This window comes from Garra rufa, chromosome 15 (genome assembly GCF_049309525.1).
Source record: "Garra rufa chromosome 15, GarRuf1.0, whole genome shotgun sequence".
In the NCBI taxonomy this organism is placed as follows: Eukaryota; Metazoa; Chordata; class Actinopteri; order Cypriniformes; family Cyprinidae; genus Garra; species Garra rufa.
Genome location: NC_133375.1, coordinates 1250724 through 1367964, shown reverse-complemented (window position 1 = coordinate 1367964; position 117241 = coordinate 1250724). Strand labels below are relative to the sequence as shown.

At 35.4% G+C, this 117241-nt stretch overlaps 4 protein-coding genes across 9 annotated transcripts; 1 reads left to right on the top strand and 3 right to left on the bottom strand.

Moving 5' to 3' along the window:
* Positions 1-1386: 1386 nt before the first annotated feature.
* ppiaa (peptidylprolyl isomerase Aa (cyclophilin A)) lies at positions 1387-6063 on the bottom strand. The gene is made up of 5 exons (XM_073819033.1): positions 5911-6063; positions 4513-4543; positions 3199-3287; positions 1862-2034; positions 1387-1773 (listed from the first exon to the last, which is right to left on the bottom strand). The coding sequence occupies exons 1-5, from the start codon at positions 5977-5979 to the stop codon at positions 1641-1643; spliced, it is 495 nt and encodes a 164-aa protein (XP_073675134.1). The 5' UTR covers positions 5980-6063; the 3' UTR covers positions 1387-1640.
* A 1655-nt stretch (positions 6064-7718) lies between these two features.
* ogdha (oxoglutarate dehydrogenase a) lies at positions 7719-46771 on the bottom strand. Of its 5 annotated transcripts, none has more exons than XM_073819619.1 (25): positions 46618-46771; positions 44264-44668; positions 40077-40265; positions 37076-37178; positions 33448-33492; positions 31998-32048; positions 26565-26680; positions 22630-22784; positions 20580-20726; positions 20376-20466; positions 20098-20277; positions 17408-17536; positions 17136-17315; positions 16897-17049; positions 16701-16803; positions 13952-14080; positions 13716-13866; positions 13061-13188; positions 12783-12961; positions 12602-12673; positions 12376-12501; positions 12210-12282; positions 10750-10913; positions 10507-10661; positions 7719-8882 (listed from the first exon to the last, which is right to left on the bottom strand). In XM_073819619.1, exons 2-25 carry the CDS (start codon positions 44486-44488, stop codon positions 8762-8764), a joined length of 3165 nt encoding a protein of 1054 aa, XP_073675720.1. In that variant the 5' UTR covers positions 44489-44668; positions 46618-46771; the 3' UTR covers positions 7719-8761. The 5 variants fall into 5 exon arrangements, with proteins under 5 accessions (XP_073675720.1, XP_073675721.1, XP_073675722.1 ...); XM_073819620.1 differs by lacking the exon at positions 46618-46771 and adding an exon at positions 45892-45995; XM_073819621.1 differs by lacking the exon at positions 31998-32048.
* Positions 46772-49770: 2999 nt separating this feature from the next.
* Positions 49771-108227, bottom strand: adam9a (ADAM metallopeptidase domain 9a). 2 transcript variants are annotated; one of them, XM_073818870.1, is made up of 23 exons: positions 107797-108226; positions 103725-103822; positions 95203-95261; positions 83529-83607; positions 73665-73741; positions 72181-72403; positions 70597-70662; positions 68176-68247; positions 67898-68067; positions 64642-64723; positions 64380-64513; positions 64106-64277; positions 63754-63846; positions 62151-62346; positions 60990-61095; positions 60704-60887; positions 57462-57542; positions 57213-57318; positions 56942-57083; positions 55649-55715; positions 55155-55184; positions 52657-52727; positions 49771-51315 (listed from the first exon to the last, which is right to left on the bottom strand). In XM_073818870.1, exons 1-23 carry the CDS (start codon positions 107876-107878, stop codon positions 51255-51257), a joined length of 2451 nt encoding a protein of 816 aa, XP_073674971.1. In that variant the 5' UTR covers positions 107879-108226; the 3' UTR covers positions 49771-51254. The 2 variants fall into 2 exon arrangements, with proteins under 2 accessions (XP_073674971.1, XP_073674972.1); XM_073818871.1 differs by lacking the exon at positions 55155-55184 and having other exon boundaries at positions 107797-108227.
* Positions 108228-108714: 487 nt separating this feature from the next.
* nudt18 (nudix (nucleoside diphosphate linked moiety X)-type motif 18) lies at positions 108715-115727 on the top strand. Its single transcript, XM_073819437.1, has 4 exons — positions 108715-108844; positions 109202-109384; positions 111405-111618; positions 113172-115727. The coding sequence occupies exons 2-4, from the start codon at positions 109223-109225 to the stop codon at positions 113795-113797; spliced, it is 1002 nt and encodes a 333-aa protein (XP_073675538.1). The 5' UTR covers positions 108715-108844; positions 109202-109222; the 3' UTR covers positions 113798-115727.
* The last annotated feature ends 1514 nt before the right edge of the window (positions 115728-117241 follow it).

Here is a 117241-nt window from a genome sequence, read left to right as displayed (position 1 = left end):
ACAGTTACTTCTCTTAAACAAAACATCCTTAATGACCAAGGTTGCCAGGTTTTCACAGCAGCTCCTGCGTTAGCAGCAACCAGACGCATACAGTGTGGCGTTCTCATGAATGTGTGTGTTAGACTGACAAGGAACAGAAAAAATTGAAGTCATTGTTTTTGGTTTCTTTGCACACAAAAAGTATTGTGGCTTTCCTAGCATTACTGTTGAACCACTAACGACACATGGACTATTTTATGTCCTTACTACCTTTCTGGACCTTGAACTTAGTTTTGATCTGGCACAGAGCAGCATTAACTCTTCTGTGCAAAGATACCTTGTTCAGGTCAAGGTACACTCATCTGAGCTGATGAACTGAATTAAGCATAAGGGAGACCTATAACGTGCAGTGTTGAATGGCCTCTGAGCAAGATTAGTGAGTTCTTGTAAATACACATCTAATAAATGCATTTCAACATCATTTAACAATGCAGTATTGTTCATCGCATTGCTATTTGAATAACCTGAAAACGAACATTTCGAAGGTTTATTTTGGACGTGCTAAAAAGCATCCGACTTTATGTAATACATGCATAATAGTAGTTATTTATATATCAGTAACTTTTATGATTTATTTATTATTTAATACAGCTTGGCCAAAGCAATTACATATTTAAACATTACATTAATCTTAAATAATGCGATGCAATGACAAACATGCCTTTGCTTCACAGGCCAAGCCAGCGCTGGTGATTGTGTTACATGTTCAATGAGGTCACTTTAATTTGGCACCGAATGTTCGCACAGCTAAGATTACACATTTACCAGCTGTCGTCTTGGCTGGCATCACGACTTACAAAGACAGGAATAACATTACGCTGACTGACACTACATTTAATAGACAATCAAATTACACCCTTAAAGTCTTATTTCATGGAACGGGGCGGGACAATAATCTAGAAACAAGTCGCTCACATAAAACTATTGCCTGAAGCTAGTAGTAAACGACAATGATCTAACAATTTGCATATGAAAAAGTTACACCCTGCATTACTTTCCTTGTTAAAAAAAAAAAAAAAAAAAAAAAAAACTTGATTCAAGTCAATATTTAGTAAAACTATAACGCTTTTTTAATATACATACACATGTACACATGTAATCACAATAGCCTGTTTTAACAGACTTAGAAATCGTCTGGAGGGCAAGTCTGTTAACTCGAACTGCCGTGACTGGATTCGCTGTGGGAGTTAAACTGCCTAGAGGATTAGTGAAGAATTTAAGATAGATTTGTGAGCTGGATCAGCCAGTTCTCTGAAAAGAGCAAGATCAACATCAAACTGACTCGCATTAACCCTAAAGCAACATTAAAACTAAAAAAAAAAAACAAGACAAAGGGCAACAAAAAGGTAAAGTTTTACGTCATTGTTCCCCTTTTATTTTCAGACTTTGATACACAAATTATAGGCCTTCAGGACTACATTTGCAAATGAAAACAAAACAGCAAAGGCAACTCGTCAAAGACAAAGATGGATGACTGAAGGATACAGAGGAGGGGTTGTAGAAATTGGACAGGAATGTTGCGGTTAGCGGCAGGATTTGTGAAAAGGGGGCACTGAGGGATACTAGACTAGGGTTTGGGTGAAGGTTAGTGGTCGAGGTGTTTACAGCTGGCCGCAGTCAGCGACGTGGATCTTGGCACTGGTCTTTCCACTGCTGGAGCCGTAGCCCTCCACTTTCTTGATGACGTCCAAGCCCTCCACAACCTGTCCGAAGACAACGTGCTTGCCATCCAGCCTGGGGGACAAGGAAAACGAGAGTCAGCACAAAGGTGCTTCACAGCATGGATCCAGAAGACATGCTCAATCACGTTGCTTTTGCTCACCATGAAGTAAGATCTGTGCAGATGAAGAACTGGGAACCGTTGGTGTTGGGGCCAGCGTTGGCCATGGACAGGCAGCCAGCGCCGGTGTGTTTCAGGTTGAAGTTCTCATCCTCAAACTTGTTGCCGTAAATGGACTTTCCACCAGTTCCGTTGTGGTTCGTGAAGTCGCCTCCCTGTATCCAAAGGTCTCAAGATTAGAACCGAACAGCAAAACTGATGTAAACAAGATCTCAGAAGACTTCAGGACGGGGTCTGAATGCAATTTTAACTGATAGAAATTAAGTTACCAGCCATTCAGAAAAGTTCTGCCATTCAAAAGTCATTACTGATATTTAAATTTTAATTGTGAGTCATTGAATTTGACAGTCGATCATTGCTGGTGAATACCATGAAATAATGAGGTTCAGAACAGTGAATCTAATCACTAGTATGAAGGAAAAGTGGGTTCAAAAAGTTTAAATTGTGTCTAAATTAGTGCAAATTGAAAGAGAAAGGGTGATAAAAAACTGAATTTTAATGCAAAATGCCATGAAATTTGCTCAATTTCGGATAAATAAACTGAAAGTAGGTCAGTACACTTATAGCAAAACAATACAGACAGTGTTGGTGAATTTTAAGAATTAAGCCACAAAATACCATTTAAATACGAACCTTGCATGTTCTGCATCTCTCAATAAATGAAGGGCACAGATGCCCTATATATATATTTATTTTAAGGAAAAATGTTAAATATACACAGTACACACATCTATAGTATACAAACAAACATTTATTTTAATAAATTGCTGTTAAATTGTGAATGTTTCATGATTTCAGTTAATTACACATGCTTTTTGATTAATACAATTTTATTTAACCATTAAAAGAGAGTCTAGATTATTAAAATGTGAGAAAAAAAATCCAAAGAACCCAAAAAATGAAAAGTGAAACAGAATTTGGGAAATAATAAAAACGATTTCATAGAGCCATAATTCAATATAAAGCATACACTTGATTGAAGACACGGTAGTGGCAAAAAAAGCGCAATACACAATCCTCCAGAATAGGGTGAAGTCAGTACATAAAAAAAACCTTTGACCAAAATCACCGTTAATGTAATTTAATGGATAACTAACCACGTGGCACAGCACAACACAGGCGTACACTCATAGAAAACGCTCAAATGTTAAAGATTTAAGTGCTTCTTGCACAGTGTGCGACCCTCTTTGTGCTTATTTGCAAATGTTCGAGGCTCATGGTAATCAATCATAACCCACCAAAGTGAGTTGCTATTGAGTTGTGTTACCAGCCATGGTTAAGATGGAAATTTCAGACCCTGCGGACTAAATCTTTCTTACCTGGCACATGAAGCCGGGGATGACACGGTGGAAGGTGGATCCTTTGTAGCCAAAGCCAGGCTGACCGGTGCACAACTGCCTGAAGTTCTCTGAAAAGACAACAGACAGGTGATGAGCGCTTCAAATCACACGCAACGAGAGAGAAAAAAAGGAAAATAATAATAAATTAAAAAAAGCACTGTTGCCAACTTGCTGAAGAAAGATCAATTTGCTAAATGACATTGTCACTTAGCCACAACATCAAATCTCAGCAAAAAATATATTTTGTGTGTGTTCATTTAGATTTGTTTGTTAAATATATTAATAAAAATAACAGTAATTTTAAATACATTGAATTACTGAATACGTACACAGTCATTTTTTTTATGAAAAAATGAAAAATAGTAATTTCCATATACTAAATGCGGAGCAGAATTTTTGTCTTTGCCTATTAAATTCTTGGGTGTGTCAGTAAAGAACAACAACATTAATTCTTAGGCTTTTTTTTTGTTTTGTTTAAGTAGTGTTAGATTTAAAAAAATAAAATTGTATATGCCATATTTGGGAAAAAAAAAAAAAAAAGGCACAATCTAGGAAAAAAAAAATTAAATTTGAAGCCTTGCCAATTGAATGAATGCCTAATAGCAAATATTGCATCATTTTATAGTCAAATGGCCCTGGGTTAAAAAAATAATTCAATGTGGACATTTTTGTCCTTAAGGTCCTGAGTTGAGTATTTTTTTGTACAGAGGGTAAAACTGTTTTTTTTTAAGGAAATGGTGAAATATTAAAATTTCAATAAAAATAAACACCTGAGCCAAAATGCATGCAGTTGGCATTAACACAGGCACAAACAAAACTGAAATGGACAAAAATGTCCATAAGGTCGCACATGAGTTAATAAAAGTCTGTAAAAATAGGGCACAATCCACTATGGTAATATGAAAGGTAATATGTAATATGTGTTTTGCAGGTTATAGGGTTACAATGTATAATGGATAATATCCTGGAGAATTACTAGCATCTTTCATTTTGCTTACGGTGTACTGACTGATAAACAACCTGAGGTACAAGCTACTAACAAAGTGTATCATAAATGAATAATTCAGTTATTAAATTATCAGCATTGCAAACAATCTTTGGTTCCCTCTTGTTGTGTAATTAGGATGGAAAATGTGTGACTTTTATTGGTAAAAGCTGCCAAATAAATGTAAAAAAAAGCTAAATTTGTTGCTAGGTGACTTTAGAAGAAAAAGTTGCTAGGGTAGTCTAAAAAGCTGCTAAATTTAGTGACAAAATCGCTAAGTGGGCAACACTGAAAGGAAGTATAAATACCTGCAGTTCTGGGGACAACATCGGCTCTCAGCTGTTGAAAGAAACAGGAAAACGTCAAATTAATTTACTAACGTAAATTCCCATCTGCAGCAGTGCGTGATTACGTCATTCCGTCAACGCGACAAACTACAAATAAGCGACGAGCGCCTCATCTTCATGTGACCGCACTGCAGCTGCCAGTTAAAACACGACAATGCGGGAAAAGAGAATTCAAGGTAACGTTATGGTGCAAACAGCACATGTTCGTTATTCACACTTAGTCGTGACACTACATTTTTGGAGGTCTCTCCGAGAGCGCAGAAGAAATCCTGAGTGACCACGAGTGTGACATTTCTGAGTTTTACTAACATTAGACGTTGAACTAAAATGGCCGCTCAGAAATTATTTACGTTACTTTTACCAGCGCTGACAGAAACACTGCGTGTCTTAAATACCCTAGTTATCTGACTGAACCGTTATACACAGTTAAATGAGAGGAACCTCCACCCATAATGAAAAGGCGAGTCTAGCGACTCGTGTATGGAAATCTCCGCAGAACCGCGAGGAAGCCACCCCCTCCCTTCCCCCTCATACACCCCACCGAACTTTCCAGAATATCCTTCCACTCAGATTGCAGGATGCGCTTTCCTCAGACAAAAAAGCTAAACCGTTTTTGAGTCTCAGAGCTTGAGCTTAAGTTCAGCCTGAGCAAACTAAAGTTGCCTTTAGGGAATCCAGGTTAAACAAAGGAGCAGCAGCCCCTGCCCATTCATTCAATGCGGACTCCTGCACATGTTTCCGCATGGATTTTCCCAAACCAAGCGCTGGAACCGAGAAGGCTTTATTCGTTCTGTCTGTGGGCACTCTTCTTGTGTAAAACGACTAATAATAATACTAAAATACACAAGGTGAAACTGCAGTTAACGCGGCCTACCATCATTCACGGACACCGAAATAACGGTTTTCTGCAAATAAACAGCATCACTAACTTACTCGAAATGAATAATAATGTATAGTCTTATCAATTAACTCTAACATTAAAACCCTACATACTGATAGATTCCCATCATAAAGGTTGCTCACTGCACAAAACTGCAAAATTGCAAACGAGTTTAAATGGTAATGTAATCAGCAAGCATTTTTTGGCTGGGAGTGTACACCCTTCGGTTAAAGGTCCTGCTTTGGTTAGCCAGGTTAGACATTACAGAATAACGGGATTTGTCATGCAGGAATGCAACACTTATGAATATTCAAGTTCAACTTCTGCAGGATTTATGTTAAACATAGCATAGTAGCTTAGCGGGTTTACACGACTTGCAGAAAAAATGTCAATACTCTAGTGTAGAGAGTGATAAATTAGACTTGCAATTAAAAAATGTTGAAATACTTTGAAATTATGAATACTGCGTGCAACTTTACCTCCATTATCACTCTTCCGAGTGGATTGCCGTTGGCGGTGAGGTCGAAGAAAACTCTGGGCCTTGCCATGGCTTTAGTTTCTTTTGCGTTTAGATGATGCTGGGCTGAAACGCGTGAACCGTGTGTCACTGGCTGCCTTGGAATGGAGAAAAGACCGGATGAAGGCCGCTAAGCTATATAATTACCGGAGAGGTACGGCATGATGCCACATCTGTCCAATTAGAACGCTTCAATGCTTTGAGTGACACGAAGATGAACCAATGAAATGGCTGCTTTGAGACGCGCTTTTAGGAAACGCGGCTTGAGCAGTGATACTTTAAAAGGAATATTAAAGATATGTGTCCTGTTTTAGATGAGGTGTTATTTCAAACGAGTACACATGCAGTAAATGTTAGTCATTTATTTTAGTACTGAAATAGAACGATATCTTAATGCCTGGACTGCATTTCATGCATTATGCATTCAGGGAAACCAAGGATTTAGGGCGCTCACTGTCCCACACAATTTTAAAAAGCCCCTCCTATAAGATATTATAGGTCACATAATAAATGTGCGGCTGTAATTATGACAAACTTTTTAATAACTGGAACTTACAAAGTTAATATACAGATGAGGTCAAAAGTTTTCATACACCTTGCAGAATCTGCAAATGTTAATTACTTGTGCAAAATAACAGGGGCCCTACAAAACGCATGTTATATTTTATTTAGTACTGACCATGAGAGATGTCATGAACAGTTAAACTACCCACTGTTCTTCAGAAAAATCCTTTAGGTTACACAAACTCTTTGGGTTTTCAGCCTTTTTGTGTATTTGAACCCTTTCCAACAATGACAGTATGCATTGCTAAGAACTTCATTTGAACAACTTTAAAGACGATTTTTTCATTTAGTTTTTTTTGGCACCCTTAGATTTCAGATATTCAAATTGTTGCATCTTGACCAAATATTGTCCTATCCTAACAAACATACATCAATGGATAGCTAATTTATTCAGCTTTTCAGATATCAAATTATCTCAATTCAAAATTGAGATAATAAAAAAAAAAAAAAATGACATACCCTTATGACTAGTTTAGTAGTCCAGGGTCACATATATCTTATTTTTTCATTTAGTACAACCCCTCAGAAATAACAGAAGATAATTGCGTTTCCCCGAAGACAAAATAAGTGAAATTTACCCTGATCTTAAAATTTAAAAAGTTTTTTTTTAATTTTAATGCATTGTGTTTCCTTCTGTAGCATCAGTGAGTGTTTGAACCTTCTGTAATAGTTGCATTTGAGTCCCTCCGTTGTCCTCAGTGTGAAAAGATGGATCTCAAAATCATACCGTCATTGTTGGAAAGGGTTCAAATACACAGAAATTCTAAAAAAAAAAAAAAAAGCAAAGAATTTGTGGGACCTGAAGGATTTTTCTGAAGAACAGCGAGCAGTTTAACTGTTCAGGACAAACAAAGGACTTATAAACAACCGTCACTAAACAAAAACAAACAAACAAACAAAAAAACAGCTGTGGATCATTCAGGTTTTTTCTATTTGTAAACGTCTCTGATGTGAAATATCTTATTCAGGTAGTACAAAAAAAAAAAATAACATGCATTTTGTGATTGCAGAATTTTCAATAACCGTTCTTTAATTAAACAACATAATGTAAAAATAATTCAATGTTGCAATGCAATAAAGGTTTACATGTTGGATTATTTTAATAACGCTTAATTTAAAATCAAATGAAACCTCAGAAATCGCATGCCATTTCACCTGATTGGACACAATCCAGTTTCTTTAATAATAAAAGAACAACTTCAAACATTTGAGAAGATAATGAGTTTATTGTAGGAAGCTAAACCGTTGCGAGGACAGAATCTTAATCCTCGAAAAACCAAAATAAATAAAATCATTTGCTCTCTCACTTTGAAAAAGCCAAAAAGATGTCATCGGTTTCTATTTAAAAGAGCGACCACAAACAGGTGTAATTCTGTCTTGCTTGCCATATTAAATGTTCCTGCGGCTGGGCTGGGCTGTATGGCACACGTTACCAGATGGCACAGGAGGATTTGAATTCTGAAGGGGTTTTTATCTGCAGCAGGCTGCATCAATGATTAGCCGAGCGTGCAGAGCATACAATGTCATCTATAGACAATGATTTGGAACCAGAACAGAGGCACATACATGTTAAGGTGCCACAAAAAAATTCCACAGTCCTGATTTTGACACCAAGTCTTGCCTCTTCTGAATACAAAGTCATTTTTACATAAATACAATCATACAACTGCAACACCATCTGCTTCAGAGAACCAACCGTTTTTTTCCTCTTACCAGAAAACAGTGCAAAGGTACAGATAAAGTGTCGTTTTTACCACTTACTTTACAATTTTGCCCACTACTGAGACACTGCCGATGTATGTGCCAAAATTCTCCATTATTCTGAATTAAGCCCACAATTATCAATAAAGAAAAACTAAAGAAAACACAAACTTACAAATTAAAGCCATTGGGATACCAACAACCCTACATGAAAGCTTGGGGAAAAGCTTAATAGTGAGTTTGGAGTAACAGGTTTGGAACTGTGCTTTGGTTGAAAATACATTGGGTCTATTCAAATCAACATTTGTGCTGTTATGCTTAAAGCAAGAGAATCTCTTCCACAAAGGCTTAAAATGAACAATTAACTAAAAAAATTGTCAATTCATGCAAGAGTGTGTGAGTCTAGGAGAGTGTGTTTTGCAAATCTGACACATTGGATGAACTATCGCTGTTCTCTAGGGATAAAACGGTTTGGTGTAGTGTATTTGGTTGCCGGGTGAATGGGGTGTTTGTGAGTTTTCGTTTTCTTTGTGGACTGAAGGACAGATTTAGACATGGTCTTTGAAGGCGTCCAGGTTGAAGGCAGTGTCGAGCAAACGCTTCAGCTCCATAAGATGGTTTTTCTTATTTCCAGTAGCCGGGGCGGCGGCAGGATCACGGCCGGCATACCTGCGCACACAAACAGATGGAGTGGGGATTGGTAAAAAATATAGAGCACTTGGAGTGTCACGGCTCTATGGGCCAATCTACAAAACTGGTGCAAACTTCAGTTAAAATCTTAGATGTTTACTAAGATCCTTCTATTATCTATTAAAACCCAGAATAATGTTTAAAATAACGCACGTCATACCTGTCCTCATCAGTTTGCATTGGCTACCAATAGCTGTTCTGCAAGTGAACAGCACATTATTGTGCCATCCCAAAGAGGCACAATATCACTTTCACTGACTTTCACATTAAATGTACCCTTCTAGTGGAATGACCTGCCCAACTCAATCAGATTCCCTAACTATCTTCAAGAATCGGCTAAAAACACATCTCTTCCATCTTTATTTGACCCTCTATTCTAATTCTATTCTATAAAAAACTTGCCCTTTTAGATTTATTCTCTATTTACTTACTGCTTGTAAAAAAAAAATAACACTAGCTTCTCTGTTCTTGTTGTATTCCATCTCCTTTTTATTTATTATATAATTTAAAAAATATTGATACGTGTACTGTGTTAGGCTAAATGAGATTTGTCATAGCACTTGCATGTTGTTTTTTATGGCTTCCATTGTCCTCTTTAGTAAGTTGCTTTTGGGTACTTTCAATTGGGAGGTGGCAGTCCTGAAGCCTAACCCCTAAATTTCAACTTATGAAAATGAGATGCGTTTATGACAAGAAAATATTAATGTGTCCCTTTCTCATAGCGACATGGTGAGTAGATAGGCCCCATCAATTTGAGGTAAATGTGTTCAAAAGTCTAAAAAAAAACATTACCGAACATTTTTTTTTCTGCAATTAAGCACACTTTTTTGGGAGTTATTATATAACATTTAGTTTTTATATGCGTACAACAGTGCAGAACTGTGCTAGCTAACCATGTGCTAGGTTCAAAAGTATCTAAAATTGTCACTACCAAAACAGTTATGACTGAAACATTTAGTGAAGTTTCAGTAGTGACATCAAATCTTTCACTACCGTAACAGTTCCAACCAATTGTTTCGGTAGTGACAAAAGGGAACACACAATCCTCATATTTATGGGAAATAAACAATTTTAGTAGTTATGCATTTTTTGCATAACTTTTTTTTTTTTGCATTTTTAGTATGTGGGTTAAAATTCTGTGATGTGGTCGCAACTAAAACATTACTGTCACTACCAAATGTGTGCAGTCATAACCGAAACATGGGATGTTGTCAATAATAAAGTATACTGAATTATCAACTAAGATGTTCAAAATACAACAAATCTCATAAATCACACTTGAAATATTGTTAAAAATTTAATTGTTTTTGACTTGCCTCTAAACAAAATGAATAAAATAGCAAAATATATATATTTACAATGTAGACATAAGCAAAATCTTAAAAGGCCAATATAACCCTTCCTGTGTTTCGGTAGTGACAAATTTGGGGAGAGGACAAATATTCCAAACCTTTCTGAAAATACAAAATGAGAATAAACTGCACAATTACTAGAAATTTGTACCTAGGATATTATACAATTTGCATACATTTTCAAGATGTTTCCAACTCTTACTATAGACCAATTCTATAGAATGACCCCTAATTATAAGACGAGAGTTTACCAGACAGGCTTGGCACGTTCAATGGTGGTGCGCATGCGAGGCTTGACGTAGTCATAGTATCCCTGGTTCTTATGCTCCTCTTGACACCAGACCAGGTCAGCATTGGGATATTTGTCAGTCTCTGCCTTCACCAGGTCAAATGGGAAAGGAGAGAGCTGGGGAGGAGCGAGAGAGAGAATCAGACCATCATACAAGAATGAAAGCAAGCAAGCATTGCTGATGTTCTACTGAAGACAGTGGTACCTGCTCAATGCGAGTGATGGCCACAGAGTCCTCCATGTTAAGTGTTTTGCGTTCACGCTTGAGCTCGTAATAGATTTTTCCTGTACAGAAAACGATGCGCTTCACCCCTGAGGGGTTCTGAGTTACCGGTCCATCATCTGGGATCACGCGCTGGAAATGAGTGCCTGAATGGACACACATAGATAGTGTTGCTTATTTAGAAGTTGTTCTATACACATTTCGTTGCTGTTATGTCATATTTATCGAGTACTGCATGTTGAATGAGTATTAACTGGTATTTATTTGAGAAAATGTAATTCCCAGTGCACACATAGTTACCAGACTGTCAAGTGTACGGTTAGTTACATTATTTACTTCCTTTTTATTTGTTCTTTACATGTGAAAAATACTATCATAGAATTATAGAAGCCTGTTTCCACCACTGAATTAAAAAAATGGTAATTACGACTTTTTATCTTACAAATCTGGCGTTTTTTTCTCAGAATTGCGAATTAAAACAAAGGTCACACTTTTAAGATATAAACTCATAATTCTGACTTTTTTTTTTTAGAACGCTCATAACTATATCACAATTCTGAAAGTCACAATTGCGAGTTTATATCTCACAACTGACTTAATTTCTCACAATTGACTTCATTTCTCAGAACTGTGACTTTTTCACAACTGCAAGTTTATATCACGCAATTCTAAGTCACAGTTGTGAGTTCATATCTCACAACTAACTTGATAGTTTATCACACAATTCTGAAAGTCACAACTGTGACTATATAAACTTTTCTGAGAAATAAAGTTAGTTGTGAGATAAAGTTTTTATAATGCAATTCTGAAAAAGTCACAACTGCGAGTTTATCTCAGAACTGCAACATTATTTTTTGCAACTACAAATTCATATCACACAATTCTGAGTAAAAAGGTCACAATTGCAAGATAAACTCACAATTCTGAAAAAAAAGTCAGAATTCTGAGATTATATCTAGCAATTCTTACTTCATTTCTTAGAACTGCACCTTTCTTTTTTCACAACTACAGGTTTATATCATGAAATTCTGAAAGAGTCAAAACTGTGACTTTATATCTCGCAATTGACTTCATTTCTCAGAACTGCAACATTATTTTTCACAAGTTTATATCACGAAATTCTGAGTCACAACTGTGAGTTTTTATCTCACAATTGACTTCATTTCTCAGAACTGCAATTTTATTTTTCACAACTATAAGTTCATATCACACAATTCTGAAAAAGTCACACAACTGCGACTTTATCTCACAATTGACTTCATTTCTCAGAACTGCAACATTATTTTTTACGAGTTTATATCACGCAATTCTGAAAAAAAGGCACAATTACAAGTTTATATATTACAATTCTGACTTCTTTTCTTAGAACTGCGACTATATTTTTCACAATTACAAGTTTATATTACACAATTCTGAGATAACAGCAAGAAACACTTTCTGACCTGGTAGCATCTGGTCAAAGTTAGACTTGGCCTCTGGATGACGCAGCAGAGATTTGGGGGTGAAGACAATAAGCTAAAAACAAGGAAATAAACCAGTTAAAAATACTAAACATTCAAGCACTAGTGATGCATGAACATCTAGATGCTCTCATAAAGCTGAACTCACTGGTTTCCTGAACGGAAGAAGAATCTGCCTCCTTATTACATGGAAATAATTGGCGGGATTTGAGCAGTTTACAACAATCCAGTTGCAGTCATACAGCTGACGCACATCAAAGTCGTCCGTGATTTTCTGCAGTCAAAATAAAAGGTACATTGATATATTCAGATTATAAAATCTTTGCTTATACCAACACTATTAACATTTAGAGACGTTAGGCAGACAGTCTTACAGGGTTAAAGTCAGGGTCATCGTTGCACATCTGCAGGAAGCGTTCTGGACGAGCAGATGAGTGCTCGGGACCCTGTGAAGGAACAAAATAAACCCAAATCAGCTCATTTACAGCCAGTACATATGGGTTAAGTGTGCAAATAGAAAAAAGTTGAATGATTTCGAAGTAATAATAGCCTTACCATGCCCTCCATGCCATGTGGCAGCAGTAAGACAATGCCATTCTGGCGGACCCATTTAGCCTGGCCAGGGGAGATGAACTGATCGATTATACACTGAGCAGTGTTATGGAAGTCTCCAAACTGGGCCTCCCATAGAACCAGTGCATTGGGACTGGCCATAGCAAAGCCCAACTCAAAACCTAAAGAAAGTCACACAGAATAAAAGACAACATTACTTTCCATGAGCGTCCTCTACCTTTCAGAGATCATTTTAACATGTACTGTGAGGGTCTGGATACCTAGTACTCCGTACTCAGACAGAGAGCTATTGCAGACGGTGTACGGGGCTTGGTTAGGTGACAGGTGGTTCATGGGAATGCAGATCCTCTTGTCAACGTTCTGATCATGGAGAACATGGTGACGGTGACTGCGAGTGGAACAAGGAACAGGTTAGTGATCTCTTACACTAAGCTAAGATCCAAAATATTGCTCAAAAATGTAACCCTGAACCACAAAACCATATTTGTAGCAATAGCCAACAATACATAGTATTGGTCAAAATGATCAATTTTTCTTTTATGCCAAAAATCATTATGATATCAACTAAAGGTCATGTTCCATAAAAAAATATTTTGTAAATGTCCTACCATAAATATATCAAAACTTAATTATTGATTAGTAATATGCATTGCTAAGAACGTAATTTGGATAAATTTAAAAGTGATTTTCTCGATAATTTGATTTTTTTTTTAGCACCCTTAGATTCCAGATTTTCAAATTGTTGAATCTCAGCCAAATATTGTCCTATCCTAACAAACCATACATCAATGGAAAGCTTTCTTATGTTTATACTTGTGTATAAATCTCATTTTATAATCTCAAAATTTTGACCCTTATTTGTGGTCCAGGGTCACAAATGGTCTATTAAACAGACATATGTGTATACAATAATACCTGAAGGTTCCTCTCTCCACATCTTGGCCACTGAGACGCACATGGATGCCCTCCTTGAGCAGAGAGCCAAAGGCCATGTACTCTCCCAGAGCCCAGTCCACTGTCCTGTTCTTGATCATGTCACCACGGCCCTTCAGAATACGACTCAGACCTGTACGTGAAGGGAAGACGAGTATTATAGTAAGAGAATGCATGAGATGTGCATATTTATTTACTAATTTGCAGGACTAATGTACCTCCATGAATTGTGAAGTCCTCCACGGGTACCGATGATGCCACTTGTCCAATTTGGGTCAGCTCTTCCTCTGACAGACCAGTGGACGGGCAGCTCATACTCTTGGGCTGACCATCCAGAGTGAAAAAACCTGCATAGCAAACACATTGACTGCTGTAAGATGTAGAAACACATGAAGCAGCAAAATGCTGTACATTTTTAATTAGTCTCGCTTTGTCAGATGTTTGACTTCACAACATCAAGTCTGGCACATATTGCAGATGGTCACAGGAAGATGCAACCCGGAGCATTTAACGTTTAACCCTCTGGTGCTCTTCAGCAATTTTTGATCTAAAATTTTATGTTAGGTTAGGTAAGGGTTTTGGCACACGCAATGTGAACACAAAAAAGTCATGGACATGATTCTAAAAGTAAATAGAATTACATAATAATAAATATTATTATTATTATTATTACTACTATTACATATTATTACATTATCATTACTACATGTACAAAATTTGTACATACTTTGCAAACTGTCACAGTCTATGGGAAAATCCAAAGTTCTATACCATTCCAAACAGTCCAAGCTTTTCTAAAGCATCCTAATTACCCTGATTCATTGGGAACAGCTGTTTTAATCAACTCAACTGAAAAACAGAAGCTCTCTGCAGTTGGTTTGTGGACAGTTATGGCTAAGAATAAGGAGCTCACTGAGGACCTATGGCTGCGCATTGTGGCTGCTCACAAGTCAGGAAAGGGCTAGAAGTAGGGCTGTTCGATTCCGAAAATTTTGGAATCGATTCCGATTCCTGGTTCTGGAATCGATTGGATTCGATTCCAGAATCGTTTCCCCACTGTTGTTTCGATTCTTTTTCGATTCTTGTTTTTTGGATTGGAGGAAGCTAATTTCGCAATGAATGCAGGATGTAAAGGTCGTATAAAGTTACTTTCTCATAATATGAAGCTTCATTTGTAAAAAAAAAAAAAAAAAAAAAAAAAAAAAATAATAATATATATATATATATATATATATATATACACGTCACGTCTTGTTTTATTCATGTTTTTATACAGGTTTATTCATTTATTCTTGTTTTCTTATATATATATATATATATATAAGAAAACAAGAATAAATGAATAAACCTGTATAAAAACATGAATAAAACAAGACGTGACGTGTATAAAATGACAAAATTAGCAAACTGTACACTGAAACAAAATAAACAGAACTTTAACAACAACACTGATATAAGAGCTCGTGGCATATAGCTGTCAACCAGATGTGCTCTCGGCCACTATACGTGCTCTCTGCGTTTTCTTTCAGAGTTATCATTGGCTGATAGAAAGATTAAAATTTGCATTTATTTAAGATGTAAATAAGATCAAGACCCATCATGATCTATTCTGTCGTGCAGCGCTCAAAATTGTGGACAACAACGAGCCAGTTCTCCCGTAAAATAACATCTGAATCGTTTTTTGAACCGGTTCATTTAATGATCTATCCGAACAAATCTTTTCTTGGAAATGTGTCATACTATAATAACTATTAGCGAGCAAGTGGCAAATTAATGGGTGCTTCTCAAACTGAAGGCTGCATCCTTAAACTCAGACGAGTTTAGTAATGACTAATAAGTCGTTTTTATTAAGTTTATTTTCGTCAATCGACGTTTGATGACTTGCAGCCGAAATGCAGCCTTCATGGAATGCAGCCTTCCGTTTAAGAGGTAAGTTTTGTTGAACTGAAAACGGCTCTGAATGAGGAGTCGATTCCCCATGAGAGGATCGATTCCAAACGTTGGAATCCACTCTCGATTCCCAATGCCTCGGAATCGAGGAATCGATTCCCAGCCCTAGCTATAAGACCATATCTAAATGTTTTAAAGTTCCAGTGGCTACAGTACAAAGTAGGGCTGTGCAATATATCGAACGATATTGTGAGGCGCGTTTAGTCAATGAAGCCGGTGCTTTGATTAGTAGTAAATCTCCATCACGTGCGTTCCGCTCAGGTTCCACTGGAGCGGCAATTGATACACAGAGACATAAATCTCTGACAAGCTACGCCATATCGAGCTTAATATCGCATTCGAAAAATACAAGACGTTCCTCACTGTGAAAAATCTCAGAGGACGTGGTCGGAAGCCAAAAGCGACACCTGCCTTTGGTATTGGCCTTTGCAAATGCTCATCTGGACAAAGAAGACTTCTGATCTTCTGTTTTATGGTCAGATGAAACAAAAAAAAAAAATAGTTTGGCCACAATGATGTAGCCTTCATTTGGCGTAAAAAGGAGAAGCCTTCAATCCTAAGAACACCATCCCCACTGTCAAACATGGTGGTGGGAACCTAATGTTTTGGTTTTTTTTTTTAACCGGTGGACCAGGGACCCTAATCACAATAAACAGCACCATGAAAAAAGGAGCACATCCTCGAAGCGCCCCCTATATTCCAAAATATGTATAAAACAAATGTGGACTTTAAACAACTTAAATCTTTAATGGTTTTTCTACTACATATTTCAGTAAGATGCATCATTTACATCATACATTTTTCTTTTCCGATTATTTAGTGTATGGAATATGGAAGAAAATTTCTGTCACTAATTCTGTTTCATTGCAACATTAAGGCCATATATGCAATATGTATGAAATATGCAATGAACGATTTATGGACGGCCTGTGGACACACCTTCCAAGACAGTATTGCTTCAACAAATTATGTCATAATTCAAGAATGTCATTCAATAAGATCCATGTTTGCACACACCTGGCCAGGGGGAGTCCAGCCAGTGCTTGATGTGGAGGATCTTCTCATCCTTTGAGCGAGCATGAGCTTCCTCACAGATTTTGTCATATTTGGAAATCTCTTCCTGTGGAGAGAGAGACAAGAAACAGATGAAAACACTTTAGCAAGACTAGCTGAAGATACAATGCAGCTGATTGGCCAGGACTGGCTGTCTGACCTCATACTCCTGTCGTGAACAGGCGCCTTCGGCGATGAGCTTCTCAGCATATTTCTGCAGAACTCCTTTCTGTTTCTTGATCTGTTTATACATCAGCGGCTGGGTGAACATCGGCTCATCCATCTCGTTGTGGCCATTGCGGCGGTAACATACCTAAAAGGAAAAAAGTCATATTCCTGATTAATGTCATGAACTGTAACAATAAGTCAGAATAACATGTTTATAAAACAAACTCTCACCAGGTCCACAACCACATCTTTGTGGAAGGTGGCTCTCCACTCTGCCGCCACGTTGCACACGTACATAACAGCTTCAGGATCGTCTGCGTTGACATGGAATATGGGGGCATTGACCACACGGGCAACATCAGTTGGATACGGAGAGGAACGTGCCATTCGAGGATCTGTGGTGAAACCGATCTGAGAAAGAGATGCAGAGGGGTGTTAAGATGACATCTGATGCGGTGTGTTGGCATGTATTTTCACACACGGGTTCGTTTGTGCACGTGTACCTGGTTGTTGACCACCACGTGCACAGTGCCATGTGTGGTGTAGGACGGCAGATCGCTCAGATGGAAGGTTTCATAGACGATGCCCTGACCTGCAAATGCAGCGTCACCATGCAGAAGAATGGACATCACCTGAAAAAAAAAAAAACACAAAGGAAAGAGCATTTCAAAAGCTGTTGGTTCTATGAGGGGTATGTAATTAAAAACAGGATTTGAATTCATCATAACAGAGCCATTCAAAATACATCTTAAATATACTAGGTATGCACCGATACTAAATTCTGTTGTTTAAAAGTTTGGGGTCAGTAAGATTTTTAATTTTTTCAAAGTCTCCTCTTATGCTCATCAAAGTTCCATTTATTTGATCAATACAGAAAAAAGTAATATTATGAAATATTGCAATTAAAACAAAACAAACCGTTTTCTGTTTTAATATACTATAAAGCATAATTTATTACTGTGATGCAAAACTGAATTTTCAGCATCATTACTCCAGTCTTCAGTGTCACGCAATCCTTCAGAAATTATTCTAATATACTGATTTATCAATGTTGGAAACATTACTGCTTAATATTTTTTTGGACCTGTGATACTTCAGTATTATTTGATTAAAAATGTATTAATTTCTTTAAAAAAAAAAAAAAAATACTGACCCCAAACTTTGAACTGTGTTGTATATTGTTACAAAAGCTTTCTATTTTAAATAAAAGCTTTATACTGTTTTATTTATCAAAGAATGCAGATACAAGTATGAAACGTTCCAAAAAAATATTAAGTAGCACAAGTTTCCAACATTGATAATAAGATATCATTAGTATGATTTCTGAAGGATCATGTGACATGTGAAGAGTAATGCTAAAATTCAGCTTTGATCACAGTAATAAATTCTATTTTAAAGTGTATTAAAATATAAAACCATGAATTTAAATTGCAATAATATTTCACAATATTATTGTTTTTATCTGTATTTTTAATCAAATAAATGCAGCCTTGATGAGCATAAAATAATTCTTTAAAAAAAACAAACAAAAAAATTTACTGATCCCAAACTTTTGAACAGAAGTGTACATATAAGCTAATGCCACTGTTTAAGTTATGATGAATACATCAATTATTATATATGATTATTAATTATATTGTTAAATCAATAAATCATTAAATCAACTCCATACAAAAACACTAAAATCAGACATTTTAAATGCTACATATAAATTTATGCAATTTCATAATGTACAGTATGAATAATGGATAATCATTTTAAGATTGTCTACAGATCAGTGTTGTTTTGACGAAAATGACGAAATCATTTCGTTGACGCCACTTTTTTCCATGACGATAACGAGACGTTGACGAGATAAAATTGGCTCGTTGATGACTAAAACATGACGAGACGTGTGTGAGTTTTCGTTGACAAGACGAGAATAGACGAAAATGTTAGTGGGTGGTCCGTCAGACGTTTAAAATGCATGACATTTCTGCTTATTGTGCATGCCAATTAAAACCGGAAAATATGGCAAGCCGTTTTAGCATTAAATACTCTTTGCCATACTACTATGGCAAGCCGTTTTAGCATTCCATCCTTGTTTGTCTTTTATGTTTTAAAACATTCCTTCATTATTGTAATTATTGGTGAAAATAGTCGATCCGGAAGCTCACATTGTGTTGAACTATAGATCTGCTATTTTCAGAACTTATAAGTGACACTACCCAACAGCAAAATACTTACTGACCTACATTAATTTGCTAAAAGACTACTTTCCCCCCTTTTTTTGACTAAAACTAGACTAAAACCTTTTTGACTTTTCGTCGACTAAAACTGGACTAAAACTATCACATATAGAAGTGACTAAAATTTGACTAAAACTAATAACCATTTTAGTCCAAAAGACTAAGACTAAATCTAAGATGGTTGTCAAAAACAACACTGCTACAGATTATATTTAACAGTGCTACAAGTATGTTATTAGTATTATACATTTTTAAAAAGATTAATTTTAAGTGAGTGTTACATTAAAAAAAATTTTTAAAGCTTATTTAGACAACCTGCTTCATTAACTGAACTGTAGAACTTCATATGAATGAACACTTAATATATATCCAAGGACCAAAGTATTAATGCTATATTGTTAGGAAAATTATACACTATATACACTACCATTCAAAAGTTTGCGGACAGTAAGATGTCTTTCACTAAATCAATACTTTTTTTTCAGCAGTGAAAAAAACCTGATGTGACAGTAAAGGCATTCATATTCATGTTACAAAATATTTATATTTAAAAATAAAAGCTGTTCTTTTAAACTTTATATTCACCAACGAATCCTAAAAATGTGTATCATGGTTTCCAGAATAAATAAGCGCATCACAACTGTTTTTAACATTGATAATACATGTTTCTTGAGCAGCTAATTAGCATATTATAATGATTTCTTAAGCGTCATGTGGCACTGAAGACTGGAGTAATGATGCTGAAAATTCAGCTTTGCCATCATAGGAATAAAATATATTTTAGAACATATTAAAATACAAAACATTATTTAAAATTGTAATCAAATGGTCTCATTTTACTGTTTTTGATCCAATAAATGCATTGGTGAAGCTTTGGTGAGCAAAATAAACTTAAAAAACATAAAAACCCTAATCTTTTGAATGGAAATGTATATAGCCTTAGTTTGATCTTCTTTATGTCTCACCCGATTGCCGTCTGTGTCTCCGCAGTAGAACTGCTCGGCTTTAGTCTTGCCCTGCACCACTGGGTTCACCGCTTCCAGATGGGAAGGATTGGCCACCAATGACATGGTAATATTCCTGTCAGTCACACGATTTATCCTCCTGTGGTACATACCCAAATGGTACTTGACATCTCCTGAACCCTGTAGAGGTACAGACAAATTTGATCAGTTGCAGTAGTTTTCATGATTAAGTTCACAAGGATCTGAAAAAGTGCACATATACACAAAACGTCACTGACCTCATCGGCAGCTTCCAGTTTAGAGTCAAACTGACAGAAAATTTGCTCCAGTTCCTTACGGATCACGTTGGCAAGCACGTTCAGACGCCCTCTACAGATACAAACAGATTGAACAAGAGAGTTTGAAACTGATACCAAGAATCAGCAAAACAGGATAAACGTCACTGTAATATCTGGTTTCCACATTCGAATCTCTTCTTCTACCTGTGGGGCATTCCCATGATAACAGTGTCTACTCCCTTCTCGCTGGATTTATCAATGATGGTTTTGAGTGCAGGGATCAGACTCTCACAGCCCTCAAGCCCAAAGCGCTTCTCAGATGACCATTTCCTCTGCAGGAACTCCTCAAACCTGCAGAAACCAGCACATGGATATTACAGAGCGGCAGGAAACATCTAAAATGGGTTTCCAGAACAAAATATCTATTTAACATTCAACAGTTACACCAAGTCAAATGTTTGGTGTGAAATCAACTTTAATTTAAATCAAACAGCGGGTAATGTGTCTATTCAGACTAGTGCTGCATGATACAGTACTAAAAGGGTATCGCAATACCCTGCTTAAAAAAAAAAAAAAAAAAAAAACAGTATGATTCCTCATTTTACTAGTACCGGTACGGTAAGAAAGCATTTTGATACGAGCCGTGTTAACACTGTTCATTTAAGGTCCTATGATTGGGCGGAATCGTGGGATCCAGTCATAAAAACAGAATTTACTAGGGCTGGGTATTGTGACCAATTCGGCGATTCGATTCTTATTTTTATGGTTTCGATTAGATTAGATTTTGATTCGATATCGATTAGCTATCAATATTTCATTTAAAATGTTAGTTTTGCAGACATGGGATCCATATTTTGATATAAATGCTGGTAACTGAAACTCTCCTACTTAAGTTTATTACTGAAATGCACATCTACATTAATAATAGGGTGCACACAGTTGTTTATTTTAAACAACTTTTATTTTAAATGAACACTGTAACAAGAAGTCATAAATATGTGCATCCATTGTACACCATGTAAACAAACTGCAAAATGCACATTACTGTAAAAAAATTAAGACAGTAACAGTTCTTAACTACAGCCTAATCATTTTTGATCACCAGATTTTTCTGCAAAAAAAGCAGCTGATGGTGACACCTTTAGGACGAGAGGTGAATATTCATATCCTCTTACGTGAAGCACGCGCATTAAGAATCGATTCGGGGATTTCCCGAATTGATAGATTACTTGACAGATTACTTGACAGAAATATTACTTAATGTAATGATACTACAACTACTACTACTAACAGAAATATTATTAAAACAATATAAGAAATATTTACCAGAAACATTTATCAGGATTTATTTATAAGTTGTAAAAACACAATTTCTGAAAAAAAAGTAAATACTATTTTTTTTTCAAATCTAATCTTTATAAATTAATAAGACATGCTTTTTTGATGAACATTTAATGAAATGATTAAAATGAAATTCATAGAAAACAGATTCACAGAATTAGCTAAAAACAAAACTAAATGTAAAAAAGAAAAACAAAAAACGTATTTTATAGGGCTTTAAAATGTCTTTTTTTTGTTAAAATTAAGAAAATGCTATTAAATTGTGTACGTTTCATGATTTCAATTAATTAGACATGCTTTTTGATTAATATTTTTTAAAGTAACCATTAAAATAGTAAAAACGGAAAAAATTCAAATGAATTTGAAAAAATTAAATAAAAAAATACAAATGGAATTTGTCAGTTTCATTTGTCTTTGTTTTCTTGTATTGGTCCTTTAGTTTGTTGCTTGCATCTATGTTTTTATTATTAATAACAAAGATAAAATAACAAAAAATTACTATATCATGAAAAATTGTTATAGTGAAATTAAATTTCTATATCATGAAATAAGATTTGGCTTTATCCTTTTATCTCTTATCAAAGATCTCTACATATATGTAGGCTCGGTAGTTGCCCACCATGGTCCCATGTAGTGGCACTGGCATGTGATTTTAATTATTTAATTATTTTTTTAAAGGGGGATGAAATGCTTTTTTTTAAATAGATAAAATAACTATAACTCCATTTGGATCATCTATTATTCATTTACTTTACCTGTCGTTCTATGTTTTTCTTGTAGTATCGGTTCAGTTAGTAGTATCAAGATATTTCAGTGAGGTATCGTATCAGAGTCAAAATTTTGGTATCGTGACAACACTAGTTCAGACTGACTCAAACATTCAAAAAAAAGTATTAAAGAAAACGTTTAATACCTGGTGGAGCGGACCATGCGAGCCAGCAGTGTTCTCTTCTCCTCCAGGCTGAACTGCATGACTCCAGGCCTCTCAAACTTTTGTCTGATCCACTGACACTGGTCCAGATCATTGATGAACATGAACTCAACCCCTATATGCTGGCAATACGCCATCTGTGAAACACAACATTTTAGCAACCAAACTCAAAAGAGAACACTACACGAAGTGACAAAAATGACACCCAATACAGTATCCAACCATTTAACAAAAACATGAATCCAAGTTCTTAATTATGGGATTTGTTTAGCAATAAAATATTAAAATAAAATATTAAATATTAATATTTAATGTGAAACAATGTGCCTGGGGGACTTTGGAACATTGCTACTACAATACCTTTAAAAACAATAGAGATGAGATTTATTGTTCAATGCCTTTTTAACTCCAAAACCATTGTACACAACAATATTGGAAGGCATGGGGTATTAAATGTATTAAAGCAGGATGGGTATTAAATGTATATTAAATATTTAAAGGGATAGTTCACCCAAAAATGGAAATTTGATGTGTATCTGCTTACCCTCAGGGCATCCAAGATGTAGGTGACTTTGTTTCCTCAGCAGAACACAAACAAAGATTTTTAACAAAAACCCGTGCAGTTTGTCAGTCAAATAATGTGAGTGGATGGGCACCAAACCTTTAAAAGTAAAATAAACATGCACAGACAAATACAAATTACACCCTGCGGCTCGAAGACACAAAACGATCGTTTTTTGTGAGAAACTGAACAGTATTTATGAGCTCGTGCTCATGACAGATGGACGTGGCTGTGTATCAAAGGCAAAAAATGATATAAATACGGTTCAGTTTCTCACAAAAACCGATCGTTTCGTGTCTTAGGACATCAATGTATCGTCACGAGTCGCAGGGTGTAATTTGGATTTGTCTGTGCATGTTTTTGTTTTCTTTTAAAGGTTTGGTGCCCATCCACTCACATTATTTGGCTGACAGACTGCACAGGTTTTCATTAAAAATCTTCGTTTGTGTTCTGCTGAGGAAACAAAGTCACCTACATCTTGGATGCCCTGAGGGTAAGCAGATACACATCAAATTTTAATTTTTGGGTGAACTATCCCTTTAACAATTTTTATACACTGGAGATCAAAATTAGAACGCAATCTATAAACTTGATTTTTTTCTAAAATACTGTTACATTTTCATCACTCAAAATATGAAGGAATATTAGCTGTGGGTATACCACTGCTCTGCTAACATGTTTGACAAAATAACTCAAAAAGCCTTTAATTTGTGAAAATTAAGAGAAGAGTAACCACTGTAGCAAGAAAGAAAATTACAACTAAAATTTAATTACAATTAAAAATTTACAGCTGTCAGAAATTAGTAGGAAGTGTAAAGGTCCTTGGCTTTGAGTGACTTTAGCACATCTACAGTCACAGGATATCACAAGTTTCTTAGACTGCACTGGTGTGATCTTGGGCTGTATCCGAAATCGCCCCCTATATCCTCATTCACTATTCCCTACATTAGTCCACTCGTACAGTTCACTTGAAGGAGTGAATGAAAACGAGTGAGTGAATTCGGACACTAAGTGCACCGGAAGGACTGCCGCTTTTGCATAGTATTGCTTACTGTTTAACAATCATTTAAAACGGACAGTTCGAGTAGTAAGATTAAAGGATTTATCTTGAACTATGTCAATGAATTTACGTATAAACCCTGGTTAAAAAAATTAATAATCACTTTACAACGAATTGGTACCTGTGTTTTACGCTGTATTACGCCATGGACCAGCGCGTTGTAAAATGAACAGATGGATGATTCAGCTGCGGGCGCCATCGTCTGGCGAGACGCGGGAATTCAGTCGGTGCGCGACTCTCACAGTGCATTATGGGTTATCTCTAGCTGTTGAGCGTACATCATTTGTACACTTGTTTTTGCGGTGCATTGTGGGATTGAATGAGTGCACTCGGGAACGTCCACTATGGTTTCGAACACCCCTTAAAATGGCTGTCCCCTCAAATAGTGCACTATTTGAGGGTATAGGGGGCGATTTTGGATACAGCCCAGGTCTACTCTTCTTTCACTCTCTTCCATAGTTCAGTAACTGTAATGGGATTCATAGCCATAACATTGTTGCCAAGTATTTTGCAGAGATTTTCAATCAGGTTTAGATCAGGACTCTGGCCATTTCATTAATTCTTAGCAAACTGCTTTCCCTTTTTTTTAGTGTGACAGGGGCATTTTCTTGAATGAAAGTTGCAGGCTGATTGGGAGATGCTCACAGGGAAGAAACTGTGTTGCTGAAGGAGGTTCTGATAAACATTTGCATTTACTGCCATTTAGCAGTATAAGAAGTCAAATTTCTGCTGCAGAAAACTCCCAAACCTAAACACTTCCAGCTTTTACTGACTTCTTCTGGGCTTCAGTCTTTCCTCATTTTGATGCCAAACAAAATGTTTTCCATCAGACCACAATACATTAAACTTGCTCTCATCAATAAAGTGAACTTTGTACCAGTTGATGAGAGGTTTGGTCACTGCAGAGTGCGCTTTCATTCTGACTTCTCTTGAACATGTTGAGTGTTAATCTGGCAAGCAATTCCAGCTGCAGTGTTGAACCTATTCCCCATTGACAGTCTCTGCATTATCCTGTCTTGTGCATTTGTCTTACATGGGCACCAGCCTTTTTAGGGTCATTGTAAAGCTGCAATATTCGAGATATCACAGATTAGGAATGACCAACTCCTCTTGCAGTGGATAAAAAGAGTCATCCCTTTGGCCTTCATCTGGACAGCCTCCTGTTGAAGGGTTTCAGCGACCTTAGAGCCTGCCATTTTACAATCTCAGTGAAAATTGAATGAATGCTGCCAGTTAAATTTGTCATTTAATTAAGGAAATTAGTACCAGGTGCCAGATTAACACCAATAACTTGACTTAAAGTTGAAGTTATCAGTGTTCTTTAATTTTGATCAGTGTTTTCAAATATCTTCTTTTTATGCTGTGCTTCAGAATAAAAAAAATAAAAAAAAACACTTTTACTCCTGTTAGGATACCTTCAAATAGGACTAAGCAATGATCTTGAAATTTTGGAAATTGTAAATTGTTCTCTAATTTTGATCTCCAGTTTTTTTTTTTTTTTTTAATTCTTTTTTTAATGGACCTCTGGGGCTAAATTATTGATAAGCATTATCAAGTTCTGCTTTCGTTACTGCACAAATTAAGGGAATACACTATTTGTGACCCTGGACCACAAAACCAGTCTTAAGTAGCACAAGTATATTTGTAGCAATAGCCAAAAATGCATTGTATGGGTCAAAATTATCGATTTTTCTTTTATGACAAAAAACATTAGGATATTAAGTAAAGACCATGTTCCGTGAAGATATTTTGTAAATTTCTTACCGTAAATACATCAAAACTTAATTTTTGATTAGTAATATGCATTGCTAAGAACTTCATTTGGACAACTTTAAAGGAAATTTTCTCAATATTTAGATTTTTTTCACCCTCAGATTACAGATTTTTAAATAGTTGTATCTTGACCAAATATTATCCCATCTTAAAAATGTAAAAATACATCAATGAATGGCTTATTTATTTAGATTTCATAATATATACATTAAAAAAAAAGACCATTATGACTGGTTTTGTGGTCCAGGGTCACATATTTTATTGCTACATAAAGATTATCAGGCAAAAACTTTTTCTTTTTTTTAATTTTGGAATATTGAAATATTCAGCTATGATCCATTTTTGCTACTGGCAATAAAGAAGAGAGATCTTTAGCAGTTTTCACCCCCGGCAGTTTGCTGGGGCCCTCTAGTGGTCTCCAGGCCCCTGGTTGAGAACCACTGCATTATGGTAGTCTTCAAGACACTGTGTGACACAAACACACAGACCTAAGTCTGAAATATTCCTTGTGTCCTCACTCACCTCCAAGCGGCGGATGATCTCCCTGAGGGGCAAAGCGCTCTCATTGCCCCCGATAAAGGTGGTGGTGGGCAAACGAAACACTTTATCCAGATCAGACTCTTCCAGCCCATAGAAACCTGACAGCCAAACACACAACACATCCAACCCAACCCACAGAAGAAGGGCAGGTGGAGACGGAGGGGGACGGGGTCAACAGAAAAGAGAAGAAACACAAAAGAAGGCCAGCATGGATGCCAGTGAATGGTGGGGAATAAAAGTAACAAAGTGACAGAAAAAGACAATCCAGATGTAGAAACAGAAAAACAGACAGGGAGAAAAAAAAACAAAACAAGCATGTGTGAGTTAGTGGGGGATGAATGGATTAAACGTGAGGATGACAGTGATGCCATGCATAACCAGAAACATGATGGATTGGGAGTGTTATGGAAATGCACAACAAAAAGCACCAGCAAATAGCATGATAAATGTTAAATGATCATAACAGCAAAGCAGACAATATACAAAAAGAATGTGAAGTATGAAGTGGTTAGTAAATGGATGGAAAAGGAGAAAGAATGAGAGAGAGAAGGTGGTTTGATAATTGATGAGAGAATTGGGGTGTGCAGCATTTTGGTTCAAAAGAAAAATAAAAAAACAAAAAGGAAAAAGTGGGTTAACAGCATAATCACTGTCAATATAATATTGGTGTTAATAATGCTGGTATAACTGTTGCATTAAATGCATCCTGAACTTATTATGCAAACAAGCAGCACTGGATTGTGAGCTGCAATTAACGCTTTGAAAAGTGCTCAGTAATATAATGAGACTATTTATTATATTTGTTTATTATAACTTAATTCGCCAGCTCAAGTTAGAAACAGTTACAGTGTATACTCTAAAGTACATATATTACGACAAAACGCAGTTCTAAAAAACCTTGCAGAACCTGCAAAATGTTAATTATTTTACCAAAATAAGCAGGATCATAAAAATGTAGGTTTTTTTTTATATTTAATACTGATCTGAATTAGATATATTTCACATAAAAGACGTTCACATATATTCCACAAGAGAAATTAATAGTTGAATTTATAAAAATGACCCTGTTCAAAGGTTTACATACACTTGATTCTTGCACTTGTATTCTGGGAAACATGTAATTATCATCTGTAGCTTCTGAAGGGCTCTCAATGCATCGTTTTTCCTTCTGAAGCATCAGTGAGTGTTTGAACCTTCTGTAATAGTTGCATATGAGTCCCTCAGTTGTCCTCAGTGTGAAAAGATGGATCTCAAAATCATACAGTCATTGTTGGAAAGGGTTTAAATACACAAAAATGTTGAAAAAAAAAAAAAAAAAAAAGAATTTGTGGAACCTAAAGGATTTTTCTGATAAACAGTGGGCAGTTGAACTGTTCAGGACAAACTATTCTTGTAGACTATATGTAAACGTCTTTTATGTGAAATATCTTATTCAGGTCAGTACTAAATAAAAATAAAAATAAAAATAGCATGCATTTTGTATGATCCCTCTTATTTTGGTAAAATAATTAACATTTTGCAGATTCTGCAAGGTGTATGTAAACTTTTGACCTCAACTGTAAAAAAATAAAAATGAGGAAAAAACTGAACTTAAGAAAAAATAAAATGGATAAGGCTAGTAATGATCTTTTAAAAATTGCTTACTAAATACTTAAAAGTACAATTTATTATTTTAATAAACAAATAAATACATTTCAATAAACCTTTGAGGACTGATCTCACAAAACCTGCTAACATGTCCAGGTCACATTTCAAACAATTATAATAAAAATAAATAAATAATTAATGTTTTGGTCCTCATTGCTCAAACTGAAAACAATCTGCAGTTTATGATTTTAATTTAAAATTAAATGCGTCTAGAAAGGATGACATTCAATCACCGTACTGGGCCTGAAACATGAGCTGGACATTTCTTTGTGAGATTCACCTTTGAATCACACACACATTCACACTTTCAAAGCATGTGAACACAATGTTCAGACAGATTCTTTATGATCCACAGCAGCACTGCTTATCCAAATATCACAACATGCGGGTTAATAGTTTCTCTGGTACAGCTACAGTTTCTCTGAATGCTTAGTGTATGTGCAATGTGAGTTAATTTTATAAATGGATGGAACATGAGTATTTACCGCTGTTTATTCAGTACCTACAACAGCATGCCATGCATTAGGCTGTACAGAGATACTGAGAGGTCAGAACACACTGAAACGGACCTGTCACTGTTGATCATTTTGCATATTTAGCAAGGAGTGCAAAAAGAGGCAGCCATGCACCTCAAGGCATGTGAGCAGGTGTGTTAAAGAGAGCTTATCCTACAGTAGATCTAAGTGTGTTAATGAGAGCGCTAATGAGAGCAAGACAAAGAGAGACAAAGGGGGAAGAGAGGATGAGCATAGGGAGAGAGAATGAACTTGTTTTCTGTGTGCGCGCACATGTGAATATTGAAGTAGATATAGAAGTGTTTGTGTAAGACTGTGTTTGAGGAATATTACAAAAGCAACCAAACTAAATACGTAGACGCCACATAAAGCTTCCCTTCACCTCATCTGAAGCTAGAGGACAGCAAAGCCACCAGAATGCACTCCACAACAAAATAACCTCCTCAAAAAAGCCAGACCTTGAGCTGAAGCATTATTCACTAAAAACAATGTCCACATTCACATTCAATCCCATGTGTGTATCCTACTATTTTACTAACAGCATCTTTTTATGACTATGATCTTTTAAGGCACATGGAACAAAATGTTGAAGGTATATTCTTGGATGATTTTAATTTAAAGGCTGATGATTAATTGATTTGTGCCTTTTTGTATGCTTTAAACAATGAATAGGAAAATGTTTACAATAATTCACATATAACTGATATTGATGAGTCATGGTGATCAACTTGTCATCCAACAACCAGCTTAAACCAGACTAATTATAGAAACGCTCTAGTAGATCAGTGTTGTTATTGTTAACTAAAACCATTAAAAAATTTGGGGGTAAATAAAATAAGAAATACAAAATTAAGATGACAAACTAAAGCTAAAATTAAGCTAAACAGAAATGTTATATATATATAAAAGCTAATGAAAAATAATATTAAACGAGTACTTTAAAGATAGTTTACCTAAAAAAAAAAAAAACTAAAAAACTATTAAAGCATGATTTATTCACCCTCAAGCCATCCTTGGTGTATATATGACTTCCTTCTTTTAGACAAATACAGTCTTGTAAAAACAAAATGTCCTGGCTCTTCCAGGAATTACAATGGCAATGAAAGTGCATCCATCCATCATAAAAAGTGCTCCACATGGTTCTGGGGGTTAATAAAGGCCTTCTGAAGTGAATCAATGCATTTGTGTAAGAAAAATATCCATATTTGAAACTTTATAAACCATGATCTATAGGTCAGCTAACTGTTGTACGAGTGTTCACGAGAAAATGGTGTTCCAGTGGATGATGTAGGCGAATACGGTGATGCACAGAAGAAAAAAGCAAAACACCAGTCACAAATTAAAAAATTTCTCTTACAAAAAGAAAAATGTCTGAGAATTTCTATAAGCCAAATGGTTTTCCTTTGCTATAAACAAAACGTGGTTCTCACCAATGGATGGATGGATGCATTTCATTGGACTTAAATCTCAACACATTTAAAATAACGCTGCCGTAGACAAAGACAGCTAAACATATTCATGTATAGTATCCAAGATCCATTTATAATGTGTTATATTATTATTTATATTATGTTATTGCAATATAGAAAATATTTGCATTAACTTTGCTGTTCGGTTCTGGAATTTTTGGAATCGATTCCAATTCCTGTTCTGCAATCGATGGGATTTGATTCCTCACTCTTGTTTTCGATTCTTGCTTCTTTTTTTTTTTTAGATTGGAGGAACCCAATTTGGCAATGACTGCAGGATATATATGTCATAGGAAGTAGCCTTCTCATAATATGAATCTTCGTTTGTAAAAATACAATAGCCTACTTTTTCTGTAGCTCTGACTGATTTTAAATTGCCCATGAAATTAGTCATATCCCACAGCTCAGCAGTAGACATTGGTTTATTGCATTAATAAAACAAGATAACGTTTACTTTCACAGTATGCTTTGCACAAAATTAGCAAACTATACAAAAAATAACCAGAACATTATATAAGAGCTCATGGTTTATCCGTCAATCAGATGCACTCTCTGTGTTTTCTTTCAAAATTATCGTTGGCTGATAGGAAAGGTTAAAAAAAACATCATTTATTTAAGATGGAAATAAGACCAAGACATCACGTCATGATCTATTCTGTCGTGTAGCGCTCAAAATTCTGGACAACTTCCACTGTAAAATAACTTCTGAATCGTTTTTTGAACTGGTTCATTAAAACGATCTATCCGAACAAACCTTTTCATGGAAACAAATCAGACTTCTAATCACTATTAGCGAGCTAAATGGATGCTTCTCAAACGGAAGGCATCCTCAAACTCAGACGAGCTCAGTACCCACTCGTTTTCATTCAGTTCTTCTTCTGTGAATCGACATCCAATGACGTTTGATGACTTAGCAGCCGAGATATGCAGCCTTCCGTTTGAGAGGCACCCATAAAAAAGCTTTGTTAAATTTAAAACGGCTCTGAATGAGGAGTCGATTCTCCTTGATGGGATCAATTCCAAATTTTGGAACTGACTCTCGATTCCCAATGCCTTGGAATCGAATAATCGATTCTTTTTGGAATCGATTCCCAGCCCTAATTAACTTGACACTTCTAAAGCAGCTATACAGAAAATAGTGCCTTGTTAGAACGATATAATCAATAATATCCAAAGTAGTCATATCTCAACTCAATCAACAAAAAACCCTGGGCACATTCGCATATGTAGGTATGTAAAAGCATAGTCTGTAAAGCACTGTTTACATACTGTCAACAAATGCGGTAAGGCATAACCTCTCAACCTATTTGCCTGGAAGGTTGGCATATTACTGTAAATACTTTCTTGTTATACAAACTATTTTACAAAGGGACGAGTTAATATTAGTGTTTGTGATAATGTATAGTGGTAGTCTAGAATTGGTATACACTTAAAAGCAAAACACACTGCACTTTTCTACTTAAAAAAGGATAAGACTAAAACAACAGACTAAGAAAAAGCAGTCTGTGTAAAGTCTGTATAGTCCTTATAATGCTGTAAGGGATTCTGGACATTACAGAAGTATGATTCATATAGACTGAGCCATTCTCCATAGCAGCAGCATAACAAACACAAAGACTCATGTGCTGGCAAACACTCATGTCACAGGAAATGAAAACCAGGATGCGTGTCTTTTCGGCCATTTTCAACGCTGCTGCTAACACAATGCTATGCAAAACAGGCATTAAATATACATCACTCTTACTGTTCTGTATTTGGACAGCTGTTTAGAGCATAAGAATTACCCTTTTCCCAATTACAGGTTTGAGAAATTTCAGCAAAGTGAAATTCAGACTCTGGAAAGCAAGGTAAAAAAAAATACAGATGTACATTTATGTATATTAGTGAAATTTCTCCTGAGCACTGAAATTAATGACATAAATATAACTTTAAACAATCTTACATTGGAATATATAAACAAATACCACAGAAGATACAGGAATTTACATTACTATTACTGTAATCATTACATATACTATTATCTAAAGTTTAAACCCTATTTAACTGTTAACAAAACAAAAAGCGAAAAAGAAAAAAAGCGTGGCTCAAGCATTCATCCATTTAAATTCTAAAAGTTTTCAAAGTAGGATGCAAAAATGCAAAGGATGCATTAAATTGACCAAACGTGACAGTAAATACATATTAATAATGATTTCTATTTAAATAAATGGTAAATTGTATGATGTTTTTATAAAAATATTAAGCAGCACATTTTCTGACGGATCATGTGACACTGAAGACTGGAGTAATGATGCTAAAAATTCAGCTTTGCATCACAGGAATAAAGTACATTTTAAAATATGCTCAAATAGAAAACTGTTGATTTAAATTATAATAATATTTCATGATATTACAGTCTTTACTGTATTTTTGATCAAATAAATGCAGCCTTGGGGAGCAGAAAAGACTTCAAACTAAAATGCTTAGTGTTTTAGTTTTATTCCTAAATTTGAAGCAAAGCATTTTTGAGATGTTAATGCAGTTATAATAACTATAATCAAAAGCATTAAATGAGAGTAATTCGTTACGTTTAAGACAATAAGCTATTTTTTGCATTCCAGAATTTGTCAAAGATTTTTTAAATGTATTAAAACTGAATGCACAACAAATATATTTCCACTTCAAATCAATCAGCAAGATAGAAATGAGATTAATAGTGTACTACCTAAATTAGTCACAATTAACCATTTCATTCTGTTGACTACATGTTTACCATGATGCCTGAAATAGTTTCAGTACAAAACAAAAAATTGACAATACATATATTTCTTGGTGTTTTGATATGTTCAACACTAAAAGCTAACACAATCTACCACATAAACATCTCTTTACTGCTAAATGAAGACACCACTGCGCTCAGATTCAACAAAGTGCTCAAGAATATGATCAGTAAAGCTTATTACTACTATACAGAATATTTTTAGGTTCACAGAGTCTTTATATTATATATCATCTGAGAGTTGATTTATTAATATCCTTCAACAATAGTTACAGCTGCCATTCTTGGACACCTAAAAACATTCTGGGAATCTTCAAATTTAGGAAAAATATAATGCATAAATTCAAAGTGTCCACGAAGCTAACTAGCACTGCCAAATTCGGAAATACACACAAAAAGCAGCTAAAACTACTTGCAGATACTAAATCATTGCTATACAGCAAGAGGCACAGGACTGTTTTGACATTAAAGCCTACCTCCAATGGTTAGAGCACTTAGACGCGTCTTGACATGTGTAAGGTCTGGAGCGGCAGTAGTAGGGGGGGAAAAAAAAAAATCCACTGGGAGTTAGTGATTCCCAAACCCTCACACAGATAATCCCAGTGAGAGACACTAACAAACATTAAGCTACAGCACAGCTGCACTAATGAAATCTAAAGAGACGCTCACTGAGGTGAATCACACATCTCATTAGGGATTCCAGACAAAACACAACTTTCCTGCACTAAATCACACCAGGCACCAAACCAAGCAGTTCCTTAAAGCTGCCGCAATAGAGTCACGGCTTCAAGGCCCATGATAAATCACAGCCTACACGACTGGAGAAGATCAAGCTTAAATCAAGTCCCACACACTGCCAGGCAGAGCCAAGACTAGCCACGGAGAGGCTAAACACTGTACTTTCAAAGAAAATGCTTATTTACCGTAAAGATTTTACACTTGAGAGGTATAATTTAGCTTTCCATCTTTTTTTACATTTCGGAGTTACTTTTACAGTGTAGTTTGTGAAAATGGTGGGGAACCTGAGAAAAATATGTAGGTGTAAAGAAGCAGCTTTTCAAAACAGCTTAAGAAATACTGTTTTTGGAAATATGCACCCTTTAAATACATCAGAACAGTATTGTACGTTCGTTTATATACAGTGACAGTGTATAGAGTGCAAATGGTTTTATGAGCTGTCCTCTTACATACTGTAAGTGCAGCAAGAAATGCTCACCAACGCTCAAACCTACATCAGCATTCACCAATATACACACAAAGGCACTGCTGAGGTAAAAGAAAACATGAAAGGAATATGTTTTAATAGAACTGGTTTAACATTAAAATTATTATTTTAATTACTATAATAATTTAGTTAATAAATGTGAGCAACTAGTTAAACAGATCGCCTATCTAAAGGGAATTATCAGACCTAGGGGTACTTTTTTTTTGCATTTGTTTTGTGGCAAAACATGCAGAATAAAAACTATTTATCAAAATATTTACCACATGAACACACCAATGCAGGAAATTATCAGCCTCATGTGATTTATAACAAGTTTTTTGCAGTTTGTAAATTGGTATGAACTTGAGGTTAAATCTATTTTTTTCTAAAGTGATATGTAAATATGTACATCTTGTTTTTCTTAGTTCATACTATTTGATGATAAAACAGTGTCCAGGTTAAAGGATTAGTTCACATCTATAAATATTTAAAATTTCCTGACTTATTACTCAACCCTGTGTCATCCAAGATGTTCATGTCTTTCTTTCTTTAGTCGAAAAGAAAGTAAGGTTTTTGAGGAAAACATTCCAGGATTTTTCTCCATATAATAGACATCAATGGGGATCAACAGAATGAATTTTTAGAAACTGCATTTTGAAACTGCAATTTGGACGTTGATCCCTATTGAAGTACACTATATGAAGAAAAAACCTGGAATGTTTTTATCAAAAACCTTCATTTCTTTTCGACTGAAGAAAGAAAAACATGAACATGGATAACATGGGGGTGAGTAAATTATCAGGAATTTTTTTATTCTGGAGTGAACTAATCCTTCAAACATAATCCAGATGTTGGTTACACAGGTGTGTATGCAGTAGCTCTATGTGTATCTCTGGAGGAAATAAAAGAGCTGAGAGGCATCAGGGCATCAGGGTTAGTAAACTACTTAGCAGAGCTTAGCAGTAAGAGGAGAGATAAAGAAACACTTTCACCATTTTACATTTGATCAATTTCAAGTATCAGCTTAATCTCTTGCCAGACAGCTATAAAATGGTTACTACATAATATATTAAGGACATACATTTTTATTAATGTTATCTTACTAGGCAAATGCATTCAGTGCAGTAACCCTTCATTAAGAGTGTGTTCACACTTGTTTGTTTGGTTCGATTAAAGTAACTCTTGTGCGATTGCTCTGTTAGTGCGGTTCATTCTAATAAGTGTGAACGTTGCCATCCAAACCCTGGTGCGCTCCAAACAAGCAGACCGAGACCGCTAAAACGTTAAGCGGACCAGGACCAGGATCAAAGACATAATTTTCCTTTTTGGTACAGACCAAATGAACCAAACTACAAGTGTGAACACACCCTAAAAGACTGACAATAACATAAAGTTGCTATGCAACAGAAATAAGTTACATGGTAAACAGGGGCTGGCTGCATAAAATAGTCTTAAAGTTAGTCACCTAATTTTTTTTTTTAAGACTGGTCATAACTTTTTAAAGTCAGTTATAAAACGTTAGCTATAAAAAGGTCTAATTTGAATCTATAAAGTAAGTCAGATTTCCTTTGGGCTGGCTATTAATTGGTTAAACTAGTTCTTAAGACACAGTTTTAACATGGTGGCTATGCTTAGGCAACTGGCCCCAGGTGTTTTAGCGGTTACTGTCTCACTGGTTTTAGCTTGACTGAAATGCTTATGGACAGAAGCCAGTACTTCTTGTACTTTAATGAACTATATGTCATAAAAGAAATGGGTTTGTATAGAAGTACACCCTGTTCAACATGTTTTCAGGTGGTAAGTGACACGTAAGTTCCCAGGATTTCTGAATGTTTTCGGTATCTGAATGCTGAACACTCAGGTCAGTGTTGTTAGTGTCAACTAAGGCTAAAATTATTTTTTAAAAATAATGTGTAAATGTGTGTAGTTTTGCGACTGGGGAGTCCCCTACAGTTAAATTACTGTGGTAAATATATCTCTAGAAGAAATTATTAAATAAAGTTGTTTTTGTTTTCTTTGTGCAAAAAAAGTATTCTCATAGCTTCCTAACATTACAGTTGAAGCACTGATGTCACATGGACTATTTTATCAATGACTTTACTACCTTTCTGGGCCTTAAATGTGCCGTGTTGCTGTCTATGCAGAGTCAAAAAGCTCTTGGACTTCATCAAAAATATCTTAATTTGTGTTTTGAAGATGAACAAAGGTCCTACGGCTTTGTAACAACATCAGGGTGAGTAATTAATGACAGAAGTTACATTTTTTGCGAGCTATCTCTTTAACTAGAACGCATGCGAATCAAAAGGTTTATATTTCAGATTACAGTCTGTCGTCAGACCACTAACGCCTCCTATAACTGTTTCTGCATCATCTAGTTTTGATCCATGATGGATACAAGTACAAATGTAAAATGACATGGCGTCTGGAAATCAACAACCATATCAAGCCTAACCTCTCCAGCAGAACACAAGCAAAGAGAGTGCAGAAAATAGAAAGTTGTGTGCTTGTAACAGCAAGGTCAAAATATAAAAGCAAGCCAATCTCTACAAAGACCAGTCTAGCAAAGAACGTATTTCCAGCCACCTCAAGCGTGATATTGTACAGGAAGGGGTGGAGCTGCTATCTCGAGTGATTTATAGCCTTCTCCATTTTGTAGAAGCCAAATACAGTGCTGCTGGCCTTCATCACAGCAAAACCAGAATCACAACAGTCAGTCTAAAATAAAAAAAGGCTAAAACTGCTTTCCAGAAAAGTTGATGCATTTCTTCAACACACTACCCATTATTCTGAATGGAAAAGTTATGAATGTGGAGCAGAGATTCAATCACCAACAGTCATGGAAAGCAGCTTTGACCAAAACACTCCTAACCAAAGTTTGGCGGACATTCATAATTCCTCACCGAGTTTATCCGATGACGTAATAATGTCGGTGGGAACGCATGAATCCAGATCAGCATCCATAATCCCAAGAGGGTCCAGCTGAGCCACATGGTGACCACGTATCTACAGGAGACAAGAGGTCCCCCCACAAACATGGGAGCCGAACGCAAAACCACCCACAAGGGAGAGATACAGAAGGGGGGAGAAAGGCACAGAAGAGGAAGTGCAAGAGAACAAGGTGGTTGAGAAGATATAGGAAGTGTGATCGGAGGTGAAATGAAGTGTTGGATGCAGAGGGGGTCGGGGTATAAGAGTTGGAAAACAGGGAAAAAAAAGAGGAAATGAGAGAAAGAGGGACAGATAATGGGAAGGGGAAAGCGACAATCACACAAAACAGGCTCATTAATGGTGGTCTGTTGAGCTGTGGGGGACAGAAAACATTTCTCACCAACATGCTGGAACCCAGTAGCTACTGGGGACTCGTCAAAATTTACACAACTGATGCCAAGTGGGTCGAGGTTTGCATTGTGATGCCCCATTACCTGGAAACAAGGCAACAGCAGTCACAAGACATGAGGAGTTCACCGAGCAGATCCCATGACTGTGAAATCGAGCCCAATCTTTCACAAATGTGAGATTTAATCAAAACGAAGTAATGTACAATTTGGCATTTTCAATCAAACAGGATTATCTGCTAGAGGTCGACCAATGTATCATATTACCAATTAATTGCCACCTTTATAAAATCACACCTGATCTCTTTTGTGTTGGTGTTTAACTTATGCGTGTTCCTCTGAGACCTGTGCCGGAGGATTATTATTAGCCACTGTGGAATAAATCAAAGTCAAGGATGGAAACTGTTCACTTTTCATCTTAATTCAGCAGTAAATTAAAAGCAAACTACGTTGGTTATGATTAGTCTAGATCCAGCACGCTGCATTATTTCCTTGTCATTTCATGACAATAAAATAAAAATATAATATAAAAAATATAAATATATAAAATATCATCAGTTTAAAGCACATCTCTTTTTTTTATTTGATTTATTTTATATTCACTTTAATGGCTTAATATAACCATGAAAACCATGATAACCATGAAAGATTTAGGTTATTTTCAAAATTCCACATCGTTTTATACATATTTTGGGCTATGGGGGGGGGCGCCATCATTTTGACGACACAAAACGGTTGCACTCTGTGTGCTGTTCAGTGTCTGACAAGTGTCGCATGTTTACATCCTGTCAGGATGGCATCTAGCGTTTCTTGTTTCTGCCATTTGTAAGCTCTTTCAATAGCTGCGGTCAACTAAAAGCCTCAAAGACATCAGGGCTAAAGTGGAGAGAACAAAGACGCTGATCTTTAGGAAGTTTTATTCATCCACAGGCATCTTCCCATTCTTTTCTCCTCTCATTACTAGGAAATGCAGTGAAGACTTACATCGCTTCACTTGTTGCCCTTCAACTAAAAATTACAACCAAAAGCCGCACAATGTTAGCCTGGCAAGCCAGACCCACATAAATGTAGGGTCTGGGCACTCTCCATAGACAGGGCTCAACCGGAGGGGTGGGATAAACGGTTGTCTTTCAAACTCCTCTCCACGCAATAGGATAGCGCTACAACCAATCAGAGACTTAGTCGGTCAGGTGACATAGTCAGAGCGACGAAGATTTTTAACAAAAATCAGTGCACTGTGCAGTCTGTCAGCTAAATAATAGACATAGATGGGCACTAAACCTTTAAAAGTAAACAAAAACATGCACAGACAAATCCAAATTACACCCTGCGGCTCGTGACGATACATTGATGTCCTAAGACACGAAACGATCGGTTTTTGCAAGAAAATGAACAGTATTTATATAATTTTCTTTTTACCTTTGATACACATCCACGTCCATCTGTCATGAGCACGAGTTTAGCATATCTATGATTCGACTCGTCACATGTGAACGCGCTTTGATGTAGTATACGCAAACACCGAAAGGGGAAATATGTAAAAAAAAAAGTCCAGGATGAGTTTGCGCAAGCAAACGTAATCTTTTTCAGCTTTAAATGGGTTTGAACAACCAGGACAAGCGCAAGTAATTACCATTTTGAATAGCCGCTATATCCACAATCTCTTGTGCTGTGTAAACAATGAGTGTCGTATACACGCCACAGATCGCTTCCGGTGTTTGCGTATTCTACACCACAGCGCGTTCACATGTAATGAGCTCCTGCTCAGGACACATGGACGTGGCTGTGTATCAAAAGTAAAAAAATATATAAATACTGTTCAGTTTTCCACGCTTAATTCACGGAACCAGGAATTCATGTCTGACTGAACTTATGGTCGCAGTTCAGTCGTCATCATGTTAAGCCCGCCCACCGACTCGTGATTGGCCCGGTACATCTTGGATTTTTCGGAAATTTAAGTGAATTGAGAGTAACTAGACTGACCTTAGAAGCAAATGTAATTTGCTGCCGCTAGGGGCGCGTCTAGATTCTAGGCTAGCACAATGTGGCACTGTATCAGTATTTTTTGGGATGTATTGCTTAATAAATATAAGTAAAAATAGCAATAGTTCACAGAGTGCAACCATTTCACATCATCGCAATAATGGCGCCCCCCCCATAGTCCAAAATACATATAAAACAATGTGGATTTTCTTAAATAATGCATGTCTTTAATGGGTTTTCTACTATTTATTTCAGTAATACACATGATTTACATTATATTAAGCCATACAAGTCTTAATACCCATAATATTTATATTTCTTTATGATATTAGCTATATTTTTCACCTTAGTTATCAGCAAACCCTAATATTGGTCGACCCCGGCTATCTGCTTAGTGAATGTTCTCCTGTAACCTCAAAAAGCATCAAAAGCATCTTTTCTTTTTTAACAAAATGAACATAGATCTCTTACCTTGTTAAAGGTTCACGCTGCAAACTCATTAAAGGCAGCACTAAGATATCAATTTTAAGCCAGTATTTTTAAAGAAACAAATGCACAGGGTTTTTCAAATCTAAGTGTGTACCTGATAGGCCCTGATGAGTGACTGTACTGCCAGATGGTCCTCCACCAGTTTCTCCACATTCGGCTGGGCCCCCACCAGAGACTGGGCCTGAGCGAGCCCAGCCAGACTCACTCCCATTGGAGGAGGACTCTGGTAGGCTGCACCTGGGGGGGCACCAGCATTAGCATTCCTGAAGAAAATGTCCCAAGACTGGAGAACAGAAAAAGAGCCAGGATTTAGCCTCTTTAGTTAGATACTTAAGTTGCAGTCAATAGCTTAAAAACTGAACTGGATATGATATAATTGAATCATTTTGAACAAAAAAAAAAAAAAAGCAGATACAGTTCAAAGTGTCTAAACTGTTTAACATGGTACATGCGTTTGGACTGTTCAACAGTGTCTGTAACAAAACTCTTTGTTCATTTTCTCCAAATTAAACATCTGTTGAATACATGAATGGATTTATTTTGTTTTTGAACATAACCCATCTATAAAACATGTCTGATATTGCTTCAGAAGTGATTAAGGTAACAACACTTATACTACTATTCATACTTAAGGTCATGGACAGAGGACATTTCGATGAGTAACTTATCCAGCAGCTTTTGTGCTAGAGAGGGAGATGGATGCTACAGACTTTCGAGAACAGTTTTATAAGAAGTTGTATAAGATTTTCAAGGATTGTGGTCCTGAAGACCTATCATAAATAAGCTGGAGCTTTACAATTCATTCACATTCATATGAACACTGGTCTCTTTTAAAGCATACATGCACATTTACACAATACTGATAATGTCATTTCAGTAATGATGGTGCTGGATTTTTTTGAAAGGTATATGAAATGGATTTCCGTGACCTTTTCAACAAGAGTCAAATTTCACATTATGACACAAATATTTGTCCTTGTTCTTTTGCTTGGCAAACAATTCTTTGAGACTCTGCATTGAGTTTGCAGTAACACAACTAATGCATTTGAAAAGGTGTGGGTTGATATTTGTCAAATAGCAGGAACCAAAACTCAAAGCCTGTCACATGAGAAAAGAACTGTTTGCAATTCAGATGCAAAGTTATTAGACAAAATCCCTAGACAGAAAATGGTTTTGCAAATTAATTTATGTTAATAATTAACTAAAAGGAACACAATACATTAGTATGTTCTCTAAATTAAATGTCTAGGGAGCACACAATGAGTTATAAACCAATCACCATTACTTTCTAATTCATTTTACGAAAAAGTGCTTAAAGGAGTTCACTTCCATAACAAAAACTAACAGATGATGTACTCACCCCCTTTTCATCCAAGATGTTCGTCTTTCTTCAGTCGTAAAGAAATTATGTTTTTTGAGGAAAATATTCCAGATATTTTCATATAGTGGACTTCTATGGTGCCCTGAGTTTGAACTTCCAAAACGCAGTAAAAGCGGCTTCAAACGATCCTAAATGTGGTTGATTTTGGATGATTTTGAAATGATTTTTGAAGTTGAGGGAGAAAATGAGATGGGAGTTTTCTGACATACCCTACCTGTCTTGAACCAGAAAAAAACTGAGTTCAGGCAGAGCAAGACAAGACAAGCATTTTAGGTTAAAAAGTATATAAATTGTAATTTTCAAAAACAAAATAACCGATTGTTTTGCTAGATAAGACCCATCTTCCTCAGCTGGGATCGTTTACAACCGCATTTGCCACATTTAAACTGCATTTTGGAAGTTCAAACTCTGAGCACCATAGAAGTCCACTATATGGAGAGAAAAAACAAAAAACAACAAAAAACATTTCATTATGACTGAAGAAAGAAAGAGATTAACATCTTGGATGACAAGGAGGAGAGTACATTATCTATAAATATTTGTTTTGGAAGTGAACTTCTCCTTTAAGGTATAAATACCTCAGCCCCTAACCGTGTGGATATTGAAATAACTGTTACTGCACCTTCTGACCACATTGCAGAATAAGTGATGTTGTTTATAAGTACTTTTGTCTTGTTTCGCAAATGTTTAAAGATTCAAGATATATTTACTTGACAAGCAAAAAGTCTTTGTGATTTTCATAAAAATGAAATAAGTTAAAACAAAAAACAACAACTTACTTTGAAGGGAAAACAAGTTTTCATTCCCCACTGAAAGATATGTGACCCTGGACCACAAAACTAGTGTTAAGTAGCACGGGTATATTTGTATCAATAGCCAAAAATACACTGTGTATGGGTCAAAATGATCAAATTTCCTTTTATACATAAAATCATTAGGATATTAAGAAAAGATAATGTTCCATGAAGATATATTTTAATTTCCTACCTTACATATATCAACGCTTGGACACCTTTAAAGGTGATTTTCTCAATATTTCGAATTTTTGCACCCTCAGATTTCAGATTTTCAAACTGTTGCATCTCAGCCAAATATTGTCCTATCCTAACAAACCATACACTAATGGAAAGCTTATTTCTACTTTCAGATGATGTATAAATCTCAATTTTTAAAAACTGACTCTTATGACTGGTTTTGTGGACCAGGGTCACATATTTGCTCTTGTTTCAAACTAACTCATTTCATTTTGACTTCATATCTTCATTTTGCATCTGAAGTAAATGTATCCTGATTTAAGGTTGTTTAGATATTTGTACTGTATAACAAGACAGAAAAACTGAGGTAGATATTCATGTGTATCAATGCATGCAACATTTAATAGCATAAATACACAAATTTAAAGACTTACTGCTCTGATTTAACATTTTTTTAAAGACCTTAATTTGTGGAGGGGCAAGTGAAGACTTTTTAAAGGAAACCCCGGGTATTATGACTTGCATGGCATAATATAATGAAAATGACGTCTCTTCCTGAATTATGTAGTAGAAAACCCATGAAAGACTTTATTTTGTCTGTTATTTCAAAAATCCAAATCATTTTATACATATTTTTTCGCTGTGTGCCATTATTTAGATGATATAAAACGGTTGCACTCTGTGAGCTACTGGCGCTACCCATTACTAATTTTACCACAACACAACTCGGAAAATAAAATACTGATACAATGACCACAGTTACTGAATGAGCTTACAAATGGCGATGGAGTAAACCAAAAGGTTTAAACCAAAAGACATAACATCGATTTTTTTTTTTCCCCACGAGGAGTCTAAATGGTCCGGATATCGAGTGAAATCCGTCTGCGGTGTCATGACAGGTTCACATCCTGTCAGGATGGCATCTAGTGTTTCTTGTCTCTGCCGTTTGTAAGCTCTTTCAGTAGCTGCGGTCGACTAAAAGCCTTAAAGGCATCAGGGCTAAAGTGAAGAGAACAAAGACGCAGGTCTTTAGGAAGTCTTATTCGTCCACAGACATCTTCCCATTCTTTTCTCCTCTTCTTATTGCTAGGAAAAGCAGTGACTCACATTGCTTCTCTAGTTGGCCTTCAACTGAAAATTAAAACCAAAAGCTGCACAATGTAGTTATTGTATCAGTATTTTATTTTCCGAGTTGTGTAGTGATAAAAATAGTAACAGGTAGCGCCAGTAGCCCACCGAGTGCAACCATTTCATGCCATTGAAATAATGGCGCCCTCACAGTCCAAGGTATGTAGAAAACAATGTGGATTTTTTTAAATAACGCAAATCTTTAATGGGTTTTCTACATATTCCAGTAAGAGACATCATTTATATTAGTTATATTAAGCCATACAAGTCTTAATACCCAGGGTTTCCTTTAAGACAAGCAGAAACCTTGCAGAAATCTTGTAACACAATAACAAAAATAAAACTGAATCCTTAGAATAAGTAATTGCCTGAGAGACAGGGGAAATATCCATACATAGAAAACTGAGCAAAACATTAACCCAAGATACTGGACCTTGTACTCACTTCTGAACTGTGAAAGTGGTTATCATAACTGAGGTTATTACATAAAACCTCATTAGAAGTACAGTATGTGAATACAACTAAACAATCATAAAGACGCTGTGCGTCACTGTGTCCTGGAACTGGCACAACCCCATGACTGCTCTAAAAATACTACAGGGATCCCAGTAATGTGACCTTACACACACAAGTTGCAACCCAGCGTCTGCAGACGGACGGAAATTCAGTGTATACTTGCATTGGGATAGTTTTTGCCATTGTTATGACAAAATGCCTATAACCTTTTGCTAGGGGAGAGGACATGACCTGAGGGAGGTCTCTTCAATCCTTCTTCAAATATTCCACCTGTCTTCTTACCTTGTGCACACTCTTGGGATTTTCCAACCATGCATAGTACATCTCCTCGACATAGTTCGAGCTCGTTCCATTCAGAAACGGCTCTGCGGCCACAGGTGCCGTGTAGCACCTGAATGGCTGAAACGTCCTAGGGGCGGCCGCTGGCCTCTGCTGTGATAGATTTTTAGCAGTCTGTGAGGCCGTGATCGGCCGGAGCCGAGCCGCACAAGTCCTTAAGCGGTGCATCGCAGTCTTTTAAACGAGCGCCACCCACACTCACAAGGTCCTGGATGTCCCCAGTGCCACAACAGAAAAGAGAAGTGTCACCTCCTTCTTCTTTAGCTCAAACGGAAAAGGCGTTTCACTTTCCTGGGGAAGATAGTTACAGAAGCCCTTGACCTTTTAATCCGATCTGTGGTTAGCACTCTGAAACAAAAAAGGAATAGAAAAGTCAGAGGTGCGTTAAGATGCATTTTATCTCAACAATTAATAGACATACAGATTAGATGGATAGGAAGACACATCTTCCTACAGCTCAGAACGTAATCTCATCTCATATCTGTTTATGCAGTTTTGTGCTTTACGCGGCATAATGGCCGCTTCCAGAGAACAGACAAAGGTCAAAGAGCTAGTTAAGTTCCCGATAAAGACCATGAGCACCGAAGGACTATTTTTGAGAAACACAACTAAATGCTTTGTAAGGTAAAAAAAAAAAAAAAAAGGTAGTGATTTTTTACACAATATATACAAAAGTGAATACAAAACCAGCTGAAGTGAGTGAAATTGAGTCACAAAGATATTATAAATATACATAGTGTTTGTCAAATGATAAGAGAAACTAATTGAACTTTGAATTCATTTTTCACCCAACTGATATGAGATGCTTTGCCAGTAAACAAGGCTTCAGAATAATTTGAATAAGAGTGATGTAATGAGGTCACGATGACTTGATTCTTGTAATACTCCACAAATTTTGCTACAAGTTTGATTGCAACACATAATCATCACTATTAATAGTGTTCATCGTCTGTTTTATTACACCATTACTGATTTTAACATACATCTATACCATATGTACATCAACTTGACATACAGTAGTCACCACTAGTAAGCTACTAAATATATTGTAGTAACCGAAACTTTCTGTACAGCTGCTTTGCAACGATTTGTATCGTGAAAAGCGCTATACAAATAAACTTGAATTAATACTGAATCTCTCATTGCAAATTGTACATTTTCACTAACTCAAGAGAATTAAGGGTCAAAGGTAAATCTATTTTAATCACATAAAAACAGTTTAAAATCGTCCTTTATCACATGGCTAACTAATATGTAGTTTATAATTTATAACAATATATAAAATGTAACCAGGAGCGTAGAAAACACGTGTGAATGACATTACATACATTTAAAGCATGTTACACTACATACAATTGAACCTTCATTACAAGGGACTTATTTAATATCCTAATGAGTATTTATAGCATCATTAAATTAATAAATTCTAATACAACAGGCCGTATACAACTTTTTCCTCGCGTTATAGCAAAGCATTAGCTTTCCTACCCATCTAAGGTATAAAAACACACCCGCTGCTGCTGTAATAATCTAAGCGATGCTCTGTTTCATTAAAATGAATAACTGTTTACCGGTGTCCTTTTCCCCTAAAACGAAACTGCTATGACCATGCGGTTGAAATAAACATGGACCCCTTCTCTCCCTCCACACGCCTATGTTTTGACCTTGCGTCCACATTCCACTCCCCTTGATGAGTCTCTGAACCCCGCCCGCCCACCGCTGCGTTTCAGAACGCTCATTGGCTGGAGTTTCTAAGCCCCGCCCACCGGACATGCCTAGTGGAAGGCTAATGGAGACACGGAGTGTCAATCATCATGTCCTTTGACTAAACATGGATCTTATGAAAATATTAGCAGCCTATGCTAAACGTCAAATCAGAGGCTGCATCTGGAATACAGTAACGCAACTTTAAGTTGTAATACTACGTTGTTATTTTGTGCGAATGTTGAACGTGTGTTTAATGAATAAAGAAACAATACTTAACGTTACTTGTTTCTGTTGTGAAGCGCAACACCTTGAGCTAGCAGCAATAATGAGCTAATTTAAGGTCGGTAGTTTTGTAACTGGATAGTTTAGTATCCTTTAGCCAATGGACTGACTCTTAAATACCTATTCATGTCATCAAATATCAGGTAACTCTGTGTCACACCAAACCAGAACAAGCTGCCATGCTAATTTAGAAAAGATGAAGTGAGAAACGCGGCTCCTCCTTGGGGAATTTGCCGACGTTGTAATCAAATGTCCGTTTAACGACGGATTGGAGCTATGTACGCAATACAAGAAGGAAAAACACTTACTTGTGCCGGTTGCCTTTGTAAACTGGTCGTGCACCGGAGTTGTAAACGGCTCCGCTGACCCCCTGCGCAGCTCGAGAGACTGACAGAAGAGAACACTGGAACAGTTCCGTCATGAAAAACGTCAGCCGCTTTCGACGTCACTTCTAGATTTCGCGCGGTATTTTTACTCCCGGTTCAACTCAATCACGCGAATCGGTTCTTTCGAACTGTTCTTTTCAAAGAACCAATTCAAATCGATTCAGCAGTTCTTTACAACATAAATTCGCCATCACGTGACATCCGGCTATCCTAAACATATAGTTGAAATCAAAAGTTTACACACACCTTGCAGAATCTGCCAAATGTTAATACAAAATGCATGTTATTTGTTATTTAGTACTGACCTGAAAAAGATATTTCACATAATCCACAAGAGAAAATACATTTATAAAATGACCCCTGTTCAAACGTTTACATACACTTGATTTCTTCATACTGTGTTGTTACCTGAATGATCAGCAGCTTTTTGTTTAGTGATAGTTGTTTGTGAGTCCCTTGTTTGTCCTGAACCGTTAAACCGTCTGCAGTTTTTTAGGAAAGTCCTTTAAGGTCACACAGATTCTTTGGTTTTTCAGCATACTTGTGGATTTGAAACCTTTCCAACAATGACTGTATGATTTTGAGATCCATCTTTTCACACTGAGGACAACTGAGGGACTCATATGCAACTATTACAGAAGGGTTCAGACACTCACTGATTCTCCAGAAGGAAACACGATGCATTAAGAGCCAGGGAGTGAAAACATTTAGAATTTGAAGATCAGGGTAAATTTAGTCTTTTTTTGTCTACTGGGAAACATATAAGTATCTTCTGTGACTTCTGGAGGGTAGTACTAAATGAAAAGATATGATTTAGGCAATGTACACATCGTCATTCTGTTCAAAAGCACCCCTGCCTCTTAATGCATGTTTTTTTCCTTCTGGTGCACCAGTGAGTGTTTGAACCTTCTGTAATAGTTGCATATGAGTCCCTCAGTTGACCTCAGTGTGAAAAGATGGATCTCAAAATCATACTGTCATTGTTGAAAAGGGTTCAAATACACAAAAATGCTGAAAAACCAAAGAATCTGTGTCACCTAAAGGATGTTTCTGAACAACAGTGGGCAGTTTAACTTCTCAGGACTGATGAACAACTATCACTGAACAAAGAAAACAGCTGTGGGTCATTCAGGTAACAACACGGTTTTAAAAATCAAGTGTATGTAAACTTTTGAACAGGGTCAATTTTTCTCTTGTGGACTATATGTAATCATCTTTTATGTGAAATATCTTATTCAGGTCAGTAATAACATGTATTTTGTATGATCCCTTATATTTTGGTAAAATAATTAACATTTTGCAGATTCTGCAAGCTGTATGTAAACTTTTGACTTCAACTGTAAGTTGCATTAATATTTAGTGAACAAAAGTCTTGGTACATTTTAATAAAACTATTCAACTATTAAAGTAATGATGCTTTCACATGTGTCTTGGAAGTTTCTACTTTTAACTAGATGTGTCTGATTACAGTCAGAGTAAAACTTTACATTTCTTGTGGAGAGGAAAAGTTTTTGACGCTGACGATGTTTTTTGCCACACAGGACTGTACTGGTTTTTATAAATTAATAGTACCGTAATAGTTATCTAAAACTATAACAAAAATCAGAAACGCTGCCTTGTTAACTAACTAAATTAAGTTGAAGTACTAAGTAAATAAAAATGACAAAAGCACATAAGAAAATGACTAAAACATGACAAATAAAAACTACTTAAAAATATATAGCTAAATCATTTTTAATCTATACATTTTCAGTTAACATGGCTGACTAGTTCATGACATCGATTCACTGAAAGGATCGGGCCCACAAAATATTTAGGTATGAATTAGATATTACAAGATTCCATAATATGCTTAAGTAAATATGTTTTGGCTTTTTTATATGGTTATATGGGCCATTCTACAGAATTTGTCTTAAGTCCAAAGTTGGAGACATGTAAACAACAAAAAAAAAAAAATTCTTTTTCCAAAAATGTTGTATGTATGCAAATTGTAAAATATCCAAGGTACACATTTCTAGTAATTGTGCAGTTAATTCTCATACTATATTTTCAGAAAGTTTTGGAATATTTGTCACTACTGAAACACAGTAATATATAATTTAATAAGGGTTATATTGGCCTATTAAGTTTTTGCTTTTGTCTACATTGTAAATATTTTTTTTGCTGTTTTATTAAAGTGTTTTGAAAGAGGTAAATCAACAACAGTTACATTCTTATCAATATTTCAAGTGTAATTTATGAGATTTGTTGTATTTTGAATCTAAATTTTCTTTGTAAAAGGCAAAAGGTTGATCATACTGATTTCAAAGTTAAGGATTCATTAGTTTGAATACATTAAACCAAAAACTATTATAACATCTTAGCTGATAATTCAGTGTACTTTATTTTTGACAAAACATCCCATGTTGATCTGATCCCATGTTCCAGAATTACAGAATTTTAACCCACATACTGAAACCCTATAAATACAAAAAAATTAATTTCCTCCAAATATGAGGATTATGTGTTCCCTTTAAAGTTACACACAGATTTTTCATATTTTAACACATTTACCTCAAAACGATGGGGCCTGTCTACTCACTATGTAGCTATGAGAGAGAGGGACACATTAATATTTCCTGATCATAAATGTAGGGATGCGGGACACTTTTTTTTTTTTTAACATAAAATTGTATCATTTCATTTACAAAGAAAATCTAAAATATTTTTTTTGAACTTCACTTTTTAAAAGATTTAAAAAGATATTTAAAAACAACAATGTACTTTTTTTTTTTTTTTTTACAATATCATTTTAATAAGTTGGAATTTAGAGGTTAGGGTTTAAAAGTACCCAATAAATAATGATTTTATATATATTAAGCTTACTGATATTTGAAATATTATTGTGGGTTTCAATAGATAATAGAAGGATCTTTGTAAACATTTAAGATTTGAATACTTAAATGCTTTTTAAATGTGTTTTTTGGTTGTGGGACATTCTGTAGAATGTATAATTTAATAGTAATTTAGCCAGTAGTTGACCAATCATACGTATTTGCTATATAAATAATATTTAAAATGCACTTCACAGCATAATTAAAAACATACCAGTGATTTTATTTTCATATGCAAAAACCAAAATCATCACTATCACACTGAAGGTAGCCCAAGTCCATCCTTGATCCATTAAACATCAATAATCCAGAATCCACAACTGCGACCAGCTGCTCGACCTGTCATTACACACAAATGGAAATGCAGTGCAAGAAGGGGGGAACCTATCATTCATTCAGTCAATCATACTCATTAACATAATACACAGATGTAAAATAACACTCGTTATTATCAGACATGTATTGTATGGCACTTGGCTGTTTTTGCTATGATGGAAAGTTCCTAGTATGAGAATACGGTCCAATGTGCTCTACAACAGACATGTTACAGCGGTTTGTGTTTGTTTGTTTGAGGGTGCATGACTTTATACACATACTCTACCTAAGTAGTCTATGAAACATGCAGACAAAATGGTCTTTTCGTTCTTATTTAACAGTTTCAGCGAGGAAGAGACTTTGTGTTTATGGCATAGTACGTGATCTCATGCATAAAGTCATGTAGCCCTTGAAAACGATAGGAGAAAAGCTTCTATTTTGCTTTTTATTGTTATTGTCGGGAATTAAAAAAAATTGTTCACACCACAATAAAACCAGCAGTCAAACATAAAGTGTCACAAAACACAAACAAGTTTTCATGTTTACCTGATTTTTTTTTTTTTTTTTTAACCTCATTGGGGACAGAATTTCACTTGGGAAATAAAGTAAAAAATAGATTTTCTATAAAAGTTCTGTATAAATAAAAGTATGCAAATAAAACTATTTATAAATGGTAAAATTATAGATTTAAATCACCATGTTGGGTAACAATTTCAAATGATAAAAACACTGAAATGTCTTGCACTGTAGTATTAGAAAACCTAAATTATCAATAAAAGAACGATTTGCAGTTACCATGGGCCACTTAAATCATACTAACGACATGATAACCTTGTAAAATCTTAAGGATGCCTCATAAACTAAATTATCGCATTTTGGTTTGTAGTATTTAAATTTTTAGGACAAAAAAAGGTTGAATGAGGTGTTTGGAATATATTTTGCACCAAAAAGTTAAAAAAGGGGGAAACCAGCCTATGATCAAAGGGTCTCTGTACATTCTTATAAACAGTGGATATTACTGAAGTGCAATCAGTCGCAGTGGTCCTATATAGCACATAAGAATCGTAACACAATTAAGGAGATCGGTGTGTTGCCATAGACATCTTTTGTCGGGTGACAGGTTGGAGGTGTTTAATCGGCTAAAGAGTTTTCTCGCTCCCGTCACGCACTTTGTAGGAGGTTTCTTTCGCAACAGTGACCGTCTCTCGGTTTGATTGACAGTTGACAGCTGTTTACAGACGGAGGGGGAGAATAAGTGAGGGAGAGGGTGCGACCACCTGATTCCTCCTTGACTCCTCCCACTGCACATTTCACACTTGGCCCGTCCATCCCAGACAGAAATACAACTGTCAGTCGGACGTGGGTTGTGTGTTATACTGGGGGCGCAGGCGCTGGTCTTTGAGGCATAAGATGTTGGGTTGGAGCAGGTGGTCTGTGAAGGGTAGACAAAGTACAGGAATAAGATCTACAGAAACTATGCTTTCAAAATGTTGCTGTCTGTGTAGAACATTACATATCAGCCACTTATGAGGTTTTATGACTAGGATGCTGGTTTAAAAGACACTTGTCGGTAATATTTTTTGTAATTTCCCCATTTATTTGAATCAAAATCCTGTAAAACAGTAATATTTTGGAATATTATTAAAGGGAACTCTGGGTATTAAAAGAACACTCCACTTTTTTTTAGAAATAGGCTCATAGGAAGTTCGTTGCCGTAATATGGCTGAGGCAGGCGGAGTAATATCACGCAGTGCCTGAAATTAGTTCCCAGCTAGGTTAGCATTTGCACATGTGCTGCGTGATATTACTGCGCCTGCTGCATCCATATTACGGCAGCAAACTTCCTTGACTATTACGCCGGAATGGGAGTGTAGTTCCTAATCTTATCGGCCTAGAAAATCGCAGCTTAACAACAAGTTTTAAATAGGACAAATATCGAAACTCGTTGGTCATTTTTGAACGCGATGCTATTGGTCTAATAGGATTCAATGATCTATGCTAAGCTATGCTAAAAGTGATATCTCCAGAACCGGAGAACGGCTGAATGGATTTCAAAACGGTAAAACTCAACTTACTAACTCGGGGGGATTTGGAGAATAAGCCTATTTCCAAAAAAAGTGGAGTGTTCCTTTAATACTTGTATGCCTTAATATAACAAATGATGTCTCCTACTAAAATATATTGTAGAATATCTATGTAAGATTTGTTTTATACATATTTTGTACTATGGTGTATGCCATCATTTTGATGATACGAAATGGTAGCACTATGTGAGCTACTGGTGCTACCTGTTGCTATTTTTACCTAAACACAACTTGTAAGATAAAATACTGATACGATGACCACAGTTACTGAAAGAGCTTACAGCTGGCAATGGATATAAGCGTAGGCTTAAACCAAATGCCGTACAATCGATTTTTCCCCACAAGGAGTATAAACGCCCTGGATATCGAGTGAAGTCCACACTGAGAAACTCCTTCAGTGGCTGCGGTGTCATGACAAGCGTTAGCATGTTAACATCCTGCCAGGATGGCATCTAGCATTTCTTGTCTCTGTCGTTTGTAAGCTCTTTCAGTGGCTGTGGTCTACTAAAAGCCTTAAAGCCATCAGGGCTAGAGTGGAGAGAACAAAGACGCAGGTCTTTAGGAAGTTTTCTTCGTCCACAGACATCTTCCTATTCTTTTCTCATCTTCTTGTCATCGTATCAGTATTTTACTTTGTGTGTTGTGTTGTGGTGTCTGATCCCAAGCTTTTGAACAGTATTATATATTACCGTGCAAACGGAGGTGGTGGTGGTCTGGAGGCGTAAGATGGCACAGAGGCTGATTTATTAGTTTGAACCACCTGTGAAGAGACAGAAACTCATGTTCCTACTGAACAAACATATGGATGACAGGTAACTTAATAAATGAACTAAACTAAATAAGATTAAATGAATTAGCATCACTCAGATTTAAAAGGGATAGTTTACCCAAAAAATACAATTCTGTCATTATTTACTCACCCTCATGTTGCTGGTCCCCGTTGACTTCCATAGTATGGAAGAAAATATTATGGGAGTCAATGGGAACCATCAACCGTTTGGTTACCAACATTCATCACAATATCTTCTTTTGTGTTCAACAGAAGAAAGAAACTCATACAGGTTTGGAATAACCTGAGGGTGAGTAAATGTTGACAGAATTTTTAACCCTTTAAGTCTCTGTTCAGTGACTAAACAGCTAAAATCATTTGAAACAAAGCTTAAAGGAACACTCCACTTATTTTGGAAATAGGCTCATTCTCCAACTCCCCCCGAGTTAATAAGTTGATTTTTACCGTTTTGAAATCCATTCAGCCGTTCTCCTGTTCTGGCGATATCAATTTTAGCATAGCTTAGCATAGATCATTGAATCCTATTAGACCAATAGCATCGCGTTCAAAAATGACCAACGAGTTTCCATATTTGTTGTTTTTAAAACTTGACTCTTCTGTAGTTATATCGCCAGAACAGGAGAACAGCTGAATGGATTTCAAAACGGTAAAAATCAACTTATTAACTCGGGGGGAGTTGGAGAATGAGCCTATTTCCAAAAAAAGTGGAGTGTTCCTTTAAAGGGATAGTTCACTCAAAAATGAAAATTCTGTCATTAATTACTCACTCTCATGTCGTTCCAAAAATCCGGGAGCTTTGTTTTACTGCAAAGACAGCAGTACAACTGACATGCTCAAGGCCCATTAACTTTTGAACCACTGATTTCACATGGACTATTTTAACAATGCCCTTACTACCTTTGTGGGCCTTGAATGTGTCAGTTGCATTGTGATCTATGCAGGGCCAGAAAACGCTTTGATTTAATCAAAAATATCTCAGTTTGTGTTCTAAAGATGAACAAAGTTCTTACAAGTTTGGAACAACACAAGAGTGAGCAATTAATGACAGAATTTTAATTTTTGGGTGAACTATACTATTCAGTAGCACACAGTACAGTACATGCGTAGGCATATTAAATAATTGGGTAATTGCACACTGATGTATTTAACCCAATTACAAAAAAAAAAGAAACCCAACCTTGATATGTCAAATAAGCTTAGCTGTAAACCATTACGAACATTCATGTTACACAATTTCAGATCCTCCCTTAGAGGATTAGAGAAGAAAGATATATATATATATATATATATGTTTGAAACAAATAGCTCTGAAAGATAAATTAAAGATCAAAGAAATTGCACAATAGCAATGAAGTGCTGACGTGAGAATTAATTTTATTAGTAGGTACACTTCAAGACAGGGTTAGTAGGAGTAAATTAGAGAGATTACAAATAATAATTATGATTTTTGTTAATTTAAAAATATACAGTGGTGGCCAAAATTATTACAAATTATTTTCACCAGCTAAAAAATGTTTTTAAGCCAGTTATTTCTATCTTTTGCTGTAGTGTTTCAGTAGGAAATATATTTTTTTCGGTTTCCAAACATTCATTTTGCCATTAATTGTAATAATCCAATGAGATTTTTGTTTTGCACACAGAGTCTGACAACAGCCAGTGCTCCACAGAGATCCGATCTCATCATCATCCAGTCCGTCTGGAATGACATGAAGAAACAGAACAAACTGAGGCAGACTAAATCCAGTACTGTATTTTATGCACTTGTTTAAAAATGCTGTAAAATGTGGATGCTGTCAAAAATAATGTCATAAATAGATTTTCTTTATTAATTAACTTCTATTAACTAAATAAAGTCAATATTTGGCGTGACCACCCTTTGTGTTTAAAGCAGCTTTTGCCCTAGGTGCACTTGCACAGGTAGCTTTGCAGGTAGGTCTCTTGAAGCATCTTAGAGACGTTGCCACAGTTCTTCTGGATTTAGTCTCAGTTTGTTCTGTTTCTTCATGTCATACCAGACAGATAGAGTCCTTGTGCTATCAAAAATGGCAAAGTGAATGTTTGGAAATGTAAACTGATATTTCCTACTGACAGCAAAATATAGAAATAACTGACTTAAAACCAGCTGATGAAATAAAATAAAAAATTAGCTGATGAAAATACCAGTGTTCTAATAATTTTGGCCACCACTGTATATTATTATTATTAATGAATAAGATGGTTGTTGGTTTGACAATGTACAGGGCTTTTGTCCTTCTTACAAAAGACAAATATAGGGGAAAAAAAGAAAGGTTAGGAACAATGCAGTGAAGCAGAGACTGTATAAGCAACAGCAGCAGAGATGCCCCACAGCACAAATACAGTAAAACCCTCTTAAATAAACAGTATGCAGTTATTTACCTCTGCTGGTGGCAATAACTGAGCCTGGTGCTTTATCATAAAAGAGAAAAAGAGAGGAGCCTGGTCATTATCTATATATCAGCAGCAGACAAGCTCAAAATAGAGGCATTCTGCTATTGTTTAAAACCGCAACATTTCATGACTTCAGTTAAATGTGTAGGACAGATCATTTCTGAGAATTTTCCATTATTGTTCTTTCCAAATATTTGTCAGTCTGGAAAAGTAATATTTAACAAGGAGTGTTTGAAATTTGGTCACGCACTAATGAACCGATTTACTAGCTGGTTAAATCTGTTGCAGTGTCATTTCTCAAGTGTTCAGTGGGACAGTTGTATATTTGTGTTATGCTCAGACACATATGCTGAAAAATATCTCATATCTAGTAGGTGCAGTACTACAGGTTAGTTACACTAGCTATGTTAGCACTACATTAAGTGTGTTAATAGTGGCAGTGTGGTAGTCAGTAAACATCCTGCTGTGCAGAGGTCACTCACCCCATCCTTCACTATACTGCTGGGGTTTCCGCGTTGGGACACAGTAGTCTGTGGTCTGCTGTCAGCTCTGAGAAACAACCAAAGACAGTTGATCAGTATTGATTTTACAAACATTAAGGTTATAAAGAACACACTAAACATCATTTGTTCAATACAATTCAACAAAACTGAATGTACAACATAATTCTGATCTGGAAACACTGGACTTGTATATATACAGTTGAGGTCAAAAGTTTACATGCACATTGCAGAATTGGCAAAATATTAATTATTCTACCAAAGTAAGAGGGATTACACAAAATGCATGTTATTGTTTATTTAGTACAGACCTGAATTAGATATTTCACATAAAAGATGTTTACATATAGTCCACCAGAGAAAATAATAGCTGAATTTATAAAAATGACCCTGTTCAAAAGTTTACATATGCTTTATTCTTAATACTGTGTTGTTACCTGAATGATCCACAGCTCTGTGTTTTTGTTTAGTGATAGTTGTTCATAATTCTCTTATTTGTCCTAAACAGTTAAACTGCCTGCTGTTCTTCAGTAAAGTCCTTCAGGTCCCACAAAATATTTGGTCTTCCAGCATTTTTGTGAATTTGAACCCTTTTAACAATGACTGTATGATTTTGAGGTCCATCATTTTACACTGAGGACAACGGAGGGACTCATATGCAACTATTACAGAAGGTTCAAACACTCACTGATGCTCCAGAAGGAAAAACTGAAAACTTTTGAACCGAATGAAGATGTGTACATCTTTCTTATTTTGCTTAAATATAATTTTTTTTTTCATTTAGTACTGCCCTTCAGAAGCTACAGAAGATTAGTTAAGATAAGTTTAATTTATCCCGATCATCGAATTCAAAAAGTTGTCACTCCCCTTAATGCATTGTGTTTCCTTCTGGAGCATCGGTGAGCGTTTTAACCTTCTGTAATAGTTGCATATGAGTCCCTCAGTTGTCCTCAGTGTGAAAAGATGGATTTAAAAATCTTACAATCATTGTTGGAAAGAGTTCAGGGTTAGAAAGCTCTCAGATTTCATCTAAAATATCTTAATTTGTGTTTTGAGGGTGTTCTTAAGGGTTTGGAAGTACATGAGGGTAAGTAATTATTGACAGAATTTTCATTCTTGAATGAACTATTTCTTTAACTGAATAAACACCTACTTTTTGGCTACATTATCAGCTTAGGGTTATGCATCAATTTTTATAATTCATCAAATGTGCTTTGTGGACGGCATCGTTACAGTCCAGTGAAAGGTGGAGTTTATGTCACTTTGTCTACTCACTCGTAGCCCTGAGAGCGTTTCTTTCTGAAAAAGCGTCGCTTCAGCTCGTTCCTCTTGAAGAACGCATACAAACCCAATGCCAAGAGAGGAAGAATCAGGAAAAAGAACACAAGCAGACCATCCCTTGTGGAAGTATCTTTATCTGTGTGAAATTCAGACAGAGAGGGGAAGATTTTATTTTAATTTTGATCACATTAACAGAACACGCATATTAAAAGTATTGATAATTCTTTGTGAAGCTCTAACTATGGTGTTGTTTAAGCAGTCTTACCGTTCCAGGTGGGGCCACTGTCGACGCTTCCTCCATAACCAGAGGCCTCACAGAACGGAGGAGCCCAGCCGTATTCACAGTGGCAGTTTTTATTGCTGTTACACACCTGAAGCACAAATACACACATGCAGCAAACATTTTATGAAGCTGAACTCAGTAGGATTTGAAAATAGGTATGTAAAATGTTATATTTAAAACTGTGTATGTAAATGGGTGGTATGGATTTGTGAGAAGTGAATGCATATGTACCCCATGGCCGTGGCATTTCTTCTCAACATCACAGTCATAATTCAGCACGTCTGCATTTTTGCACTCAAAATTTAGACAAACCTGCAATACATATACATAAGTGGTTAGTTTTACAAAGTCAAAAACTCTTCATATGTTGTATCTGTTAGTTTTCTTCTTCTTCTTTGCTAAAAATCAACTTTTTCGAACTTGTCCTAGATGGTTTGTCCAGTGTCCAAAGATCATCTTCAGACAATGCTGGCCAAAAGTTATCAAAAGCTTTTTTTATATACCAAACCCTTTTTGTAAAGAGCGCTAATGAATTTGATGAGATTTGTGCAAAAATCTCTAAAGATGCTCTAAAGATGATCCAAGCCAATATGATCCAAGTATGAAGAAATTCTTCAAAAGAATTTCTACTGTCAAGATTTTTTTGCCATTTTGAGTTTTCCAAAAAATCTACTTTTTCAAACTGCTCCTAGACAGTTTATCCAATTTTCACCAAAATTGGCTTGGATCATGTTATTTTTATTTAGTACTGAATTAGTAGAATTAGATGTTTCACATAAAAGATGTTTACATATAGTCCACAAGAGAAAATAATAGTTGAATTTATCAAAATTACTTTTGAATACTTCAAAAGAATTTCTACTGTCAAGATTTTTTTTGCCATTTTGAGTTTTCAAAAAAATCTACTTTTTCAAACTGCTCCTAGACAGTTTATCCAATTTTCACCAAAATTGGCTTGGATCATGTTATTTTTATTTAGTACTGAATTAGTAGAATTAGATGTTTCACATAAAAGATGTTTACATATAGTCCACAAGAGAAAATAATAGTTGAATTTATCAAAATTACTTTTGAATACTTCAAAAGAATTTCTACTGTCAAGATTTTTTTTGCCATTTTGAGTTTTCAAAAAAATCTACTTTTTCAAACTCCTCCTAGACAGTTTATCCAATTTTCACCAAAATTGGCTTGGATCATCTTTAGAGCATTCTAGAAAAAATGTTATCAAAAGCTTTTTGATATGCCAAACCGTTTTTGTCAAGCGTGTTAATGAATTTGATAAAGTTTGTGCAAAAATGAGGCTATATCTTTGCAATGCTTTAGTGGATTAAGATCCAAAGATCTAAAAATGTGACATTTCTGTTTATAATTTATAATTAACCAGTTTGACCAAAAATCGTAAGAGTGATCTTGTTAGATTTGGAGCGGCATACCGAATCAAATGATACCAAATTTTCCTATGTCAGCCATTTTGACTGTGGACCATTTCAAATTTTGTAGTAAAATGCAGCATTTTTCAAATGCTTTAGCGTATTGTTATGAATTTTATAGAATCGATTGCGGGGAAGTTATGAAATTTGGCACACAGATAGAAGACAGTTTCATTATTAACCACAACTAACCACAACTATCAAACTACCATAAATTAAATTTCTACTGTCAAGATTTTTTGCAATTTAGAATTTTTCCGAAAAATCTACTTTTTCAAACTCGTCCTTCACAGTTTGTCCAATTGTCACCAAAATTGTCTCAGATCATCTTCAGACAATGCTGGTCAAAAAATATAAAAAGCTTTTTGATATACCAAACCGTTTCCGTAAAGCGTGTAAATGAATTTGACGAAGTTTGTGCAAAAATGGACATGAGGCTATATCTTTACAATGCTTTAGTGGATTAAGACCAAACTTGGTACTAAGCATGACCTGAGGGCACATGAGTAGTTTCAGCACAGTGCCACCTACTGGTAAAAATATATAAAAATGTGACATTTTTGTTTATAATTTCTGACCAGTTTGACTAAAATTTATAAGAGTGATCTCATTAAATTAGCATATTGAATCAAATGATATGTCAGCCATTTTGACTATGGACCATTTCAAATTTTGTAGTAAAATGCTGTATTTTTCAAACGCTTTAGCGTATTGTTATAAATTGTTATAATATTATAGCGCTTTTGAGAAAGTTGTGAAATTTGGCACACAGATAGAAGACAGTCTTATCATTCACCATAGCAAATTTGTAGACTCTAACTCAAATCAAACTACCATAAATTAAATTTCTACTGTCAAGATTTTTTTTTTAACTCAAAACTGGCTCAAATCATCTTCAAAGCATTCTGGCAAAAACTAATCAAAAGCGGTTTGATATACCAAACCGTTTGTGTAAAGTGCATTAAAGACCATTTTGAATTCTGTGGTAAAATGTATTTTTCAAACACTTTAGCATATTGTTATGAATCTTATAGAATCGGTAGCAGGAAAATTATGGAATTTGGCACATGGCTAGAAGACTGTCTCATCATTAGGCACAGAAAATGTGGAGTCTCTAACTCAAACTACCAAAAATTTAATTTCTACATTCAAGATTTTTTGCTATTTAAATTTTTTTCCAAAAAATCTACTGTTTTTGAACTCCTCCTTGACAGTTTGTCCAATTTTCACCAAAATTGACTCAGATCATCATCAGAGCATTCTGGAAAAATTTGATTAAAAGCTTTTTGATATACCAAACCGTTAACGTAAGTGTGTTAACAAATTTGACAAAGTTCATGCAAAAATTTACATGAGGCTATATCTCCGCAACGCTTCAGCAGATTCTGAACAAACTTTGTACCTGTTATAATAAGCATGACCGGAGGGCGCATTAATAGTTTCGACACAGCGCCACCTACTGGTTAAACGATATAAAAAATTACATTTCTGCTTATAACTTCTGACCAGTTTGGCCAAAATTCAAGGCATACCGAATCAAACAATATCTAATTTTCCTATGTCGGCCTTTATGGGTGTTAGCCATTTTGAGTTTTGTAGTAAAATCCCGTATCAACAAATGGTTAGAACCTAAGTGTGCAGGAAGGTAGCTCTCCAGAAGCAGGATTGGGGAACCCTTTATTGAGTAATTAAAGACAGCTCCTTAGCTCTTCATTTTACTTCTGTTGTGCTTGGCCTCTTAAATGCTGCTTGCAGCTATATTCTTATCTTTAATGTAGTATAATAGACAATAAAATGCTTAAAACCTATTATAATAGCTTTTAAACCTAGGATGATTGGTTTATTGAGCAAAATAAAACAATCATCTTAGGGGACAGAAAAGTTCCTCTAACTGAAGAATCATCCTTATACAGAATATTTACTCATACGTGAACACTTAAGCTAAACACATCTATAAACATTTACTGGCAACGTGCGCACATTATTGAAGAAAAAAAGCATTGTGTGTTTAATAAGTTGGTGAATGTTTCTTTCCTCCATCACCTTATTTTCTCCACACTTGGTGCCCTCGTTGACCATGCCAGGATCAGGCACATCAGAGCCCAGAAGGAAGTCCACACCCCAGCAGGTTGTGCCGGCAATGGGGGTCTGGATGATCGACGGCTTGATGCCAAATATGACCGACGACTGAACGTTCTCGCACTGCAGCTTCCCACACATGGCGTTCCTGAGGGAATGAGAGGGTGTTTGTACTTATAAGGGTTGGGCAAAATGTCCTGAGTGTGAATTTGAATTAAACTGTAATGCTGTATATCTTGCCACGCTGTACCTGCTCTCACACTTCTTGAACCCGTTAGAATGGTAGCCACAGTTTCCAAAGCGATCGCCTTTAGAGTTGACATCCTTAAAACACAGCTCAGGAGCAGCTTTAGCCTCTGCACACACAAAGAAAGACATTTACAGAATATTAATTAACTCTTTTATTTGTACAAAATGAAACTTTTTAATACATTTACATTTACAAGTCCTGCAATAATTGCATGTCATAGATCAGTAACATTGAGATACTATTATAGTTTCTATTATTATTTAGCATTAGTTATTATTTATATGTGACCCCGGACCACAAAATTAGTCATAAGGGAGATGTATATATATTTTATATAAATCTGAATATATAAGTTTTCCATTGATGTATGGTTTGTTAGATACAACTATTTAAAAATCTGGAATCTGAGGGTGTAAAAAAATCTAAATATTGAGAAAATCACCTTTAAAGTTGTCCAAAAGAAGTTTTTAGCAATGCATATTACTAATCAAAATTAAGTTTTAATATATTTACAGTAGAAAATTTACAAAATGTCTTCATGGCACATGAACTTTACTTAACATCCTAATGAATTTTGGCATAAAAGAAAAATTGATCATTTTGACCTATACGATGTATTTTTAGTTAATGCTACAAATACACCTGTGCTACTGTAGACTGGTTTTGGGGTCTAGTTCTAGTAGTGTGTGTGTTTTTTATTAACTTTTATTAGCTGCAGGTAGTTACTTTACCAACAGAGGGCACCATTTGCAATATACTAAACATAACACTGCTCCGCTGCATTAGTTTTAATATTCATTTGTTCTTTTGTGGGTCTAATACAAAGTAATTTGGCATGAACACTGATGTTATACCATATAATCACATAACTATCATATCAGTCAATCTCTCATGTTGTTTTATTATTTACTCAGTGTAATGTTAAATACTATATATATGAAAATTAATAGATCTGACCACAAACTTGTGGTTGTATAACTGTGTCTAACTATTTACAGCTTTTTTACATTCTTTAATAATTTTGAAACTTGGCTTGTGATGCTTAAGTCAGGGCAGAATATAGTATCACAATATACTTCATCTTAATCAGATGATACTGGATAAACAATATTCCATATTACTATATCAACCACAGCAACAAGTACAACATTGTTTACTCACTGGTGCCGAATATGGCCTGACACTGGGTGTCATAGTGCTGGCACAGGCCATTATAGCAGTAAGCCTGGTCTTGTTTGCAGGGATGGCCGTCCTGTTTGAAGACGTCATTCTGACAGAGGGACGATGAGCCATTACAATACTCCGGCAAATCACATTCATCAGTGCTGCTTCTGCACACTGTACCACCAGGCAAAAACTGACAGATAGAAAGAGAAAAAAACACATTTTAAAAATTTGCATTCAACTAATCAGAACAAATCAAATGGATATGCATGTATATATTAGCTCTGTCCTTGTGAGCTGGATGATGAGATGTAAAGTTTGATGCATTGGTAACACTTAACAATAAGGTTCATTAGTTAACTACTGTAGTTAACATGAACTAAGAGTGAACAATACTTCTACAGCATTTATTAATCATAGTTAATGTTAATTTCAGCACTTACTAATGCATTATTAAAATCAAAAGTTGTGCCTTTGAACATTAGTTAATGCACTGTTAACATGAACTAACAATGAATTACTGTATGTTTATTAACTAACAGCTTAATGAATGCTGTCTGTAATAAATGTATTGTTCATTGTTTGTTCATGTTAGTTAATACATTAACTAACATAAAATATAATAAATGCATAAATGGAATCTAAATGGTACCGATGCATTGGTAGAGAAGCAATAAATTACCGAACTAGCCAATTTTTGTCTTAAACTCAGTGAGTAAAGGACAAATGCAATATTGCCTAACAATTTAACCGGAGCAAGTTATCCTATAAAGCAGCAAGGTACTATTAGAATATTTATTAATTTTAAATTTGCTTTTATTTTTATAATTTAGCTTTTTTTTTTGTTGTATTATTTCTATATCTACATTGATTTTTTGTATTTTAGCTTTAGTAATTTTAGCATTTCATCTTAAACTCAATTGAGTATGTCAACTTAAAGGCATAGTTCACCACAAAATGAAAATTACTCATTAATGTACTCGCTTACAAGCCGTCCTAGGTGTATATGGGTTTCTTCTTTTAGACGAATACAATCAGTGTTATATAACTGGCTCTTCCGAGCTTTATAATGGCAGTGAATGGGTGTTGAGATTCAATGGTTGAATAAAGTCCAATAAAGTGCATCCATCCATCCATCATAAAAAGTGCTCTACATGACTCCAGGGGTTGATAAAGGCCTCCAGAAGTGAACTGATGTGTTTGTGTAAGAAAAATATACAATTTTTAAAACTTTATAAACCGTAATCTCTAGCTTCAGGCATTTATTAACCCCTCAGAGCAGCGTGGAGCACTTTTTATGATGGATGGATGCACTTTATTGGTCATTCACTACCATTTTAAAGCTTTGGAAAGCCAGGACATTTTTAAATATAACTTTGACTGTATTTGTCTGAAAGAAGAAAGTCATATACACCTAAGATGGCAAAAGGGTGAGTAAATCATGGGGCAATAATCATTTTTGGGTAAAACATTTGTCAAGGCAGTATTACTTTTTCATTTTAGCTCTTTTTCAGTTACCAGGAATTATTATAGTTAACATCGACAACACTGTATTTCAGGGTTTGAAACAGAGTTGCAGTGTTAAAAAAGGTGTATTTACCCTGCAGTTTTTGCAGCAGATCCCATATGCACACTGAGCGCCTGACCTCAGTTTACACGTCTTCGGCTCACAGCACGGGTCCTTCTCACACTCCTGAAACATTCACATAAACATCCTTCAGAAATTATCTTCAGTCTTTATTAGGGCTGCAACAAACTATTTTTACGACATTTTATTCATTATTATTAGCATAGATTTTATCGTTCAGTTGTTGCAGACCTGGTCTTCATCATAAACTGTACCATCACTGGCTCAAGTTACTAAATCAGGAATAAAACATGTATTCAGATCCAGATCTCTTCATTCAATGACTGAACAAATCACAAAACTGATCTGGAATCAGTCGACTCACTTCTTCTGACCCGCAGTCGCACTCTTCGCCAACGTCGACCAGCTTGTTCCCGCAGAAGGGGGCGCTGTACGCCTCGTCTGGTCGCGGTATGTTCAGAAGACAGCGGCCACCTGAGTTCAAGATCATCTTCTCAAAGTCATCAGCACTGCAGCTGCTGAAGTTACGAGAACCACTGGGAGAGAAAGAGAAAGCATTGAAGGACAAATGAATCATGGAATAAGTTTTACAAAAGTCTTACTGCACATTGAAATTACAGCACACAAAAAACACTCACGTTGCCCCTGAGTTCATAATGCAGTGCGTGACATCGCATTTACAGTTTCGGCCATCATCATGGTTCATCCCAAGGTTGTGACCCAGCTCGTGAGCCACGATGGAGGCGAATGACATCACATTATTGTTGGTGAACTGAGGGGAAAACGCACAAATACACAACAGACATTTAGATGCTGGTGAAAGTCGCTGTTCAGCAGACGCTGACTAACAGCGTGTGGAAGTATCTGTAGCATATGTGGAGTGGATCAGAGGCATCATACCGAATTAATTCCACCACCATGACTTCTTGAACAAGCGGTGCCAACAAAAGCCATGCCTGCTGTTCCACCAAATCCTTTATTTCTATGAAAAAAGAGGAAGGAGAATCAGACAGGCAGTTTCAACAGCCATAATTGCACATCATTGTTCTCAGAACAAAAAATATGACTAGACACATAATGAAAAACAGGATTTTACTTGATATTTTTTTTTTTTAGAAAGGACTTTCTGCTTTCAGCTAGGGATGCACCGAAATGAAAATTCTTGGCCGAAGCCGAACAAAATTACACATTAGGCCAAAGGCAGATTACTGAACATGGTTTTTCATGTTTTTTTTACCATTGAATAAATTAAATAGCCAGTATTTGCTTTTTACAGTTTTATCTTGCTTTTCAAAGAAAAAAAATAAATTACAAAATAACAATTTCTAAAAAAATTTTTTAACACTGATCATTTTTAACATTCTAGTAGATATAACCAACAAAGCACAATTTAACTTAAAATTAATAAGTTGGCCATTTTTAAGACCCCTTTCTTGAATCGGCCATGTGTTTTTAATGTACAAATAAATGCAGCCTTGCTGATCAAAGGGAAATGTTATAATAAACGTAATCGTTATCATTATTTTAGTGTTACTTTTTATTTTATTTCACAGAACAACAGTAAAATCACAATGCTAACATTTATGAATGTTGACTTTTATTTTGGCGAAAACCTGCAAGAAGACCTCAGTATAGGGCTGGGCAATTTGGCTTAGAATCAAAATCTCGATTAATTGAACATTTTAACCCGATTACGATTAATGAACGATTATTTTATTTATTAATAAAATTATATTTAATTATATTTATATAATAATTATTTTTTTGCCCTCATAGTTCACTGACAAGTTTTGTACAGTAAATATGTTCACATATTACAAGCGAGAGATTTTTGGATGAAGGGTGCATTACTTGATTTTAAAATAATTGAAGGAAACACACTGTCTACGATCTATGATTATTAATTGAACATCAGTGTTGAACAACTGAAATTAAAGCAAGCATTGCTTAAAACGAAAAGTCACATTTTTCTTAAATTAGTGAAAATAAATAACTTGCACTATTGGAAACAAAATAAATAATTTTCAATGTTTTTCATATTAAAAGTAGAAAATAAGCAGTATCTCCTCTAAATAAAATTACCCTTGTATATCCTGTAAAAATACTTTTTACTGTATAAATACTGTTTAAGCTCTCCATCGACATGTCGGCGGAATAACGGAACGGAGCGCTTGTGTTTTTTAAAGGGAAAGTAATTGAAATAATCTTCCTGGAAAAATTTTAACGATTATAGGTTCTGAATGTCGATTTCGATTATTTTTCGATTAATCGCCCAGCCCTACCTCAGTACTACTTTTGGCTGACAGCAGCAGATTTATGAATGATTCATTACGCTGTTTCAGCACAGATTTTCCTCGCGCTTTGGACTTTGAACCCTGGCTAATGAGCTTGTGCAGCGCTGTCAGAATAAATACAATTTGAGCGTGTATTAGACAACATAATCGGTCTGTAGTTTATTTACTAATGGTTTAAGGCCATTTCGCAATTTCAGTCATCATACAGTAACCAGCAACAACCAGCCCTTTCTCTTCTCATGTATGACATGCAATGCGGTTCTAAACTGTCTTGTGCTGTCGGTGCTTGTAATGATTTTTGCGTCTTTCTCTGACAGGTTTAAATGCTTCCATACTGCCGACATGTTTGCTGCATTAGTGCACGCCTCACGCCATTGTTCGGTATAATTTATTTGCCCTTTTCTCTTATTCGGCTGAACACTGAAAGAGCTTTTTTTTTGCTATTTTTGGCAGAATCATTTTGGTTGCCGAACATTCGGTCCATCCCTACTTTCAGCTCAGATAATTTACACACAAATCATTCAATTCACATTCTTAAGAGAGCTACAGTACTAGTGGAAAAACTAAATCCTGAGGTTTTTCGAATCGCTTGGAGTAATAGTGTTTCCAACTATGAGCAAATCCTAATAAAAATAGCAAGATGTACATACTTTGGCAGTCTTAACATACACACTTAACTATACATCAATGGAAAGTTTATTTATTCAGCTTTCAGATGATGTATAAATCTCAGTTTCAAAAAATTGACCCTTATGACTGGTTTTGTGGTCCAGGGTCACAAATAAAAATTTATATTTTAAGTATATTGAAATAGAAAAGCACTATTTTAAATTGCAATCATATTTCACAATATTAATGTTTTTTTCTGTATTTTGAATCAAATAAACAGTCTTTCAAAAAGTTTATGTTATTTCTGTGATGCAAAGGTGAATTTTCAGCATCATTTCAGCGATCCTTCAGAAATCATTCTAATATGCTGATTTATTATTATTGCTGAAAACAGTTATGCTGCTTAATATGTATATTTTTGGAACCTGTTATATGTGGTTTAGGATTCTTTAATAAATATATAAATAAATTTATATATATAAAATAAATTTAATAAATATATAAAACAATAAAAAGAACAGCATTTATTTAAAATATAAATCTTTTGTTACAATATACACTACCGCTGAAAGTTTGTGGTCAGTATTGTTTTACTTTCTTTCTTTCTTTGAAAGAAATAAATACTTCTATTCAGCAAGGATGTGTTAAATTGATAAAAAGTTATAGTAAACACTTGTACTGTTAAAAAAGCAGCACAACTGTTTCCAACATTGATAATCAATCAGCATATTAGAATGGTTTCTGAAGGATCGTGTTACATTGAAGACTGGAGTAAAGGCAGATGAAAATTCAGCTTTGCATCACAGAAATAAATTACATTTTAAAGTATATTAAAATAGAAAACTGTTATTTTCAATGGCAATAATATTTCATAATATTACTTGACCAAATAAATGGAACTTCTTCTTTAAAAATGTATTTTTTTTTATGTATTTCTCGACTTAACTGCTGTCTTTCACACTATGAATAATCATATTCTTCTGGACTGGCTCTACAATTAGACTAGCATTTGTGGACCAGCCCTAAGCCTTGTTAAAATCCTTCATCTCAGAACATTTTCATTTGTTTATGTAAAAAAACAAACATCTGATCTTGTATTGTAAATTATGGTGTGCAGCAAGGCTCTGTATTAGGTCCTTCTCTCTGTTCTTTCTTTGGTTGATATTTTTGATATTTGGTTGATAAATGTTCTTTAGACACACTTGAAAGCACTTCCATCATTTGATATAGACTGTAAAAGAGAAAGCTCGTACATAATGAGCTGTGCGCTGTCATGGCGACGACGGTGAACTAGCTCTTTCTCTCTCCACTGAGTAAAGCGGCCCAGCACCTCTCCAGCACTGCCATCAGTATTGATAGAGTTCTGCATGGACCAGATCTCAAGCCCCACCAACACAATACGGATATTCAGAGCCATGTACATCTAAAGCAGGACAAAGAGATCAAGAGATGAAATTATTAGACTCACTATTTAAATGATACAATTAGATGCATTCTTTGCATTCATTTGAAAACATGCAGGCAGACTTACACTATCAACATAGTTAGCGATCTGAACCACCTCCTCTCGTACTGCAGTTTGATTCTGTTTTTTGTAGTTATACTGTAAACAAGAGAAAATATAAAAAGTAGGAAGGGTTTCAGAAATTTGACACAATTCTCACGTTGGTGTTTAAATGACCCAGGCAGAGGCAATCACACATTTTCATCCCACACATCTCCAAATGTTCACTAAATCTCTCCACACTTCCACTGAATGCTTTCACACTAACTCCTCTCAGTTTAAAAAAGAAGTTCACTTCCAGAACAAAAAATTACAAATAATTTACTCACCCCCTTGCCATCTAAGATGTTCATGTCTTTCTTTCTTCAGTTGTAAAGAAATTACATTTCTTGAGGAAAACATTTCAGGAATGTTCACCATATAGTGGAGTTCAATAGTGCCTGCAAGTTTGAACATTCAAAATGCAGTTTAAATGCAGCTTCAAATGGCTCTAAACCCCCAGTTTCTATGGCTTCTGCCTCTTCGACTTTTTCCAACTTTGACTTCTTTGAATTTTTTTTCAGCTTCTGCCACTTTGACTTTGCCTCAGATTTCTAATTCTTTGACTTTTTTATGGTTTCTGCCTAGGTTTCTCTTATATGGTTTCTATGGCTTCTGCCTCTTTGACTTTTTCCAACGTTGACTTCTATGGCTTCTGCCTCTTCGACTTTTTCACCATTTCCTTCAACTTCTACTTGTTCTATGGCTTCTGCCTCTTTGACTGATTTTTTTTCGGCTTCTGCCTCTTTGACTTTTTCCAATGTTGACTTCTATGGCTTCTGCCTCTTCGACTTTTTCACCATTTCCTTCAACTTCTACTTGTTCTATGGCTTCTGCCTCTTTGACTTTGATTTTTTTTCGGCTTCTGCCTCTTCGACTTTGCCTCAGATTTTTAATTCTTTAACTTTTTTTATGGTTTTTGCCCAGGTTTCTTTTCTGTGGTTTCTATGGCTTCTGCCTCTTCAACTTTTTCACCATTTCCTTAGATTTTTACTTGTTCTATGGCTTCTGCCTCTTTGACTTCTTTGCATTTTATTTTTCTCGGCTTCTGCCTCTTCGACTTCTTTGCATTTTTATATATATATATATTTTTGGCTTCTGCCTCTTCGACTTTGTCTCAGATTTCTACTTCTTTAACTTTTTCTATGGTTTCTATGGCTTCTGCCTCTTCGATTTTTCCCCAACTTTGATTTCTTTGAATTTTTTTTCGATTTTTCCCCAACTTTGATTTCTTTGAATTTTTTTTCTTTGACTTTTTCCACCATTTCCTTCAACTTCTACTTGTTCTATGGCTTCTGCCTCTTTGACTTTGAATTTTTTTCTGGCTTCTGCCTCTTTGACTTTGTCTCAGATTTCTACTTCTTTGACTTTTTCTATGGTTTCTTTCTAGGTTTCTCTTCTATGGTTTCTATGGCTTCTGCCTCTTCGACATTTTCACCATCTCCTTCGACTTCTACTTGTTCTATGGCTTCTCCCTGTTTGGTTTCTGCCTCTTCGACTTTGTCCCAGCCAAGGAAGAAGTGTCTTATCTTGCAAAACGATCAGTCATTATCTAAAAAAAATTACAATTTACATACTTTTTAACCTCAATCTTGTCTAGCTCTGCGTGAACTTTGTGAACTCCTGTTCAATACAGTTAGGGTATGTCAAAATACTCCCATCTCATTTTCTCCTCAAACTTCAAAATCGTCCTACATCAGTGCAGAAGTACCAACCCAGTGTTTACAACAAGTGAACGTTCAAAGAAGGTCAAACGCCCTTTACAAAAAAAAGGTAAAACAATGATGTAGGATGATTTTGAAGTGATTTTGAAAATGAGATGAAAGTTTTTCGACATACCCTAACTGCCTTAAACCGATATACACAGAGTACACGCAGAGCTAGACAAGATGAGCATTTGAGGTTAAAAAGTACATAAATTGTCATTTTTTTTTTTTTTTTAGAAAATAACTGATCGTTTTACTAGATAAGTAATTTAAGAGCCCTTTGAGGCTGCATTTGAACTGCGTTTTGGAAGTTCAAACTCGCGGGCACCATTGAAGTCCACTATATGGAGAGAAATCCTGATATGTTTTCCTCAAAAAACATGATTTCTTTACAACTAAAGAAAGAAAGACATGGACATCTTGAATGACAAGGGGGTGAGTAAATTATCTGTAAATTTTTGTTCTGGAAGTGAACTACCCCTTTAAGAGCTATAGAGACAGAGCACCTCCATTGACTTTGTATTGCGGGAAGCTGTCTCCTTATCATTTCTGACTTACAACAAAAATCAGAACAATGTCTAAAAGCTGCTATGTTACAAAGTGTACAGTAAACAAGCAATGCGCTCTGTCTCTATTTCCCTGGGTGCAACATCTCATCGGACAATTGGAAAAGAGAAGATGCTGCAAGATTTGCATAACTTACTCTCTCATGATCCACCACCATTAGCAGTTCCACGTAGTGCGTCTGGTGCAGCACTGCTCTCTTTTTCTGTTTGGACAGACAGGCATTTAGTTTTATTTTCAGCTGTGTTTGCCAACACAAGCATTGCTACCATTATGATTTGACAAATTAAATTATTAGAATTAATTTTAACAAAGTAATACAGCCTAACTGAAGGCAGATAAATACAGAATTAAACTACTTTAAAATGACTGTGGCTTAGCCTAAGAGTTTTAAAACTTGTCAAGGCATCCAATTGCTAAAATATAAGGCAGACTTGTCACTTACGCTTATTTACTGTATACTGTGTGAGAAAAAATATGCATAATATTATGAGGACAACATGATGGCAAAATGTAATGTGTGTCTTTATCATAAAAAGTGCAGAAATTGTGTTCCTTTTATATCACTGTCCTAAAAACAAAACAAATTATTATTATTGTCTAAAAACATTCTTATTGTTAAAACACTGTTTTAGAATATTCAGAAATACAGTAAGAAATCTAGTCATGTCGGTGTAGAACCTTTAAAAATGCTTAAAACTTAACATATACACCACAAATTTTTTTATTGTTTTTTTAAAGAAGTCTCTTTTGCTCACCAAGCCAGTGTTTATTTGATCCAAAGTACAGCAAAAACAGTACAATTGTGAAATATTTTTACAATTTAAAATAACTATTTTCTAATTGAATATATTTTGAAGTGTAATTTGTTCCTGTGATTTCAAAGCTAAATTTGAGCATTATTACTCCAGTCACGATCCTTCAGAAATCATTCTAATATTCTGATTTGCTGCTCAAAAACATTTATTGTTATTATTATTATTATTATTATTATTATTATTATAAAAACAGCTGAGTACAATTTTTTAAATTTCTCTGATGAAAGCAAAAGTTCAGAGAAACAGCATTTATCTTCAATAGAAACCTTTTGTAACATTATAAATATCTTTATCAGTTTTGAATTTAGCAAATTTCTTTCCAAAAAAATTATACTGACTCCAAGCTTTTGAATGGTACAGTGTATAATGTTTAAAAAGCTTTTTTGGATATTTCTATTCATAAATAAATCCTGAAAAATCTACTGTTTTAAATATTGATAATAATAATAATAATAATAATAATAATAATAATAATAATAATAATAAAAACAAATCTTGAACAACAAATCAGCATATGAGAATTCTAAAGGATCATGTGACACTGAAGACTGGAGTAACGATGCTGAAAATTTTGCTTTGATCACAGGAATAAATTACAGTTTAAAATATATTACAATAGAAAGCAGTTATATTAAATAGTAAAAATATTTCACATTTTTACGTTGCTGTACTTTGGATCAAATAATTGCAGGCTTGGTGAGCAGAAGAAACATCTTTAAAAAAAAAAACATTAAAAATCTTACTGTTCAAAAACTTTTGACTGGTATCATCATGCACAAACACACTACTGCAACACACTTCAGTGCCCATATACATTTTCTTTTCCAGCATTCACAGTTCATTAGCCGTGTTCTAAAGCATGTGTTAAATTGCTCATGTCATTATTGGGATTTGGAGTGACTCACCCTGATTAGACGGCTGCCAGCTTGACCAAATGTGATGTTGTGGACATGGTTGTCTGTAGGTTGCCTTGGTGAAGATTCGTCATCATGGTTATGAACGTGAGGCGTCCCACAGCTAAGAGGTTCTGTCTTGACATCCTCCAAACGATACACCAAGTGCTCATCGCTGGTGGAACCTTCCAATGGTTCAATACCAAAACTGGTGCCCTCCGTGTGGATAACACCCCTAAGGTACATAAACATCACATAATGCATTTTGAAAATAGGGTCAATTTTTATTTCATGCCGAATATAAAGATAAAATTGCATTTAACTGCAAATAACGTTACATATTTCCAACCAAAACAGTGACTTGAATGACTTACAGGGATAGTTAAACCAAAAAAGAAAAATTGTGTCATTAGTTACTCACCCTCATGTCGTTCCAAACCTGTAATACCTTTGCTCATCTTCGGAAGACAAATTAAGATACGTTTGATGAAATCTGAGCACTTTCTGAGGCTTCAAGGCCCAGAAAGATAGTAAGGACATTGATAAAATAGTCCATGTGACATCAGTGGTTCAACCTTACTGCTATGAAGCTACAAGAATACTTTTTGTTGAAGAGAAACACCTGCCAATTGCCATGATAAAACTTGAAAGAGCCAGGACATTTTTTAATATGACTCTGATTCGTCTGAAAGAAGGAACTCATAAACACCTAGGATGTCTTGACAGTGTTTGAATAATTGTCTAATTTTAATTTTGGGGTGAACTAACCCTTTAACTCATTTCTGTATCCAATACTGCTGTCACATTACATCACAAAAGAACAAACGACTCAGACCTGAGAGGTGAACTAATCATTTCTCCTTCCTGTACAGACTGCATAGCGTCTATGGGGCTGTCACAGGATGAATGAACAACTCCAACCCATACCCGAAGATACGAGGGATGAACTAATAATTTCTGTTTCCTGTAAAGAAGCAATAGGATGTTGCGCATGTGCATTCAACAAAAAAGTATTCTCGTAGTTTCTTAAAATTATGGATGAACCACTGATGTCACATGAACTATTTTAATTATATCCTAACTACCTTTCTGGGCCTTGAATGTGTTAGTTGCGTCGTTGTCTATGCAGGGTCAGAAAGCTCTCGGATTTCACCAAAATATCTTAATTTGTGTTCTGAAGATGAACAGACTCACAGATTTGGTATGACGTGGGTAATTACTAACAGAATTTTCATTTTTGGGTGAACTATCCCCTTAATTTGATCCATTATCTATTGTGAAAAGCAGATTATTATTATGAGATTTATATTTTTTCACTGCCTGTGTGGCCTTGGATAAATCAGCAAAAACGAAAAATAATTTATTAAACAAAATAGGCAGGGAATGTAAGACAATGAAGTAAATTTTAAAGCGTGTCTGCAGCTGTAAAAGCTTTATAGTCTGTTCCTAAAGTAACATTTCAGCCCTCTATCCTTTTAAAGCTTGTGTAATCTCACCTTAACCCAGAGCACAGGCTGAGTGCTGCAGAAGAGCCCTCCACATCCTCTATGTAACCACTGTAATGACAATGACCCTGAAAGAGAGAAATATACATTAAAAGAAGCCACAATAAATACCACCAAGACAAAAAAAAATTTATAATTTCAAAACCTTGACTAACAACCATCAGCATTCTTGTCATTAAAACATAAAAGATGCTTGATTATCAGGAACAAGACACTTGGCTCTGACAGTTTTACTGTAGAACAATAGTTCTCAAAGAGTCATTAACATCAGATTGTTTTAAAATAAGACAAAATAAGCATTTAATATAAGACAAAACAACTACTTAGTATTTTAATTCAACCACTAAGCAACAGTTTTTCTTTGAATAACCAGGATTCACACAATTTTGAAAAAATGTGATTTCTAGACCTGAAAAAGTCATGTAAATTAATTATATATATATAAATTTTCTAAGTTTCTAATGCTCATCAAGGCTGCATTTATTTGATCAAAATTACTGAAAAAGTAATATTGTGAAATATTACTACGTTGTAAAATATTGTTATTGTTATTATCAGCACTGGAAACAGTTGTATTGCTTAATATATATATATATTTTTTTTTTTTTGATATTATAACTTTTATTCAGCAAGGATGTGTTAAATTGATAAAAAGTGATAGCAAATATTAATATTGTTAGAAAATATTTCTATTTTAAATAATAGTGTTCTTTTTGACCTTTTATTCGTCAAAGAATCCTGAAAAAAGTATCACAGGTTCCAAAAAATATTCGTTGCCAACATAGATAATTCTAATAATAAACCAGCATATTAGAATGATTTCTGAAGGGTCATGTGACACTGAAGACCGAGTAATGGCTAATGAAAATTCAGCTTTGATCACAAGAAAAACATTTTTTTTAATGTATATTAAAACAGAAACCATTATTTTATATTGTAATAACATTTCTGTATTTTGATCAAATAAATGCAGTCTTGATGAGCGTAAGAGACTTCCTTAAAAAACATTTGGGATCAGTCTTACTGGCAGTGTATATCTGTTAAGTTACTACTGTTAACCAAGCTCTAAAAATGCTAGAAATGCAAGTAAAACTTAAAAACCTTAATCTCTAATTTTTTCATTTTGGATTTTGTTGTGAGGGGCCTTGGAGTCAAAAAGGTTGCGAACCACTGCTGTAGTTCATATGTGAAAGAGCTACATTCACTGTCCCACCTGTAACAAATCAGATTATATAAGCATGTGAACCATACGTTAGACACTGTCCTGCACTGAAGGGCTCTGTTAATACTGAGTCAAGCTGATTTACAGGGATTTCAAGAGCCTTGACACTTAAATTTAGCTTTCACAGCCTCTTTGTCATTAATAATTATCATTTTCAAACAGCATAACATACATTAGCATGTATATATACAGTCAAGCCCGAAATTATTCATACCCCTGGCAAATTCTGACTTAAAGTTACTTTTATTCAACCAGCAAGTTTTTTTGACCGGAAATGACAGAGGCTTCTCCCAAAAGATAATAAGATGATGTACAAGAGGCATCATTGTTGAAAAAAATATTTCTCAGCTTTTATTTACATTTTATTTACAAAATCCAAAGTTCTATACCATTCCAAATAGTCCAAGCTGTTCTAAAGCATCCTAATTACCCTGATTCATTGGGAACAGCTGTTTTAATCAACTCAACAGGTGAAAAACAGAAGCTCTCTGCTGTTGGTTTGTGGACAGTCATGGCTAAGACAAAGGAGCAAACTGAGGACCTGCGGCTGCGCATTGTGGCTGCTCACAAGTCAGGAAAGGGCTATAAGACCATATCTAAATGTTTTGAAGTTCCAGTGGCTACAGTGCAAATTATTATAAAAAAAATACAAGACGTTCCGCACTGTGAAAAATCTCAGAGGACGTGGTCGGAAGCCAAAAGTGACACCTGTGCTGGCCAGGAGAATAGTAAGAGAGGCAAAAAAGAATCCAAGGATCACCACCAAGGCCATCCTGATGAATCTGGGATCTGCTGGTGGCAACATCTCAAGGCAGACAGTCCAACGGACACTGCACACCGCTGGGTTCCACGGACGCAGACCAAGGAGGACAGCACTTCTCCAGATAAGGCACACAAAAGCCCGCTTGGCCTTTGCAAATGCTCATCTGGACAAAGAAGAAGACTTCTGGTCTTCTGTTTTATGATCAGATGAAACAAAATTGAATTGTTTGGCCACAGTGATGTAGCCTTCATTTGACGTAAAAAAGGAGAAGCCTTCAACACTGGGAACACCATCCCCACTGTCAAACATGGTGGTGGGAAATGAATGTTTTGGGGGTGTTTTTCAGCCGGTGGACCAGGGAACCTAATCACAGTAAACGGCACCCTGAAAAAGGAGCAATACATCAAAATTCTTAACAACAACATCAGGCAGTCTGCAGAGAAACTTGGCCTTGGGCACCAGTGGACATTTCAGCACAACAACAACCCAAAGCACACAGCAAAAGTGGTGAAGAAATGGTTAGCAGACAAAAACATTAATGTTTTGCAGTGGCCCAGCCAGAGTCCTGACTTAAATCCAATTGAGAATCTGTGGAAGGAGCTAAAGATCAGGGTGATGGCAAGGAGATCCTCCAACCTGAAAGAGTTGGAGCTCATCGTTAAAGATGAATGGGCAAAAATACCAGTGAAGACATGCAAAAAGCTAGTTAGCAATTATAGGAAGTGTTTGATTGCTGTAATAGCCAATAAAGGCTTTTCTGTTGATTATCGAGAGGGGTGTGAATAATTTTGGACATGCCACTTTTTGTTCAAATGTAAATAAAAAATGAGTAATCATTTTTCCACAGTGATGCCTCTTGTACATTGTCTTATTATCTTCTGGGAGACGTCTGTGTCATTTCTAATCAAAAAACAAAAAACAAAAAAAAACTTGCTGGTTGAATAAAAGTAACTTTAAGTCAGAATTTGCCAGGGGTATGAATAATTTCGGGCTTGACTGTATGTACAACAATGTGTGATGGTGGGTTGTGTGTTTGAGTGTGTGTGTTTCTGAGTGTGTGCCCGGGAAAACAAGCTCTCAGCAGACCGGATGAATCAGTTTGTGTCATCAGATATTGAGTTGCTCTAATGAATCACTATTTCAGAAAAACAAGAGCAGAAAGGCTTGATAAAACCATCTGCTGACACAACTGTTGTATCACAGTTTTCCGGAGCTATTTAACCTCTGGACAAACCCTTACAAGACAAGCACCACTAGTAATACTGTTATTTTTAGGATTAGCCATATGAACAAACTCCTAATTTTGAGTATTACTGTACATGTCTGTTTGTACTAAACTCATAAATGATACCTCAAATCATGAGCAGCATAACAGAAACTACAACTATTACAAACAATTTTTGTTAGTTGATTTAGAAATTTTGTGAAGGAAATTCACAACTCACATTTTCTTCATAAAGTACAAAATGTAGTTTTTGTAATGATAATGCTTAACATGCTATTCTGGAGTTACTGGAGTCGCATAGTATCTGTAGTCATGATTTGTAACTAGTTTTTAGGGATGGGATGTCGATTCCCATTGCTTTCATTTAGTGGGAGTGTTGTTATCTACATCACTATGACTCATTGCTTTGTTTCCCAGTCTAATGCCATAAAAGTGATTCGAGTTAAACAGTAGATGTGTCTACTCTCTTGTATGTGTTGATTTGAGAGAGAAAAACGAGTCTACATTATAGAGCTGGTTACCCTAATATCTTTGCTAATACGGAATGTCTAATTTAATCCAGGATGGAGGCTTTTAAACAGCAAGTTTTATTGACTAATGGTGTGTGTCTGATGTAATGGGAATAAGAAAACACATCCTGTAGAAATCCCACCGGACATCATACACGAGTGAGGGTCAGCTGACCCACTGATTCCCAGCCACTGCTTTCTGAACGGATGTTTCTTCTCTTCTAAACTCTCTATATCTCCTTTTGAATTAAATGTACACTTTAATTCTTTAAACTTTTATTCTTAAAACTTAAAACATAAAACATTTCAGGATTGCTCTCCATATAATGGACTCAAATTTGAACTTCCAAAATGCAGTTTAAATGCAGTTTCAAAGGGCTCTAAATGATCACAGCTGAGAAAGAAGGGTCTTAATCTAGCAAAACGATTGGTTATTTTCTAAAACAAATGATCGTTTTGCTAGATAAGACCCTTTTTTCCTCGACTGTGATGGTTTACAGCCATTTGAAGCTTTATTTTTGAAAGTTCAAACTTGGGGGCACCATAGAAGTCCACTATATGGAGAGAAATCCTGAAATGTTTTGCTCAAAAAACATAATTTCCTTACAACTGAAGAAAGAAAGACATGAACATCTTGGATGACAAGGGGGTGAGGACATTATCTGTAAATTTTTATTCTGAAAGTGAACTACTCCTTTAATGCACTTTAATTGTGTGGAAGTAGTGCTGAAGTATACTATTGCAAGTATACTTTGACTACACTTTAAGTATTTTACATTTAAATGTGAAATGTGCATTGTGCACAAGTAGCACTCCAAGTAAAGTTTTATTACAATTTTTATATCAGTAAGTCTCGAGTGACATGTCAGTAAATATGTTAAAAGACTCGAACTATACTTAGTATAAAATAAATGCATTTTAAATCTATTATTTTTTCACTACACTCTTAAAAATAAAGGTGCTTTACGGTGCCTTGGAAGAACCTTTTTTGTCTAAATGGTTTCATTAAGAACCTTTAACATCTGAAGAACCTTTCTGTTTCACAAAAGGTTCTTTGTGGTGAATTAAGGTTCTTCAGATTATAAAGAGATTCTTTAAAGAGATTCTTTAATGTCAAATTAAAGTATATTTTAAACCATTATGTTTTAAGAATCTATTGTCATGCTTTAAAGAAGTACACTTACTTTATAATTTTAGCTTTTGTGTGTTATTTGATATTAAAGTTAATATAGTTTAAGAGTACTAAATAGCAGCTTCATCATTACAAATGTAAATACACTGCATACAAGTTTCATTAGAAATGGCATTAAAGTATATATTTTAGTTTACTATGAATATTTGTCAGTCTAATACAATTATTTATGAAATTACACTTAAAGATGTCAAAAAGCACTAAAATTCAGGTGCATTTACTATGAATCTGAACTATAATACATTTTCATTTAACTGCAATTAAATGTCCAAAACATTACAGTTAAGTATTCTTTTAAAGCATATTATTTCCATAATAAATGCTCTTTTCAAAAATATGCTTAAGTGTATTTCTTTATCACAAGGGTCTCGAGGCAGCAAAACAATTTTTTAAAATGATCTTGCAAATTCACTCTTGTGCTCTTTCCTGTTGGCAGAGGGTCTCTTCAGGTTATTGCACAAAAAATGTCTAGCTGTTAGAATAGAAAACAGATGAAATTGACCACTACACTTGAATTGTATGTTCAAAATAAACACATTTTCGAGATATGAGACAACAAAGCCCATATTTACACCTTCCTGCATCATTTAAAGTGTTGCATTTAGTTTTTTCATTGTTTGAAATCCTTACACCTTGTTTAATAAACAGAAACATCTGCTAATAAATCATTCTATGGTTAATTTCTCAGAAAAGTTTAAACATTGTGTCTCTGTGGTGCAATCAAACCAAGTCATTTGTTTGGGTCATTCTTGTGTATTTCACGTTGGTGGCGTAGAATTTACACACTTCACCTACAGTGCTTTTTTTTTTTTTTTTTGCTTTTTCTGACCAAAAAAAAAAAGACAAGGCCTCAACATTGCTTAAAATATTTTGTCTGGCGCACCTGACATCCACATGGGGAGGAAAGCTGTAATGCGCATGAGGAGGCAATAATCACTGTGCAGCTGTTTCCTGTTCTGGAACAAGGAACTGTGTCATCAGACTTTCACATCACTACAGTCTCAGATCAGCATTTCACTGAAAATCCAACTACAAGGCTTTTTAGACTGCACCCAAAAGGTTTTACGCAAATCCCAAGTGGGTAAAATTAAGATTTCTTTCTCTTAACAAATGGTTTAATACAGGATTAAATTACAAATGTTGAAGTTCATCGATTAAATGTGAAATACAACTGGGAAGACAAAACCTGGACTTTACTTTGAGCTTGATATCCACAGACAAGACAGTGAACTGTACTGTACACATTTTGTAATAACGAGGGATCGTTGGTAAAAAATCTGTAAATTTCACTATGCTTCAAAGTTAACAGCAAGTCTTCAAAAGAGATGCCAATTTTGACACTTATTAAACACAATTTGGCTTTTTGTTCTGTTTAGACATGCTGCCTTTGTGTATGAGTGTGTGCACGCTCGTGTTTTGCCCCCCTTGTTACATAGAGAGGGTACAATAGATGCAAAATAAAGCTGAGCTATTTTTAAACCAGTGCGATGACAATAATTTGCTGAACTATTTCCCATCATGCATACGGCAGTGACACGGCCCAGCATTTTCTCTCTGATAAAACCTACCCTGACACCAGAAAACCACCCATTTTGCTATTGTGCACACTGCATCAGTTTACAAGAGGTAAAACTGTCCCTTTTTTCACTGACAAGCTATTTTTACAAGATCCTAAAATATTCAGTTTTAAATTATGCCCTGATGCAAAACAGTTTAATCTAAAACAATATGCAAATGTATTCAAGTCTTTTCTTTGTATTACAGCACTCAAAGCAATAACAGCAACTCATAACTGATACAAACACAGATACAGATAAACCCTTTCAATTTGAGATTTAACAAGATAGATATGTTTGACTTGTTGAGATAAAAAGAAACACACTCAGTGGCTGAGTATTTAAGCAACAGTTTGCATGAATGTCACAATGTCACAATGTTTATATGGGCTATAGTAGACTTTTAAATTTATCTTAAACTTTCAAATTGACTTTTAAAATTTATTTTAATCTATCATTATGCAATATTAGATATTTTAGTGTGCATACTTATTTCTACTTATTTTACTTTTAAATTACATGTGACCCCATCCAATACTTAAAGGGATAGTTCACCTAAAAATGAAAATTACCCCATGATTTACTCACCCTCAAGCCATCCTAGGTGTATATGACTTTCTTCTTTCAGACAAATACAATCGGAGTTTACATTAAAAGATGTCCTGGCTCTTCCAAGCTTTATAGTGACAGTGGATGGGTGTTGAGATTTTGAAGTCAAAGAAAGTGCATCCATCCGTCATAAAAAGTACTCCACGCAACTCTGGATGGTTAATAAAGGCCTTTATTAACCCCCCTGGAGCCATGTGGAGTACTTTTTATGATGGATGGATGCACTTCATTGGACTATTGGATCTCAACAGTCAACTCTGACTGTCTAATCAACTCTGATTATATTCATCGGAAAGAACAAAGTCTTGAGGGTGAATAAATAATGGTGTAATTTTCATTTTTGGCTGAACTATTCCTTTTAAGTACTCATTTATAACACTAATAATTTAATAACATTGTTAAATGTATGATTTTTTTTAATATATTAAAATGTTGTGATGCCTAAATTAACTTGTAGCATTTAAAATTATTAATTTTATTTATTGGTTATCTGCCAAAATGTAAAAATAATTATCAGTTTATCAGCCAGAATTTTTAAATTAAGTCCATTCTTCTTCTTAACTTCTCAACAGCTCATAGAAAAATGTGTTATGGTTATGGACACTTTATGGTTGTGAAACATTAGTGCCTCGTGTTCATAGTTAATGTGATAAACTGAATTTGAGCAGAAGCTTTTTTTTTAGATGTCACCTGGTTTGATATTTAGAAAACTAGTTTAATGATATTCAGATATTTTTATGTGTGGTATTAAAGTTCAAATCCTTTTCTGGGGCGACTGTACTGTATATGACATGTTTCGGTGTGTGTGTTAAAGGGGTCATCAGATGCACATTTTCCACAAGTTAATATACTTCTTTAGAGTCTTAATGGAACTTTAACATACTTTGGTTAAAATTTCTCAACGGTAGTGTAAAACAACTCCCTTTTTACTCCCTTCATTCCTGAATAAATCAGCAGTTTGAACAAATCGAATGAATTATATAGACATTTACCGGCACCTGCTGGCCTGTTAGGCCGTTGCAGCCTAAATGTTTGTGTAATAAATTTTATGTTGAATTAAATAAAATATTTATCTCGAAAGCTACTATTTGTAATGTCTACATGATACTTTCTCATTTAACACAATAATGGCTTTAAATAATCTTTTGCGGGTAATTTCACAGCCAAATCTAATTTGCGATTAATTAGATTAATTAATCGACACATAATGTACTTAATTAGATTTAAAAATGTAATCGACTGACAGCCCTATAAAAAACATACTCACTTCTTCTGTAGGTGAAGCTAAATCACAAATTTTTAGCCCAGATATAGACGCATTTTGGTAGATTGTGGGGCGCATTCCCATCAAAAACAAAAGTAATTCTCTGCATCTTCAGTGGCTCATACACTACCAGTCAAAAGTTTGGACACACTTCCCCATTCTCTTTGACGGGGAAGTGTGTCCAAACTTTTGACTAGTAGTGTATGTCGGGAGTAATTGACGACTGCTGTTCATTATTACAGCCAATAACAAAACATCTCAGTCGCTTAGGAGACATTATTATCTACTCATGCTCCGGCATCGAAACAATGGTGGACTCTGCCAAGAATGTGTGAATGGCTTGATCTGAGAAAGTGTTTAGACTTTATGGGGATTTTAAAAAAAGACACTGGGTGGACTTTTATCAATATAGGGTGCCAAAGACACATTTAATTTCAAACAACAAGTAAAAGTGAATTTTGCATCCGATGACCCCTTTAAGCACACTGTGCAAAAAAATCACTTACAGTAAGACTACCACAACTTCCAAAAGTTGTTGTGCATCTAAATACAACATGAAGCAACACAGACTGCAGGATGGGCTGCTGCCATCTGACACTCTTACTCAATCCACAGTAGGTGAACTGAGACAGCGAGGCGGTGCAATGAAAGAAAGCATGAGAAATCTCTATGGCATGTAGCAAACACTGAGTGACTTCATTCAGGTCAGGGCCGCTGACTCAAATTACATCTCTCAGCAGACATTCATCTCTGTATGTGAAGAACTTCACTGGGAATGTACTTCTAACTATCCTTCCACTATTTCCATACAGCTCTTTCTAGGTTCTTTTTATATGAAGTTTTGTGCCTTCATTACTTCTTATACTCGTGTAAAATTGGATTCCAGTTAGTGTGAGTAATGCAGCTCTTCCCAGAACTGCTCCACTGCTCTTGGCATCAGAAGCTGTGTGAGTGTTGGTCGGGGCCCTGAGGAAATCGCATCAACAATTACAACAGCAGACGACACCACATGATGATACACGCCAGCTGTTCACCTGTGCCATTCTGTGCATAGAAACACCGCTAACAAGGTGAAAATCCCATACAGCTTGTGAGGCAAGAGCAGTGGTAGGTTTAGTTTTTGTGGTGTGCAAGCAGCTGTTTAAAATGTAAAAAATAACTGGTTTGTGTGTTCTTGGTCTAAACGACAGTATTTGTGTGCCTGCAGTCACATCCTGTGTGTCTGAGCTCTGCATTAAGCCAAATATAAATAAACCAATCCTCAAACTCTTAGCACAGGCTGAGGGTGATGCTGCGTCGACATTCAGTAAAAAGAGTGTAAAGCATCTGACAGAGATCTGACACATCTGACAGCAAGGTGACTTGTTAAAGATTAGAAAAGATGTGCTAAAATGGCGTTACAGCTGTCCCTTGTTTCATAGAAACCAGGTGCTGGTGTGATGTCATTTTACTGCCAACTGGGAAAAATGTGGGCAAAAACATTAATTCAGTTTTTGTAAGTGTTTACTGACTTACCATCATGTTTGGTCTCTCGGTGACCAGCGAGCCATCTTTGGCATAAGAGTACACAGTGAAATCCTCTGGAAGAAGCAGTCTGAGGAAAAAAATAAACACAACTATGTTAGGATTCATTCAGTTTTGCATCTTACTAGGGATGTCACGATTCCTTGATTCAATTTGAGTACTTGATTATAAAAAATCCTTGAATGCATTTTGCCTGTGTCGAGTAACCATCAAAATACCAGAAGTGGCGTAATCCACGACAAGAATCCATGAAACGCATTATTAGACTGTTTTCCGAGGCTGCTCGGTATATTAAGCCCATTTAAAAATCATAATAAAATATTTATTCACAAAAAATGTTAATTCACAAACACTACGATTTAATTAAATAAACATATGCGACACAGGTTTAATAAATGCGCTTTAAATATTTATATGTGTAGGTTACATATACATACATATACATACATATATATATATATATATATATATATATATATATATATATATATATTTTTTTTTACATTTATGTATTATAGATGTGCATTGTCCCTGTCAAATAAACCTGAAATAAATAAACATGCCTCTCAGAGCGGCTCCGTTCACAGTAAATGCTACTCCACACAAACTGTTATCATTTCACATGTGTGGAGTTTAACTCAAACTCCATCTTTGCATATTGCTGTGAGTTTGGGTTTATTATAACGTTCATCTGGGAATGCAGCATGCACCATTTCATCAGATTTGTAAGGTAAATAATTTATAAACCTTTGCAAACACAGGAGAATGCATCAATATCTTTCTCAATAGGCTAACTGTTCATCGCAATTTCAAAATAAAAGTTTAAACCCTCACATTTTGATGTCCACATATTCAAAAAAAATGAAAGTGGCTGCAGCATTTCTGTAATAAAGAAATGGGCAAATATTAAAGCTTAAGTGGACATTTGAATTAAATGTTGTTTAGTCAATATTAAACAAGAATTTAATGTGTTTCTTGAGCAGCAAATCAGAATTTCAGAATGATTTCTGAAGGATCATGTGACACTGAAGACTGAAGTAATTTGAATAAATTACATTTTAAAATATATTTAACTACAATACGTTTTCACGATATTACCGTTTTCACTGTATTGATCCTGATGCTTTATAATGTCTCATAATGGATGTGATTAGGGGTGGATGATATGACCAATATCTTATATCACAATATAAGTAATTTTATTTCATGGTAACAATATATGAGCCATTCTTACAGATTATCTATTGAAACCCACACTAATATTTAAAATATCAGTAAGCTTAACATATATAAAATCATCAGTGATTACTTTCAATTGGTAGGTGGCTGTCCCGAACCCTAACCCCTAAACTTACCCCTAAGACTTGTTGTTTTTAAAAATATATTTTGGATTTTTTTTTTTTTTTAAGTAAAAGTTAAACAAAACATGGTGTGACTTTAAATGCAGACCATGAGCCATAAACTCAAGGTCTGAGCCATAAACTCATCACCAAACACCAATGACATACACTATGGACAAGAGTATTGGGACACCCCCTTCTTTGGTTTGGAAATGGCCTTTTCTGTTCTAAAGAACGGGGTGTCCCTTCTTTAGAACAGAAAAGGGCATTTCCAAAACTGTGGTAACAAAGATGAAAACATGATTCATCTATTTAAAAATTGTATTTCCATCTCTGTTGCAACAGTTTTGGAAGTGTCTGAAATGACTGTACCCATAAGTCATTGGTGTTTGGTGATGAGTTTTTGGCTCAAGGTCTGCATTTGAAGTCACACCAGAGGTGTTCAACTGGGATTAGGACTTGGCTTTCTGCAGACCAGTCAAGTTCTTCCACACTGGATCAATCATTTCATTTTCAACCTTGTCTTATACACAGATGCATTGCCATGTTAGAATAAACTTTAAGTTATAAAAGTGATTTAGTCAAGAGCAGTGAGAGATTTTCTCTCTTTTGTTGTTTAATTAACATGAATGACACACAGCAGAAATATTAGACTGCTGTCACTTTAAGAGTTGCCCGGGTCCACTATACTGTTACACGTGTGTTTTCTTCCTCAGCTGTGTGTTTTCACTAAATTATTGTTTACATTTTTGACACATGCAAGTGTGTATATTTAACCGTTCAAGCCCTATAAAGTGACAAAAAACCCTCAAAACATCTTCTTTACGTACACTCTCAGAAACAGTGTGCATATAGAATATAGAGAAATAGTTCACTTCTCTGGTGACTGCATTTCAACAACTTAAAATCACTTGGTTTTAAACTGCAATGCTTAAAAATTGCATACAAATTAAACACTTTTTGGTCACATAGCACAGCAGCGTCTCATGAGTGTGTAACCGTGATATTGAGACTAGGGCTGCTCGATTTTGGCAAAAATCATAATCATGATTATTTTGGTCAATATTGTATTCACGATTATTTAACACGATTATGACTGGGTCCAAAACTTTATATTAGTGATTAATTTACAGATAGCAATGCAACAGAAAAAAAAAAGATACAAATGAAAAAAAAAAGTGCTTTAAAAAATAAATAATAATACTGAATACTTCTATGCAAGTCTAAAGTAGTCTAACAATACTACAAAAATTGAATGTAATTATTTGAATGTAAAATAAAACTGCATCTTCATTGTAATAATTAAACACGCTTCTTGCTTCATGTTTCTTATTAAAACTACAAAAGTCCTTCATTCAAAGAGCAGTGAGTGATTTTTCTCTTTGTATTTTTACGTTTTATTAATATTGAGCACAGAGACTACAGAAGGAATATTATTTGTTGCCCCTTTAAAAGCCACACAGATCCAATATACTGTTACACACGTATTTTCATTCGCACAGTCCCCTCCACTAATATTGGCACCCTTGGTAAATATGAGCAAAGGTGGATGTGGAAATAAATCTGCATAGTTTATCCTTTTGATCTTTCATTCAAAAAATTCACAAAATTCTAACCTGTCATTGAAGTAAAACGATAGAACCTAGGGGTGAAATCTCATTATGAAATAAATGTTTTTCTCTAGTTCACGTTGGCCACTATTATTGGCACCCAATTATTTTCCCAAGATAACAGTTCTGAGTTTTCTCCAACAATGTCTAATGAGTTTGGAGAACACCTGACAAGAGATCAGAGGCCATTCCTTCATACAGAATCTCTCTCTTCCCAGCTTCATGTTGGTGCTTCTTCTCTTCAGTTTCTATACAGGGTTCAGGTCAGGGAACTGGGATGGCCATGGCAGAAGCTTCATTCTGTGCTCAGTGACACAATTTTTGTGTTGATTTTGATGTTTGTTTTGGATCATCGTCCTTCTGGAAGATGCAACCATGTCCCATTACAAGATTTCTAACAGAGGCAGTCAGGTTTTGATTTTTTATCTGCTGGTATTTGATAGAATCCATGAAGCCATGTATCTAAACAAGATGTCCAGGACCTCCGGCAGAAAAATAGGTCCACAACATTAAAGACCCAGCAGTATTTTTAACCGTGGACATGGGGTACTTTTTTATCCCTGTCTGCACCAAAACCATCTGGAGGGTTAGCTGCCAAAAAGCTCATTTTTAGTTTCATCTGACCATAGAAGCCAGTCCTGTTTGAAGTTCCAATCATGTCTGACAAGTGAATATGCTGAAGTTTGTTTTTGGGTGAGCCAGGAGGATTTTTCTTAAAGAAAAAAAAAACCCTCTGGAAACACATGTGGTGATGTAGGGGCTGTTTGATCACTTTATATTAGGCTCTCTGACCCCAAGACTCAACAATTCTCTGCAATTCTCCAACTGTGATCCTTGGAGAGTCTTTGGCCACTCAAACTCTCCTCCTTATCGTGCATTAGGATGATATAGACACACATCCTCTTCTAGGCAGATTTGTAACATCTTTAGTTGACTGGAACTTTTTAATTATTGCCCTGATGGTGGGAATGGGGATTTCAATGCTTTAGCTCTTTTTTTACAGCCACTTTCTTTTTTCTCAGCCTTATTTATCCTCATTTATTTCATAATGAGATTCCCCCCCCATTTTCCATCGTTTTACTTCAATGAAAGGTTAGAATTTTGTGAATTTTTCGAATTAAAGATCTAAAGCATAAACAATGAAGATATATTTTCAGTCACCTTTGCTCATATTTACTAAGGGTGCCAATATTAGTGGAGGGCACTATAACTGACAAGGGTTTACATGAATAATCACCAAGCGCCTCATTTTGAAATATTTTTGCGTGTATTTGACCGTTTAGCTAAAAGATAACTTTACATGTCTGTGTTGTGCTCCGTCTCTGAGCGCTTACACAGAACAGCTCAAGATCTCATTCTCGCTTTTAAAAACACAACATCAAAGAAACATTAACAAATTAAACACATCCCATTTTATGAAAGTCACGTTACGTGATTTTGCTGATTTGCATGTGAAATTAGGCTTTTATGGAGGAGCGAAAGCGCGCCACTGGTAAGGGGGCGGAATGGGGCGCAATAATTGTTTTATCAATTACTGTATTTTCATGATTGTTTGAAGCTGAAATCGAAACTGAATTTCAATTAATTGCACAGCCCTAATAGAGACAATGGTCGAAAATCTCTACCAGTTGAACAATTTTTCCTGGTTAATCATGTCTACCGTTATATCACTCAATCCTATGATCCTAGCAGACAAATATTTAGTAGTTTCATAACCCTGTGACCTTCAGTCACAAACAGCAGCAGGAAAGAGAGCTGAGAGGAAGTGAAGGGAGTGAAGGAGTGTGTGTAGCTCTGAGAAAGAGAGAGGATTATGAAATAATATTGTGTGAAAATATTTCAGCACAAAATCCTGCGTCATATTCACCAATCTCCTACAATGCAGTTCAGCCAGGTTTTACATTTACATTTTACGTTCCGCTTTCAGCGCCCACAGAATGCAGGCGGTAAACAAACTTAATAAAGAGAGACACGTTCAGGTGGCTTGATTGCAGTGGCAGAGCGATGCAGTTTTGCATAATTCCGCCGGTGAATTGTGTACTAAAACAATGCAGATGGCATATGCAAATAAACAACGTTCAATCAGCGAACGCTGTTTATTCTGCATCCCCTCACAGAGACGAAATGAGAGCAGAGGAGAGCGGATGGAAAGCAAAGGAAAGATCTGTCCAGATCCAATCTGTCTGCAACTCGTGCATGTGTTTCTGAGCCAGCAGCTCTTGTGGGTTTGGTTAATATGGGTGTGTGTCTGTGTTAGAGTATCACTGTGGCTAGCGGCCCATTCAACATGCACTCTCTGTCTCTCTGGTAATCTCTCCCTCTGTGTATATGGAGGTATAAATGGAGGGCTGGGTAGGTGGGGTGTTGTTTTTGCTGTAAGGCAGCTGTGAGGGATTACAGCCACATGGAGAGAAAAGAACAACAGAGAAACTCTTACTTATGATTACATAATTTGAAATAAAGTTGCCATTCTGGAAGAATAATCTTACATCTGAACTAAAAAGATTGGCTGCTTTCATCCAACTTAATTTCTAAATAGTTCTATGTTCTAATTGTTCTAATATTAATATATTGCTAGCATGTTGTTAAATTGATTAGCATGTTTTTAATATGATTAACATGTTGCTAACAGGTTTCTATCATGATTACCATGTTGTTGACATGTTACTAGCATGTTTTTATTGTGATTAGCATGTTGCTAATCATGTTTCTAACATGTTTATCATTATTAGTAATATTTACTAGCATGATTGGCATGTTGTTAGCATGACTAACATTTTGTTAGCATGTTTTCAACATTATTAAAATGTTGCTAATCATGTTTTATGATTAGCGTGTTGTTAGCACTTTGCTAACATGATTAACATTGCTATAATGTTAAATTGATTCACGTTAACACATTGCTAACATGTTTTCAACATTATAAGAATGTCACCAATCATGTTTCTAACATGTTTATCATGTTACACATTGCTAGCATGTTTCTAGCATGATAAACATGTTAACATGTTTCTAGCATGATTAACGTTGTTAACATGTTGGTAGCATGTTTTTAGCATTATTAACATGTTGCATGTTTCTGGCATATTGTTTCATGAGCCACACACACACTTTGCATGTTTTAACATGATTTAGCACTGCTAGTATGTTTTAGCATTTTTTAACCCATTGCTAGCATGTTTTACACATTGCTAACATGTTTTTAACATGACACTGTTAACATGATTAACATGTTGTTAGCACATTGCTAACATGTTTTAACCTGGTTTAACACTGTTAGTATGTTTTAACATTATTTAACCCATTGCTAGCATATTTAACACATTGTTAACATGTTTTTAACATGATTAACATGTCGTTAGCATGATTAACATGTTGCTAGCATGTTTCTAGCATATTGTTTACATGATTTAACACTGTTAGCATGTTTCAACATGTTGTTAGCATGATTTAACACTTTGCTAGCATGTTTTAACAGTTTAACACTGTTAGTATGTTGTAACATTATTTAACACATTGCTAACATGCTTTAAACCATTGTTAGCATGTTTTTAACATGATTAACATGTTGCTAGCATGTTTCTAGCATATTGTTTACATGATTTAACACACTGTTAACATTATTTAACACATTGTTAGCATGTTTACCATGTTTTACTGTTAACATGTTTCTAACATGATTAACATGCTAATATGGTTTTAACATGATTTACCACATTGTTGATTTAGACATGACATGATTTAGCTTATTACTCAACATTAGCATGTTTACCATGTTTTACTGTTAACATGTTTGTAGCTAGCATGTTGTTAGCACTTTGCTAACACGATTAATATTACCATGTTTATTAACATGTTGCTAACATGATTTAAACATTATTTACCATATTGCTAGTATGTTTTAACATGATTTAGCTTATTACTCAACATTAGCATGTTCACCATGTTTTAACATGTTTTACTGTTAACATGTTTGTAGCTAGCATGTTGTTAGCACTTTGCTAACATGATTAACATTGCCATGTTATTAACATGTTGCTAACATGATTTTAACATTATTTAGCACGCTGCTAGCATGTTTTAACATGTTTTACTGTTAGCATGTTGCTTAGCATGTTTTTAACTGGATTTAACACACGTTTTAACATAATTCAACTAAATAGTAACATGTTTTAATATGATTTTACACACGGCTAGCATGTTTTAGCATGGTTAACATGTTGATTGTTTTAGCATTATTAACACATTGTTAGCATGTTTAACATGTTAGCATAATTCAACACATTGCTAGTATGTTTTAACATGATTTAACACACTGATAGCACATTTTACATGTTTTACTGCTAACATGCTGCTAGCATGATTTTAAGCATGATTTAACATTGTTTTTTTTATTTAACATTTTGTAACATTGCTGTTTACATGTTTTAACACAATTTACTAATGTGTTTTAACATGATTTAACACTGCTAGGATGTTTTAGCATGTTTTAACATGTTTTACTGCTGACATGTTGCTAGCATGTTTCTAGCATGATTAACATGTTGTTAACATGTGGCTAGCATGTTTTAGCATGTTTATCATGTTGTTAAAATGTTAAACGTGTTGTTTAGCACATTGCTAGCATGTTTTAGCATTATTTAAAAAAACACTTCAAATATGAGCAGCATTATTAACAGCAATGTTTTTGTTCAAATGTCAAAAGATATAATAATATCATAAACTAAATTACCAAGAAGATAAGTAAAATTAGTTTCCACCCCACATTATTTCCTGAAAAATGTGTCACATCTCAGAAACTACAGGTATGTGCCACAAAATTAGAATATCGAGGGAAAATCCATTTACTTCAATAATTTGTTTCAAATAGTGAAACTTGTATGTTATATTAGTTCACTACACACAAAGTGAAATATGTGCAGACTTTGTTTAGTATTTCACAAAATTAGAATATCAGGACAAAGTTCAACATTGTAGGCTCCGTGTGACCCAATCTAGTCAGTTAATTAACGCAAAACACCTGCAAAAGTTTCCTCAGCCTTTAAATTGTCTTAGTCTGGCTTAGTAGGCTTCAGAATCATGGGGAAGACTGCTGACTTGACGGTTGTGCAGAAGACCATCATTGACACCCTCCATTAGGAGGAAAAGTCTCAAAAGGCAATTGCAAAAGAAGCTGGATGCTCACAGAGCGCAGTATCGAAGTATATTAATATAGTGTTAAGAGGAAGGGAAAAATGTGGCCGGAAAAGTTGCACAAGTGACAGGGATGACCGTAGCCTTGAGAGGATTGTCAAGCAAGGGCGGTTTAGAAATCTGGGGGAGCTTCATAAGAAGTGGACTGAGGCTGGTGTCAGTGCATCAAGAACCACCACATACAGACGTCTGCATGACATGAGCTACAGCTGGAGAATTGCATGCGTCAAGCCACTCCTGAACCAAAAACAACGTCTGAAGCGTATGTGCTGGGTTAAGGAGAAAAAGTACTGGTCTGTTGCCCAAATTTTGCATTTCATTTGGAAACCAAGGTCCTAGAGTCTGGGGGAAGACAGGAGCGGCACAAAAGTCAAGCTGCTTAAAGTCCAGTGTGAAGTTTCCACAGTCAGTGATGGTTTGGGGAGCCATGTCATCTGCTGGTGTGGGTCCATTGTCTTTTATCAAGTCCAGTCAACGCAGCTGTCTACCAGGAAATTTTAGAGCACTTCATGCTTCCTGCTGCTGACAAGCTTTTTGGAGATGATGATTTTATTTTCCAGCAGGATTTGGCACCTGGCCACAAAGCCAAAACTACCAGTACCTGGTTTTATAGCCATGGACTTGATGCACTTGATTGGCCGGCAAACTCGTCTGACTTAAACCCCATTGAAAATCTATGGAGTATTGTCAAAAGGAAGATGAGGGAACAGAGACCCCGAAATGCAGATGAGCTGAAGGCCAATATCAAAGCTACTTGGGCTACCATAACACCTCAACTGTTTTAAAGGCTGATCGCCTCCATGCCTCACCGCCTTGATGCTGTAATTAGTGCAAAAGGAGGCCCAACAAAGTACTGAGGACATAATACAGTACATTAACACAATATTTGTTTAAGATCCTTTTTTATTGGTCACATGAAATAGTCTAATTTTGTGGAATACTGGATTTTTTTTTGTCTTTAATCCATAATCATCAAATTTGAAACAAATAAAGGCTTGAATTATTTCACTTTGTGTGTAGTGAACTAATATAACATACAAGTTTCACTATTTGAACGAAATTATTGAAATAAATGGACATTCCCTCGATATGCTAATTTTTTTGGCACATACCTGTACATGTTGCAAATACAGGTTTATCTTGTCTTTAAATTTTGTTTGTGGTCTGTTTTTTTTTTTTTTATTCTCAGAAATGAAGATTTCAAGTTCCTGTTTTCTGGTTCCTCATCTTTTCCTATGAATTCTGACAAGGTAGATATATCACAAGGTCATGGGTTCAAGTTTGCTGAACACAGTTGGCTTGTTTTAAAGATTTTTTAAGATCTTAGATGATCTAAAGAGGCCACTCACTGTGTAAAAACGTAATATTCTGTGATGAGCTGACCTTTATTTCACATCTCCTCTGCAACAGAAGGCTAGCATAGCTGGAAATCGTCAACTTTCTAAAAAGAATGAACACACCTGCCACAACACATTTAGCACTGCCCAGTAAACTCAATAAGCTTTGTGGTCATACACTGTGTGTTATTGATATCCTACATCCAAATGTGAAGCAATCGCCTTTGTTAATGATGCAAAACATTTTTTTTTTACTTTGAAGGCACATTTCCAAAAAAGCAACAAACTCTCAAGCTGAGGGGAAAAGAATGCATTTGCTGCTTGAGTATCTAAATATTAAAGTGAAGAGCACAGAATGTTCTGGACGTGAGCTAGGGGAGTTTTGGCGGGTTTTATCCGGCATTAATCTGAGTGCACTAGACGCATTATGTGCGATAACATTCTCAAACAGGAGAAGAGAAACGTCCACCCCTCAGCTTTGTTCAGCTGCATGACAAATCTGATATTATCAAGAGACGTTATCTGTTTGGCAATGATGAGACAGCCATTCAACAAGGTCTGCCTACATGTCGCAATATTTCAAAATAAAGAGCAGATGTTTTTTGCATTCTGAGAACTACGATGCGAACCCATCCCGAATGTTTACAAATCTATAATTGGTCTATAGGACCAAGTTATTTTTGCCGCTTTATAGTCCTTGAACTGTTAAGTACACACACTTGTATGTGTCAAAATACCTGTAAAAAACATAGTAATTTAGGTCTTAAGTGAAGTTAACAGCTGAGAGAAAAAACACATGTGTAACAATATATAGGATACGAGCAGCTCTGTCTTTCATGTTAATCAAACAACAAAAGATAGAAAATCTCTCACTGCTCTTGACTAAATCACTTTTGCAACTTTAATAAGAAGAAACATGTAAGGAATAATTAACAGGCTGTTGGGTGTGCATTCTTTTCCAAAAATTCAATGGGCTGAAGTAAATTATTGCACTTATACTACGTTTACCACACCTCAAAACATTGATCAGAATATATATTTCAAGGGATGCATCGGTTTTTGTCCTTAAAATGCTATTTTAAGTAAGCTTAATTTCTTTCGCATCTCATCCAATGCCTTCATTGCTTATTCCAAAACATCATTTTAGACCTTGTATCAGAGGCTTGAGCCGTTGACAGTGGACTAAAGCAGTTAATAATTTAATTATTAGAAAGAAAGCGAGAAAGAGAGTGTGTAGAGTGTGTGAATTACCGCTGTAGTATAATTCTTTGTAACTAAAACCTACAACTTCACTATTAGAGGTAAAAGAGCTAAAGAGGTGCTGCCAGTTAGAATTAATTCACACATGCAATCGCTCTATTACTAATGCATTCATATAAATGTAATCTTTACTGTGTTACTTTATCTGCATCTGATTTAGTACGAGCAGAAATCTGTGAGAGATATAAAGACCCAAAGACTAAAGAACTGATAAAAACAAGCTATTATAGGAGCAATAGCAATGTGGGCAGCACTGTTTCACATGCCATAGCAGTACACAAGGTGTTCAAGTCTCAGCTCAAGGTTCAGGCTTATTTGTTCATTAACAACGTCATTGATGACTAGTCGACACTGACTCAACTTCCATCACATTTACATACGAAATATGAAGTCGTTCAACCTCAACTGGACAAAACAAAGATTAGCATCTGTCATAAAAAATAAATGATACTGATCTATATCTAGTTATGAAGCTCTGCTTCAGAGAGCCTCCATTCCTGCTAAATGCATTTGTGAATTACAAACCAAGGGTACAGTATGTAAAACTGCTTACGTTACCCAGTGTTTCCCAACCCTGCTCCTGGAGGCAAACCAACAAGTGCAATTTCCAACTCTTTTTAATTAAACACACCAGGTCATTGGTAGAGGCTCCAAGACCTCATTAAGATGAGTCACAGGACATATCCAAAATGTGTTGGTGTGCGTCCAGGATGGAAAGCACTGCATTAGCTCAATGTATAACTTTGGCTTAACCATTTCTATTGTGAAAAGTACAAAATTGGCCGGGAGATTAAAAATTGTAAACACAGTCTACATTTGTTCTCGGTTTACCCCGCCAGCACAGATCAAACATAAAAAGTCTTTGGCAAAGTGTATGAATTGAGTTTAGGGGAGAAAGCAAGAGAAGCAGAGGGAAAATACTCACTCATTTCTCTCCAGGATGACGACATGTTCTTTTCCTTGAGCTTGGATTATGTATGACACCTTAGAAAAGGAAAAATGACAGAAATGTCAAATCACTAATCTTTTACAGGTTAAGAAAACAAGCGGCACAAACAGGATATAAACCAAATCAGTCAAAATTCTTCTCAAACCTAATAAGTGAAAAGCATTTTTGTAAGCATACTGACCTAATTCACTAATAAAGCATAACACGTCCAACCATGCTTCCCTTGGTACAGTATGTGGTCTCTTTCCCATCAAAGCTGACTCATTTCAGACTTAGTACTTTGTGATGAAACCAAACAAATAAGATACTTTTGTTTAGTCTGTATTTCTGAGAAAGCACTGCACCAATAAACCAATAAAACCATTGTTAAATTAAGCAAAAATACACACGCAGGAAATGAATCAGGTCAGTGAGGTTAGACTGAACTGAGACTTTACTGCCTTATTTGTACAGCAGATAAAATATTTCTCTAACTGCAGCAACATTTAAATAAAACTGATGCAATACCAATTTGGCACAAATTTGAGAAGTGAAAAGTTCTTAACAGTAATGTTGCACGTAAGATCATTAGAAACTGAAGGGGCCTGTATTAGGTGCTTTAAGCACAATTCTCTCACACTGATCACTGGATGTTCAACATGGCATCTCATGGCAAAGAACTCTCTGAGGATTTGACAATTAGAATTGTTGCTCTCCACAAAGATGGCCAAGGCTATTAGAGGTTCAGTAACACCCCGAAACCGAGTTAGACTACAATGGTCAGAGTAATACAGATGTTTTCCAAGATGGGTTACATTCAGAACAGGGCTTGCAAGGGGTCGATCAACAAAGTTGAGCACTCGTTCTGTGCGTCAGGTGCAGAACCTGGCCCCAAAAAACAGATGCATGAGTGCTGCCAACATTGCTTTAAAGGTTGCAGAAGTAGAAGGTCAGCTTGTCAGTGCTCAGACCATATGCTGCACACTGCAACAAGTCGGTTTGCATAGGCGTCGTCCCAGAAGGAAGCCTCATCTGAAGCTGGCTCACAAGAAAGCCCACAAACAGTTTGCTGAAGACAACCTGTCCAAGAGCATGAAATACTGGAACCATGCCCTGTGGTCTGATGAGACTATAAGATAAACTTGTTTGGCTAAGATGGTGTCCAGCATGTGTGGCGATGCCCTTGTGAGGAGTACCAAGGAAATTGTGTCTTGCCTACAGTCAAGCATGGTGGTGGAAGCATTATGGTCTGGGGCTGCATGAGTGCTGCTGGTTCTGGGGAGCTGCAGTTCATTGAGGGAAACATGGATTCCATTATGTACTGTACATTCTAAAGCAGAACATGATGCCTTCCCTCCAGAAACTAGGCTGAATGGCAGTTTTCCAACATGATAACAAAGAAATAGGGCTGCACGATTAATCGCACAATGTTGTGAGGCGCTTTAGTCAATGAAGCCGGTACTTTAATCAGTAGTAAATCTCCATCACGTGCGTTCAGCTGGAGCGGCAATTAATACACAGAGATGTAAATCACCGACAAGCTACGCCAAATCGCGCTCAGATTTGACGTAGCTTGTCAGTGATTTACGTCTCTGTGTATTAATTGCGGCTCCAACTGAACGCACGTGATGGAGATCACATCGACTAATCGTGCAGCCCTACAAAGAAATTAACGTTTTAGAGGAAAACATTCAAGGATTTTTGTCCATATAGTGGACTTCAATGGGGATTAACTGGTTGAAGGTCCAAACTGCAGTTTCAATGCAGCTTCAAAGAGCTCTATGTGATCCCAGCCAAGGAATAAGGGTCTCATCAAGCGAAACCATCTGTCATTTTCTAAAAAAAATCATTAATTCTTGTCTAGCTCTGTGATGCGTGCCTATGACTTACGTTATCACGTTGGAAAGGACACACATGTGCTGCGTCCCAATTCGCATACTATCCATCCTAAATAGTGTTCGAAAATAGAATTCGTATGTCCCAAATCGTAGTGTGTTTAAAAAAGTATTCCAAAGATTCCCGGATGGTCTACTACTTAACTTCAGAATTCGAAGTGTGGATCAATGCACACTCTGACGGCTAATATTGCCCACAACACATTGCGCGGTGAACGGGATTCAATTAGAACTACAAACACGCATAAAAAGTGATTAAAAAAAACCTACAAACATGGCAGATACGCGCGACCAACGGACAGGCAGAGAATGGGGTTTAAGTGATAAATAATCAATGTGTAACCTAATAGAAAATATGTATTTAATGTTATCGGCGTTATATTTCATGTGCAGTAACATTATGAACCTTTATAGTGATAGGTTTGGTCATTAACTTTTAAATGCATCATTATGCAAACACGAGCAGAGTTCTCGGCACGAAAGACTCATAAAAGAAAGTTCCTCTTCATTTCTCTTAATACCGTAGGAAATCAAATTAAACGAATTGTAGATGAAATTAACTGACAGGGCAGTTTAAGCAGTGGCAGGATTCAGGTAACTAAGCAACACAGCGTCCGTTAAAGACGAAGTAGTATGTCCCAAAGCTTGCCTACTATTCTGCTATACTCAAAAGTATGTACTTTTTCTTCACAAAAAGAGTACATACTTTTAGGGCATAGTATAAGTATGCGAATTGGGACGCAGCAATGGTTTGGTCTTTGTCTTATTTTGGTTCAAAAAGGTTGGGTAGGGTGAAAAACTCCATCTTATTTTCTCCTCCAAATACATACGTTGTTTTACTTTTTTTTTTATAAAGGGCGTCTTTTCTTTGCATGTTCGCTTTGTCCCACTGGGTCGGTACTTCTGCCTACATCAGGCATTACAGAATCTCATTGGAAAGGTCATGTGTGAAGTCAAGCTAGTGCATGACGAGCATTTGTGGTTAAAAAGTAAATTTCACTAGATAAGACCCTTAATCCTCGGCTAAGATCGTGTAGAGCCATTTGAAGCTGCACTGAAACTTCAAATTTGGACCTTCAACCTTAATTTCTTTTCGACTGAAGAAAGACATGAACATCTTGGGTGACATGGGGGTGAGTAAATTATCAGGATTTTTTTATTCTGGAAGTGAATTAATCCTTTAATGTCATTTGATGATTCTTGTTCTAAATATGCCTGACAAGATTGGTAGGTGGTAGGTGTGACAGATTTCTCGATTTTACACCTGTCCAAACATGCCAACATGTTATCTGACATTTACAGCTAGTTAAGCATAGTTCTGACAAAATTCCTCTTGCTCTTTGTCACTGCTTAAACCCTATAAGATTAAGGAAAGACATATTCTGAGAAAATCGTATTTTCTTCACTCTTTTAAAAATGTAAGAGTTTCAAGAGACACTTTCTGGAAAACCCAAAACCACCACAGAAACAGTCACAGACAGCGTTGTTAAACTAAAACCAAAACCATTGTTGTTAAATTAAAGCTGAAATAACAAAGTAGCAATGTTGCCTTGACATCTAACTGAAATAAAACAAGTTGAAGTACTAAAATTGCTACAATAAAGATGAATATAAATATTAATAAACTTAATGAATAATATTCAATACAACTAAAATGACAAAAGCACATAGCAAAATTGCTACATTAAAATGAAAACTGAAGATATAAAAACTAAAAAACATCAAAGTTAAAAAGCATTATGGAGTAAATAATAAATTTGTCAGTTTGCATAAAGCTATCGTATGGCTTCAAAACACCTGGAAAAAGACTTTTTGTGCTTTTCTTTCCCTCCTTTTTGGTTCTTTCTCTATTCATACAGAATAATAATAAATGACTTATACACTACCAGTCAAAAAGGTTTTGAACAGATTTTAAATGTGTTTTTTTAAATAATTTTTTCAGGTTTCTTTGATGAATAGAAAGTTCAGAAGAACAGCATTCATCTATAATAGAAATCATCTGTAACATTATAAATGCCTTTATCATCACTTTTGATCCATAAATAAAAGTATTAATTTCAATCATTTCTTCCCCTCAAAGCAGTAGTGTATAATAGTACAAAAGCTTTTTAATTCAGATAAATGGATCTTGGATCTTTCTTTTCTTTCTATATCTAAAATTTACTGTTGATAATAATAAAATTTGATTGATTAGAATGATATTAGAATGATTTCTGAAGGATCACGTGACACTGAAGACTGGAGTAATAATGCTGAATATGTTGCTTTGATCACAGGAATAAATTACATTTTAAAATATATTCAAATAGAAAACAGTTTCACTTAAATGGTAAAAATATTTCAAAACTTTACTGATTTTGCTCTACTTTGGATCATAGAAATGCAGGCTTGGTGAGCAGAAGAGACTTCTTAAAAAAACATTACAAATCTTATTGTTCAAAAACATTTGACTAGTAATGTATAAATTAATAACTTTAAAACATTATAAGGAGAAATCAGGATAAAGTAAAAGTGTAGCAAATGCCCTTTTTAAGTATTCTGTTACAAACAAATGTCTTTCATGAAAAATGTCATCAAACGAATAAGGCTGAATCAATTTTTCAACAAAAATGCTGTGTGAATGTTCCTTCTTTATTAATGGAGTGAAGGGCTTCAAGGCTATGCCAGCAAAAATGTTTTTTTTTTTTTTTTCACAAACTTGCTCTGTCATCCTGCAAACTCTGAGCAGCCCACTGTTTCTCAATGACACAGAGGTGAGAGGAGCGTTGTGTGTTTGTTTGTGCCATGCGTCTCTCAGCATGGTCCTGGCAGAAGCACACTTTTTAATAACTACGCCCACGCTTCTGGGCATGTGTGCCGGCCAGATGGTTCCTGTGGCATTATCTTTGAAGATATGAGCAGATACAAAATCACTGATAGGTCAAAAAAAATGGAAAAAGAGGACATGGAGAGAATGAAAGAGACATGCTAAAGATCCTATCCACACAGTTCATGAAAGAGGTATTATCAATATTGTGATATTGCGATCGCAAAACTGTCTCAATAAAATCATGGTCACATGAAGATATGAAACGATAGGTCTTCTGGGCAAAAACTGTAGTTTTTAAAATATATTTAAACTTCTTATTCTAACATAAAAGGTCTTTAAAGTTGTGTTGTGGGCCTTTATGCTTTGGCACAGTACCTGTCAAACAAACTAAAACCGAAAGCACAATATTGCTTAATCCCTTCATCAAGTGTTTTCGCTGCGTGTTTCAAAGCTGATCAGCCGGTGTTTTCCGCACCTCAGACCGGCTCAGTTGACAGTGAATGCAGTGAACTTGTTTATTGCACGTGTTGTGAGTTCAGCATGTGTTTGGGAAAGCAACAGCCACCAGTTATGCTTTTATTTTCACAGCAGATGATTAGAGCATTTCACTATTTGTAGTGAGATGCGTTTTTGTAAGCCTGATTTCACTGAAGCTGGAGTTTTCCATCAAAATAAAAGCTCTACTGCCATTTCTGTCAAAATTAAAACTTAAAAGTGCAGTATGAATTGCTGACAGCGAGCAGTTTAAATGCAGTCCACATTCTCTACTGTAGTGTAAAGCAAAAATAATATACATTCATTTTCATTTATTTTACAGTGAAATTGTTTTACAACATATGGCTATTACTGTCATAGGAATAAGAAAAATATAAAATTATTGTTATTTTTTAATGTATTATATTCTACTTTGTTTGGCTTCCTAAATCAACATTGTTCATGTAATTTAGACTGAGACAGTATACCACAAATAAAAATAGGGTTGAATCCCCTCTAAAGTTCAGGTACAAGCAGGGTCCGAAATTAACACTCGCCACTCGCCAAATGCGAGCAAATTCTCTGTCTGGCGAGTTCAATTTAAAGCGCCATCCGCCACATGGCGAGTAAATCTTTTCACCAGTAATGTTAATCAGTATCAGTCTCACGGATCTCTGTGATGCTCCCTCGATCGGGCCAGTGCTGCCTTGTCAATAACATTTCATTTGCCGTGCGCAAAAACAGTCTAATGGTGCGCTCACACCGAAAGCCAAGGGAATATGCGCATCGCGTCACTCGCTGTAGTTTTTCCCGTCACTAGCGCGAATAACAAGAAGGCGCGATCAACCATGGCAAAGATAAATACGCACGCTGCTTTGTACCTGTTGTGTAAGTGCTTAATACACCAGAAAGCCAAATGCCGACGTGTCTGGGTTCACAGCACTGTAATGTTTCACAGATATATCTCAAGAATTCTTCTATAAACAAAGTGTAGAGAGAGTGTAAATAAGAGATTGATCTTGCGGTACAGAGAGCGTCGTTGATTATAATAGAGCTTTGTGATATCGGAAACTAAGATGACAGCTTTTAATATATTTTTTTTAATGGGAGTTTGTAAATGAGATATTGATTTAATAGAGCAGTTAAATAAACAAGAAGTTATTATTAAGTGACTTATATTGAGGCTACAAGTCACACTGCTGTGTTTTTAAACGAATCTAGTGAAATGATTCAATTTTCCATTCATAAAGAGAGTCACTTGCTTTATTCTTGAATGAACCATGCATTCAAACGAATCAAATGAATATGATTCAGTGATCAATTTCAGTTTCGTGCCGCCACCTGCTGGCATATATTTTAATTGAAGGAAATCTTAAATACTTCTTTAATTCTTTAAATTATCAATTGTATGTAAAGAAAAGTTATGCTGAATAAAAAGTTTATGTATAGTTATATTTGGCTTTTGACACATTTAAAGTATGTGGCTAAGAAATAAATATTAACTTTTTTTTTTTCTTTTTGGTGGGGCCAGTAAAAATCTGAACCACTGGCCCGATCGGTCCAGTAGAAAAATTCCTTAGCGTTGAACCCTGCTGTGGCACAAAGACTGCGTCAGAAGCAGGAGGCCAGACAAAGAAAACAAGTAGTCTGACTAGATCAGATAGTTCGTTAAAAACATTTCCAAGTTACGGTATAATAAAAAATCTAAAATGACCAAAAAGTTGTTTTTCTTATTGTTGTTTGAATTGTCACTCCTCTCTGTCCGGAGCACACATAATATACAGAATAACGTGCTTTGGATATATCTGTGTTAAATCGTTCAGAATTTTGGCAGGTAAAAAATAAGCTTGGCCGGTGGATTTTTTAATCCACCGGCCAACTTGGCCGGTGTGTCAAAAACTTAATTTCGGTCCCTGGGTACAAGTCAATTTACGATTTCTTAGTTAAGAACATGGGTTGGACCTCTTTATTTTAAACTCACTTTAAAACGTACAAAATTTTATCTTGAGATTTTGATATAATTACAGAAACACAGACTTATCTTTTACACTTTGAATCTTAATGATTATTTTCAAAAACATTTAAAAAAATATTTTAAGGTAAAATGTATTTATTAATATCTTGTAATTGAATTATTATTAATATTATTAATAATAATTAATAAAATTACTTTCACGAAGGTTTTGGGGAATCAACCCACAGAACTTTTACAAACTGAACAAACCTTGTCATTTTATATATATTTCTATATTTATCTTGACATCATGATCTTTTTTTGGTTCCACGAACCACAATTTAACTTAAAATTAATAAAGTTAGTAAAATAATATTCTTTGGCCATTTTTAAGACCCCCTTATTGAATCAGGCTGTTGAAATGATTATTATCATTATTTTTGTATTTAATTTTTTATTTTATTTTACAGAACAACAGTAACATTACAATGCTAACATTTATGAATGAACGTTGACTTTTATTTTGGCAAAAGCCCACAAGAAGACATTAGAACTACTTTTTTGCTGACAGCAGCAGGTTTATGAATGAATCTCATTACGCAGGTTTCCCTCGCGCTTTGGACTTTGAACCCTGGCCAATGAGCTTGTGCAGCGCTGTCAGAATAAATACAATTCATGCATGTATTAGACAACATAAGAGTCTGTAGTTTATTTCTAAATGGTTTAAGGCCATTTCGCAATTTCAGTCATCATACAGTAACCAGCAACAACCAGCCCTTTCTCTTTTCATCGAAGACATCCGATGGGATACTAAACTGTCTTGTGCTGTCGGTGCTTGTAATGATTTTTGCCTCTTTCTCTGACAGTTTTAAATGCTTCCATACTACAGACATGTTTGCTGCATTAATGCACGGCTCTATATGATCGTGACACATTATTGTTCGGTTTAATTTATTCAGCCATTTCGCTTATTCGGCCGGACACCGAGAAAAGTTTTTTCTGCTATTTCCGGCTGAATAATTTTGGTTGCCGAACATTCGGTGCATCCCTAAAAACTCTACCTGTAAATCACACTTTGTGTGAAAAGAAATAAAAGTTGTTGAAGTTTTACTGCCCCGTATTTCCAATGAGCCTATGTTGTAATTTTATGTAAAAGTTATGTAAAAATAATTTCACAAAACTTAACAATAAAATATAAGTCATACCAGAGACCCAATAATCAAATACTTTCTCCACTTTCGAAACACAAACCTTTGCTCAGAAAGGTCCAGTACTTGATTTACTTTAATTTATTTGATTTCCCAAACGCTTAATGCTTGTGATAAAAATGCGAGTGTGTGTGTTTGTGTGAGAGAGAGAGACAGCGAAGGGGAGAGAGTTTGTTTACCTTATCTGCACTGTCCTGGTTTCTCCTCTGTCTGCTGATGCGTCTCGGTACCGTCACCTCATATGAGGAGAGCTGAGAAGTCTGCTGGCTTACTAAGCCTATGAACAGAGACAGTCCCATCACAACACTGTCAACCACTACACAAACAATAAATTATACAAGCTATGCAGGAAAACAGTGAGACTTCTGTACTATCTTGAACTAGATCTACAAGCAATTGTCATTCATTTTTCCATTGACTTTCCTCTATTATTCTGCTCACTGTAACAAAACATGTTTACATATCACTCCTATTGTGATTGTCATGGGTAATTAGATTGAGTGCAATTGACTGGTTGGCAAACAAGTGCCAAGTGTTTCCTGTAGGTGGAAATAGTGCTGCGCTGGCACGGGTATCACAGAGAGAGAGAGAAAGACCTCAGGAAGGAGAGGCATCCCACCCGCTCCTGAGTCATCACTCAACAAGTTGGACGACACTTCCTGCGCTGTTTTCCCGAAAAGGAGGAAGGGCACATAGGACAGAACAATTCATAATGCTTACTTCCTTGGTCTCGTCGCTGACTCACAAAATTCTCCGAAATCACAATTATCTTTAATAATTCACATTATTCTGAGCTCAAAACATGCCCTCAATTTCTCTAACAGCATGTTTCCTAGTGCTCTCTATTTCTATAGCTCAAATAAGTTAAAATAAGTGTAAGTAAGCATCTAGGAGACACTATTACCTCGACTTACAGTACACAGGGCTTAACACAGCCAGTGTTGACAGAACTGTCACATGCTTCATCAGACCAATGCTGCGCTATGAGTGCCCTGGAAACTTACAAAACTATTCATATTTACATCTGTCACAAAGGTACATTATTATAGGTGTATAATTGGCAGTTATTAGCTCCAGCAATGTCCTTGTCCTAATTCAAATTATGGATGTGCAATTAAATAATCAATCAGATCTACTGGACTCCACAAACTGGCTTTTAACAGTGTTGGAAATGACTTACATGCATTTCATACTGATCTTAAAAAGCGAGCCTGTGAGACTCAAGGGCGAGGAGACGCTCATAAATTCGGAATTAGCCCAAATACGCTATTATTGAACTGCTTAAGCTTCTTAAAGCTTCACACAGCCAGACGAGGCAGAGATGAAGGTATATGTAGAGCAGATATGATATTTTTTCCTATCAAAATAAAATCTCTCTATAGAACAGGCAAGTGTTTAACATCACTGTAAAATCTAAAAGGCTCGAACAAACACCGATGGCATTTCACAAAGTCAAACTACATTTCTATGTTGTAATATTTTGTGCATGTCTGTTGGCAAGCCACTAATTTCACTAAAAAGTAGAGCAAATGTAAATGTAAGCAAATAAAGAGCATTACACCTATGGCAAGCCTTTTTAACATTTATACTTTAAAAATGACTAGTACTTATTTTTATTTTACTAGTGCAGAATTTTACATTTACATGTAATCCAACAGTGACTAGCGTGTTTTTTAACATTTAACACAAGTATTTATTCATACCAATTATTTATTTTTAATTACAATTAATTTATTCCAACGGTAAAGCGTATCTAATACATTAGTCATGCAAACCTATTCATCACACTCTAGTAATTACTGCTTTAATATACTGTCACTAGTCACAACCTGCACAGTTTTGCCACCAACTTTTGTGGTTCAAATATTAAAGGGCACCTAATATGCAAAATTCACTTTTACATGTTGTTTGAACATAAATGTGTGTTGGCAGTGTGTGTACACAACCACCCTATAATGATAAAAATCCACCCGCTGTTCTTTTTTTAATGATATAATAAATGATCTGTGGGGTATTTTGAGCTGAAACTTAACAAACACATTCCAGGAACACCTGAGTCTTATATTACATTTTGTAAAAAGGGGCATAATAGGTGCCCTTTAAATATTCGCTTGCGACCATTTGTTGCTAGCACTACATTAGCTCTTACCAACTGTGTCAGTAACTTTTCATTTCACACCAGTACTTAGTTGTTAATAACTACTTTAATTGTAACTGGTATTTATTCCAGTTTTATCAATATTTGAGATACTATGAGAATATCAATGTAAGAGTAAGAGATGACTATTACAATATGTTCCAACTGTTTCTAGTAACTTTTCTTAACTAGTTCCAACTGCTTTTTACTTGTCATAAAAATCTGATAATTTCTTTTCAATTTTTTTTTCTCAATTCTATTATTTTTGCTTTAATTTTACAAATTATTAAAAGCTTAATTACAATTGTTTACAATAACAAGGTCCTATGAGATCTATTTTTTTTCTAGATTTTATTATTTAATTTAATACAAATTTATTATCAAAAACAGAATATTCCACTGTACAATAGTTATATATTTGTCACATATTCATCACGATAAACTAAATAAGTTACATACTGACAGGTTGTTGTGAAGATTTTTGCGTTTCTGTGTATATATAATACGACAGCTTTTTATCAAATAAAATTATCAAAAGTGAAATGCTTGTGAAGTGAACTCTCAGAGCAGCTCTGGAGATGAAGCACATGAAGTTAATATTTCAATAGCAGTCTTTTTGCACTTTAATATTCACAAACACCAGGCCATATAGCAACTGATGAAGTGTTATCATATGGAAATATGTAATATTAAATCTATATGCAATGTATTCCAGTTTTTAGTAGTAACATTTTTTTTTATTTTACCAGTACAATTTTTCTGTTATTGTTGAATTGTAAATTATTTTGAGTAACTACTACATATACAGTTGAGGTCAAAAGTTTACATCCCCCTTTCAAAATCTGCAAAATGTTAATTGTTTTACCAAAATAAGAGGGATCATACAAAATGCATGTTTTCATTTATTTAGTACTGACCTAAATAAGATATTTCACATAAAAGATGTTTACATATAGTCCACAAGAGAAAATAATTTGAATTTGTTGAATTTATATAAGTGACCCCGTTCAAAAGTTTACAAACACTTGATTCTTAATACTGTGTTCTTACATGAATGATCCACAGCTGTGTTTTTTAGAAAAGTGAAAACTTTTAGAATTTGAGAATCAGGGTAAATTTAACTTTTTTGTCTTCTGGTAAGGGCAGTACTTAAAAAAAAAAAAAAAAAGTTTTCACCCCTGGCTCTAAATGCCTGTTTTTTTTTTTTTCTTCTGGAGCATCAGTGAAAGTTTGAACCTTCTGTAAAAGTTGCATATGAGTCCCTCAGTTGTCCTCAGTGTAAAAAGAAGGAACAATTTGTGGGACCTGAAGAATTTTTCTAAAGAACAGTGCACAGTTTAACTGTTTAACTCATGAACAACTATCACTAAACACAAAAACACAGCTATGGATCATTCAGGTAAGAATAAAGTATTAAAAATAAAGGGGATGTAAACTTTTGAACAGGTTCACTGTTATAAATTCTATTACACTATTATTTTCACTTGTGGACTGTATGTGAACATCTTTTATGTGCAATATCTTATTCAGGTCAATACTAAATAAACAAAAGCATGATTTTTGCACAGTACCTCTTATTTTGATAAAATAATTAACATTTTGAAGATTCAACCGTAGCAGTCCATTAGTATTTGAAAAATTGAAACAGATACTAGTATGCATATATACGTGGAAGTTAAAACTAAACAGAGGTACCAGTTACATGTGGAACGCATACTAGTAGGAAACAAACAGCTGACAGTAGATTCTACTAGAATTTAGTGGCAAAAATGTTCAGCTTGTTACCCGATAACAATAACAGCAAAGATAATATGTAAGCAATACATAGCCTACTACATACATAATACTGCCAAAATTAATAGATAGAAAGTTTAGGCATCTCATGAATAGTTCCTAGCTGAACTGAAAACAATTATTCGAATTACTTGCTGCTACTTATTAAGTACTAGTGAAGTTTTAAGTATTACATGTTAAAACGGCTTGCCATACTAGTGTCCACATATTTAAAGTAGAAATAAACGGCTCAAATCAAAGCCTAGTAAACACTAGTAAGTGTTGTGGACATTACACATTAGGTCACTCGCAATGGCTCCGGACTCGCACTGTTCTCTCACCTCCACTGCAGTCGATGAGCGCATGGAGCATCAGCCACATAAAGGCGCTTTTAGCGAGACGAGAACCAACTGCATTAACCATGTCTGTAAAGTATCCGTAACGAACTGCCGTCCCGAAGTAACGTCAAATGTTGCCCTCTCTTCCTTATCCAGGCGTTGTCCTCCAAGCAATGGCAATGAGCCCTCTCCACATAACGTTCCCGTGGAGAGAAAAAATAGATCCCGCACAGTTTCAGCTACCTGCTCATTTTGTTACACTTTGTCCTTCTGTAACAAGTTTGTTATGGAGTTCGTCAGGGCTCGCTGATCCGATTCCGGATGTGTTTGTTTATCAGAAAATGGTGCTGTTTCAGTTCTCGGTTCGAAATCTTTGGATAAGGCGATTCGCTCGGACTTGCATCGCCAATGAGCCCCGACTGTAGAGGGCGAAACCGAGCATGCGTCACGGACAGTTTGGCTTTTAACCCTTTACTTCGACTTGCTGTAATAACACCAGTACATTGATTTATCGACGCATTTAATTACTTTCGTCCGCTGGCAAAAGCAGGTGCTTCGAAAAGGGGAAAAAAAGAAAAAACGCATTTTAAAGTTATATGCTAGTCTGTTGTGGTAGCAGTTTTGTTAGGGAACGTCTAAAAATACATATACATTTAACTCTTGTTCTAACCAAACTAAACTGAAACGTTTGCCTCAACAAACAACGGGTGTTTATGTATAGTTGAGTCAGGTTTATCTAATCGCTGTCACAAAAGAATCACAAAAGAAATAAAACTGTAAAATATTAAGGAATAAATCGAAACTACAAATGTTGTAGTTTGACCGAGTTTAACTCGGCCCCTAAAGTAAGCGTCGCGTATTATCGCGAGAGTTCCGACTGACGCTTTGCCTTTGAGTCAGTCTAAGCTTTGCTTACAGTATATTTACCTTCACTTTCATGTCGGAAGGTGTTAGGTTTGTATAAATATAGTTCGGTTTGTAAAGAAAGCACATGTATGAAAGATTTTAATAAGAATGCTTAATTATCTTGGATGACTTCACTTGTTTCACGGTGTGTTTATGCTGCTTTGCTAACTTTTAAGTGCACACACCAGTGTACTTCATTATTTCATCATAGAAACTTATGAAACGGTAGTATCTGTAACGACGAACGTGTTTTAAAAACCTGTGGGACTAGATATGTTTGAAATTCCAGTTATAACATCTAACAGCAGAGGATTTGAAGTGTATTTGTTTGTGATTTCTTTACATAAATGGATATTCATAAACAGAAAATATTTTGTGGAACTTTAAAGGTTCTTTAATGACACCAGGCTTTTGTTTTTAAGTGTTATGAAGTCTAAAAATGCTGTCTCTGTAGGCAAACTGACTGTTATTTGATAATTATATTCATTATGTTGTATAATAGTGAAATCAAGGCAGCTCCAGTATGGACTCAACAGTACAAATCTTGGAGGAGAACCTAGAGAGGATTTTGAAGGGTGAGGGACTCGAGGTAACAGAGTTTGATTCAGTCCCTGAAGAAGTGAAGCCTGTCACGCTGAGGAAAAGCGTGTGTTATATTGTCGGCGCAGTTATCTTCAACTCAAAGGTAAAGATTCTTACATCTTCCATGTCTTTTAGAGTCTGTCCAGTGTCCATTTATTACAGACAGCCCTCAGCCAAAAGTATCTTAATTAGTTCCACTAATGAGCTGTAAAATTTCATTGGAAGCGTGACAAAGAAAATAGTTTTGTGGCAAGGCATACAATTAAAGGGGCTATATCTTAGAATTAAAAAACTCAATAACCCAAACGTTCAGGACATTTTATTCAACAGGAACATTCTTGGTAATCTTAGACATAATCCGAATTCCAGATATTGACGGATCTGTCATTTTTCAGATTTCCAAGATAGATTTGAAAACATGAACAGACAGTTCAGGTGAAAAGTTTACATACACCGTGCATAATCTGCAAAATGTTTATTATTTTACTAAAATAGAAGGGATCATATAAAAGGCATGTTATTTTTATTATTTACCTGAATTTCACACAAAAGATGTTTATATATGTTTACATGTTTAATTTATAAAAATGACCCTGTTCAAACGTTTACATACACTTGATTCTTAATACTGTGTTGTTACCTGAATGATAACACCTACACCTGTGTTTTGTTTTTTTGTGATAGTTGTGCATGAGTCCCTTGTTTGTCCTGAACAGTTAAACTGTCTGCTGTTCTTCAGAAAAATCCTTCAGGTCCCACAAATTATTTAGTTTTTTAGCATTTTTGTGTATTTGAACCCTTTCCAATAATGACAGTATGATTTTGAGATCCATCTTTTCACACTGAGGACAACTGAGGGACTCATATGCAACTATTACAGAAGATTCAGACTCACTGATGCTTCCGAAGGAAAAACCGAGCATTAAGAGCCGGGGGTGAAAACGTTTGAATAGAATGAAGATGTATACAGTTTTCTTATTTTTCCTAAATATCATATTTATCAAAACATATTTCATATTTACATATGCTACAGAACATACTTGCATGTTTCCCAGAAGACAAAATAAGTTACATTTACCCTGATCTTCAAAATCAAAAACTTTATTCTCTAAATGCAGTATTATGGACTTTTTCTCAAAAATTCCAGCTTTATTCTCAAAAATTCTGACTTTATTCTCAAATTTTGACAGGTCCCACAAATTATTTGTTTTTTCAGCATTTTTGTTTATTTGAATTCTTTCCAACAATGACTGTATGATTTTGAGATCCATCTTTTCACACTGAGGACAACTGAGGGACTCATAAGCAACTATTACAGAAGGTTCAAACACTCACTGATGCTTCAGAAGGAAACTCAATGCATTAGGAGCTGGGGGTGAAAACTTTTGAACAGAATGAAGATGTGTACATTTTTCTTATTTTGCTTAAATATCATATTTTGTTCATATAGTACTGCCCTTCAGAAGCTACAGAACATACTTACATGTTTCCCAGAAGACAAAATAAGTTACATTTACCCTGATCTTCAAATGCAAAAAGTTTTCACCCCCAGCCTAATGCATTGTTTGTCCTTCTGAAGCATTAGTGAGCCTTTAAACCTTCTGTAATAGTTGCATATGAGCCCCTCAGTTGTCCTCAGTGTGAAAAGATAAATCTAAAAATCATACAGTCATTGTTGGAAAGGGTTCAAATACACAAAAATGCTGAAAAACCAAATAATTTGTGAGACCTGAAGGATTTTTCTGAAGAACAGCAGGCAGTTTAACTGTTCAGGACAAACAAGGGAGGGACTACTATTTTCTCTTGTGGACTATATGTAAATGTATTTTATGTGAAATATCTCATTCAGGTCAGTACTAAACAAACAAAAAAATAGCATGCATTTTGTATGATCCCTCTTATTTTGGTAAATAAAAAACATTTTGCAGATTCAGTAAGGGTATGAAAACTTTTGACCTCAACTGTAAGTGTATACCAAAAAAAATCTTAAAAATCGCACAAATGCATTCCTCATCAACAGATTCTAATGCTTTATCTGTGATCAATATTTCTGAATGTTTCACTACCTGTGATTAAAGTCAACTTGTCTAGACACAAAAGTTGTGCATGTTTGTGTCCTACAGGATGAGCTGTTAATGGTTCAGGAGGCAAAGACAGAGTGTTACGGCAGATGGTACCTCCCCGCGGGTCGCATGGAGGAGCATGAAAGCATTCTAGAGGCGCTACAGAGGGAGGTCAAAGAGGAGGCAGGAATAGACTGCCAGCCAATCACACTGCTGCTGGTACAAGAACAAGGGCCAAAGTGGGTTCGCTTCATCTTCCTTGCTGAGGAAACAGGTTAGAATAAATGGCTGATTTTAGAGGAAACAATATTAAAAAATAGCATTGCAATATGGCACAGTCCGACTGTAAATTTCACAATCTGTGATTTAATTATATGCTACTGGTTTCAGAGTGAAGTGTGGCATTGATACAGTTTTTAGTGTCTCAGAATAACTTGATCCTACTGTGAATAAAGCCCTCCTGAGATGCTCAAACCCAGTGTAAATGCAGCCTAAAACCGGCAGACAATCTATCAAACTCAAAGCTTGATCATATCCACCTTATTCTTCAACGCAGAAGTAAGCCTGTGGGCGAGACTTCCGGTTTATTAGGTGCTATAGGGAAATAGCGAGAATAATAACAATAAAACTGTTTGCCCTACAAACCAGTGTGTTCATAATTAAGATAATACATTAAAATAATATGGTAAGACAGCAAAACGAGCTGCTAAAAATATCTTGAAGCGGATGAGACCAGAAGCCAGACACATAAAATTTACAAATGGGTGCGCCCACTTTTAAAGGAAAAATAAAGTGGATATGTATTGAAAATTAAGAAATTGAGATGTATATATTAGTACTGTAATTTTACAGTAAAATAAAATCATTTTTATTACTTTTTTTTTTACAATAAAGTAGCATTATTACAATATTTATTTTGTTTATTATATAAAATAATATTCACAATTATATTTTAATAGTCATATTGAATTGAAGTTTGATTTTATTCTTGAAAATTCTGACTTTATTCTCAAAACATTTAGACTGTATTCTCGGAATTTCAACTTCATTTTTGACTTTATTTTTGAAAACTCTGAAAACATTAAGAAAATATTTCAACTTTATTTTTTAAATTTCGACTTATTTAGTCAAGAAAGTTGAAGAAAATTCTGGCTTTATTCTTGAAACATTTTGACTTTATTCTAGAAATTCCGACTTTATTAAAAAAAAAAAGACTTTATTCTTGAATATTCTGACTCTATTCTTGAAAATTTTTACTTTCTTCTCAAAATTTCCGACTTTATTTTTAAAAATTCCGAAATTATTCTCAGAATATTTTATTCTCTGAATTTCAACTTTATTCTTGAAAATTCTGACCTTATTCACAAAATATTTTGTCTTTATTCTCAAAAATTCTGACTTTATTCTCGAAATTCTGAATTTATTTCTAAAAATAAATTCTAATAAATTTTATTCTTGTAATATTTTGACTTCATTCTCTGAATTGCGACTTAATTCTTGAAAATGTTTACTTTGTTCACAATTTTTTTTCTTCTTTATTCTCGAAAATTCTGACTTTATTCTTGAAACAATTAGACTTTTTATTCTCATAATATTTAGTCTTTATTCTCATAATTTAACTTTATTCTGAAAAGATTACAACTTGCAATTTTAGATTTTCTTTAAAGTGCCACTAAAACGCTGTCATAGATTTGCCAACACATTTTTTTTTTAACTTCTGTTATTTATTTTTTTCAATATATTCAGTAATTATCCAGTTTAAGTACATTATAAATCAAGTACTTTTCAACAAGGAAAAAAAGTTATTTTTTGTCATTGTGTCACCAGGTGGCTCTCTGAAGACGACGGCAGAGGCAGATTCTGAATCCCTTCAAGCTCAGTGGTGGGACCGCAAGTCCCCACTTCCTCTTCGTGCTAGTGACATACTGCCCCTCATTGATGCTGGAATAAAATATCGCCAAAATCCCTGGTTCCCTACATTACAACCCGTTGACATCCCATGCCCGGTTATCTGCCAAAGACTTTTCCTCACATTCATCTCCGGCGACATAGACACCAGCGATGAGCACCGCCTGTGGCTGCTGCTGAGCAGCAATAATGCCACTTCTCATCCCAGTCTTCCTATAGCAATATTAGTTAATGCATTCGACACTATCCCGCGGGCTGCACACAGGCTGGTAAAGGAGTGCTTGCCTTCGTCATCCATAAATGTTCACACCTGTGGCATTCTGGGAGTTCAGCACAATGGGAGAATTCCAGGGAAAACGGACGGGATCTGTTTCAACATGCTTGTGTTGTTGGAAAATTCAGAGGATAAGTCTGAAATCAGCAGCCCACCACCATTGGAGGGTGATGCTTACAGATGGCATGAAGTGTCCAATCACAGTCTGAGGGCAAAAATAATGCAGAGGATTAAAGAAGAGTCTGTTCTGCCTGTTCATAGTCCATACTGATGCTCTGAGCCAGAACTGAACCTGCATCTTTCAATGTGTCTAAAGCATGTTCAATGGCCATGCAGTTTTCAGATATGTGCTTTACTCATCTTTCCCTATTTGGAGTCTTCGCTCTGGTGAAATCTAACCAAATATTAACACTAATATGCACTGATATACATGGTTGCAATTATAATAGATTTTTTAAAAACAGGCATTTTAGGTTCTAAATATATAACCCTTTGTGAAAAGGAAATGTGCTTATTTGCATTGATTGCACACTTGTAGTGTACACTACCAGTCAAGTATTTGAACAGTAATATTTTTAATGTTTTTGTCTCTTCTGCTCACCATGCCTGTATTTATTTGATCCAAAGTACAGCAAAACTGTAAAGTTTTGAAATATTTGTACTATTTAAAATAACTGCTTTCTATTTGAATATATTCTAAAATATAATTGATTCCTCTGATTTCAAAGCTGAATTTTTAGCACCATTACTCCAGTCACATGATCCTTCAGAAATCATTCTAAAAAAAAAACATTTATTTTTAAGTTGAAAACAGCTGAGTATAATATTTCAGGTTTCTCTGATGAATAGAAAGCTCAGAAGAACAGCATTTATTTGAAATAGAAATCTTTTGTAACATTAAATTTAAAGCATCCTTGCTAAATAAAGGTATACATTTCTATCATTTCATTCCAAAAAGAAAAACAGCAATAAACAGGTACAGTATAGTGTATAATGTTACAAAAGCTTTTTATTTCATGACTCTGAAGACTGGAGTAATGATGCTGAAAATTCAGGTTTGATCACAGGAATAAATTACATTTTCAAATATATTCAAAAAGAAGACAGTAAAAAACAGTAAAAAAAACTTAAATTTTTGACTGGTAGTGTACTTCAAATATTAGAAGCATATTTTAAAAAAACTACTTGAAAATATATTATTAATGAAATAAGGACATTTAAGTGTACTTAAAGAGACACTTAGTGTAATATTATATTTAAAGTAAATATATTTTAAATGTACTAAATTGCAACTTCATTATAAATGTGTAATTATGAATACATTTAAATGACAATAATTGTCAAGTACAAGCTGTTACTGGGATGGTACCTTATTTCCCCTTTATTTTAGCTCTTTTTTAAAGGGTACAACCTCTAATTTAAACTTTAATACAGTTTCATTAAAATGTAAATAACATGCAATAAAGTGTCCAAAAACTTTATTTAGTTCATACTTAAGTATATTATTATAAAGTATATTATTTCTGTAATGGGTACTCTTTTTAAAAGTATGCTTAAGAGTGTTTCTTTTTCACAAGGGACTCCCATACATAGGGAATATAGCTCTAGATCAGCACTATTTATACAACACATAGCACTTCACCTCAGTCATCTATATGAACAATTTAATAGAAATGAATGCTGTTAGGAAAAAGGCATGATTGCAAGATTGTTTATGGTATTTAATGAGATCTGAGTTGAGTAAATCTTTATTCCTTAAGCCAATCTTTGTAAGGGAATTACAGCATCAATGTATCTGTTTATTTTTATATTTGCATATTTAGCTAGTACAGCAAATATTTTCATTTTATTCACTACTTATGGTTTTAAGGACCAGTTACCTCTAAGAAAAGAGCTCTACCTCCATGTCAGTCAGTTTGCTTCATATTTTATCACATAAAGTATATAATCAATTCTAAGTTACATTATCACTTATAAAATCAATGATTTTTTCACATAATGTGGATTATAATGTGCATAGGAAGTGTTTGTACTTGAATCACTTTCACACATTTTTAAAGTATATATATACATATATCTATCTCAAAACACCTGTGTCTAAACCACGATACATAACTATTAGTAACTATTAAGATCTTTGCTTTATACAATATATGACCTGTCCTGCTGAATACTTTGTAATAAATATTATTGGACTAACATTGATGGGAGTTTTTATTACTAACCCTGGTGAGAAAAAACACACCTTAAACCAGCCTAGGCTGGTTGGCTGGTTTTAGCTGGTCAGCAGGCTGGTTTTAGCGGGGGGGTTTTTCAGCAGGGAAATCAGTTTGTTAAACTGTACCTGGTCTAATAAACTCACCACCGCAATTTTCCACATAGCCTGCGATTGACTTTTCTAAGATTATCCAAATAGATTAGGCAAGAAATACAGTGGCTTTCGTTTGAGGAAAATTGTTACTGTTCATCATGCGTTAAAAAAATCCGGAAACAGGCATCATGTTAAAGGGATAGTTCACCCAAAAATGAAAATTTGATGTTTATCTGCTTACCCCCAGGGCATCCAAGATGTAGGTGACTTTGTTTCTTCAGCAGAACACAAACGAAGATTTTTAATGAAAACCGGTGCAGTCTGTCAGCCATATAATGGAAGTGGATGGGCACCAGACCTTTAAAAGTAAACAAAACCATGCACAGACAAATCCAAATTACACCCTGCGACTCGTGACGATACATTGATGTCCTTAGACACGAAACAAACGTTTTTTGCGAAAAACTGAGCAGTATTTATATCATTTTTTACCTTTGATAAACAGCCACATCCAACTGTCATGAGCACGAGCTTATCGTCCGGTTCGTTACACATGTGTAGCGCTCTGGCGTAGTATACACAAACGCCGGAAGCGATCTGTTGCATGTATACGACACTCATTGTTTACATAGAGCACAGAGATTGTGGGTATAGCCGCTATTCAAAATGGTAATTACTTGCGCATATCCTGATTGTTCAAACCGATTTAAAGCTAAAAGATTACGTTTTGCAAACTCATCTGGGACTTTTCGATTTCCCCTTACGTTTGCGTATACTACGCCAGAGCGCGTTCACATGTAACGAACCGGACGATAAGCTCGTGCTCATGACAGATGGACGTGGCTGTGTATCAAAGGTAAAAAATGATATAAATACGGTTCAGTTTCTCACAAAAAAATTATCGTTTCGTGTCTAAGGACATCAATGTATCGTCACGAGTCGCAGGGTGTAATTTGGATTTGTCTCTGCATGTTTTTTTTTTTACTTTTAAAGGTCTGGTGCCCATCCACTTCCATGATATGGCTGGCAGACTGCACCGGTTTTCGTTAAAAATCTTTGTTTGTGTTTTGCTGAAGAAACAAAGTCTCCTACATCTTGGATGCCCTGGGGGTAAGCAGATAAACAGAGTAACATCAAATTTAAATTTTTGGGTGAACTATCCCTTTAAGTCGAAAGGGAAAGTTGCCTCATCCTCATTACGTGTTAATTTATGTTCTGAGTAAACTTGCCACCACACTTTATAGTAGCTGAATGAAATATTTCTAGTAAAGATGGCTGAAACAGTCGACTTCTGGTGAGTCAAACCACCTTAACATAATTTTCTCGGTTTTGATTTTTATTCCAACATTCGTTTTTTGAGATATGTAAGAGGAGCAACAGGTTTGTCAAGTGTTTTGACAGCTT

What these genes read in the sequence shown, in the direction of transcription:
- ppiaa (XM_073819033.1), bottom strand. Translation starts at nt 5,979, where the DNA reads ATGGCAAGGCCCAGAGTTTTCTTCGACCTCACCGCCAACGGCAATCCA. An exon ending in TCGGAAGAGTGATAATGGAG is followed by an intron (nt 4,544 to 5,910) that starts GTAAAGTTGCAC and finishes TTCTTTCAACAG; the next exon opens with CTGAGAGCCGATGTTGTCCC. An exon ending in TGTTGTCCCCAGAACTGCAG is followed by an intron (nt 3,288 to 4,512) that starts GTATTTATACTT and finishes TTGTCTTTTCAG; the next exon opens with AGAACTTCAGGCAGTTGTGC.
- ogdha (XM_073819619.1), bottom strand. Translation starts at nt 44,488, where the DNA reads ATGCACCGCTTAAGGACTTGTGCGGCTCGGCTCCGGCCGATCACGGCC. An exon ending in CACTCATCAGGGCCTATCAG is followed by an intron (nt 37,179 to 40,076) that starts GTACACACTTAG and finishes TGTCTCCTGTAG; the next exon opens with ATACGTGGTCACCATGTGGC. An exon ending in ATCATGGGAATGCCCCACAG is followed by an intron (nt 20,467 to 20,579) that starts GTAGAAGAAGAG and finishes TTGTATCTGTAG; the next exon opens with AGGGCGTCTGAACGTGCTTG.
- adam9a (XM_073818870.1), bottom strand. Translation starts at nt 107,878, where the DNA reads ATGGTTAATGCAGTTGGTTCTCGTCTCGCTAAAAGCGCCTTTATGTGG. An exon ending in AGCCTGTGCTCTGGGTTAAG is followed by an intron (nt 72,404 to 73,664) that starts GTGAGATTACAC and finishes TATGTACCTTAG; the next exon opens with GGGTGTTATCCACACGGAGG. An exon ending in GCAGTATAGTGAAGGATGGG is followed by an intron (nt 55,185 to 55,648) that starts GTGAGTGACCTC and finishes TTTATGATAAAG; the next exon opens with CACCAGGCTCAGTTATTGCC.
- nudt18 (XM_073819437.1), top strand. Translation starts at nt 109,223, where the DNA reads ATGGACTCAACAGTACAAATCTTGGAGGAGAACCTAGAGAGGATTTTG. An exon ending in CAGTTATCTTCAACTCAAAG is followed by an intron (nt 109,385 to 111,404) that starts GTAAAGATTCTT and finishes TGTGTCCTACAG; the next exon opens with GATGAGCTGTTAATGGTTCA. An exon ending in CTTCCTTGCTGAGGAAACAG is followed by an intron (nt 111,619 to 113,171) that starts GTTAGAATAAAT and finishes TTGTGTCACCAG; the next exon opens with GTGGCTCTCTGAAGACGACG.